The following is a 144,179-nucleotide window of genomic DNA, read 5'->3' on the forward strand; positions in this document are numbered from 1 at the left end:
ATTTAGCCTGCCCAATGAGAGCAGTTTAGACGTTTAATGGGAGGACTGTGTTAAAAAGACATGTTTAATATCTCTATCTGTAGTTAATCTTCACAGCAAACATCAGAATGGAGGAAATATCGTTGGGTTACTTTGACTCAGGCAAAGTTGTTGATTTAAACATTTCAAGGATTCCTGATCTGGGATTTTTGAGGTCCAGAGTTACACAGGATTGTTCAGCCCCCCTTTGCTGAGCTGCAAATCTGATGCTGGAAAAGCCTTGTTGAAAGATCAGAGAAGAATAGCCAGATTCATTCAAGCTGAAAGGAAAGCTACTTTAAGTCAGTTACTCTTTACAACCAGCATAAACAGAAAACATCTCATTGAAGCTTGAGGAGGATGGGCTACAACAGCAGATTATCACCTCAGGTTTCACTGCAATCATCCAAGGGCAATAGCCATAGGTAGGCACAGACTTGTTGTATAGATTCTTTACACATACACTGATGTATTTCAAGTGTTTATTTCTTTTAACTTTAATGATTATGGCTTACAGCTAATGAAAGCCCACAATTCAATATCTCAGAAAATTACAATATTACTTAAGACCAATAGATAGATTGATAGATAGATAGATCCTGTATATAGCCCAAGTATGTGGTGGCTCTTAAAGCACCAGCTCCAGCCCGCTCTTTGTGAATCTTCTCCAAATTCTTAAATGGGCTTTGTTACACAATCTTCAGTTGACCACCTCTCAGAGTGTGGTTATTCCTAAAGAGTGTTCACCCTTTTTCATTTCATGTAACTTTTCATTAATGTGTATGGATAGCTTCTTTAGCAATAACCTGGTGTGGTTTACCCTCAATGTTCAGGGAGGCAATGTTCGTCTTCTGGACAACTGTCAATTCAGCAGTCATTCCCATAATTGTATAGCCTACTTATTCATACTGAGAGACCATTTGAAAGGCTCCAAAAACCTTTGCAGGTGTTTTGAGTTAATTAGTTGATTAGAGTGAGACACCATGTGCCTACCTTGAACTTTTTCACAATATTCAAATTTTCTTAAGATATCGAATTCTGGGTTTTCATTAGGCTGTAAACAATTTAAAAAAAATAAATAAACACTTTAAATATATCAGTCTATGTGTAATGAATCTATATAATGAGTTTCACTGTTTTAATTGAATTACTGAAATAAATAAACTTTTTGTTGATATTCTAATTTATTGACATGTATACTATATATTAATTATTATTATTATTATTTTTTTGCTCTTGCTTCCAAAAGCCTGTTTTGTTTGTGAGAGGCTGTGGGTTTGGGGATGAACTTGCTGAAATTGCTATACATGGCAGAATGTCCACACAAAAAAAGAAACCAGCAACTTTGGTACATAAATCCATCTCCTACAAAAAATACTGCGTCCTGAAACCAGAAAATTTCAAATTTAAGTGCCATAAATTTAAGGAACAAAAACTGTGATCATACAAAATATAAATTAAAAATAAAACAAGTTATCCTGCACCTTACCTTTTGAAAAGAATTAGGACTGGTGTGATTGAGGGGAGGGGAGGTTTTTTCTAGGATGTCACACACACACACACACACACACTAACAGAATCACTGTTTTTCTGTTGACTAAACTGGATTTTTTTTTTTTTTTCTGAAGAATGGCAGAACATCCCTCTCGAAAAAAATCAGTGCATCACTGGAATCGTTCATGCCGAGCAACAGAGTTGGTCCTTCACTTTTGATTGTTAGAAAACACAGACACTGACTTCTCACCTGCGATCTATAGTGTCTGTATGTGGTGCATCTGCCATATGAATCATTATGATTGAGCTGCTCATGTCAATGTATTAGTAGGTAATGTGACTTACAGCTGCACTACTTTGTGTTTTAATTAAACTGTTTCATCCTCAGGATGGATTAGTCAATTAATAAGGCAGTTATTTTTTTCAGTTTACTTTAAATTGGGATTTTTATTTCTGCGTAACTTCAACGAGGAGCCTCTCTAATGACACACTTGCTTTTGCCTCCTTTTGAGGATTTCACAGAAATGTGACGTTCCGTTGTCGTTAAACAGATTGATCTCCCGCACTGCTGCAGCATTTTTACCCCTTTTCTTCACAGAAGCCTTTGTTGCAGTAGTTACGAAAGTACAGTAAATACACTTTCTTTTTAAACTTGGTGATTGAAATGAAAGATAATTCAGCAACAGAGAAACCTCCAACAGAGACTTTAATTGGCAGCTCTCACGGCCTCTGATCTGTTCTCTGTAAGCAGGAAGCTTGCAGTAATTTAACTAAAACACAGCGAGTGAAATCTATCAGTAACCAGCTCTTGTGTGTTCACACTCCACCGTAAAGGCATTTGAAGTCAGACATGAAGCAAATTCCATTGAGGACAAAAAGTTAAACTTTTGCAAAAGCAAAGCTACAAGCCATGTTGTATGTGTGTGTGTGTGTGTGTGTGTTTGATTATTTACAGTAGTATTCAAGATTCTGCACAATTTTTAGGTCCATATTTAAATTGAAGCAAAACTGTAATACTGGCCATTTAACTGCTTTGTACAAAAAGTCAGCTTTTTCTTCATATCTAATCTACTCTATTCAACCATGTGTTACATACAACACAATGATGAATTTGATTTAAAATGGATTATAAGATTTTATACTTACTTGTGGGGTCCATGCCAGCTTGACTGCAAACTGCGATTTATACTGACAATTATATTAAATTAGAAAATAATGCAAATTAGAAGTATTGTACTGGAACTTCCAGGCTTTGCACAACAGAAGTAAGCAAACACCTGTAAAATACCACCAAAAAAACGAATGATTCAAAATTGTATCATCTCCCAACAATTGCAGTACTTCTAACCTGACTAGTACCGTTTCCCCTTGTACCCAAATTAAAAACTTTAGATACTACAGATTAATCAGATTAAAAGTTAAGGTCCCAAAGTATGCAACACACTACAACATGGTAAACAAAAGTGAATACATGTGTGTTGACTGACATGTTAGAGAGCCTGACAGAAAGTATGTTGACTGAATGATTCATTGCATGAATGTGATCATAAACTGACCTGAGAACTTGGTTGTGTCTATCTGGGAGTCTGCATCATAGCTCTATATTAAAAAAAAATGTTCACAAAGATGCAAAGGATAAAGTAATCCACGATTTTAAAAAAAAATAAAAAATTTTACCAGATGAGCAAATGCTCTGGATATCGTACGGGGGTGATCTACGGAGATTATATATGTGTATGTTGCATGAAGCTATGGATGTCGCCCAAGGAAGGCAATAAATAAATAAAACACCCTTGTTTGTTCTTCGTCACACAAATTTAGGAATTCATTTTGCTTAAAGGACAAGACTTTGATAGACTGCACCATAAACGCCTCTCAAAGATCAGAAGATCTCAAAATGTTCTCTGAGGTCTCAGAGTCTCCAGAAGACAAATACTTGTGTGATAGTCACTCAGGTTTCTACCAAAAAAAAAAGGAAACTACAGTATTACCTGGCTACATACAAAGTAAGTGTCAGAGCTACACAACTCCTCCAGCAAAGAGCGGCTAAAAATCATCTGAAGAATGGCAGAACATCCCTCTCCAGAAATCAGTGCATCACTGGAATTGTCCATGCTGAGCAACAGAGTCGGTCCTTCACGTCCAAATGTTAGAAAACACAGACTTCTCATCTAGAATCTACAGTATAGTGTATATACAGATGTGGTGCATCTGCCATACGAGTCATTATGAATGAGCTGCTCATGTCAATGTATTAGTAGGTAATGTGACTTACAGCTAAACTACTTCATGTGTATTAATTAAACTGTCTCATCCTCAGGATGAATTAGTCAATTAACAAGGCAGTTTTTTTTTTCAGTTTACTTCAAATTGGGATACAAATTACACCGGAGTGTGATGAGAAAAAGATAAACAGGGAAACTTGCCTCTTCATACACCTTTATTTACAATGATTGTCTCCACATTTGTTTTTAATTTGATTGATTGCTATTTCAAGTCAGAGTTAAAAAAAAAGGCACATAAATCAAAAACATTAAATATAACAGACCCTAAACCTTATAACTAGTACATCTTTAAATTAAGTACCAGAGTATTTATTAATTTCACAGTTTACAATGTTCAGTGTTTAGTGTTGGCTCTTATGTTTTTAGGGCCGTGTGCGGCTGGAAAATAAATAATATTTCTGCTTACTTCAAAGCACACACTTCTATAAGACGAGTGTGTACCCTGACTGTAGTGTTACCATTACAAATGTGAATTAATTGAGTACAGGGAGGAAAGAGAAAAAAAAAAAAAAAAACACTGGATGACATTTGCTTGACAAACAAAACGACAAAATGCATGCGTATTTACACACAAGTTGGGTGAATAAATCTTCTCCACAGTTATAGACTGCATATTAGGCATGCTCATGTTTCAGGTGTGTGATGGAAACACATTTTTAAAGTACCGTTGCAGCAGAGTGTTAAGTGTAGAGTTTCCTCAAAAATTTACAGTTTTATGAACTATCCAAAATGTTTAATAGCCAACATGGTCATGAGCAGAATCGGACAAATAAACCCTAATAAACAAAACCATTTTAATGCTCTACTATACAGTACCTTGTAGTAATTTTTACCCCTTTCAGATTTCAGTAATGCTCATCTCAATAAACCACATGTGGGCTGTTCAAGTGCATGAAGGCATGTTAAACAGAATTGAAATACTGATGTGCATATGTGTTTACATACACACACAACGCAGTCTTCAGAACTCCATAATTGAGGTAGAGAGATTATTTTTAACATACATAACATCTAATGCTATTTTAAATACATTCACAAATCAGTACGGTGTAATACCTCAAGCAGAAATCTTAATAACCACCCAAAACCATCTTACCACGAGTAAAGTAAAAAAAAAAAAATTATAATAATAATTCTTAAAAAAAATATTTAGTTGTTTCTTTTTAAACTACTATCCTTCGCCAGGAAGGACATGCAACGCTGCTTTGAAAATGTTAAAATTTCTTTGCGTTAGTGTTCAAACAGCACACTTTAATTTTGCCAGGCGCAACAAAGGAATTCTTGTGGGTTGTGGGGGCAGGGCAGATGCAACTGTTAGCAAAAAATAATTAGTAGCTAGGGCTGCACGATTCTTGCTAAAATGTATAATGAATCATGATTTTTCTCCAAGTGCCGTCTATGAAAGGTCACATTTCCTTATTTTAGAACCCTTTAAGTAAATAACTTAAAAGCTGTGGAACTTTTTTTGTCTGCACGTTTTGGACATCCAACTGCATGTGTGAGTTTATATTATTACATAAGCACAAGGTAAATGTCAGAGTTTAAAATTAAACAGACAGTTTAAAGTATTAAATTGGGGTTTTTTTGGTCAATTTTAATATACTTCTAGTACATTTCTATGTAGCTTTCTATCGGTTTTTAGAGTCTCTTAGTAATAGTGAAAATCAACGTGTCAGTTTTACTTGCAGTAGCTATTGCAGTAAGTTACTGTATATCCCAAATCACACAAAAACAGAAGAAAAAGTTTCACCAAGCACACTGAGGGATTTTCTCCAAGTGCTGTCTATGATTGAATGGATTTGTGCAAGAAATCATTGTGATATTGACAGCATGCAAGAGAGAGAGAGAGAGAGAGTGAAAATACAATTTAAGTGTGTGTGTGAGTGAGAGCTTAAGCCAGCAAACATTGAGCGCGTAACGAGTTTTACATTCAGGTTTTTGGCACAAATAAAATGCCATACCACTCAAACTAAACCAAGTAAACTAACCAGTCTGTGTAGGTCTGCTTCCTTGTTACACATCATGTGAGTGATAGCAAAATTCCGTAAATTATAGTGAGAATCGTGCAGCCCCATAAGCAATCACTTGCTAACTAGTAGTTAAGTAAAAGAGAGACTGCAGCATTTGTCAGAACCAATGTCCTTCCCTGTCACAGCAAGTCAGGCTTATCACATTCAGTTGCACATGACTGATATGATTCATACTGTAGTCCAAACCATAGCGGTCTACAGGGGGAGATGTTATATTTCATAACATTTTTAAATAGAAAAGTTGGTCTTTTAAGATGAGAAAATCCTTCAAAATCCCCATTGTATTAATCTGGACACCAAGATAAGGTTAACACAAGGGACAGGGTTAGATATAATGTGGTTCACCTTCCACAACATGTTGCTATAACTTTGGCTTCTCATTGTTCAAGTTTTCTTCCCACATCAGCCCAAGATTGTGCGTACACACAAGGTCAGTGTGGACCAACCTCCACATGTCCAGGAGTTCCTGAGGGAGAAGTTTATGGACCACAATCATGCTCTTGTAGAAACATGGCTCTTTGTTCAGTTTGCTCTTTTTATCCTTCAATAGGCCAAAAGTTTTGAATGCGTTGTGTTTTATAGGCGTTACCTGGAGAATCTCTAAGCACATTCCAAGAAACACATCATCAATTGGAAATAGTTCCAACATTTCTGAAGCCAAATGGAGTCGCCGAGCCAAGGGGCCGTCCATCAAAAACCCCCCTCCTCCTGCATAGGGTGGGTAATACGTCTTGTTGTACAGCTCAGAAGGGATGTAGTATTTGTTTTGTTTCCGTCTTATCGGTTTTGCTTTGAAAAGGACATCCCCAGCGAACAAATCCTTTGTGTCGTTGCTGCTCTCCAGGTACTCCAGAATGTTCGTCACACTAACAAAGACATCGTCATCCCCTTTAAAGATGTAGCGTACATCCCTGCAGTAGGTGGAGAACCATTTCAGGAAGTGGGTCTCCTTTAAGGTAAGATTGAAGAACGTATCCATGAAATCCCACTGCAGGATGTCACCGTAGATATAATCCTCGTATTCCAGAAGCTTCTGGTGGTTTGCCTTTTCCACTTCATTAGAAGAAGTTCCCAACAGAAAGAGTAGCTTGATCTTCTTGCCATCTATGACCTGCTCCTTGCCCCAAGTTTGCCGAATCACTTCACGTCTGTCGTGTTGTGATACGATGGATTTTATCGCTATGAGGAGGTGCACTTCTCCAGAACATTTCTCTGGGTGGTTAATGATCACAGGAAAATATCTGCAGTGCCTGTAGAGAACAAACTGTTTAAAGTTCTCCTCCAAAGTAGTAAAATCTTCTGTAGAAGAAATATTTGTGTTAGCACTGCAGTTCGTACTTGTGATATCCCAAGTTCTGGTTTCTTCTGGTTCATAGATTGGTTCTTTATTTTCTTTTGATTTGTCTTGACCTTTCCAATAATTTACTATTTCCTTCTGCATGCGTGCATTGGTCTCAATCTGCAAGTCCCCTCTAGTGCTGATGATTCCCGTCTCAAACACACTGATCATCAGCACGGCCACGAAGAACGTCAGAGCTACCGTCTTGTACATCCTCCACCGATGTCTGGGAGACACCCTTGTAAGATAAATAAATAAATAAATAAATAAATAATAATAAATAAAAAGAAATTTACAAGATTTACAGAACTGTCCACCATCTCCATGATTTATTTTTATCATTTGGCTACTCAGTACTTGTAAGAATTTAAAACTTCTTTTACCCCAGTTAATTACACGACATTTCAGTTGCTATTTGTTGGCTTTGCCAGTCGTGGTCCGCCAGTCCACCAGGTAAGAAAGGATGTTGGCAAACCAAAATAACTGGTTTGGATAAACAAATAAATAACATAACATTTGGCACTTGGACTTCGACCTTGTGCCTATGACAGCATCACAGCTGAGCTGATATCCCGCACACCAGCAGTCCCTCTCATGTGATTTTGCTTAATTCTTCATGTTAAATGGGAGGCCTGTGATCATTTAGATAATCTGGAATTCAGTTTGTGTCAAAAATAGACTTGCAATAATGCAGACATTTCTCAAAGCAAGCTTGTGAATTTTAGGTAAGAATCGTAGTAGTAATCACATACTGTGATGTTAGTCAGAAGTTTATTTGTTTCAGATGTTTTTTTGGGGGTATTTTCTATGTAACCAACCTAATTTCTTAGCTTGCAAACCTTAAAATTATTTTAGGATGTAAAATTCAATCCATCTTCTATTTAGTTTAAAATATTGTGTAGAAGTAGAGAGAAAGCCTTAGGTGTTAAGCACTGCATAAATAAAATAATAATAATATTAATGTTTATTTTAACAATTATGCCACTATTGTAGATTGATCTCTAAACAAAATACACATTTTATTCAGTTGTTCTCTGGATGACTAATGAAATTCCACTATTGGTCCAAGACTTGTTTAAACAGTCATACAGACACAGACTCTCTACTCATGAGAATAACTCTCGTCTTCTTTTGTGTGTGACTTTCTTATGCATGGTCAAATAAAAAAAATAAAAAAGCATACCTTAGGGCTGATGGCTGTTATAAATTGTTGCTATGGATAAGTCCAAGAAAAACAATGGAAAAAAGACAACCTTAGGTTAATACTTGTTTTTTTTTACAATGAAGTTTCTCACTGTAAAAAAAAACCCACCTCTATCTGCATTAACTGCAGCTCATTTCCTCATATCATTGTACATATTCTTGTACACTTTCAAAAAGTGATGAAACATGACAGCAGAACAAGTCATGAATTCAAGATCAACGTATGCCTAGACACACAAAGTATGGCTACTGATAGATAAATCATTTATATATTCATTTTGGTTTGATTAGTCACATTAAATAATCAAATTTCCTCACTGTTGACTTTTCGTCTATCTTTCTTGGTTGTAGTTGTTCTCACTTTCAACTTGTAGTGGAAATAGAAAACATGAAAGAGTTTATGGGAACTTTGCAATAGTATATTTCCAAATTCCTATTCAGACAGGATAAGTTTCTTATATGAAGGTGTGTAATTAGTACACCCCAATTTTTCATTTTTTATTTTTTGCTTACATTTTAAAAGATCACTCTGTACATTACCTTCAATACAATCTATAAAATACCCAGCAGAAGTAGCTCAAGTGGAGGATTTGGGGAAATCATGGAGGGGAGGATGGATTTTGTACTTTTTCCAGAACAAGAATATCTCAGTCTTCTGGAAAACCAAAATTTAAAAACTGTGGGAAAATCTGTCCAATTTTACACAATTTTTTTTTTTTTTTTAAATACTGACAGACATATGACATTTTTATGAAAGCTTGCATGAGTCGTTTAATAGTTAGTAAAAAAAAAAAAATAAATCAGGAGAAATTTTAATGTGTGGAAACACACGCCAAAAACCCAGACATAACTGTACATAAAAAAACATAAAATTCTCTTCTCAAAGTAACAGTTTTGTCTGACATAGTATCGTTTTTTATTTATTTATATTTTCCATTCGTATAATTATTCGTAAGCTGTATAATAAATTCTCACTCAACCAAAAACGACCCTAATAAAGCTGTGTGAGCTGAGGTACTGTAGGTAATAACGTTAAACACACACACGCCATTGTATCACTGAATTTCTACCAGGAACGGGATATAAAGTGAAATAACTGGCTCCACAGTAAGAAATAAATAATAATGTTTACTTAATCCTATAAAGAATATGTTTACTTACATGTTGAAAGAATTCATAAAGTGAACGTTGTTTAACATCTCGGTTTTTCACAGACGCCGGATTGTCAGTTGGTCTCCCACAGAAACGCCGCTACTCGCTGCACGTGAACTCTTTTAAAGACTGCTGGAAGCACGAAGCCACGCCCCCAGAGGGGACGACAAATACAGCTCAGTCACAAAGGATGCAGCAGTGACGAACTTTATTGTACTGTACCAGAGGTAGTTATTATCCATGATTTTTCCGCTTCTCGATTTCTCTCTAAACACCCAGACAACCTTACATTGAATTCAAGAGTTCATTTTTAGCTTCTTTAGTATAATACCGGAAATGTCTAAAATCATTATATACTGATCAGCCACAACATTAACACTACATAACAATAACAGTGATTATCAATTATATACCACCCTCATATTTACATCCTTATCCATGCCCACTGGGACCAAAGAAATGCTCATTTATCCTATCCCACAGAAAAGCAAATGAAACGATAGATGCCACGATAGTAAGGCACCAGAACACCCCCTCCACCACAGCAGACTGAGAACCCAAACCAACTCAACTTCCCAGTCCTACTGAGCTTGCATACGATGAGCTGAACATACAAGTCCGATCCATGGAGACCCCACTCCGCACAGCCCAGTGTAACCAAAGGATTTGCTGAAAACATCCCCTGCCAGACACCACGCACACATCCAGAGGCCTACAGAGCCAAAATCAGCTGGTGGTTAAAGCAAACTAAAAACTTAGCTCTTTATATAATGTTAACGATTGCAATGTTATGGCTCATTTGTGTTTTGTTTTTCTCTCCTTAATATATGTGGTTTCTTTTTCTAATTAATTATCTATTCCCTAATAAAATTCATTTTATTTTTTTATTTATTTTAACCAAACATTTACTTATTTTATTATATAGCAGATTTTCTTAAAGTACATTACCGTGTAGATTATCTAATTTCACACAGAATTTTTCATCTCCAAATATCTTATTTATCGTTTAATGCAGCAATTTTCCAATAATTACAATTTGTATTTATTAAAGAACAACTTTAACAACTTTTATCCAGTTATATGTTCATCTAATGTTGTGGAATGTCAGTAAAACAAACAAACAAGCAAAAAAAAAAAAAGATTCTCCTCTTCTCACTTATGTGATAGCAACTATAACAGTTGTTCTGTCTATAGATCTTCCTTTTTCTCTCTCATGAAGCTACTAACACAAAAAAAGCATAGATTCAAACTAACAGATGCCAAAAAAACTTTAAAGTTGCCACTTTACCTTTGACTTTCATAAAGAGCTGTCTTTTAACGCTTATTTACAGAAACCTTCTCATATCAGTGACTGCACACATTTAGATCAATAAACAATTGAAAACAAAAAATAATATTACAGGAATTGACATGTTTATTAATATTTTGTCTCTAAATATCTGAGCATATTATAAGCTTAAGCATTAAGCTTAAACAAACAGCATTGCTGTGTGCATGTTAATACATACCCAGTGGTATTGGTGACACCATGACACACAATGTTATGTAACGATATGTTTTCATATAATTTTCCTGATCACTAGAGTTGGTTTATTTTTGTATGAATGATAGAATGATGAATGTGTTTCTCACAAAATAAAGATGTGCGAATGTGGAGTTCTGTGACAAAATGTCAGGAATTCTTTTGCTTCAGTGAACATGAACAAGGATCCATTGTTCCTGTACAATTTAGGAGTGTGACTTACTCAATCACATGGAATCCAGTTATTATCTACTAGCGATATTTTTTTATCATTAACAGGAAAAGAGTAAAAAAATAAAAAATAAAAACAAGTTAAAAAGTTAAAGCTAAAAAAACCCTCTGCCTAAGTTATTAATACAAAGAAATTCCAATTTGTAAGGTTGAGTATCTTACACCATATTTACACTAAGTTGCGCTTTTTTTTGTACAGTTTGTAAATGAAGAGTTCATCACAAATGACAAATTTAAAAGATTAGTAAAAGTGCCATTATTTCAGCAGTGAAAATATATTAACTAATTGCAGTAAAAATATTCAGTTTAACTTTTCTAATTAATATCTCTTGGTGCAGGTGTTTGTTTTTATTGAGCAAGTGGCTTAAACCTGTTCAAAGCATTACTTTAACTCACAATTTTGATTTCACTTATGGTGCAGATACAGTACTGCAAGTTCTGCAAAAGTTTAATCAAATTTTGTCCAGCCAGTCTGGAATGATAAAAAAATTTTGTAATAGATATTTTTATAGCAGTTATATTGGGGGCAATCCATGGTCACTCTTATGTGGGGTATTTTATATGCCCTCATCACAGACTACTGTAAATATGTTTGCTTTAACCATTCGTCTTTTATCTCATAGTGGCGCTTCACATTACTGCTTTTTATTAGCCCCACAGTTTTAGAATGTATGAAAGAAATTGTACATTGATCTGTCCATTCATCTTTGAAGATTCAGTTTTCATAGTGTACATGCCCTTTTTGAAGTATGCCATGTTTGGTTGCACTTTTGTTTCTGTTTCTTGAGAATTTTTTTGTTTTCTGCATACTATGTCTAAACGCGGTAAACTATCGTGTTAATTGCCTCTGTTGAGTGACATGTACTGTATAGCCACGCCCACCTGAAGAAAAAAAGTGCTAAATAAAATTTTTACAGTGACATAATCTGACACATAACTGCTCATAACTTCACTTATACTCAACATTTTGATTTCATTTATGCCACCAGTTTAACTTCAGGCAAATACTAAGAATTACCAAAATTTCATTACATCACTTATAGACAGACATACAACATTTTCTGAGACTGATTTTGGGTCCTCCAGTGTATAAATTGTAAAGATATTATTGAAAGAGTGAGGACTTTTTTTTTTTAACAATATTTTCCGCTGTTACATTTAGATTTATATAGAATTTGTGGAATCGTTTAAATTTACTATAATTTTAGTAAGATTTTGTCTTAAAACTTGGTCTGTTTGTTTGTTAATCTCAATGTACTAAAGCACAGTTGTTTGAAATTCTCTGAAAGTTTGGGTAAGAAATTTAATTATTTGCAACAATATAGACATACATTTTAGTTGTATGAGACAATTAATAGTTTTAATAATAATTAAATAATTGGTCTTAGGCAAGCAACTGAATAAAATGTCAAACTCATTTCAAAATGTCTCAACTTATCTTTCCTCATTTCATTGCTAAAGCTTAATGAGAAATCAAAACAGTGATTCCTGAAGGTCTATTTTAAATTAACCACTCAGATATAAATTAATTTTTTTTTTTATCGTCAGACAGATGAAAAAAACAATATTTACCAATTAAATCTTCATTGCAAGTTTGTGTGTGTGAGACTAAAGATTTTCAAATTAATCAAATAAATCAAAATGTACAACTCGATCACTTAAAAAAATATTGAACCTTTATATGAATTAAATTTGTCATGGAAGCTTATAAAAGCTTTTGTTGTTGAAGTTTAATAATTTTATTATAATATGTGTAGCATAATTGGTACTAATTAAATTTTTTATTAGTACTTATCCATTTTGATTCATAACAGCTAACGAATCTCCAAAACGCCTGAATATGAGTTTTGTCCAGGTTGTTGTTCAAGTTAAATTAGAAAAAGGATTAATACACAGCATTAATGGTCTAACCTCGATTTTGAAGCAGGCAGTCTCCGGTTAAGGATGAGAGAAATGAAAAACAGGAATTATTTAATCTTCAGACTTCAGCTGTGTTCCAAAACTATATCTTCCTTTCCTTCATCCATCCATTTCCTGTAGCTGCATGTGCATCCTGTCATTTTTCCCCCTAACCATGTGTGTGTATATACACTTGATTTTAGCTGGGCCAAATCTCCTCACACACAGCCTTTTCCTAAGAATTTTAGTTTAACAAGTTGTGTTGCATGTGTTTCATGGTGTTACATGCTTTTAAAATTACTCTACCATTAAGACCTATAAAAATGCTTTAATAAAAACCTAAGTTTTTTGTTCCTGTCCCTGTTATTGACACAAATGCAACACTATGTCTAGGAAAGAAATATACTGTATGCAAAACTAACTAATTGTGGTTAGCACTGTCGCCTTGCACGTCCAGGTTCGATTCCCAGCCAGACTCGATTCCCGTCTCTGTAGGCATGGAGTTTGTATGTTGTCCCTGTGCTTGGTGGGTTTCCTCTTACAGTCCAAAGACATGCAGATTAGGCTAATTGGCGTTGCCAAATAGGCCGTAATGTGTGAATGAGTGAGTTCTGGTGCGTGTGTACCCTGCCCTGTGCCCTAGGCCTCCTGGGATAGGCTCCAGGCTGTCTGGTGCTAAGACCTTTCAGCTTTCTGATGCCATCAGTGATGCTGATGCTAAACATCAGCTCAGACATCTGGAAGATGTATCTTCTGATTATGGAAAATATGTCATTGTGCTTATTAGGGATATTAAACTGGATTTAAAAATCAAAAATCAATAGTTGAAAGTCACACAATGCAAGTTAGGAAGTATCAAGATTGGACTTATTGAAACAATATAAAAGGTCATGTCTTGTATGGACAGAGTGTTTCGGGAATCAGGGTAAGAAGGGAAGCATGTGAAGCGATCCACCCATTATTCATAGTGCCCACTGTAAAACGTTCTGGAGGCAGTTTGGCCACAATGTGTATTAGTGGTTAGCTAACAGAGGTTAGTCTTTTGTGAACCCTGCTCACTTTCTCTCCTCACATCACTGACTTTGTTCTTGAAGGAGGAAGTTCAAAGGTTTTTTTAAACAGATGGAAATAGTTCCTGGTTATTAGTCAGAGCATTTCTACAGTGCATTAACTGGCCTTGTATCACAAAGTTAATTACAGTATAATCTGTGCGTTGGCAAAATACAATGTAAAGGAATAAAAGCTTATAATAAAAACTGAATTTATACAGTACGTAAGTGTAAAAGTGCTTTCTTATTACATCCATGTTAAAAAGTTTTAAAGTATTTATTAATTATTAATATTTATGAGAGCTCTTGATCCATACATACATGATACATCATATAATACCATATCAAATATAACCTGAAATCAATTATGTGCATTTTACAAATGCTGAAACATTTCTTACACAGGATTTCTGTATTTAACACTCTAGTATTGATCATTAAATAGACGTAATAGTTCTCTGTGGGAGTACTCAGCAGGACATAGCACTAAACTCAGATTCAGATTCCCAGAACAAACAATATGGAGCTTGCTATGTGTGTGTGTTTCCTCCACATCCAGTCCAGCTGAGTGAGAGTTGATGGACAAACAATTGTTATATAAACACATTAAATGGTCCTGATGGGCTTCAAACAACAACATTAACATGCTATGAATCCTCAGTTAACCTCCTGCACTGAATCATGGGACATGAGGTGTTACTGCAGGTCATCTTCTGATACACGGAAGGGTTAAAAGGGATTGGATCACTGGGTTAAAAATCATTGGATTAAAAATCCACTAAATTGGTGAGGTTTCTGTAAGATGTTACATTTATGTATATGTATAAATGTCAGCAGTTTGTAACAGTCAGAGGTAAAGCTGTATATTCAAGTTTTCTTCAAAAAAATTTTAAACAACCATTTATAGCTGCTATAGTGTAAGTGATAATCGGAACAAACTTGGTTTGCTGATATACCACAACATTACAAATAAGTATTAATAAATAGAAAGTATGATGTGTCCTGTTTGTTTGTAACTGTAACCCCTGTTCATCAAACCACCCTGTCATTCAGTATTTTACTGTACAGCACCCACACGTTTCTGTATGAGCTATTGTAGTTAAGTCGTACAAAACTGAGTTTTTTTTTATTTATGCAAACTTTAATATAAATATTACATCTAACATCTGTCACATTTTAACTATTAGTGTCTAAGCTTCAGTCCAAGCAACATTAATACTTATACTGTGACTTTTAAACTAGCATGGATCATTATGCTTTTTATATCTCTTGAAAGGAAAGGTGTACAGGACAGTGGTGAGACCAGCGATGCTCTACGGCTTAGAGACAGTGGCGCTGAAGAAAAGGCAGGAGGCAGAGTTGGAGGTAGCAGAGCTGAAGATGTTCAGGTTCTCCTTGGAAGTGAGAAGAATAGATAGGTTAAAGAATAAGTTCATCAGAGGGATAACCCATGTTAGATGTTTTGAAGATAAAGTCAGAGAGGCCAGATTGAGGTGGTTTGGACATGTTCAGAGAAGAGATTGTGAATATATCGGTAGAAGGATGCTGAGGTTGGAACTGCCAGGCAGGAGGTCTAGAGGAAGGCCAAAGAGGAGATTTATGGATGCAGTGAAGAGAGGACATGAAGTTAGTTGGTGTGAGAGAAGAGGATGCAGAGGATAGGGTTAGATGGAGGCAGATGATTCGCTGTGGCGACCCCTGAAAGGGAACAGCCGAAAGACAAAGAAGAAATATATCTCTGATTTGGTGTGTGAATATTCAATTACTTTCATTAATATTGAATATATATGTGTGTGTGTGTGTGTGTGTGTGTCTGTGTGTGTGTGTGTGTGTGCTTGCGTCAATCAGAGACCTTTCAGGAAATACCACAGGAAGAATTGCCACTTTGCACATGTTTCAATTGCTCTGAAGGCCAAAAAAAATGCTCTTATCTTTATTCTGCCTCTGGGATGAACCACAGAGCAGAGAAAAAGAACACACAGATGTATGTAAAAAAAATTTTTTTGCATGTATGTAAAAAAACATTATTATAAACGGTATAGTTGCATTTATGACTTTGTGGAAATGTTTGCTAGCATTACTACATCAGCATCCTATAATGAAGAATCTATGCTCACTTTAGTTAAGACTCAGGTAAACTTTAAATTGTAAAACATACACTGATTAGCCATAAAGTTATTACCACTGCTGGGTGAATTAAGTAACATTGAATATCAATTACACTGTAAAACTGTAAAAACAAACAAACAAAAAAAAAGTGACTCAACCTAAAAACATTGAGTCACAAGATGCACAGCTTTTACTTACAGGTTACTTAACTTTCAAAGAAATTTGCTGGCCAAACTAAATATTTTACATTGTTTATTTGACATGACATGTACCCTGTTTAAAATCTTAAGCTGGGTCATCCTGTAATTCAATATCTTTTTGTTAGCTGATTTCTCGCGCGGCTATGTGTGCTGGGTGGAGCAGGGCGCTATTGCTGGGCAAAAGTCAAGGCAAAGTGGGGGGAAAAAGATCGATATAAAGAATTAACGTTTAGCTCATACAGTATGGTAACATAAAGCCTAAATAACTTAGCTAAGCCTACTTCAGTAATGTCAGGGTGCCTTGGTATAACGATATGCAGAAAACAGCCTCACATATACTATATTATGCTAACCATGAAAAATACCTGTAAGCTAACTGAACTAACCACCTGCAACTAACATTTTTTATTAAATAATTTCCTAGAATACATTTGTCTTAACAAATCCTATTGTAAAAAGTTGGGCCAATAATAGAATATTAATTAATTCCACATCTATCTAGTTGAAGTATACACAGTATATATATATATACGTATATATATACCAGAAAAATGGTGACAGAATCATGAGCACCCATTCGAAGTTCATCCATGCCCCCGGAAACAAAGGCCAGCCTGCCCTGCCCAACCCCACAGAAAAGCCAATACAGAATGGAAAAAGTCAACAGGCTGCCACACATGGGGCTTAGCAGGCAAAGAGCTCAAGGTGAACCCAGCCTTCAGACTCCCCAGATGCGATCAAGCATCCCATTAATGTACAGTACCTGACAAACAAGCCTGATCTACTCATTCTGCTTCCCATAGCAACCAAATGATCTGTCACAACAGTCCAGGTGCTGGACACCAACACAGACCAGCCATAGAGCCACACCTCAAAGAGCCAGAGCCGCCAAGGTGTTTTTTTAATTTTAATTGTTTGCAAATTATGGCTGATCAGGGTAAATGTAAACAGTCAAATAGTGTCCCTAAAAAAATATAGTAGAGATAAGACCTGACAGTTTTTAATCTTGGTTTTAACTCATTTTTATTCTCTCTTGATGTTTATCTTGGACCTCTAGGTCTTGACAACAACTTTAATAATCAATTTCATGATAAAAAGGAAGTTCAGCAGAAATCCAGGCAATTCTTGCACAGCTTCACATTCTTTAACTAACATACAAGGCAATTCTTATTCCCAGTCCTTTTCTGTGTATATAAAGTATTCACTTCAAAGACTGCTTAAATCTCTCCAGAGCACTCTGACAATCATATGTGATAAGAACCGGCTTCTCGCAAGCTCTCTATCTCGTTTTATCTCAGGAAGTTTTTCTTCTTTTATTTTTCTGTTAAATCCTAGAAAAAATGTGTTAAGAAAGTTAGAGTTCAAAAAGTATATTTTTATTCATATCCTGATTTTATATTTCTGTAAAGCTGCTTTATGTTCATTAATAGAAGTGATATAAAAAATGAATTACAGAGTACAGATAGAGTTGGAAAAAGGAGATTAAAGGAAACTCATAAAGAAGAGAAAGTAGAAGTGGAGAGAAGAAAGCAAAAAAAATGAGAAATTAAGTTTTTCCTTTTAATCTTTGTGTTACAGGGTAAGTGTAGTCAAGATGAAGATCAGCTCCATTCAGTTGTTTTGATTCTGGTCATTCTGTCTTCCTCCCCATCTGTGTGTGTGTGTGTGTGTGTGTGTGTGTGTGTGTGTGTGTTTGTGATTCACAGCCACCTGCCAGCTGGCTCATGGTTTACACACACACTGACTATTTCCTTACATTGTCTTCAACCTGCCACACACACACACACACACACACACAGATTAACTAGGTCTGTCCTGCTGAGGTAAAAGTGACCTATTTAAAAAGTAAAAGAATAGAATATTCTTTTTTTCTATTTTATACAAATCCAAGAAGAGAGAAATCCTATTCAAACATCTTTTAAAGTTAACTTAAGAAAACTGGAATTACGATTTAAACTTTTCTAAATTTCAGAACGTTATGTACAGAATGAACAGAACAGAATGGTGTTAGAATTTTGCTGTGAAGGTTAGCTGCAGCCGTACATTTGGACCACATTTGGACCACCATATTTCAAATAAAAAAATATTAATTTTTGTCTGTAGCTTAATCCTCAGTAAAATTATTTCATAATTTAAATATAAAGTTATGGCTGTGTTTTAGTCTGAGACAGCATTCCTCACTAGGGCGCACTACAGGGGGGTTCATGTGGAGGGATTACTGCCGCAATCACATCACATGCACGTCCAAATAAACTGTTATATAATCACACCATCTATAGTCATGCTGAGTGTGTGTGTGTGTGTGTGTATATATATATATATATATATATATATATATAATGTGTGTGTGTGTGTGTTTACTTTTAAAGTGAAATGACCTTGCTTGAGGGCTTTTAAACATTGCATCTGGTGAATGTTGCGTAGTATATGACCATCAAGCAAATGTTCATGCACTCAAAAGACAAAATAAAGTTAACAATTAACAGTAACATTTAGCTCAATTTAACATTATGCTAAAAAAACAAAACAAATTTGTGTCTCTCAAAAGTTCAGTAAGAAAGAAAATATAAGAAGGATTCAAAAGTTTGTATACCCATTCCAAAAGAATTTATGGCTAAATATTTATAATTATCTTCTTTTCCATCATAACCTTCCCAAATATATAAACTTTGCCCTGTTTTTTTAGTTTAAATGTGCTCTTTTGATCAGGTAACTTATAAAATTGTAAAAAGATTGTTTTAAGACATTAAAGGCTGACATTATCATTGTGGTTTCTGTTAGGTGATATAAAATAATGCATTAATTTTAGGATTCATATTATGGTATTTGCCTTTCCTTACAGATATACTGTAGAATATCAACAGTGATCTATACATACAATATATATGGAATGGAATTAATTAAAAATTCGTTGACAGGCTGCAAAGTTTCACAAGATTCAATTTGAGTTTGTAACAACATCAGCAGCAACCTTATATGCCCTTTTGTCTGTTTCAACCACTCAGCATTAAGCATCACCAGAATACTAATCACCGGCTTGATCATCTGTCATCTGAAACTTTCTCAGCGATTCATGCCTTAACTTAGATGTTTTTAATGCCTAATCACTGTGTGGCTGAACAAAGATAAATCCTTTGAAACATGGCAGCTACGGGGACTACAGTATCCTTCAGGAACCCTGGGGAACTATTGAGAAGTGTTTCAAAACACTTGCACAGTACTGCAATGTAATCTTAGCTGACCCAGAGGATAAAAGAACTCATGCAAGATGAGTGTAAGTATGATAAAATGTCAATTAATTATGCAATATTTAACAATGACAATAGTTATTATTGAATAAAAGCTATTACAATTATTTATATATAACAAATGACAAATGGGCCACATTCAAAGAGTGAATGTGTGTTCTGTGGTTGTCAACATGTTGCAATGCTCAAGCCACATTACTGCAAAATCTATTGCAGGTCTGGTCAATATTGACATTTTTATTAACATTAACAGGGTTTTGTTGGCCATGGCTAGACATAAATGTAATGCAAGTATGATTCGTAATTTATAGCTAATTGCTGCTTATCGTCATAGACACACTGAGTATGAAAAAAAAAATCATAAAAAAACCCTTTAAACTCCTCTGGCTTTTTGAAAGTGTTTGATCTGAGGCTAAATACGGTTTGTAAAGAAGAAGGAGAAATAAGCTTGTTTACATTAAATGTATTTACAGTACTTAGTTTACAGCACAAAAATACATGTCTAGCAAAAATAAATTTACACTTCACCCAGCCAGCTCTAAAGTTGGACTAAAAGCAGTTGACTGAAGCACATACAACTGAACTATGCATCTCTAAAAAATAATAAAAAATGCAAATAAATATTGTTTGAAATGATGCCATAGTGTGTAATAGATGATGAGACAAATTTTACAGTCACATTCCTAATAAATAATGTTAACAAATATTATTTGCCATTAATTAACATTAAAGAACTCAAAACTAATTCATAAAAGTATGAACATGCATACTTCATAATATAAAATATGAACAGAATGATGTTTAAAGGTACAAACACAGCTACAATTTGGGACATGAACTGAAGGTGAAATGTCATGTTGGAAGGTGAATCTTTAGCCCAGTTTGAGGTTGAGTGCTGTGGAATAGGTTTCCCTTAAGGATATCACTGCGCTTTGCTCCATTCTGCTTTCCCTCAGCCCTGATGAGTCTCCCAGTCCCTGCTGCTAAAAAACATCCCCACAGCATGATGCTTCACTGTTGGGATGGTATTGGGCAGGTAATGAATAGTGCCTGGTTTCCTCCAAACAGATTAATCTTGATTTCATCAAAGTAGGAAACCTAGGGAATTTTCCTTACAGTCAAGCAAACTTTCATGTGTTTTGGACTGAGAAAAGGCTTCTGTCTAGCCAATCTGCCAATAAGTCCAGCCAATCGGTGGAGTGCTGCAGTAATAATGGTCCTACGGAAACTTGGTTCTATCTCTACACAGGATCTCTAAAGCTCAATAAGAGTGACAATAGGGTTTTTGGTCACCTGGTCTTTTAAGGCCTTTCTCCCAGTTTGTTTAGTTTGGCCAGGAAACCAGCTTTTTGATTTCTGGTTTGAGAAATATGGAAGCCACTGTGCTATTAGGAAAGGTCGGTGCAGCAGAATTTGTTTTATGTCAGTTAAAATATTTTGTTGTGATGAGGTGTAAAGCTCCGCAGTGTGAGGAGTGAACAGAGAGAAGGTGAGGGGGCGGAGTCTGTGGTGCTGATGATAAAGGTTTTATTGTAGTGCTGGGTTACACTGCGGCTCAGTTGGCCCAAAAAAAAAAAAAAAAAAATCAAGCAGACCAAAAACAGAAGCTTTGTTTCTTCTTCAGTCGTCCATCTTGGCCTGATAAGACGGAGGACTGATGTTACAGGAAGCTGCATGTCCATCAGCAAAACTTCTCTTCACTTCCTGTTAGACTGCAGACCTGAAGATAAGGACAGAAAGGACAGCAGGAATTGAAATTTTTTAAGGTTAAAAAAAAAAAAAAAGTAAAAATATTCAGTTTAGATTTTCTAATTAATATCTATCAGTGCAGGTGTTTGTCTACATTGTGCATGCAGCTTATTAGCTTATTATTCAACACATAATTGTTCATAACATCACTTTTACTTAACATTTTGATTTAGGCTCATAACACTGCACTCTCAGTTCAGTTCACTCTCGTCTTTTATCTGACGCTTCACTGGTTTTAAACTTCCAGTAGGAAGAATAAACATACATTGATATGTCCATTTATTATAAAAAGTTCAGTACTTTTCTTTTTGGAGTAAGCCATGTAGTGTAACGGTTTCGTTTCTGTTTGGTGACGATTTGGGCGCCTGGGGGGTATGATTGAAAGAGTGAGTTCTGACAAATGTACAGACAAAATCCTTCTTTTTCTATCTTATTTATATAGATACTTACGATATGTGTATACAATACAACAATATAAAACTGGCCAACATCTTGGCACTAGAAACACTAAACATGTCTTTAATATTTTAAATGTAAACATAATTTATGTTTTTAGAAAGGAGTCCAACTATAAATTTTGCTGTAATGTTAAGATATCGCAGAAGCAGAAGAAACACAATGCATCTTCAGAGAGGCTGTGACAGCTTGGGTTTTAGGTTTAAATCTATATGAAGCATAAAACAATGACCTTTGTGTTTTAATAATCATTCAGATGATTATCTGAGGATTATAAACCACACAAGCAGGTCACTCAAAGGCTGAGCAACCAGGCTGCTTACTGGAGAAGGTAATGACCCTGAAGAAAAATGCAAACCAAGCATGCATCAGTACTGATAGTATTATGCGTTGCCCATAACTTTTTATTGTCACGCACACATTCCAGTAAGACATCAAGTGAAGGAGCCGGAAATACAACTAGGCCTTTGAACTGATTTAATCTTTTTGGTAAAATAAACATCAGAGTCCATCAGGAGCTAGAGGGGAAGCATTTAATGGCTGCTGTTATATTATGATGAGCTTATACTATAAGCTCATAAATAAATAAATGCCATATTTGGCATTGTGGGATAACACACTTATACAGTAAAAAAAAAATTAGAAGGAAATGGAACGTGTAAAGCCAATATCATTAATACCATGTTCTTAATTTATAAAAGAACTAAATTGATGTAGATCATACTGATTCATAACATCAAGCTTAATTTCTGCACAGAATTGTTAAATAACTTGGCTCATGCGGCCTGTAAATATATATTTTTTTATTCGCTGTTAAGACAGCCCCATTGGTTCATGGAATGGACTCGACAATGTGTTGGAAACATTGTTTTTTGGTTCACTTGCATCCTGACAATCGTTTAGGTGCAAGTTTATGTTGTGTGCTATTAGATTTAGATCAATTGACCATTATATTTATGAAAACTGTTTGAGACAACTCACATTTATGTAAAACGTGCTTTCTTATTTTAATCAAATTTAAAAAGTGTCACTAAAATTCTGTATGACTAAATGCTCAGTGCTGCTCTCTATTTTCACCTTCATTCTTATTTGTTAATCTTTAATTAAATAGACACCATCCTTGTACCCGTCTGTACAGTCCACACTAAATTTGCATACTGATATCAGTTGCAGAATCCTGCACCATCATTTAAATGTAGATAAATAAATAGATACATACATGTAAATGTATTAAATAAATGTAAATATATTAAAAACCAAGAATACCTTTACTATAAAATTTACTATTTGTCTAAATATTTTTTTTTTATATTTTATTCAATATTGTTCTAGTACTGTGTATTATTGTCTACAATTTTCAAGACTGTCATTATGTTTATAGTTTATTTTATATGCATTAACAAGATGGTTAAGAACTAAGAATTTGTTTGTATTAGAAAGCGTGTATGACAGAGGCCCTACTGTAAATATTAACCCCAAGCCATGAAAGCAGACAAGAATTTCACTCTTTAAACAGCTCAGATGTAAAATGCCAGATTAAATATAAGTTTTAATAAAAGCTGCATGGAAAGGAAGGAATCAGGGACAACATTAGCCTCATGAATAGTGGGGTGGGTTGTTATACAACCTTTATAAATTATTAGCTCCACTTTCTCTTTATCAAAAAAAAAAAAAATTAAGATTAACTCACTAACAATTAATTTTTTGTAAAAAGGAATGTGAAACCAATTTTAGCCTCAACAAAAATAAATCCTATATTCATGCGCAGGCTCTCTGTGGTGTCGGTTTGTTAATAATGGTTCTAAAGAAGGAAGGAGGTGCTGGTATTTTTACGTCAATGATTGTTCAGGAAGAAATGAGTTTGGTTACTTTAATGGTAGTTTGTAAGAAGAAGTGGCCCTACACGCAATGGAACTTGAACCTGAGCTCTGAAACCCAATGCTCTGGGAAAATTACCCAAGAACAGTAGCTGCAAACCAAATAAATGAATGCTGCCTGGAATGCAAATGTTCGACCCAACAAGGAAATACACCAAACAATTTTTAAAGAATGCCTTAGGTGTGATATTTAAAACAACTGACTTTCCTTCTCAGCTCAAGTTGCTTGCTCCAGTGAATGTCAAGAGATATACTAAAAAGGAAAGAACATTTTTTTTCAGTCTCAAAGACTTAGCCAACCACCAGATTAGCATTATATGGCATCCTTAAAACACTCAACAGGTGAACACCTGTAGCTCACCTTTATCATGCTAAACTGGAGGCTCTGCGCTCCCACTGCTTATTGGCAGCATTAGCCTCATGCCTTCAAACAGTTAGAGTCAGTGTGTAGTGTTGTCTTACTGTGTGATGTATATTTTGTGTTGTGCGAGTTATCTTACTGTGGGATGTGTGTGAAGCGCTGTTTGGTTTGCTGGTGCTCTGTTGTGGTTCTTGGTAGGAGAAATGTGGGCTGAGTGGGGGAAGTTTCGGCAGAACCCCGGCAGGGATTGATGGTCGGCCACTGAGGCTGCTGGTGACATCACTGTGGGGGAAGGCAGAAAGAAATGAGACTGTAGCAACGTTCTCTATTCAAAGGTAAATTACTCATTGATGACTCATTAAAATTATACAGTTACCTGTTTTTCAATTACTTGTAATAAAATCATATGTATAATTTAGGCTAGGGCTAGGTTTTTAACAATATAACAATATCATCAATTTCATTGTTTGGCAAAATATGAGATGCTGTGCATAATATGTATACTGTGATATACTTTATATGTTTTAATATGAATGCAAATATTTAAAGACTAAAACAGAAAAAAAACTGACATTTTAGAAATTAATAAAATTACATAACAGTTTTCTTTTGGCGTTTGTGTGACTGTGAAAGCAACACCTCAAAACTAGTAGTGTAATGTTCCCTATTTACTTGTGCAGTGTCCTGATTCCTTAGAATGCAGTATTTATTTTAAACCTCTGAGTTTGTCTGTCAGTGGCTGTGGGGACAAAGATATAGAGGCAGAGTGTGCAGGTCGAGTCGAGATCAATAGACTCTTTGTTCTCAAGGCATTTCATAGCCACACCAGAAAAAGTGCTGAGTCAATGTCCAGCAGACTGTTCTGCATGGCCTAATAACACTCAATACGAAGTGAATGGAGGTGGTAGCGAAGTGATGGTGTTTTAGACACAAATCAGAACTCTCCATATACAGCCCTTTGCAAATGTATTCATACCCCTTGAACTTTTCCACGTTTATTCAGGTTACAAGCACAAACGTAAATATATTTTATTGGGATTTTATTTGATAGACCGACACAATGTGGCAACACGGGGACACGGCAAACATGTAGAAGAAGGTGCTCTGATCAGATGAGATCAAAATGTAACTTTTTTGCAAAACGCCATGTGTGACAGAAAACTAACACTAGGCAACACAGGGAAATCATAAAAAAATAAATAAAAAAAAAACCCTTGTGAGACTGAAGCGGAGGTACACCTTTCAGCAGGATCCAATTTAGAATCTGTAGCAAGACTTGTTGTTCATAGATGCTATTTTACAAAGAAGAATGGGCTAAAAATGTCACTCTCTAGATGGGCAAAGCTCAGTATACTAAGGCTACTACAGTAAGTATTGACTTAGGGGGGTTGAATACAAATGCATGACACGCTTTTCAGATATTTATTTGCATAAACATTGTAAGCCATTTATTAATTTCATTTTTTTCAATTATGTGACAAAACATGGAAGTTCTAGGGGTATGAATAGTTTTGCAAGGCACTGTAAATAATTTATATTATTATTATTATATAAATACTAATTAATTCAAACATAATTTAGTATATTTAGTATATTAGCTAAAAACAATTTGGTCTTGAAATTAGTATATTATATATTATATAAAAAAATGTTTACATCTAAATAATATTTAATACTTTCAAAAATATTAATTTTTCAAAAATATTAATTTATTAATAATTTACAGAAAGAGCTGTGTTTTGGGCTTCTTTAATCTTAAGTCTCACTTATGTATTGTAATTAAACATTAACTTGATATTAAAAAGTTTGATATTAACAGTTTTTTCATTTGCAATGTTCAATTATTCTGTCATGTAAAAAAAAGATTAATTGAATATACTATACTAGCTAAATGTGTTTGTGTGTGCGTATGTGTACTGCATGTGTGTGTGCGCGCGTGCAGGATTTCTCTCCTATAGAGTGAAATTAACCATGAAGAAAGTTTGTTATAGCAGCACAGAAACTGCTGATCTTGTGTTTTTCAAAGTATTTTTACACTTTTAGGACCAATCTCATACAGCAAACAGTTTCAGCATGGAAAAAGGAGATTTCTTTCTCCATGCACTGAGCAACTGTAACCAAGAATCAGCAATTTCCCTCTGGGATTATTAAAGTTCTTTGAATCTAGAATTTCTTTCTCTCAGACTCTCTATACTTGGGCAGTATAAGGTACACCTGTGCACTACTCATGATGTCAGATCAGCATCTTGATGTGGCACACCTGTGAGATGGGATGGATTATCTCAGCAAAGCAGAAGTGCTCACTATCACACATTTAGACTGATTTGTGAACAATGTTTGAGAGAAATGGTAATATTGTGTATATGGAATGAATTTTAGATCTTTAAGTCCATCTCATGAAAAATCGGAGCAGAAACAAAGGTGTTGCGTTTATATTTTTGTTGAGTGTACAATAATAATAAGGCAGTACATTAAGTAAATTCATTAGACATTGCCTCTCCAACATGGCTTTTAACAAAATCATTAACACAGAATGCACACTGTATTGTGAAATAGGCCTGATTATGGATATTTCTGCCTGAGTGGTCATTAAAGAGGAGATACTGTATGAAGTTTGCAGGACCTAAAATTTAACTCAGCACCAGTTCAGTTCCCTTGATTAAACCTACATCATGCTTGCCCTTAGCCCTTCAGTGAGTGACGATAAACATGAATTATCATTAAAAATGGCTTCAACTGTTTGATGCGTATTGTGTAGAAATCTCAATGTTCCTGATAGGACTGTCAAAATAACACATTCATTTTAATGTATTAGTCGCAGGAAAAAATAATGTGTTTAAAAATTGTGTATAAAATAATTGTGCAAATGTACAAAAAATTAACACTGATTAATCGCATTCCATGGTGCCCTTTGACTTCACTGTAACCGGTCGAGCCACAGCGGCTTCGTACCATGATTAAAGCAGGCGAGAATACGCTGCTCTAAGCGCACACAGTCCATGATATTAATGCCAGCAGCCAATATCGACAAAAAAGAATACTGTGGTATTTTCACAGTAAAAATTGACGTGTGCAATTGATTTTGATTAATTAATATCAAAATATGAAAATTTATTTGATTACTTTTTTGATTGCTTGACAGTTCTAACTTTTGATCATTAAAACACTCTTCTGAGCGTGAATTTATGGTTTGGTGTAAACGATTAATTTCAATGGAGAAAGTAAAGATGAGAAGAGGAGGTAGAATCCTAACAACGTAATAGGATCACCGCACCACATCCCAGGGCCCCTATAAGTTAAAACATTGTCTTCTATGATCATTATTATCATTATCACAAGACTGAGGTCCTGCTACACAAATTACAACGTGTGTGTGTCTGTGTGTGTGCGCGAGCAAGTCACCTTCGTGAACAAGTGTTCACCTCCGAGCCAACTGATTCCTGAGATGAGCACCAAACTGAATCTGGGAAGAAAACAAACACAATTAAATGTTTAAGTTTTGTTTTTCGTGACACATTTCGAATTGCGTTTAAAGACAGTATGTGCAGCTATAGACAGGCTCTAAAAACTGCTAGGACCAACCATCTTAGCCAACTGATAGCAAGAAACCAAAACAATCCCAAGTTCTTATTTAGTACAGTAGCCCGCCTAACAAAACCTAAGATGCCTGCAGAGAGTACTCCACAACATTTTAGTAGTGAAGATTTTGTTGCATCCCTAGGAATGTATGCATATTAATATTCATTTGGGGTGTTGTTTTTTCCCGCCCTTTGGGTGTGGCTGTCTGGTTCCTGTGCTGTGCTCTCTTACTCTCTGCTTGCTTGGCAGTTAAATGCTCCCAGGTGATGCCAATCAGAGGGTGACTACAGACGGTGCTGCTACAAAAGATCAGTGCACGCATTCCCGAGGAGAAGCTCACTTCTCCCCTGCTCCAGAATTGTGTTAGGGGGCCTGCTATCAAGATAATCGTTGTTGTGATGCAAGTATCAATGACTATAGATAATGGTTCAGTGAGTAGGTTGTATGTTTATTTTCTATAGTTGGTGCAACCTACTTTAATATATATTTTCTCTTTGTTAGAGGTACTAAGAGGTATTGTAACTTTTGTTTCTTTTTATAATAGTTAAATGGGAAGCATAGGGAGAGGGTGCCCTTTCATTTTCAATAACCCATGTTTATCTCTGTTTTTCAGCTAGTAAGGGAGTGGAGGAAAGCCTTTGTTGATTATTTCTTTTATTTTACTCTGTTAGGTTATTTAGTACTCCCTCAAACAGCTAAAGTGTGTTTTGTTTGTTATGTTGGCCTTGACCCTCTCCTGAAATCATTTATTTCTCCCATCTTTTTAGTAAATAAACCCTTGCTTAATTATTAAAAGTGTTGTTGCATTTCTGGGGCAGTGGACTGAAGTGATCCTTCCACATTTTTGTTAATTTCTTCCTTATAAGTTTTATTTCTTTTGTTACCCTCACTCCCACCCCTGGACGTAAGGGAGAGGGATGTAACAATTTTATGGATTTCTTTAATGAAAAAATCGATAGCATAAGGAAGAAAATAACGGAAGTTCAACCTCTAATAGCGTCTCATGATCTAGTTCAGCCTAAAGTTTCACATTTAGTTTTTCAGTGCTTTACAGGTGTAGGACAGGAAAAGCTTTATAAACTTATCACCTCAGCTAATTCAGCAACGTGCCTGTTAGACCCAATCCCAACCAGATATTTGAAAGAAGTGATGCATACAGTTGGAGAGCCACTTTTAAACATTATTAATTCTTCATTATATTTAGGTCACGTCCCTAAACCTTTCAAGTTGGCAGTTATTAAGCCGCTTCTTAAAAAATCTAATTTGGAGGCAAATGAAATAAGAAATTATAGACTGATTTCAAACCTCCCCTTTATATCAAAAATATTAGAAAAAGTAGTATCAGCTCAAATATGCACATTTTTGCAGGAAAACAACATCCTTGAAGAATTTCAATCAGGTTTCAGGCCCCATCATAGTACAGAAACTGCACTAGTTAAGATTGCAAACGACTTTAGCGACGTTTTTAGCTTCGGACCAAGGCTGCACCTCAATTCTAGTCTTGCTTGATCTTAGTGCTGCATTTGACACTATAGATCATAACATTCTCATAGATCGCTTACAAAATCACATAGGTATTCAGGGACAGGCATTAAAATGGTTTAGATCATACCTGTCTGATCGATACCATTTTGTAGACCTAAATGGAGAACTGTCTGGTGTAATGCCAGTGAAATATGGGGTCCTACAAGGGTCAGTTTTAGGACCTCTGCTGTTCTCAACATACATGCTTCCCCTGGGTAACATCTTTAGAAGACATGGGATTAGTTTCCATTGGTATGCTGATGATACCCAATTATATATCTCAACAAAACCAGACGAAATACCTAAATTGTCTAGATTAACCGAGTGTGTCCAGGACATAAAAGATTGGATGACCAATAACTTCCTTTTACTAAACTCAGACAAGACAGAGATATTACTCATCGGCCCAAAAACCAGCACACAACAGCTTTCACAATTCAGCCTGCGTTTAGAAGGATGTACTGTTACTACTAACTTAACAGTAAAAGACCTGGGCGTAATATTAGACAGTAACTTTAAAGTCACTTTTACAGTCCTTGGAAAATCATATTTCCAATATCACAAAAACAGCCTTTTTCCATCTTAGAAATATCGCCAAACTTAGGAGCATCTCATCCGTATCTGATGCAGAAAAGCTAGTTCATGCATTCATGACCTCCAGACTGAACTATTGTAATGCATTACTAGGTGGTTGTCCTGCATCCTCAATAAACAAGCTTCAGTTAGCCCAAAATGCAGCCGCCAGGGTTCTCACCAGATCCAGAAAATATGATCATATAACCCCAATATTATCATCCCTGCACTGGCTACCTGTTCAGTTTAGAATTAATTACAAAATAGTATTACTTACATACAAGGCTTTAAATGGTTTAGCTCCCACATACCTAACCAGTCTTCTGAAACGCTATAATCCGCCACGCTCCTTAAGATCACAAAACTCTGGACTTCTGGTAGTTCCCAGAATTTCAAAATCTAGAAAAGGGGGTAGGGCTTTTTCATATTTAGCTCCAAAACTTTGGAATAGCCTTCCAGACAGTGTTCGGGGCTCAGACACAGTTTCCCAGTTTAAAAGTAGACTCAAGACGCATCTCTTTAATCTGGCATACGCGTAACTCATCCCATAACTTCATACTTCAGTACATCTATTCTGAATAGCAACTACGCTAATTCTCTCCATCTGTTCTGTACTTTTCTACCCATCCCGAGGCATCTGGAGATTGTACCAGCTTCAGTAGATAAAGGCCACCCCTTAGAGGATCCTGAGGCATCCAAGAACTGGACTTCATGTTAATTTAAAGAATTTCTGTTATATTGTACTCTCAGCTGCATAACACACATGGTATTATATCATCTCTATCTGTTATCACCCAAATGAGGATGGGTTCCCTGTTGAGTCTGGTTCCTCTCAAGGTTTCTTCCTATTGCCATCTCAGGGAGTTTTTCCTTGCCACTGTCGCCGTCACCCTTGGCTTGCTCATCAGAAAAATTTCATTCATTCATCTCGTTATTATCTAGACACATTTTTCTCACACATACACAATTTATTATTATTATTAATATTTTGTTATTATTTTATATATATCAATTCAATTCAATTTTATTTATATAGCGCTTTTAACAATGGTCATTGTCTCAAAGCAGCTTCACAAAGATGAAATAAAATATATATATATATATATATATATATATATATATATATATATATATATATATATATTTTTTTTTTTTATTGAATAAAATTGAATTGAATTGAATTGTAACAAAATTAGGAAATTGCTGACTCCTGATAGTTCATGGACCCCTGAACCCATGTTCACGATTTATAGGATAGTTATTTAGCCTTTTAAGCTCAGAAGACTTGGGAGACAATCAAGGATGCCTTCACGCATGTAGAAATATAATTTTTGCTAGCATCTATGGTGTTAAATCTATGTTCAGTCCCATACTTAAAAGTAAACAAGAATATCATGATATAATGATTAAGTGTTTTAACTGAAGATAATTTTTTAAGTTAATTTTGACTTTTTCCAATATTTAGAAATAAAATGTACAAATAAAAAGTAGATTTTTTACTTGCATGTGAGTAAATTTTTGGCTGTATGGTTCTCAAACTCACACACAAACGCACACAAACACACACGCGATTCAGTTCAGTCGAGGTCATCACAGACAAGAGAGGACACATCACAGTGATTGCTTCACAAAGCCCATCTGGACAGGAAACAGAGAGGAAATTAAATCTCTCTCCCTCGAAAAAATGGGGTAGTCCTAATCTCTTATGATATACCATCAGCACACATACACGCACGCGCACACACACACACACACACACACACACACTTCAGAACTGATTTTTTTCTTCTGTGCATTACATTAATTCATCTATAGCCCATACTGTTCTATATCATTTTTTGGTATACCAGTCTGATTCCTGTGATATGTTTAAGACAACAACACAGTTTCAGGTGTAATATAATTAGCAGGTTTACATTCATGCACTTGTTATTGGTAAGGGACCTAGAAAACAGATTATATTTAGAGGATTCCTAAATCCCTAAAAAAGGGTGGGACCACTCGAGCAGTGCCGGAAAACTGGAAGGAATGTTGTACGCTGCGGCATGTGATTACAGCTTAGGGGTAAGTGGGTATAGGGCCGTTTTTAGCTTTGTAGGCAAGTATAAGTGTTTTGAATTTGATGTGGGCAGCTACAGGAAGCCAGTGGAGGGAGCGAAAAAGTGGGGTGGTGTGGGAAAATGTATGAATTCTTCTGATGTTATACAGAAGAAATTGATGAAGCATTAGTGTTTGTATAGTAAGAAAAAAATTCTGTAAATAGTATTGTGTTTAAAAGTCAAAAGTGAAGATAACTACGCAAGTTTATTTTATGACACTTTATTTACACTATCCATCCATCCATCCACCCAACTCTAAAAGAGAAAAAAAAAAAATGGGGGTCTGGAGAGGGAATGACTTATTTTTTATTGTTTGGAGTTGCTATAGTACAAGTGAGAACAAGAATTAAGAAGTATAATATGCCCCTGTTTAACATGCATGAAACTGTTGGCAAATTGCAGTAAACAGACATTTAAGATGTAAACAGCCTGTTTAATGTTTTGTTCTCATAAGACTAGTGAAATGCATAAATCCAGTATCATTATGCATGCCTAGAAGTAAAAATTCAATAGATGTTTCTGATTTGCAAGAGGCCAGACTCCTGGTCAGTCTGAGAGTGGACTGTCCCAGAGACAAATAGCTAGGAATCATACATTTCTATCAAGGACAGAATTTTAGTTCAGTATAAAGAAGGTTAAAACAACAGAGAAACCACCTGATCAAAAGACATTTGTGCTGCTCTCTGTTGAGAACAACCCCCTTATTCTAAACTAAAAATTGGTGGTCCTAAAGCTGCTACAAGCAAGTATTTATAATTAATTAATAACTAAACCTTAGTTTCTTAAACATTTAACATATTTTGGTGCATATATTTTGTCTTAACACATATGTCAATTTACTTTCTGCCTGTCTCTTTAGCATAAGCAGAATCCCCAGGGTGAACTGTTTTCATAAAACAGCACATGCTGAGCTATTTTATTCTTTACTTAATAACTTCTGCAAATAAAGAGCAGCACAAAACAAGCAGGAAATAACACTTATAATACTTTTCAAACATGCTTTAAATATTGTGACGCATTGACTCATGCTAAACGTGACAACATTTCTCGTCACACTATGTAACCAATCAATAGCACTGTGTTGTAACTAATACTATGTGTATATGTTTGTGTGTTTATGTGTGTGTGTATATGTGCACATACCTAGCGTACGGCGAATGGAGTCACTGGTACTTGGGCGAGAGTTGAAGGGGGAGTCAAGCCTGTCAGGGGCAGCCCTGAATATACACACATCATGATGCATATATAACTATAACTTTTAAATGATGTATTGTGTTTTATTAATTTTCCTATAAAGCTGATGTAGTGTTGAAGAGTAGGAGTGGAAAAAATTAAGAGAGAAAAATACATTTATTTGATATATTTTATATACGTATATATTAAAAGAGAGAGAGAATATGCTTAGGTCATACACAGAGTTTCTGTGTGAGTTTGGTGTGACGGGTCTCCTGAGAGGCTCATCTGTGCCTTGAAAGACATGTGTACTCGATCTTTTCATCTTGGCCATGTTGGTCATAATCTACATTAAAGTACAGAACACACACTTTCAGACTCACACAAACATGGACATGTACTCTTCCAGATAATATTCCATATTTGTAGATCCTCTCCAGAGAGTAAATCTAAAACTTAAAGTCCATGAGACACAAAAAAGCTGTTTTTAATTTAATATGAAAGTCAAATAAATGTGTATGAGGATGACGTACTCCGAGATACTCTGTAGTCAGTAAATGTTCTCCTGAAAGCTCTTTAGACTGGGGTTGAAGATCTTCCTCTTTGTCCAGATCTGGCTCCATCATGTCCTCCTGTTTGACACAGACGCGGACACACATACACACCCTCTAAGTACACCAGCTATATCACTCCATCAATGCAACACTAAATATTTGCGGTGAAAGTTCCAAGGAAACTGTGGCTATTGAATGAAAGCCTGAGGTGATGCAACTCCATAGTTTCCTGTTTAGCATGGTGTTAACTCAGAGAAGCACATCACAACATAAAAGTACACTACATGGCACAAAGGATGTGGACACCTTACTATTACACCCATATGTGTATCTTTCCTTTAGGAGAAGGAACATGCGTGCACAAATTCTTACAGCTGTGTTCCAAAATCTAGAGAAAAGATCCCAGAAGAGCATAATTAAAAGCACAAAAAAGCACATATGGGAACTAATTTTCAAATTTCTATTGATTCTGTAAAGCAGATTTGTGACAATGACAACTGTTCAAAGTGCTACAAAATAAAACTGGATTGAACTGAATTTAATTAAACATTTCAGCCCAAAATCTGGCTTCTGCCAAAAGCTGGAAACTCAAGGATGGTTAAAACAAAAGAATAGCTCTTAAGACATGTCATAATGAACAGGGTTAGGGTTAGGGTTATTATTCTTTATATTGAACTTTAACCTCAATTAAAAAAATAGAGAAGGCCAGTTCATAAGAGGAACTCCAATGAGTTAGAAATGTAGTGCATAGAAGAGTGGTACAAGATCCCTCCACAAATCTTGGTAAACACTACAAACTGTCATTCTCACTCCATCAGAAAGGCTCCACCAAATACTGAAATTGTGGTGCTTTTTTGGGAAATTGCATTATTATGTAAGTTTGCGTTACTAAGAAAAAACTTGCTTTTATTTATTTAAATCTGGTCACTTTCACCATACATCCTCCACGAGATGCATGAAAATCTGGAAGCCTTTAGACTTATTGACGGTCTGGCTCCTGGGGACAAATTCTCAATGCATAATTCTGCAAATGTTAAAATGTCGAGCTGCCTCACCTTTTTGTCCATGGAGATGGTGGGCTCTTCCACTGTAAAGACTTTTGCATCATCTCATTCATACCCATAAACCCAAGTTTTGTCACCGGTAATGAACGACAAGTAACAGTACGCTAGCAGAGTTCTAGTAGTTTGTCCCCAGGCTGCTGGGGACAAACTACTCAACGACATGGCGCATGTTAAAATCAAATGTGACGATTAAATATTCTGTTTTGTATGGTACACCTACAATTGCAGCAACGTTGTGAATTGTTCTCTGACGATAATTATGCTGAATTTGCCAAATGATTTTATAATTTTTTGGGGGTTAAGCTCGTTGGAGGTCTTCCTGATGATGATTCCTGATGTTCTTCCACTCTTGAAGCATGTTTGGCTCTCAAAACATCTCAAATGACTCATTGCAGCCTTGTTTTTTATAGATTTGGCCGTTTTAACACAGAATTTCATGTTCGCACTTTGTTCCAACTTGCTGTCCAAGATGAAATAGCAGATGCACATGGTCAGAATAGCACCAGTTGAACACTTCCCGATGTACACAGCACAATGCCTTTTGGCACACTTACTTATGAAAGTTTGTCAGATTGTAACATAACTAATCTTAAAACTTTTTAATACCACTTCACAGTTTGAAGATAATTTTACACACACCTCATCTTCATCTTCGTCTTCATCCCCTGACTCCGGATCATCTTTTGGTGTCTCCTCTGATCAAAGCAATCAGAAAAATTAGAACTTAGTGGCATAACGTAAATGAATTTAAGATTCTAGAATAGAACAATTAAATGGAAAATATATAAATATCAGTTTTAAATTTTTAGCAGTAACAAATTAAATAAAATCAGTACTTGACTTGACCACAGAAAACTGCATCTGTGCTCTCAGGTTTACTGTTGTATAATTTTTAAAAGTACATCAGCTGGCTAATTTTCTTAAGCATGTTTAAAAAATGCAAATTAAACAACAGGAGACACTGACCGTTGTATTTTTGTCTTTGTTTTTCTTCAGAGTGCTGTACATTCCGCTTAAAATTAAATATCCCCAATGTCCCTTTAAACTTCTTTAAAAGTCTAGTCACTCAGTAAAAACTAATAAGGCTAATGATTCTAATTTAAATTATAAAATAAAAACTGATAAAACTAGCAACATCATCTAAATCAGTGATTCTCAAATGTGTAAATCAGGGACAGCTTGGTCTATGATAAAATATAGCCATCAATTAGTATCAAAATGGTAATATGTTTGTATTTATGTTTGTATTTAGTTAGAAGGCTGTAAAACTAATCGACTGATCTCTTGCAATGAAATAGGCTAATCTAAAAGAAATAACTAAAAATCAAGGATATTTACTAAAATATCTAACACTGTGAGCTAACTATTTGGGATTTTTTTCATACAGTACAGTGTATAGTTGTATCATTTTAAAGAGATGCTTATACCTAAGTTTAGCTGCTTGATGATGAACTCCATCTGTGTGTTCAGTTCAGGATTTTCCTCTTTCATGTAACAGCGCAGGATTTCCTCCAAACTCTGAAAGACATGTAGTAAACCTGCTTCATATTTTTGGTCACACACTTTTTAGAGAAGATTTTACTGCATATGTGAATGCCCTTTTTTATGCACCTATATTGTAAATCATTACTAGTTATCAGCAGGATGAGTAGATAAAAGTCAGTTTCAAACTGAAAAACATTTTTAGGAATACTTAACAAATAAATACTGCAGAGAAAAAAAAGAAGAAGATATTATCTGAAGATAATGGTCCATGTTTCCTCAACAAAAAAAAAATGAAAATAATAATAATAATATGAAATTAGTAAATATAGGTTTAATAAACATATATTTGGTTTATTGTACTTTTATAGCAAAATTTAATGTTATACTTTATTGGGACTTTTCAGACCTGCATGCAAACCCTGTGTCAACCTATCCCTTAAATTAGATTAAAGTAGTAATAAAAACTCCACATGACTAAATATATGCCGAGCACTGACCACTAATTGAACTTTGGAAAAATACTGATTTACGTTAATGTTAGTTATAAACTGAAAACATTTTGAAGTGGTGAGGAACACAGAAGCAGGCCTTTCTTGTGGATTGCTCTTTAAACATGATGATACATGGGTGTATTTTAGTGCTGAATTAGTCATGCAGTTAATTCCTCAAAAATGTAATTACAGAAACGTTTTAGAACACATAATATCCTGCAGTTTCACTCTCACTGGCTGTGATAACATGCAAAAAAGTTCAACAATCTCTATAAATTAATTCTGACCACATACAACAGAAGAATTCCAACCTGAATGCTTTTTTTAAAATCTATTTGTATATCTGATCAAACTTTTTATGCGTATGTGGAGTAAGGTTAAGCATCATTGTTACCATAGTCCAATGAGTATGTTCAGATCATGTCTTTTTGTGCTTTTTAATTTTTTGTCCCAACAAAACCTCAATTAAAATGTCAAAATCAAACAGTGAAAATATATTTTTCAAAACATTGTAAAGCACACTCAATTTCACATGAATGTTTTTTTAAGCACAAAGCTTGAGTTTTTAGTCCGAATATCAATGGACTATTAGACTGGATATAATAATAATAATAATAATAATAATAATAATGATAATACTGCTACTAATAAATATCACAGTGACCCTTTTAACCTGTTCTAGGTGTATGGTGGCTGGGTGTGTATGTGTCTAGGTGTGTTTTAATATTAATGTTTAACACTCACCATTTCTTTGGCCTCTTGTCTTAATGTTGGGACACTTAAGATACTGTAAAGAGCTCCATTTACATAGTACCGGATCTGCAAACACACACACACATTGGAAAAAATTCCACTTCAGAATTTTTCTGCTTTTTATCAGTCATCATCAAAAAAAGGCAGTTTTATAAGCCACCTTACACGTCTACTCTATTAGATGAGGTGGTGTACTCTGGATCATGAACAGTTCCTTCCCATGCCCATACTCTTCTTTTCATTTTAGTTGAAGTTTATATATTGGTAAAACTATGTAAACTATGTATTTATTTACTGTAATAAAGTCTTCTCCTAATTCTTGTCTTTGACACCGAAAACCCTAAATCAAGAAGGCAAGGCAAGTTTATTTGTATAGCACATTTCATACACAATGGGAATTCAATGTGCTTTACATAAAAGAGAAGAAAACAGTTATAAAAAGAAAAAAAAATAGCACTCAAACTTTTAAAAATATTTATATTTGATTTAAAATAAAAACAGTTTGAAGCAGTTAAAAAAAGGAAACCTAAAATACATTGCAGTCAGTTTAGACATAGCACAGTGCTTATTCAATAAACGCACAGCTGAACAGGTGAGTTTTAAGTCTCGATTTAAATGTGACTAATGTTTTAGCACATCTGATCCCTTTTGGAAGCTGGTTCCAACTGCGGGCAGCATAATGGCTAAACGCAGACTCCCCTTGTGTAAACCCTTGGTATTTCTAACAGATCACAATCTGAGTAGTCTGTTTACGGTCTGAGTCGGTTTATATTCAGTGAGCATATCTGCAGATGTTCTGGTTCTAGTCAGAATTCTGGCAGCAGCGTTCTGGATGAGCTGCAGCTGTCTAACGGTCTTCTTGGGAAGGCGGGTGAGGAGACCATTACAATAATCCACCCTGCTGGTGATAAAGGCATGGACAAGTTTCTCCAAGTCTTGATTGGAAACAAAACATCTAATTTTTTAAGTTTTTAAGTTGATAGTATGCTGATTTAGTTGACATGACTACTAAAACTAAGGTCTGTCTCCAGAATCTCCCCAAGATCCATGTTTTTTTTTTACTCCTAGAGTGAAGGTATGCATTTACCTTCAGAGCTTCATCTTTGTTTCCAAATGCAATGACCTCAGTTTTCTCCTTGTTTAACTGAAGAAAATTTTGGCAGATCCAACTGTTAATTTCATCTATGCATTGGCAGAGGGAGTCAATGGAAGGGTGTGCATGATCTGGCCAAATGTTCTTTGCCAGTAAAATAATTTCTCTGTCATACAGCACAGTTGTGCTTTTGGTGTCTCTCAGCTCACTAGAATGTTCTTTTAAAGCTCCCCCCCCTCTCTCTCATATGACAGACACAGACAGACACAGACAGACACAGACAGACACAGACAGAACGCTCTCTAAACATCTAAAACATTTTGAAATTTAATGCTTTAAGCATCAACATCTTTGGTAGTCAGTTCATAAAATAGAAATCAATGACCTTTCGCTTTTTGTTGCTTCATAATTCTCTTTGCAAACTCTTTTACTCCTTCAGTTATTAAAGGTAAATTTACCTGCTTGTGCCTTTAAAGAGCAACGTCACTGTGCATCTGAATCAACTTGACCCAAAAAGTTTATGTTGTTGAAATGGGAGGGAGTTAGAAAGTCAACAATGAGCAATATACGGGTTCATTGTTTTAGAAAGGCTTCTGTAAACTTCAGACCCTCTCACTGTTTGTTAACACCCAGCCAGTTTACACAATTACCACACATACACACCCAGTCGTAACGTACTTATTCAATAAAATTCCTTACAAAATGACTAAGATTCAGATTTGCTCTAAACAGGTTCACAAGTCTATACCGCTTAATCTTGTATACACGCTCATAGCCTATGCCAGGAAACATAAGGCATGAGGCGAGGTAAACCCTGCACAGAGTGCCAATCCACCACAGTCATTAGGTTCACTCATTACGGTTCAATTTTCACATTTTTTTAAAAATGTAATAATTTTAAGCAATCCAGTGTCTTCTTGTGCCAGTCCCAAGTCTGAATAAATGCAGTGGGTTGTGTCAGGAAGGGCATCCGACGTAAAACATTTGCCAAATCAATGATGCAAATCAAGAATATAATTTCCATACCGGATCGGTCATGGCCAGGGTTAACAACGACCGCCACTGGTGTTGTTGACCTACAGGGTGCCAGTGGAAATTGGGCTACTGTTGGTCGAGGAAGAAGAGGAGGAAGGCGTGTTCGAAAGCAAAGAGAGAAGAGGAAAGGCAAGAGTTTAGGAGTGATAGTAGGGACTTTGAATGTTGGGACCATAACAGGGAAGAGAAGAGAGTTGGTTGATATGATGCAGAGAAGGAAGGTGGATATACTATGTGTCCAGGAGACAAGGTGGAAAGGTAGCAAGGCCAGAAGCTTAGGATCAGAGTCCAAATTGTTTTACCATGGTGTGGATAGGAAAAGAAATGGAGTAGGAGTTATTCTGAAAGAGGAGTTTGTAAGGAATGTTCTAGAGGTGAAGAGAGTATCAGATAGGGTGATGAGTCTGAAGCTGGAAATTGAAGGGATAATGTTCAATGTTGTTAGTGGTTATGCCCCACAGGGAGGATGTGAGTTAAAAGAGAAGGAGAAATTCTGGAGTGAGTTAGATGAAGTGATGCAGAGCATCCCCAGAGGTGAGAGAGTGGTGATTGGTGCAAACTTCAATGGACATGTTGGAGAAAGGAAACAGAGGTGATGAAAATGTGATGGGCAGGTTTGGTCTTCAGGACAGGAATGTAGAAGGACAGATGCTGATGGACTTTGCAAAGAGGATGGAAATGGCAGTAGTAAATAATTTCTTCCAGAAGAGGCAGGAACATAGGGTGACATATAAGAGTGGAGGCAGGAAATGCAACCATGGGGGGGGGCGCATTTCTGTGTCTTCTTGTGCCAGTCCCAAGTCTGGATAAATGCAGAGGGTTGTGTCAGGAAGGGCATCCGACGTAAAACATTTGCCAAATCAATGATGCAAATCAAGAATATAATTCCCATACCGGATCGGTCGTGGCCCAGGTTAACAACGACCGCCACTGGTGCTGTTGACCTACAGGGTGCTGGTGGAAATTGGTAGGAAGGAAACAGAGGTGATGAAAATGTGATGGGCAGGTTTGGTCTTCAGGACAGGAATGTAGAAGGACAGGTGGTGGTGGACTTTGCAAAGAGGATGGAAATGGCAGCAGTAAATACTTTCTTCCAGAAGAGGCAGGAACATAGGGTGACATATAAGAGTGGAGGCAGAAGCACTCAGGTTGACTACATCTTGTGTCCTGAACCTGAAAGAGATCAGTGACTGCAAAGTGTTGGTAGGGGAGAGTGTGGCCAGACAACACAGAATGGTGGTGTGTAAAATAACTCTGGTGGTGAGGAAGGCGAAGAGGACAAAGGCAGAGCAGAGGACAAAGGGGTGGAAGCTGAGAAAGGAAGAATGTTGTGCAGTCTTTAGGGAGGAGTTGAGACAGGCTAGGGGTGGTCAGGAGGTGCTTTCAGTTGACTGGACAACTACAGCCAATGTGATCAGGGAGACAGGTAGGAGGGTACTTGGTGTTTCATCAGGTGAGGGGAAGTGGACAAGGAGACTTGGTGGTGGAATGAGGAAGTCCAGGAGTGTATACAGGGAAAGAGGCTAGCTAAGAAGAAGTGGGACACTGAGAGGACTGAAGAGAGTAGACAGGAGTACAGGGAGATGCAGAGTAAGGTGAAGGTAGAGGTGGCAAAGGCCAAACAAAGAGCATATGAGGACTTGTATGCTAGGCTAGACAGTATGGAGGGAGAGGGGGATCTGTACAGGTTGGCAAGGCAGAGAGATAGAGATGGGAAGGATGTGCAGCAGGTTAGAGTGATTAAAGATAGAGATGGAAATGTAGTGACAGATGCCAGGAGGGTGATGGGAAGATGGAAGGAGTACTTTAAGGAGTTGATGAATGAGGAAAACGAAAGAGAACAAAGAGTAGAAGAGGTGACTGTTGTGGAACAGGAAGTAGCAAATATTGGTAGAAGTGAGGTGAAAAGGGCGTTGAAGAGGATGAAGAGTGGAAAGGCTATTGGTCCTGATGACATACCTGTGGAGGTATGGAAGTGCTTAGGAGAGGTGGCAGTAGAGTTTTTGACTAGTTTGTTTAACAAGATCTTGGAGAGTGAGAGGATTCCAGAGGAATGGAGGAGAAGTGTATTGGTGCCAATTTTTAAGAACAAGGGGGATGTGCAAATCTGTGGCAATTATAGAGGTAAAGCTAATGAGCCAGACAATGAAGCTGTGGGAAAGAGTAGTGGAAGCTAGGTTAAGGGCAGTGGTGAGCATTTGTGAGCAGCAATATGGTTTTATGCCTAGAAAGAGTACATCAGATGCAGTATTTGCTTTGAGGATGCTGGCGGAGAAGTACAGAGAAGGTAACAGGGAGTTGCATTGTCTCTTTTTAGATTTAGAGAAAGCATATGACAGGGTGCCAAGAGAGGAGCTGTGGTATTGTATGAGGAAGTCTGGAGTGGCAGAGAAGTATGTTAGAGTGGTGCAGGACATGTATGAGAGCTGTAAGACAGTGGTAAGATGTGCTGTAGGTGTGACAGAAGAGTTTAAGGTGGAGGTGGGTCTGCATCAAGGATCGTCTCTAAGCCCCTTTTTGTTTGCTCTGGTGATGGACAGGATGACAGATGAGGTAAGACAGGAGTCCCCATGGGATATGATGTTTGCAGATAACATTGTGCTCTGTAGCGAGAGCAGGGAACAGGTGGAGGAAAATTTGGAGAGGTGGAGGTATGCTCTGGAAAGCAGAGGAATGAAGGTTAGCCGCAGCAAGACAGAATACATGTGTGAAAATGAGAGGGACCCAAGAGGATCGGTGAGGCTACAGAGAGCAGAGGTAAAGAAGGTGCAGAATTTTAAGTACTTAGGGTCAACGGTCCAGAGCAACGGAGAGTGTGGAAAGGAGGTGAAGAGGCGGGTACAGGCAGGTTGGAATGGGTGGAGAAAAGTGTCAGGTGTGTTGTGCGATAAAAGAGTATCAGCGAGAATGAAAGGAAAGGTGTACAGGACAGTGGTAAGACCAGCAATGCTCTACAGCTTAGAGACAGTGGCGCTGAAGAAAAGGAGGAGGCAGAGTTGGAGGTAGCAGAGCTGAAGATGTTGAGGTTCTCTTTGGGAGTGACAAGGATGGATAGGATCAAGAATGTGTTCATCAGAGGGACAACCCACGTTAGATGTTTTGGAGATAAAGTCAGAGAGGCCAGATTGAGGTGGTTTGGACATGTTCAGAGGAGAGATTGTGAATATATAGGTAGAAGGATGCTGAGGTTGAACCTGCCAGGCAGGAGGTCTAGAGGAAGGCCAAAGAGGCGATTTATGGATGCAGTGAGAGAGGACATGAAGTTAGTTGGTGTGAGAGAAGAGGATGCAGAGGATAGGGTTAGATGGAGGCAAATGATTCGCTGTGGCGACCCCTAAAAAGGAACAGCCGAAAGACAAAGAAGAAGAATGTGTGTTCTCAGGAGGAACTGTTATCTCTTTTAATTTATAGAAGTACACAGTCCTGTTCCTTTTCCAAGTATAACCACCCACATTACTGTATCGACACTTAGAAATGTCTAATTACAGATCCTCTAGATTTACAATAGGCAACAGACACTAGATCTATCTAGGGCTATAAGATTAAGAAGAAATTACCTTCATCAGCCAAGCTCCAGGGCAAATCCCAAATGGTTTCTACTTTGATATTTATACATGTCAGTTCAAGTTCACTAATCTGATTGGACAAGCTACAGTGGTGTGAAAAACTATTTGCCCCCTTCCTGATTTCTTCTTTTGCATGTTTGTCACACAAAATGTTTCTGATCATCAAACACATTTAACTATTAGTCAAAGATAACACAAGTAAACACAAAATGCAGTTTTTAAATGATGGTTATTATTATTTAGGGAGAAAAAAAATCCAAACCTACATGGCCCTGTGTGAAAAAGTAATTGCCCCCTGAACCTAATAACTGGTTGGGCCACCCTTAGCAGCAATAACTGCAATCAAGTGTTTGCGATAAGTCTTTAACAGCACTCTGGAGGAATTTTGGCCCACTTATCTTTGCAGAATTGTTGGAATTCAGCTTTATTTGAGGGTTTTCTAGCATGAACCGCCTTTTTAAGGTCATGCCACAACATCTCAATAAGATTCAGGTCAGGACTTTGACTAGGCCACTCCAAAGTCTTCATTTTGTTTTTCTTCAGCCATTCAGAGGTGGATTTGCTGGTGTGTTTTGGGTCAGTGTCCTGCTGCAGCACCCAAGATCGCTTCAGCTTGATTTGACGAACAGATGGCCGGACATTCTCCTTCAGGATTTTTTGGTAAACAGTAGAATTCATGGTTCCATCTATCACAGCAAGCCTTCCAGGTCCTGAAGCAGCAAAACAACCCAAGACCATTACACTACCACCACCATATTTTACTGTTGGTATGATGTTCTTTTTCTGAAATGCTGTGTTACTTTTACGCGAGATGTAACAGGACACGCACCTTCCAAAAAGTTCAACTTTTGTCTCGTCGGTCCACAAGGTATTTTCCCAAACGTCTTGGCAATCATTGAGATGTTTTTTAGCAAAATTGAGATGAGCCTTAATGTTCTTTTGGCTGAAAAGTGGTTTGCGCCTTGGAAATCTGCCATGCAGGCCGTTTTTGCCCAGTCTCTTTCTTATGGTGGAGTCGTGAACACTGACCTTAATTGAGGCAAGTAAGGCCTGCAGTTCTTTAGATGTTGTCCTGGGGTCTTTTGTGGCCTCTCGGATGAGTTGTCTCTGCGCTCTTGGGGTAATTTTGGTCGGCCAGCCACTCCTAAGAAGGTTCACCACTGTTCCATGTTTTTGCCATTTGTGGATAATGGCTCTCACTGTGAGAGCCATTATTTATTATTTGAAGTCCCAAAGCTTTAGAAATGGTTTTATAACCTTTACCAGACTGAAAGATCTCAATTACTTTTGTTCTCATTTGTTCCTAAATTTCTTTGGATCTTTGGTCTAGCTTTTGAGGTGCTTTTGGTTTACTTCTTGAAACAGGTGTGGCAGTAATCAGGCCTGGGGGTGACTACAGAAATTGAACTTAGGTGTGATAAACCACAGTTAAGTTATTTTTTAACAAGGGGGGCAATCACTTTTTCACACAGGGCCATGTAGATTTGGAGTTTTTTTTCTCCCTTAATAACGTAAACCTTCATTTAAAAACTGCATTTTGTGTTCAATTATGTTATCTTTGACTAATAGTTAACGGTTTTTGATGATCAGAAACATTTTGTGTGACAAACATGCAAAAGAATAAGAAATCAGGAAGGGGCAAATAGTTTTTCACACCACTGTACATTCCAAATGAACTGGATTGTAGGCATGAGTGACACAACCTATCTTACAGATGGCATCTTACACTTGGCATCTTACACTTGGCCTCTCCTCAATAGTTGACAGGAGTTCACAATAACAGACTACCTACTGGGGACTTCCAACTGTATCTGACTATTGACACAAATCTTAGGATAGTCATTGCGGACTTTACACAATAATCTGCACAATCACTGTAACAATCATGCGGAATTTCAGTGTATGGGAGAGGCATGTCTCTTTACTGATGGCAATAAAACTTGAGACTATAACTTGAAACTGAAGCTATAAGTTTTGCTTAAATTGCAAAATAGCAACATGATTGTGAGTGTGATATTGGTTTTATTCTTTGCTTTTATACCGCTTACATAGATAGAATTCAATACATACTGCTACTACAGAGAAACCATAAAAATTATTGGTTAGGGAAAACACATGGATGCAGTAAGTTGAACTTTCTAAAGATGCGAGAGATATTACTTAGGATGAAATTGTTTGATGTCACTTTAACATATATAAACCAAAAAACAAATGGGAGATTAACTGTTCCGGTTTATAAGTTGACAGAAAGGTTCACAAACATGCTGAGGTGTGGTTGTTTGAGACTGGGATCAAATGGTATGCAAAAAAGTTTTCATGAACAGGAAGTTTTAGTTTTCATGTAGGTCGCAGGATAAATAAAGACCATGTTCCTTAACATACCTCATGATTTTCGTGTCCTAACAAGTCAGTCAGAACCTTCAGTACAGGTTTGGCTTTTTCTGCACATTTCTTTTTTCCTATAAAATAATAGACATGCCTTTATATTTTGGTCTATAACAAAATAAATATAATTTATTTTTATTTACAAACAGATAGGTCACAAATTAAAGGAAAAATTGGTGATTCTGTTCTGCTGTGAATAAATGTCTTTATTTGTTGGAGCATGGTTCTTCCTTTGGATGATCACCTGTATACAATCATATAACATTTCTATCCTGATGTGCATGGTCTCTTCTATGCTGAATCTGCCAGAGTCGCATGACATGAGTGCTTAGAAAAATTAATAAATCAAATGCGATGATCTTTACCCCCGGAACAGCTTAACTAAACTGAATAACTGATTGATGTGCTCTGCACCTCCAACACCACACGAGGGAACATCTTATTGAAAGACAGCTCTTTATCCCTCTGGTACAATTCCAAAAATGTGTGAAGTAAATGAAGAGGAGCACATAAGCTGTCCTCAAGACTTGGGTTGGCTAAACATTTCAATAAAGCATTTTAGTTTCCTTTAATTTGTCACCTGTTTGTATGGTTGACCATGACAGAAGTGTTAAATCTCTGTTGCAAACATATTAGTGTGGTGAAATGTAATTAACGTATGTAATGAGTGTTTACCCTGAGTACGCAGACAAAGAGTCATCAGCAGAGTTACAGCGCACTCCACTGTGTAATCAGATAGCGAGTCTGCGTCCTGCAGCTCGTCAACCAACCATGTGACCAGTCCCAATCTGATCAGAGCAGACTGATGGACCCGTCTGCTCAAACACACATACACACACACACACCAGATACAGGACTACTGTAATAAATAATCGAGATAACAAGTAAGTGCATGAGACAATAAAATTCTGAGCGACAGGGTTGTGTGATGAAGTTACTCATACAATAATATTGTTTGGTTACAGTTAATTATCTTATAACAGAACAAACAAAGATGAACTATTTAATTTACATTTACATTTGGGCATTTGTCAGACGCTCTTATCCAGAGCGACTTACATATTTATATCATATTTAATTCCAATGTACCAATAAGTCCCCAAAAAAAAAAATTTGAGGAGTCTCCAGTGTCAGCACTCAGTAGTAATCAGAGGTAACGCTTTTCATTGTCCATCATGCTACATTATTTTCGACCCTATGAAAATGTGAATGGCGTTTATAGCTGCTGTAATGTAATTGAGAACAGGAGCTACCGTCTTTTGCTACTACATGACCTGATCTGTTTTGTCCTCAGTTTGGATTCTGTTTTACATGGACGTCGCACTGGATGAAAAAACATGAATGTGGATGTAAACTAAGAATGAAAACAAGTGGAAGTGCATGTGATGCATTACCTGACACTGAGTTTCTGCAGTGCCCCCAACACTTTCTCTCTGGTCACTGAATCCTTCCCCTCCAACTGCAAACATTCAACTAACAGCTTCAGCAGAGAAGAACACTGAGACAGATACACACGACCTAGACGGGGGGAAAAAAGACTTTGGATGTGCTTTATTTGGAAAGGGTTAAATCACAGCATTCCAAAAAGAAGATTCCACGTGCGCTATACTACACACTGTCTACTACATGATTTCTCTGTATCTACATTTTGTATTCTGTAATTAACTGAAACATAACAGCTAAGTGCTATCTATATCATTAACCCAAATGATTAACTTGTTTAGGTTTGAAGAGGAAAAACCTCAAAAACATGAGAAAAAAATTAAGCTTGTCAGAATTTCTGCTAATTACTCTTTATTCAATTTATATTTGTGGCATGTTCTACCCATAATGCACTGCAGTGAGTCAGTTTATAAATGTTTCATTCTAATGAGTGTGCAATAAAATAAAACAAATGTAATCTTATTAACCTGTGTGTTTAGTGCCTCTGTGTTAATCTTATATGACAAAATAATTTATTATCACTTATATCTACATTTAACTAATGTGCTTAAGTCATACTTTATTACCCAGAAATTCATAATTAAACAAACTAGCTGGCTCCTCTCTTATACTTACCCTCAGACAGAGAGGCAAAGGTGTTAAAGAGGCGAGCTGTGCACTGCCTCACTGTCTCATTCTTTGATTTGATCAGGTAAACCACAGATTTCTAAAAAGCAAAGCACAAAGGATTTGAAAAATCATCCTGATAAATCCTGACCTCATAAAAGTCACATGAAATATTATTAATATATACTTATCTTGTGTATAATTATAACATTTACAATTCACTTGTAAAATATATTTTAGAGTTTATTAAGCAATACAGTGAAACCTCGGATTGCGCGTAACGTGGTTTGCGAGTGTTCCGCAAGACGAGCAAATATTTTTAATAAATTCTGATTTAAAAAATGAGGTTTACGACTCTTGGCAACTCTTGGTTTACGAGTAACATGTATCATGCATGCGCTTCTCGTTTTGACGCCAAGCGTCACGCGATCACAACTGAGCCAACGATTTTACTCTCTCGTGCTGCGGAATTGTGGTTAAATTGTCTCCCCTGCTGGGTCTTAGTGCTCATCTCTTACTAGTATAATCAACATCCGCGCACGCGTGTACTCTTTACTACAACACTGTGACCATGTATGTATGTGTAAAACATATTTTATTTTGTGTTTGAAAGCAAATTTGTACAGCGCGTGTGTACTGTTTCTTATAACACACGAGTGTGCGCGCATGTAAAGCAAAAGAAAGTCTTATTAAAAGCTAAAAATCTATTTTCTCTCTCAATCTCTGTTTCAGTCTGTTATGTGCGTGCTTGCCCGTTTAGTGTGTATGTGTAGGTGTGTGTGTCACACAATTTCTCTCTCTGCCCTACACAGAAACACTGCTCTGTCACGATTCTTTCCAAAGGTAAAGTGCAGGAGTGTCATTAACAATAGTAGTGCCAAGTTTATTTTCCTTATACCACAGCATTATGACAATGATTAATAATTTTATTTATTTAGAGGTAAATTTAATATTGTAAAATATCTATGAAACAAGTTTCCCCTTAAACGTCCATTACAGCAGCTCTAAATATTGTCAAATCAGATATAAAACAATGTTGTTTCCTCATCAGCCTTTTTCTTCTCTCTTTTGAAATAAATAAGACTCTTTTTGTCTTATTTATCATGTTACAGAAAAACTGCAACGTGTTTTCAAAAGATGTTAGAAACCATACAGTTATACCATTCATACCTTTTACAAAGCACTGATGCTGAAGACCTTTTGTAAATGTTAAATAAATGTGTCCTTTTTCCTTTCTAAAATTTTTAGAAAAAAACGATTCTGTGGCGCATCCGCCATGTAAGTTTAAGTAAATGAATAAGCAGTGACTATAAAAATGATAAGGTATTAGAACAAGCACATTAATACCAGTATATAACCTGCACTTTCACAGCCGAACTGCTGTTGCAGAACATTAATCAACACCTGGCCAATCAGAAATACTTAATATATACATGTAAATACAGTGCATCTGGTACATATTCACAGTGCTTCACTTTTTCCACATTTTGCCATCTTTGTTTGAAATCTTTGCAAATTTACTAAAAATAAAAGTGTGTACAGAAATGTAAATATGGTTTATGGGTTGTAAATGTAAATGGTATCAGTGTTAAGAGGTGTTTGTTCTGTTACCTGTTTAGTGGTGTAGCAGTTTAACAAGTCATTACTGATGAATGCCTGTAGAACCGTGTCTCTCTGCTCACCCTGTATTGAGCGGGTCAGCCTCTGAAACAAAAAACACACAAACGCACCATCACCTACTATTAAAACACAAAGCTTACAGGTGTCTCACTCAGGGTATCTCACAAGGCTTAGTACTTGATTTCTTTCTCTCCAAACAAATAACCAATAAAGTATATAAGAATAGCCTCCTACTTAAGATGCATTGACTAATTCACAGAAGATCCATAAAATAATGACCACCTGTGTGGGGACCTACACATACACTGTAGCGCCAAAAGTATTCGCTCGCCAGTCTTTATGGACCTTACTTTGTGCACTGGTGCTAGTGAAAGGAACACTTAATGCTTTAGCATACCAAGACATTTTGGAAAACTTCATGCTCCCTCTCACTTTGTGAGAACAGTTTGGGGATGAGCCCTTCCTGTTCCAACATGACTGTGCACCAATACACAAAGCAAGGTCCATAAAGACATGGATGAGTCTTAACATCAACCCGATGAAACACCTTTGGGATGAATTAGAGAAGAGACTGTGAGCTAGGTCTTCTCGTCCAACATCAGAGTCTGACCTCACAAATGTGTTTCTGGAAGAAAAGTAAAAAAAACCAACCTATAAACACTCCTAAACCTTTTGGAAAGCCTTCCCAAAAAAGTTGAAGCTGCAAAGGGTCGGCCAACATCATATTAAACCTTATAGGTTAAGGATTGGATGTTTCTCAAGTTCATATGCATTTGAAGGCAGGCAAACGAATACTTTTGGCAATATAATGTATACACAAAGAAAAAGAAAGAAATTAGTTATTCTTTCTAAAGTATCTCTACAGTTTAACAGCCTTATAAAAACAATTTAATGCCAGAATTTGAGCTGTGTGTATGTGTATGTTTAAGCGTGTGTACCCAGCGTAGGGCCTGCAGAAGCAAAGCTTTCAATCTGTCGGATCCACTGATCAGATCCCTCTTCAGTTTCTCATAGTCCAGTGAGGGCAGCAGTGGGACGTCTTTACTCCTCCTAATGATAAACAGAGACAGAGGAGTCATAAAACCACAGCTCTAAAAGACAGAAAACCAAACTGCACTGAAAAACATTACAATAACTGTCATACCAAAGCAAAACTCTTAAAATCCCATAGAAATGTGAAAATAGTTTGAATGCGTCTATTATGAGATTGCTAGAAATTAAACATAAATGTTTTACATTTTCATAATCTTTTGTTAAACTTATTTTCAAAGAGAAAATGCTTAAAAGGAGAAAAACCATGATCGGACGCCAAGCATATTTCAAGCTTAAAATGAGTAACATACACTACCAATCAACAGTTTGTACACATCTAAATCAATGGCCTTTACTGATTTCTTTCAACATTGTAAAAAATAAAACTTGATATTGAGATGTGTCTGCTACTTATGCTTTGTAATGCTTTTAAAAAATCCAGTATTGTTCTAGTATATAGGAATAAATCTAAACATACTTGTACTGTATGTATTGATATAAGTTTATCATATATTTGGCTTATTCCTCTTAAAATATCATAATAATAAGTAAATGGAACTGTATTTAAAATATTTGTTCTTGCTAAAATGCCATGTTTTGTAGTAAGTTGCTGCAGGTTTTTACTTACTGTGCTGCAATGGATGCACGTAACATGGACGAGGCCTAAGACACACAGACAGAATGTTGGGTAATTAATGTAATATTAAAAGGTAACATGAGCATGTTTAGCTGTAGCAGGTCAGTAGATGTGCGCTTATATGGTTAGGGGTGCATGCAGAATTATGTCTTTAACAAACATGCCCATGCAGTAAGTCCATATACTAAAATTGGGTTAATCAGCATTCTGACATTTTTATTTTACAGCTCTCCATTTTCTTCTGCTATTTTAATTTGTCCGATATTTTTTTTTGGTTCTTTCTCCTCCTCCACCTTCTTTTCCTCTCATTCATTCTCTTAACCCTCCTTATTTAAATATCCTTCCTTTTTTCCCCTCTTATTTATTTTTTGTTTCTGTTTGATTCCTTGAATTTCCATCTACACTCTTTACCCGAGTGTCCAAGACATATGGCCTCAGGTCAGATGATATCATCACAAAAAATCTATCAATGACCTTCGGCCTAAGGTGCTCTGGTACCAAGTACACTTATGAGCATCCCCATGTTCGAACATGGTATTTGTTATGGACAATCCATGACTAGCACAGAAATACAATAACAAAACGCAGCTCTGGTTTAGACTAGGAAGGCCGTTCCTGCCAATCACGGCCGTCCAAGTATCTCCGCCCACATGTGCTTTGAAGTCTCAGAGCAAGACTATGGAATTCCCTTACTGGAGCCTGATGCAGTACTCCATTCAGAGTCGCCAAGATGGAAAAATACTCTGATGAGGGGGCTGTTTGGAGCATGAGCACAGACCACAGTGAGAGTTTTCCCCGCCCATGGTCCTCAGAGAGGCGACCCTCTTGTCTCCAACTCCAACGTCTGGGCACTCAGCCGGGGACTCGTGAGTATGCCCACACGCAACTGGCGCCACACACCCTGGGCAATTCTGAAGAAGAACAAAGTCCGACCCCTATCCAGGAGTATGGATCCAGAGCCACGGCTATGCATCAAGGTAAGCCCCATTAGTTCTAGCTGATAACTCCACCTCCCGCACAAGCTCCGGCTCCTTCTGCCACAGAAAAGTGACGTTCCACGTCCCCAGAGCCAGCTTCGGCCGCCTGGGTCTGGTCCGTCGAGGTCCTAGGCCTTCACTGCTACCCAAATAACAACGCACCAACCCCATCGGTTTCTCTCGCAGGTGGTGGGTCCACGAGGTGGGGGAGGAAAGGGGTCCACGTTGCTCTTTCGGGCTGTGCCCCGTGGCAGACCCGACCACCAGGCACTCGCTCCAGACATTGGCCCTGTGCTTCCTGCGGAGAGGGACACCTTGCTCCCTCCTCTTTTTTCATGTTTTTTTTTAAACCATACTTAGTATTGCCCCTTGCCTGAGACCACTTTGCCTTGGGAGACCCTACTAAGAGCACATGGCTCCAGACAATACCCCTCCCAGGTTCATGAGGGCACGCAAACCTCTAAGGTGATGGTTCTCAGAGAGGCCTTGAATTTCCATTTAATTTATTTTCTCGTACTTTACTTTTAACTAATTTATTTTTCTTTCTTTATTTAGTTTTCTCTTAATTGTTTTCTTTCCTGACATTAAATTTACCTTTCCTTTTGATTTAAAGTCCTCTGCTTTATATGACACTTACTGTTTCTTTCATCTCCTCTCACTTTCCTGTTTTGTTTCTCTCCTTTTAAATCCTTGTCACAGGGCATTATGTTGAAACACAATCCCATACAAAATGAGGTACAGGTACTAGAGTGAAAGGTCAGGGTTATTAGTGGTTTATTTGTGCTTGGTGGGACATTTATGCTCCATTTAATAGTAAAATGTAAAGGCTGACATGCCAAAGCTTTAGGCAAATATTAAATATGAGCGGGAGCTTTCCAGCTGACCTAATCCAAACATAATGTGCCTCTTTCAAGTGTTTTTCCAGTGTGCGCATGTTTAAGGTGTGTTTAAGGTCTGAATCTTAAAGGAAGGATTAGATATTCTATGAAACATGACGTCTGGTCAAACATAAAAATAAATGGGTACAAGGGAGACTCGGTGGCACACCAATCACAAAACTACGTCAACATCTCCACTTTTAATGCCAGATAATAAAAATGTACTTAACCTGATTTAATGCAATGATTAGACACACCCCAATGCAAACATATATATTTAAAAAGTAATACATTTATTATATATTAAACTTTAACAATTTAACTTTTATAAACTATTTTTTAACTTTTTAACATTTTAGTTTACACTTTAAATATAAGCAGGACAATACACTGCTGGCCAAAAAGAATAAATAAATAAATAATTAATTTGGATTTAAATGAGTATGTATTTTGATTGGATAATTAGTGCAGTAATTACTATGTTTTAGTAATTACTAATAATTTGCTGTTCTAGCAATTAATCTGCATTTAATCAACAATCATGTCCTATATGTATACTGTAAAAATAGGCAGTGTGAACCAAAAATTATATTTTAGTATTGTTAGGCTAAATAATTAATATACTGTTAATATTTCTATCAAGTAGGCTCAACTGTACAGCAAAACTACAAAAATGCAGACAGGATTTGATTTCTTGTTTAAAACATGCTGCAAATCATGTAAATAAAATAAAAAAGACGAAGAAATAGCATATATTAAATAAAATAGGCCTATCTCTCTGGAGCATGGAGTTTGCATGGATGTTCTCCCCGTGCTTGGGGTCCTCCCACATTCCAAAGATATGCACTTTAGGCTAATTGGCGTTCTCAAATTGACTCTAGTGTGTGAATAGGTGTGTGTATACGTGTGTGTGCCCTGTGATGGATTGGCACCCTGTCCAGGGTGTACCCTGCCCTGTGCCCCAAGTCCCCTGGAATAGGCTCCAAGTCCCCGCGACCCTGAATACAGGATAAAACGACATAGAAGATGAGTGAGTGAGTTTGTAGAACCAAGATTTAATATTTATAAAGGGGAATTGTACCAAACATTCTAAAAGTTATGTCCTATGTACAAAAAGTTGAATATAAATATGTGATGTAGCTCCAAAGCTTCTTCACTGTAAAAAAATTCAACTTGATAAATAATTAATATTATATTGTTGGCCTAACTTCGTACAGTTGTATTTGTTGAGACAACGGTAAGTTTGTCAGATTTAGTCTCCCCAGCCTGGTCTTCTTCTTCTTTGTCTTTCGGCTGTTCCCTTTCAGGGGTCGCCACAGCGAATCATATGCCTCCATCTAACCCTATCCTCTGCATCCTCTTCTCTCACACCAACTAACTTCATGTCCTCTCTCACTGCATCCTTAAATCGCCTCTTTGGTCTTCCTCTAGACCCCCTTCCTGCCAGTTCCAACCTTAGCATCCTTCTACCGATATATTCACTATCTCTCCTCTGAACATGTCCAAAACACCTCAATCTGGCCTCACTGACTTTATCTCCAAAACATGAAACATGGGTTGTCCCTCTGATTAACTCATTCTTGATCCTATCCATTCTTGTCACTTCCGAGGAGAACCTCAACATCTTCAGCTCTGCTACCTCCAACTCTGCCTCCTGCCTTTCCTTCAGTGCCACTGTCTCTAAGCCGTAGAGCATCGCTGGTCTCACCACTGTCCTGTACACCTTTCCTTTCATTCTCGCTGATACTCTTTTATCGCACAACACATCTGACACTTTTCTCCACCCATTCCAACCTGCCTGTACCCACCTCTTCACCTCCTTTCCACACTCCTCATTGCTCTGGACCGTTCACCCTAAGTACTTAAAGTCCTGCACCTTCTTTACCTCTGCTCCCTGAAGCCTCACCGTTCCTCTTGGGATCCTCTCATTTACACACATGTATTCCATCTTGCTGCGGCTAAACCTTTATTCCTCTGCTTTCCAGAGCGTACCTCCACCTCTCCAAATTTTCCTCCACCTGTTCCCTGCTCTCACTACAAAGCACAATGTCATCTGCAAACATCATAGTCCATGGAGACTCCTGTCGAACCTCATCTGTCAACCTGTCCATCACCAAAGCAAACAAAAAGGGGCTCAGAGCCGATCTTCGATGCAGACCCACCTTCACCTTGAACTCTTCTGTCACACCTACAGCACATCTCACCACGGTCTAACAGCTCTTATACATGTTCTAGTCTTCCCAGCCTGGTGCAGGTCTACAATTTTGTTTCTGGTGTCCTTTGACAGCTTTTTGGTCTTGGCCATAGTGCAGTTTGGAGTGTAACTGTGTGAGGTTGTGTCTTTTATACTGATAAGTTCAAATAGATGCCATTAATACAGGTAATAAATGGAGGACAGAGGAGCCTGTAGTTACAGGTATGTGAGAGCCAAAAATTTTGCATATACTTATTTTACCAAGAATTTACTAATTCATTCATTAAAAATCCTACAATGCGATTTTCTGGATTTTTTTTTCTTATTTCGTCTCTCATAGTTGAGGTATACCTTTGATGAAAATTATAAGCACCTCTTATCTTTTTAAGTAGGAGAACTTGCACAATTGGTGGCTGACTAAATACATTTTTGCCCCTCTGTATTATTGGATTGGAGAGACATGCTCCCCAAGTAGATTCACAAGTTGAGGAACAAACTCTTGTTGCCATAGACTATTAATTTAAAAATAATATAAATTGGGAGAAAAAAACTGTTCATTTTTGCTAATTTTTAAAAAATAGTTATGACCTGAAAGTAAATCAGTAAGAGACTGATAAGCAGCTGGTGTTATCCAGGTATTTTATTATAGGGCACATAATTTTTGAGTAATTTGAAACGAATAAGTTTTTTTAAGCAATGTTTGAGTGTTTTAATTGTTGGCATATTGTTAGGCCAACTTGTTTGTATAGAAAAACAATCACTTAAATCCGTGGTTCTCAAAGTGTGGGGCGCGCCCCAGTAGTGAGGAATACAGACATGACAGGTGGGGCGCAATGAACAGGAGGGAATTAGTGGAAAATAATAGGAAAGTACCTATTCTAATTCATGCTTTTCTTAATTGACAAAAAAGATCGGACACGCGAATATCAAATTAACTTTAGAGGCGTCACAAACCAGGTCAGTAGCGTACTGTACGTAGTGAGCATAATAACGTCAATGGATACATTTGTTACATGGACCACAAAAAAAGGCAGGCGATTCAGCATTATCAGCCTAATCAACCAAAAAGCCAGCCAAAAAGACAATATGATGAGGCCTATGTTGCGCTTGGATTCATGGTGGGGATGGTGGGGCAGAGGAGAGACCCGCATGTGTTTTGTGTCTTAAACCGCTGGCAGCAGACAGCATGAGACCCAAAAAAGTAGGAAGACACTTAGAAACAACACAACCCAGCCACGTTAATGAGCCACTCGACTTCTTTGGAAGAAAGCTCTAGATAAGTGACGAAGTAAGCCTGTTATAACAATTGCACGTGTATTTTATCTGTTTTAAACTTGGTGTTATTTGATCTTATTGATTCAGAAATTTATATTTCAATAAATAGTAAACTTGGCCGATTTCGTTATCATTTTGTTGACAAGTGGGGCTTGAAAATTCACTCACCCCCTTAAGTGGGGAATGACAGAAAATGTTTGAGAACCACTGACTTAAACCAACTACATCAATGGGCTACAATCGAAGGCAACTTACCTTTTTTGTGTAAATAAAAATTTGGGCCAAGTCATCCCTGGACAAATATAATAAACTGAGTCCACAAGCAATACAACTTGAGCTGACTTATCTCATGCAAATGTTTGAATTACAAGTAGAGTCAAATTTTACAAACTGGGTACACGTTGTTTTACCAGCAATGTGAAATATTTTGTTTGGCCAGAAAATATAAGTTGAATAAGCTGTGCAACTTGTTACTAAACTTTAAACTTGAGGCAGCTTTTTTTTAGGGTTAGAACAGGTTAAAAGGTAAATAATTGTAAATAAATGGTTATTCCACAGGACAAAGACAAACAAACATTCTTACACTGAACACAGACATTTCTACACTGAAAACAGACATTCATGTTACAGAAATGGAGGGAATGCAGAGACATGCTAATGGATGAGAGGATAAGTGTACAGGATGAGGACCACAGGGACAAGCACGATGCAAAATGGAGGGAAGATGGAGGAAAAAAGATATGAAGATACACCAGAAACTTACATAGCCATCATCATAAGGAGTCATAGAGTAATATCCCTTCTCACACACACACACACACACACACACACACACACACACACACACACACACACACACACACACAGGAAGAAGTGGATGAAGAAACACTAAGCACAGCAAACAGAACATGCCTAGTGTAATTTAAATGGTATACAATAGAACAACTGTTCGTCTTCCGCCAATTATTAACTTTGTGTCCACATAATACAATGTTCCTGGATCTATAAACTTTAGACATTTACGTTTTGGTACAATATTGAGTGGGAACCTGTAGCAATGCATACTGATATTACAAACAAAGCGCAGATGCAAAATGTGTATAGGTTGTTAGAGATGTATTACATTTATTTAAAAAAAACTGCCTAATTAATGATTATTTAACAATTTTTGATCCTAACTAACATCATGACAATTTTATACATATAAAGCATATATAATATAGAACAAACACTAACTACTTTAAACTGTTCTTTAAGCTTGAATCGTGTGTGTGTGTGTGTGTGTGTGTGTGTGTGTGTGTGTGTGTGTGTGTGTGCGCGCGTGTGTGTGTGAATGAGCGAGAGAGAGAGACTTACTGTTCCAGGCCGTGTAAAATCGATGCTCTGAGCAACACTCTGGCTCATGTGCCCACTGAAGAGGCGTACACCCACAGTCTGAAGATACTCAGGTGATATCTATTAAAATAAAATTAAAAACAAACATATTAATTAATCAAACCTTAGTTGGCTTTCATCATTTGTAAGCATGTTTCTGTAATAGGAGAATGTTTTTGCATTATCAGCATGAGCCAATCAGGTTTCAGCATGCAAATACTGTGACAAAAACATGACACCAGGTTTTTGGGAAAACAAACATTATTTTATACCAAATTAATTTCACTTTCATTACTACCGACACTAGGATACCAGCTGTTGTATTTGTTATTAAGCAAAATATACAGAAACAAAAGCTAGATGTAAAGTAATGAAAATAAAACAGATAATTCTTGCCATTTTCCCATTGACAGTAGCCTCAAGTGAGTCCACCAGTTCAGCCGTCACACTGATAAGGTTGTCATAATCAGCCTGGATCTTACTGAACTTCTTCATGTACGCAGAGGCCTTCTTCTCTGCTTCAGCTAGCTGCTTCATGTGCTCTATACACACACAGACACACACACTGTAATATGAAGCAGTAACAGAACAGTAAAAAACAGTAAAATGTTTATGTTAAAAATTATAAAATATTTCAGTAATGTAGCAGTGTGTTAATTGCAAAAAGAAAAAGAAATAGGTTTGTAAAATAATCAATACTAACCCACATTTTAAATAAAACTACACATTTGGATATAAACAATAAACAGACAATTACCTCTGTTGCCATTTGTGCTCTCTCTCTGTTTAGATAAAATTAAGGAAACATTAATGTCTTACAAAAGGTTTTATAAATAATTATATACAATATCTGCTTATTTTAAACATAGTAGATACACTGATCTAAGCATTTGTGAACTAGAACATCATTTTGTTGGGTTTTTGTCCAAAATATCAAAAACACTGTTGTGTTTGGAGGCACAGTTGGTGATGTGTTTGTCATTGGTTGGTTTAGGAGTGTAATGAGTCCCTAAAAGAACATGCAAGCAAAAATTTCCCAACATGTCAAAAACATGGCATGAGGAATGACATCATAAGTCATGTGACATGTTTTCAACATTTAACAAAAAGGATACATATAATATGAGTAGCCTTGGTGTAGCTGATGCTTTCAGTGTAGATACCAAAACCATTTCAAGCTTTTTTCTTAAATCTAGAGTCCAGGAGTCCTGAAAAAAAGCAAAAAAAAAAACAAAAACACACACACACACACACACACACACACCAAGAATTATAAAACATTAAAACTAATGTATGATCAACGCTAATTTTGTATCCTTTCTAATATTGTTGTACTTAGCATATTTAAAACAAAACAGGAGGCCTTTACCATCAAGTAACCTGTAGCACAGAAATCACAGATGCTTGATGTGAAATTTTCTCCTTACTAAATACATAGTGTACTACATACTGCATAATAGCGTGCAAGCTATTATTTCATACAGAGTAAAATAAAAATCAAGAAGAGCAGAGAAACTGAGTAAAACAAAGTGCACTAAATATTTAGCAGAGATTCAGCTACTTACTCCTTACATCAGTATAAAAGTAATTTGACTTCAGACCAAACAAGATCATAAAGTGGTATAGCTTTTTTATTAATTATAAGTGCATGCAATATATAGCGTGTTGATTGATGTGTAAGTGAGGAAGTGCAGCAAGGCAGATGATTACCTGAAAGATCTCCTTGAATGACGGATGTGTTACAGGATTGGGAACAAAAGGCAGAGCGTAAAATGGCAGGAACTCTGTAGTTTGGCTTAGCGCTGCACCTCTCGTCTCCAAGAAGTGTTTAAAATGACTCATCCGCTCATCAAATTCAGCTTTATCCTTTAAAGTAAAAAGAAAACTTCAGAATTACACACAGTCAGATTAACATGCCATGCAGTCATTTATTATTATTGATAAAAAACTTAGCTAAGCTATGCACATTTTATAATACACTAGTAACAACTCGTTTATATAGAACTGTATGGTTGACAGTGGCATAGAGTGGGGAAAAAGAAGGGAGGCAGATGAAGTTATGCCCCCATTTTTTTCTTGTCCCTACTGTACAAGCCTGTGGGGACAATGTTATGACACGGGGTTGCTTCTGTTGGTCAGAAGGCCTAAGCTCAGCAATGTTGCCTGCATAAGCATGTAAAACCTAACTGATTCAGTAGAGCCTCCTGCTGGTCAAAAACAGTACTGATCTATTATGAAACGTCTCATTTCAACACCATTCTCTATGAAGAAGCTGCTATTAATAAAACCATGACATAAATCCATATCAGAGACTTTTTTGCACCTGTTTTCCCATAGCATTCTTCAGTGGATAGACGGAGAAGTGAATATGCAGGTAGAACTCCAGTTTTTGTACGGCTGGGTCGCTGTCACGAATGAGTGCGGGCAGGTTTTCTGTCCACAGCTCAAAAAAGACCTTCATCTCTCCATCATCAAACGAGCTGAGCAGATCTTTCTGCATATGCAAAACATATTTAACATATGTCTGAGAGAAACAGAGCAGGGAGAAATCTCACGGCACTTTCAGAGCACACGTGTACCGCACTTGTATCTTCATATATATATATATATATATATATATATATATATACACACACACACACACACACACACACACTTACAGTGCATCCGGAAAGAATTCATAGCGCATCACTTTTTCCACATTTTGTTATGTCACAGCCTTATTCTAAAATGGATTAATTTTTTTTTTTTTTCAGAATTCTACACACAACACCCCATAATGACAACATGAAAAAAGTTTACTTGAGAAAAAAGTTTACTCGAAATTTCTGCTGCTTTGAAATGCTTTGAATGTCTCAATGAGCACAATGGCCTCCATCATCCGTAAGTGGAAGAAGTTTGAAACCACCAGGACTCTTCCTAGAGCTGGCTGGCCATCTAAACTGAGCAATCGGGGGAGAACGGCCTTAGTCAGGGAGGTGACCAAGAACCCAATTGTCACTCTGTCAGAGCTTCTGAGGTCCTCTGTGGAGAGAGGAGAACCTTGCAGAAGGACAACCATCTTTTTAGCAATCCACAATCAGGCCTATATGGTACAGTGGCCAGAGTCTCATCAGACCTAAGAATTTTTTTTCTCATGGTCTGGGAGTCCTTCTGGTGTCTTTTGGCAAACTCCAAACGGGCTGCCATGTGCCTTTTACTAAGGAGTGGCTTCCGTCTGGCCACTCTACCATGTACCTCTATGGAGTTTTATATGTAGAATTGTGTGAGGGAAATTTTTTTTATCAATCAATCAATCAATCAATCATTTAATCTATCTATCTATCTATCTATCTATCTATCTATCTATCTAAAAATTACTTGATTAGAGGAGTACACTTCTAATGCAATGCCAAGGTGCTTTATGTAGGAAAAGTGATGGAGCACTGGGCACTGTAAACTGAATTTCTGCTGCTGTTACTTTAATTATAATTTAAATGGATTAAAAAAGCAGATAGCTGTTTCTGTTTTAATGGGATAATGACATGAGTTAATCTATTATTGGAAAACTATTTGATTTTAGATCCCACTACACTAAATACATAATGGTCAAGATATAGTACAATTCAACATTAAGAAATTAACATATGGTACAATTTGTCAGAGTCTGAAGCCTAAGCTCTCACTCCTTCACAAGCTGGTTTACTCCTTTGCCTCTCTAAAACCTCTAATGAACTTAATTAATTGATTAGCAAAGATATAATATGGTACTAATGACTGAGTGGCTTTCTAAACCTAAACATTTGCATTCTTCACTACATGCTAGGACAGGTTAGTACTCAAGTGTGAATTACCATACACGTAATTTATACACCTCTTTGTTTTAATAGTAATTGTTATTAATTTACAGTCCTTCATCCTGCAAATTTATCACTCTTACCTGTAATGTTAATATCTTCGAGTCTTCAGTTAAACTGCTGCGTGTTTTTGGCACTGGTTTTCCTTTGCTCTTGCATTCCTTCTCAAAGACCTTCACTGTTTCCGCCAGCTCACAGAACTTCAGGTACTAGACATTACAAACACATTCATTGGATATAAATATATACATATAAATATAAAAGGTTCTGCTGAACGTATCCTTTTACACCACAGAAAATTAAGACAGTTTGACAGATTTATAGACTGTTTAACATGCAAAAGATGGTCTCTATTGTTACACTCCAGTTCATAAAACCACCAGCTTTTATGAATACACTTGAATAACCATGTCCTCCTGTCTTCTCCATATACGTAAGAATAGCTCAGTAACTTCTAGAAGACTAGCCCATGTTAGCAACAGCTTAATACGGATAAGTGAGGTTTCAGTATCTTGATTTACATTCTCATTGTTTACATTATGTTCCCATAACAGTCTCCATCCCTTTATTACAAACAGTAAACAACCAGATGTATATGGAAATGTACCCTGGTTGCATGTTATTCATTAATTTTATATATTGGTTGGATTAAAACCATTTTTGACATTACAAACTGAGCCCATGCATTAGGCACAATTGGCTTAAATAAAAACAGCAACACAAAATTAACCCCCAAAATTAAATTTCATTTCCAATAAAATTCTAGTTACTAAAGGTACAACAGACATTAGGCTTATTTCGTAAATCCATCACACTGCAACAATCCATGAGGTGAACTGCTAACATTTATACTGTATAAACCTACTTCTCTGATCATCACTAGGAGGTCTGCTTCATTTGCCAAGACGTCCCCCATCTCTTTAGAGCTTCTGGAACTCATGTAACAACAATCTGATAAACACAAAAACTTGTTATTTTTTTTTACAGTTATTGAAATAACAAAGAGGGTGATATAGTGGTGGGGTAAAATAATGCACATAATGGAGATGAACAACCAGAAGCCATGGGAATGGGATGTCATTTAGTTACAAAAATAATACTTTGTTTACCAGATTTGTTTCGGTAATAAACTCCTTTTCATGATATTTTATAGCGCGTGAAATATTATAGGTTGTGTACCCTTCGGTTACTGTCAAGTCTGATGGGTTACCAGGACGAGTTGGTTTTCTTTCTAAAATAAAAAATAAAAAATGCTATCTTCATAGCATCGTCAAATAATGACTGGATAGAACCAAACCAAAGAAAGCCAGGGTGAAGTTGGCATTCTTTGGTAAGAAAATGAAGGATTAACCAATCAGGTGAGGCTGCTGTCATGCTGCAAATAAACAATGAAGCCAGACGCCTTTCTACATCACTGTTAGCAAACATTAGAGATTAGAGGTGCAGTTATGAAGGGTAGAGACTTTGAGCTTTTAGGAAAAAAGAAGCTGCATATGGACAGGAAAAAGGAGGAATTCAGACTTTCAGTGAGGAACATGATGTGCATGTAGGATGGCTCACTGGTACTGCTAAAATTCAGCCATGACAATGACAGTGACTCTTTGAAACTGCTCACTGTGCCTTGCTTGCCTGGATTAGCTGCATATGTTAATTTACTCTAGTGGTCATTTTACTGTGACTGTTTAAACACAGAAAATAAGAGGCATGTAAAGAATTTGTCAAGATCATATAACAGGGTTTATAAGTCATGAGTTTAATACATGTAAATACTAAATATTTTAAATGTTTCCTAATTAAGATTTCAATGAATGCTTCTTTTATTCATTATTGAATCTTTGCTGCAATTTAGGGTAGCAGGTATGCATTTTGGAGCAGGGTTGCATATATTAAATGTTGAGACCCATGCAAGTTTTTATATACATGCAAGTTTTTATATACAATTAAGTTTGTATGGCTGTTAAAGTGGTGACATATGATGTACAAAACACAGAAACAAATTATATATATATATATATATATATATATATATATATATATATATATATATATATATATATTGCCAAAAGTATTTGCTCATTTACCTTCACATGCATATGATTTTGTGTAACATTCAATTCTTAAGCCATAGGGTTTAATATGATGTTAACTCACCCTCTGAACTTTGCTTTGTGCACTGGTGCGAAGTCATGGTGGAACTGATGTGGGGTTGTTTTTGAGGAGCTGGGCTTGGCCCCTTACTTCCAGTGAAAGGAAGTCTTAATGCTTAAGCATACCAAGACATTTTGGACAATTTCATGCTCCCAACTTTGTAAGAAAAGTTTAGGGATGGGCTCTTCCTTTTCCAACATGACTGCGCACCTGTGCACAAAGTTCATAAACACATGGATGGTGTTTTTGGTGTGTTGAGTCCTGACCGCAACCTGATAGAACACCTTTGGGATAAATTAGAGCCACGACTGAGAGCTAGGCCTTCTTGTCCAACATCAGTGTCTGTTTTCTTATGAATGTGCTTCTAGAAGAATGGTCAAAAATTCCCATAAACAAACTGCTAAACCTTGTGGAAAGCCTTCTCAAAAGAGTTAAAGCTGTTATAGCTGCAACATCATATTAAACCCTATAGAAAACAACATTATATAACCCTATGGAAAAATCGGAAAATACTCAAGATCATATGCATGTGAAGGCAGGCGAGCAAATACTTTTGACACTATATAATAGGTTGTCTCAGTTGGCTTCCTCAAAGATGTTCCCCACTCCACTGACAGCATTAGAGATTAAAAAAAAAAAAAGCCGAGAGTAGCAGCAGGTGATATGAAAATAATATATATATTTTTAAATCCTTTCTACAAAACCTTTGCAATGTCTACAATGGTCAAGCACTACACTTTCTTATCCTGGTAACAAAAATATATTTTCACTAAAAAGAAGGAAAAAATAATGATAAAAACACTAATACAAATAGTTAATATCAAATCAGTTGCTTTCAATCAATTTGTAAAAACAACAAAGTTAAATTATATTACGGACACATTTAAAAGATGTTATCAGTAATATATATAAAAAAAACATGCTGTAACATAATTCATCACAACACTGATATTATATTATTATATTGTCCAGCACTACAGAACACAACCTGTAATGAGTCACTGTCCAAGATCAGTCTATTATTATTATCATCATCATTATTATTATTAGCTAATTAATCCAAATTCTAGGTTTACTGTAGGTCATCTGTTTTATTTAAAGTATCTATTCATCATAACATTTAAGCGTTGCCTACACCCACAAAAAAAAAAAAAAAGAAAAGAAAGCTTGCATTTTAGAATCTGTTCTCTCAAGAGAATCAGATCAAAGAGCTGACTTGCTGGCATACAATAAAAAACCCTATAAAGCATTGTCACACTCATAAATAGGTAGAGAGGATATCACTCATCCTCTCTACCTATTTATCCTGTAGGGGTCACAGGGGGCCTGGAGCCCATCCCAGGAGACTTAGGGCATGAGGTGGGGTACACCCTGGATGGGGTGCAAATCCATCGCAGGGCACACACATAAATTTTCACACTCTCATTCACATACTATGGGGAAGTTGGGAACGCCAATTAGCCGTATCTGCATGTCGTTGGACAGTGGGAGGCAATCCGGAGCACCCGGAAAAAACCTGCCAAGCAGATGCAAACTCCATCCACACAGACCCGAGGGGGGAATCGAACCCGGACCGTGGTTATTATTTTATAATAATTTATGTAAAGTTATTATAGTTATTTTTGCTCAGTAAACCAAACCCAACTAACTAACTTGCAACTATCAGGTTGTCTGTTTTCTACAAAGGTGACATTTAAGCGTTATGCCAACTGTAAAACAACACACTGCTGCTATTCTAGGCCAAGCTCTGAACCTCAGGTGGCTAACAAACAACACTAAGCTGCTAACTATTTTAATAACAGGATACCTTTATACTTTAGCATTTAAGTCGTTCTAAAAATTAAGAAATATATTATCGTATGACAGTACGTGTTCATGTTTTTAAAATTAAGATAAATACATGAGTTTTAAAAAAGAACGCGACAGTTAGCTAACTACCGAGTTTTCCAGAAAGAACACCTAAGGTTACTAGCCTTACCTCAGTCACACAGCTCGCTGGCGATATTAATCCCTCATATTATTTGTCGTAGCACATTTCATTCGACTTTGCTTAAATACCTAATCCCACATAAAGATTGTAAAAATAAAACGCGCATTTATCAGACGCTAATAATACGAGTTATCATGCGAGCTAACAACGCAGCTAACGGACTAGTTTGTGGCCGGTGCCCATAGTAACCAGCAACAAGACGCTTACTGAATATACCTAGCAACGCAAAGAAACGACCGTAAGTAAGTCTCAAGTGTCGTAAATATATCGAAGTTTCTTTTGTAGTTTGAGTTGTAAAACGCAAATTGTCAACAACTGTTAAAACAAATTAATTATTACAGAACGTTAAAATGGTTAACACTCTTGTGTAAAAATGATAATGAAATATATTTGTTTAAGGATCACAACTTCTTGGAACGTTGTAATCGCGTAAAGTTGTGTTGCCCCGGAAGTAATTGTAACGCGGAAGGGTTAAACGTAAAGCATGTTGCTTCGGCGCGGTGGATGAATGAAAGCTACTTCAGAAAGATCGACTACTGAATTTTTTTTACTTTGTATGTTGATTAATTTACATTACAAACTGCAAATCAACGCCGAATAAGGTTTTTTTTGAGAGCGTAAGTGACTGAAAGCGATAAACTTATTTTAAATGTGCTCCGAGCACTCACTAGCTGAAAAATGTTAGCATGCTGTGACTGTGTTTCTCTGCTCTAGCCTTGCTCCATCACATCACACCCATCCAGAAAAGACTGATTAGTGACATCTAATTCTCTCTAAAGAAAGAAATAATTGTATTTAAGGAATGTGTTAAATGCAATTTTAGTATGTAAATAATAATGAAAATAATACAGATATAACTCGTACTGTAATTTGGTGTTTATGTTAAGCAAATGTCAGTCAAGTGGTATGTTTTACTGTGTTTTTACAGCTGCAGTAGAGAGGGCTGAAAGATTATTTATTGCACAACTACTAATGTAATACAAATTAAGCTTTCTATAATTTTCATCAGGAATGATGATGACACTGATCATGGTTCCACTGAAAGACATATTTTGTACTTTTGAGATCCTTAAAATGGGTTGTGTTTGTCCTGACAGAAGAAGCTGCTGTTGGTGGGGTGATAATCAGCAGAAAACATGGCTGGAATTCTGTTTGAGGATATTTTTGATGTGAAAGACATTGATCCTGATGGCAAAAAGTTTGACAGAGGTGAGGAACAATGAGTTCAGCTCACATGAGCTGATATTTGCGCACTCTGTCTCTCTCACTCGCTCTCATTCTAGGCCAACACAAAACTAGGCTTATGAGCTGAAATCTATGAAAAGCTTCCAAAGTTATGATACTGTCCTATTTAAACTCCTCACTTACTCTGTGTCTGTGTCTCTATTTATTTTTCATTGGTTTCTCTTAGTGTCTCGTCTTCACTGTGAGAGTGAATCATTCAAAATGGACCTCATCCTGGATGTGAACACTCAGATTTACCCTGTTGACCTTGGTGAGTAAATATACACAAATATACAACATTCACAAAAAGAAAACACAAAACTCTTTAGTATGCATCATACAACATATATAACTTGACACTGTACAATATACACAGGGCACAGATCTGTTCAACACACTCAGCTGTTCATTGTCAAACTTCACATTATGCTCAACTACATTAGTGAGTCTCCAAGATTAGATCTGACTGATCATCAGGAGTCTTGTGTCTTTACGTGATGTACATGTATAAAGTACAGCTGTAGTGGAACAGCTGGATGTACCAGTGTAATGTTGATGGTTTTCAGGAGATAAGTTCAGACTGGTAATCGCCAGCACGCTGTATGAGGACGGCACTCCAGATGATGGAGAGTACAACCCCACAGATGACCGACCGTCGAGGTGACTCCAGCACCCTACAAATCAGCACTTTTTACAAACACGCATGTAGAAAGACTAAATCTAATCAATCTGTCAACCCTAAGCTCAGCATTCTGACTCAGTGACTTATACAGGGTTGGCAGATCGAGCTGATTAAGATCTTTTTCATTTCGTTCGAATATTAAATAAAAAAGAAAATGGTTAAAAAATGTTCTCTTGACTGCTATTTATTAACACTGTAGCACTCTATCTTTTATCATTTACTTAAATTATATTGCTTTACCTTCACATTTCACAGTGTAGTATTTTAATTATTTCATCAATTTTTTATACAAAACTTAAATAATATAAAACATACTTTTTATTTATTATTATTATGTTAATCTTATATTTTGTTTATACTGAAAAAATCATAATCTTTATATTTAATTTATATTTTTTGTATTCAATTTAATGTATTTATCTTATTAATATTAATTATTAATCATTATTCAGCTACTTGGATGTAAAAATGTATAAATACAAACTGAATTAATTTACTTAGAATAATATCATGATGAGGTTCCATGTTTTTTAGTTTTTACATTCTTTTTAGTCTATTGTATGTTCATATTATAATGACTCCACAGTGCTTAAAGAGGTGTGTGTATTTTTGTTTTCCCCTCATTGTAGGGCAGATCAGTTTGATTACGCCATGTACGGTAAAGTGTATAAGATCGAGGGAGACGAGACATCGACAGAAGCAGCAACACGACTGTGAGTGTAATTAATATGCAAACTCTCAAAGATGTTATTTTTCGGTTTGGAGAATCACTAAAATTGAAATAGTGCAAAAAATTGTTCTTTGGAAAAAAAAAACTTATTATACAGTGGAACCTTGAAATACGAGCATAATTCGTTCTGGAAGCGGGCTCGTATTTCAAAACACTCGTAAACCAAATGTAATTTTCCCATAGGAAATATTGGTAACTCGAATTTTTTGTTCCATAGCACAAAAAAATAAATACATAAAAATAATTAACACAAAATATAAAATGTAAATAAAACAAATTAAACTGCACTTTACCTTTAAAAAAAGTAAAAAAATAATCCAGACAGATAAGTGTTTCCGTTTGTGCGCGCAGGCGCTGTGTATGTGTGTGAATCTCAAGTAAACTCCCCTCCCCCTTTTTCCCCAACTTGTCTTGCACAATGACCCTTCCTCCACTCTTTTCATACACGCGCACGCACACAACGAAAAAGCTGGTTTATCGGAAAAATCTCTCTGACACTCAATTGAGCGACAAACTAACAGAATCACTGCTGCAAAGTAAAAATAACACTCCCAAACCTCAAACGATTGCTGTCCAAATCAACGGATATCAATTGCACACAAGTGTGTACAGTAGAGCTTTATATAGGAATTAATTAATTCATTCATTCATTCTTTTATGTATAAAATTTAGATTTTAGGAATGCATTTGATTAAAGAAGAACAAATCAAAGAATGAACTGACTGGATTTAGGATGCTGCCACAAGTGTTAATTTTCCTTATGTATGGAGACTTAACCCACCTTGTGTATATAAATTTAAGCATTTTTTCGCTGTAAAACTTAAGTCTTCTGTGGCACATATGGAGCATATTTATAACACAAATTCATTTACAGAAAAAAAATGAACTTTCACCCTTTCATTCAAAGATGATGAACTAGGTAATTTTCTTGTTTTTCTCCATTTTTTTAGTTCTGCATATGTGTCGTATGGTGGCCTGCTGATGAGACTTCAGGGTGATGCCAACAACCTGCACGGCTTTGAGGTGGACTCTAGAGTTTACCTGCTCATGAAGAAACTTGCCTTCTAACACACTTGTGTGTTGTTTTTGTGTTTGTCTTCGTTGTGCTCATGATGACATCATGAGGGACATGCAGCTCTTAAAACTACAGCTGTTTTATAAAAGCTGGGGAAGAGTCAAACCCAAAGTGGTAATGATGTAAATAAAACTTTTATATGTATTTATATTGGTCTTTTTCATTTTTGCTTAGTTAAAAAACACCTGCACATGTCGTAAGGGTCACCTTTAGTATAAAATAAACAAATTGTTAATGAATAATATGTATTCTGCGGTAAGATTTATCTAGCATGTTGGCTTTTTGATATTATAACTGGCCTCTGATTAGCAGTATTCTTAAGAACTAAGAATCTTTCTTCAAATGTACAGTATTTGCGGTATGACAGGATAAGCGTAAAGTGTGTGTCAGTTATTTTACAGAAAAGGCGGAATCTGTGTCATAAAAATCTCCTGGAATGTATTTCTTCTTTTACACCTAGAACTTCTTTAATAATAATATACTCAGCAAAAAAAGAAGCGTATCTTTTTCAGGACTGTGTATTTCAACAATAATGTTGTAAAAATCCAAATAACTTTACAGATTTTCATTGTAAAGGGTTTAAACAATGTTTTCCAAGCATGTTCAATTAACCATAATCAATTAATTAACATGCACCTGTGGAATGGTCGTTAAGACCTGAACAGCACACCCGAATATCACACCTGCGTGACAGGTACAGGATGGCCACAACAACTGCCCGAGTCACACCAGGAACACACAATCCCTCCATCAGTGCTCAGACTGTCCGCAATAGGCAGTCCAAGCAGCTGGTGGCCACACCAGATACTGACTGGTACTTTTGATTTTGAGCCTCCCTTCATTCAGGGACACATTGTGAAACATTTTTAGTTTATGTCTTATGGTGTTGACTCTTTTAGTGTTCATACAAATATTTACACATTAAGTTTAATGAAAGTAAAAACAGTTAAACGTCAGAGGACGTTTCTTTCTTTGCTGAGTATACTTTTAACTTTATAATCTTTTTAGACTTTTAGCTTAATGCAATTTTAAAATAACCTCTTTTTCAATTATCTTCTATACACCTTAATCCTTTATACATGGTCGCAGGGGGCCTGGAGCTAATCTCTGAAAACTTAGGGAATGAGGCAAAGTACACCCTGGATGGGGTGCCAATCCATTGCAGGGCACACATACACACACTCACATTCTTTCACACACTACAGGAAATTTGTGAAAAGCCAATTAGCCTAAAATTAATTTTAATTCATGTGAGAGCCATGTTTTGTTATTTCTCCAATGAGTTCAACACCATCAGACCTGAGCTACTCAGTAAAAAGCAACTGGACATGCAGGTGGATGATTACCTTGTGACCTGGATTACGAACTATCCAACAGGTCATCCACAATATGTGAGGCTGCAAAATCAATTCAGATACTACTGTGTGCAGCGCAGGGCTCCCCCAAGAGACAATCCTCTCCCTTTCTGTTTACACTCTACACCTTAGACTTAAGACACTGCTCACAGTTTTGCCATCGCAAGTTCTCAGATGATTCTGCTGTCGTGGCTGTATCAGGAGAGACCAAGAGACTGAGTACAGGAGTGTGCTCGACAGTTTTTGAAATGGTGTGGACTAAATCACCTGCAGCTCAATGTTTTAAAAACTAAAGACCTGGTGGTAGATTTTAGGAAGCAGAGGACTATCCCAAACCCCATAAACATCATGGGCAGTGAGGTGGACATTGTGGACAGCTACAAATACCTGGGTGTTCGCATTGACAATAAACTGGACTAGTCAAAGAACACTGATGCTGTGTACCAAAAATAGGTCAGAGTCGCATGTACTTTTCCCAGGAGACTTAGGTCCTTTAATTTATGCAGAACCATGCTTCAGATGTTCTACCATTTGGTGGTCTCCAGCACTATATTCTCTGCTGTAGTCTGCTGGGGTAGCACATTAAAATCAGCTGATACCAACAGACTTAACAAGCTCATCAGAAAAGCGGGCTCTGTCATTGGAATGGAGCTGGAGTCTCTAGTTAAGGTATCTGAGAGGAGGATGCTGAAGAAACTTCTCAGTATAATGGACAATACATCACATCCCCTACGCGAGTCACTGATGTCATACAGGAGCATACTCAGCCACAGACTGAGACTACCAAAGTCTAAAACTTAACGCCACAGCACATCATTTATACCAGTGCCAATTAAACACTATAACTCTTCCTCCTTCATTCGGAATATGCCATGACAAAATAATTAATAGAACTTTATTATGCCCTGATACATTGTGCAATATTATCACAATAACAATTTCACATGCAAAACCACTAATTATGCAATATTATGAAAATCATGTGCAATATTTATACAAATCTGGTGTGCAATATCCTTACTACTCTATATGCAATATCAAATATTATGTGCAATATAAATCCTGGAAGCAATAACATAAATGTACCACACACAAAAGAGTCAATTCTGCACCTTTCTGTACAGTCTGTATTTTTTTCTATATATTTTTTATTCTATTTATAATGTATTTTATTTCTCTTTATTATTATTTTCTCTATTTTTTTCATTAATTTCTTTTCACTTATTTATTTATTTTTTCTATTGTATTTGTATCTTTTAAATATGCAGACACTGAAGAAACAATTTCCTTCTGGATTAATAAAGGCTTATCTTATCTTATTTCGTTGGACTGTGGAGGAACATGCAAACTCCATGCACACAAAGGTGGGAATCGAACCCGGACCCTGGAGGTGTAGGGCGACAGTGTCGCCTCTTCCTGGTAACTCTGACAATGACAATTTAGAGAAAAATCATAATTATTTACAAACTATCTTTTATATATAAAACTGTGTGGTTTTTAATTGTCAAAAAGACAAACTTTTGACAGCTGTAATTTTTTGACAGCTAATACATAATGATAAAATAAGTAACACTAAGGATGGACTTAAAAGCATCTTATAAAATTGCAAAATAAATAACATTTCTAAACAAATGAAGACAGACATCTGACATACCTTTTGCATTTGACCAGTGCTTTTGCATTTGACCTCTGCCTCAGAAACAATTTTAAATTGTCAAATATATTTTTTAATAATACTCTTTGTTTAACAGTAACTCCAATTATGTAATTTGGGGTGATGATATTTATTTCATAGTAATAATTATAATGAATTATTGTTTTATGATTTAAGTGTTTCATTTATTTTATAAGATATCGATGCTATTATGAATCGGATGTACAGTATTTTATGAAAAATCTTCAGACGCATAAGCACAAAACGTATATGGTCCTACTTTTATGTATGATAAAAGTGACAAGACGTTCGCTTGAACTTGGCCTTTAAAAATGCTACAATTAATCATTGAACATCAAGGACAAGTTGGTTCATGATTGAAAGTACATTCTATATATTTTTTTACTTTATGTTTATGTTAAGTAATTTTGGCATCAGCAAAACTAGAACGACCCGTGTGTGTGTGTGTGTGTGTGCATGAGGGAGAGAGACTGAGAGAGAGACTGAGAGAGAGAGCGCGCGCGCATTCATACTACAATATCACTGCTGTGGTTTAATGAGAGTCACAAGCTGGGCTGGTCATTACTGATTTAGGATAATTTCTTTAACATGTAAATGGCTGTATGTCCTATTGTGCTTCCCAAAACAGAATTCTGGTTGTCTCTTACTCTACACATTATATATTATAAATCATTTTCTGAATTAATACAAATATTACATTAAGTTAGGAGCGTTTGAAACCATATACGTAACAAGCACTGCGCGACAATGATAGCGATTTCACTTGCTGATTCGTTTATGTACTGACTATATAATATTTGAACGTTTCTAGAACAAATGCAAAGTGGTTTAAGAAATATCAAGCTGATAATAAAAAATATATATATTTTTTAGTTTTATAGTTGTTTGTTTTTACTTCCGGAAACTCGCCGTAACCAACGGTGAACCAACCACTGTGCAGCAGGTAGATGCGACTAGCCAATCGTAGCCAAGCCCTGTGCAGGAGGTGGGACTTGATGGAATGAGAAGGTGAACGAGTATGAGAAAGACCCCGTGTGAGTCTCTAGTGGGGGCAAAATCAGTACAGTTTGATGGATTTGTATTATGGACGCAGTGCTGATTATATTAACACACTCTCACAGTGATTTATTGAAGTCGGCAAACGATTTAAAACACCAGAAATGGATTATGGACGCAAGAGAAAGCTAACGTTTATTACAATAGGGTTGGTTTTCCTGCTGAGCGGAGTGGAATATGGTGAGCTTTTTAAAGTTGTAGAACTGGTATAGTCTATGATAAATAAACTTAAAGTCTGTGAGTAAAGCTGCATTTCTAGCATGATTAGATAGAAAGTATGAAAGTCACTATTTCATCAAATATTTATTTCAGGGTTAGGGTATTTAACCCTAAAGTATTTATATATTTATTTATTTATCTATTTCACCAAAATGTATTACAGGTATTTATTTATTTATTTATAGAATATGTCAAACAAACTACACACGGTATTTTGACATGTGTTACAATACAGTAATGTGTCAAAATATGTAAAGTATGTGCTTTTGTATCTGTAGGGTGGTAAGTATTTACAACAACAACAAAAAAACTATATTTAATTGTATACTATGGAATTCCAAAGTGTTTAAAATTAATTAAACAAATAAATAAATAGGACATGATGAAATAAATAACTCTATGAATAAATAAGACATAGATGTAATATAAGAATGATATTGTGAAATAATGAAACATATTTTGAAAAAAAGCTTATTATTGTGAAATATATTGCACTCTGCAAATTATTTTCCCCAGTATCAGAGATTATTGCAGAGGCATTTTATTTAATTCATGCTGTTTTTATTTTAAAATGTAATTTTTTCAAAGACAGTTTTTATTTCAAAATCGCGTCAAAATGAGCAGAACTGGCTGAAGTTCACACCAGTCCGCCATCTTCCGTGACTTTTGACTTAGCACACAACTTACTAGAATAAAAATATAACTCAATACCGAAATAAATGCTTTTTAAGTATATTATTTGAAGTATCACTGAACATACACTACCGTTCAAAAGTTTGGGGTCACTTTCTAACTCCATGATCGTTTTTGATTTTTATTTCTTTCTACATTGTAAAGGAATTCTGAAGGCATCCAAAAATGCATTAATCTCCTTTGAACAGTTAATGGTGAGATGTGTCTGCTACTTATGCTCTGTAAAGACTTCATAACACCTCTAATCTGAGGTGCTGTAAATTGGTTATTTTTCAGGCTGATAACTCTAAATGAACTTCTCGTCTGCGGCAGAGGTAGGTTTTGGTCTCGCCCTCCTGGGATGGCCTTCATGAGAGCCAGTTTCATTTTGGTGCTTGATGGATTTTGCAAATTCACTTGACAATACTGTTCTTGCAAGAACTATTACAGAAAGGCTGACCTCTGTATCTTAAAATAACAACTAACTGTTGTTTTTGTTGTTGTTACATAATTACCTAATTCCATATGTGTTATTTTATAGTTTTGAAATCCCCAGTATTGTTGTAGAAAAAAATAAATCGCTAAACAAAAACAAAGAAATTTGCAAGTGACCCCAAACTTTTGAACAGTAGTGTATATTGGGTCATATTTGTAAAACAAAGGAAAGAACATTAAGACAAACAACATATAAAACTATAAAGACAATATTTTAGCAGGTCAGGAAGGATCATCTTGATGCAGTCAGTGTAAGATACACCACTCAGTGTATCAGCAAGCAAGTATACACCAATCAGTGTAAGCTGCAAGTGTAGCAGGTCAATGATGATGACCAACACCTCTCCCCTTCTCAACCAGTGTGAAAATGATGCCAATCAAACTGAACACGTAATCTGGAATAAAATCAGTAGCAGCATCAGCTCATGCTAGTAATTATTATTGTAGTCAATATTATTTCGAAATAATATTTTCTCAGCCTTATTTTGAATTTATATTGTATATAATATTAATTAAAATGAGTAAGTTTACTAGCCAGAGCTACTTCTGCCTCTGATTTTATTCCAGTTTATCTGTTCAGTTGATTTTTCACTTGGCTCAGGTATAGAAGGGGAGAGGTGCTGGTCATCATCATCACTGTCCCTGAGGCTGCTGGATCCAGACTTACTGTCCCTGACCGTAATGTTAAAACTGTCAGAGCCTGCGGAACTGTAATATCCCCTAACGCAAAAGGCATAATCTGCTAATTTGAAGAATTTTACAGCATCTGCTTTTAAAACTTTTTCTTCTTGTCACATACATTTTCAGCTCCACATTTTCTTTTCTTTTTTTTTTTTTTTCATCCATGGCAATTATTCATTCTTTGCTGTATCAAGAAATAATCCATATCTCTCCCTCTGTAAATTAAAAGTGAATGGGGGCGTGGTTTCAGAACACGTATGGAATAGGATTACAAAACATTCACATGCACACAAACTGTGTATCTGCGTAAAAAAGAGATGCAATATTATAGTTTCCGTCATTTTTAAAATAAATTTACGTACTGACTGGGCTGGCCACATTAACCAGTGGCCCACCGGGAAAACGCCTGGTACTCCAGATGGCCATTCCGCCACTACCTAGCATGTTTTTGCTAGCTGTAGCGGCGGTCCGTGGAGCAGGTATTTAGGGAAACTAATCGATGTTAAAGGATCAGCCAATAGGCGCGCAGGTCAAACCCACTGGCGCTGATTCGTTGACAGAACGACTCATTCTGCTGAAAAGTCGCATTATGAAATAAATAGGTCATCGTGAAAAACGGAATTTTGAAATAAAAACTGACTTTTAAAAAATGACATTTTGAAATAAAAACAGCATGAATTAAATAAAATGCCTCTGCAATAATCTCTGTTATTGGGAAAAATAATTTGCAGAGTGCAATATATTTCACAATAATAAGCTTTTTTTTTCAAAATATGTTTAATTATTTTACAATATCATTCTCATATTACATGTATGTCTTATTTATTCATAGAGTTATTTATTTCATCATGTTCTATTTATTTATTTAATTTTGAACACTTTGAAGTTCCACAGTATACTCACCTTACTTGTAAATTAAATATAGAGTCACTTAAGTTGGAAGTAATCAATATCAATAATAAAACAGTATGATTCGAAACACTTCCAGACAGACTGTAACGAGAGAAAACGAAAGAACAATCCGGACAAATATACTGTATAGTCCAGTGTCTTACTTGCTCTTGCAATTCTCATTCAATAAATTCTTTCTCTCTCTTGCTCTCTCTCTCTCTCTCTCTCTCTCTCTCTTTTTCTCTCTCTCTGTCCTTGCCTACTTGTCATCAGCGGTGATTTTACCTACAATCTGGCGTTTCCTGCAGACGCTGGATGCTGCCCCGTATTTTCTGGGTCTCAGTCTATCAGCGTTTAGCCTCAGTGGTTTGCTCTCTGGTCCATTATTTGGTATCTGGTCTGACAAAACACATGGCACCAAGAAGATCATTCTGTTTGCTAACTGCTTTGAAATTATCGGTAAAACACACACACACTTACACTTACGCACAAGTTTTTTAGAATCATATTATGATAAGGTATTTTTTATTTTTTTTTAAGAACTGTTCATTCAATTAATCTTTAACTTTTTTTTCACAATAAACATTTATGCTGCTTCTTTTTTCTCTCTGCAATAGTCATTGGTTCTGTAGCAAAGTACTAACTTCAACAGCATTGAGGTTAATTCTTATAGTATAATAATTTAAAACAAATCAAACTCCAAGTTCTATAGATAAGTAAGTGTTTAGTAATACATAATGGTACATAATATATAAATAGTATTGTACATGATATACTGTATCTCTGTATGCCTTATGTGAAAAACTCAGGAAGATGATCAAATTATTTCTGTTTCTCTGTTTTTCAGGTAATTTTATGTATTTTACAGGTTTTTCTAAATGGCTGCTGCTGAGCAGTCGTTTTGTTGCAGGTGAGAAAGAATAAAATTTTTAATTCCTTGTGTTTATAGTGCATAATAATAATAATAATAATAATAATAGTATTTATTAATGGTATTTATTTTGTGCTTATACGTACAATAATGTTTAAAATCCAACAAACAATGTACGCTTACCACATCTCTTGTTTTATTTTACATGTTATTTAAATTAATAAAAAACAACAGCAAGTTGTGTTATAAAGCAGTTTTCGTCCTTTAAACATCTTCAATTATAATGCTGTTTAATGTTTTGTAAAATTCTGCAATGTAGTTTGTAGTGCAGTGTTGTGTAACATAGAATATTATTGGTTAACTGTAACAGGAATCGGGTCAGGAGCTGGTTCATCTATTTTCGGTTTCTTGACGAGAATCACGGCTCCTGAAGATCGCTCCACAGTGTTCGCTGCTGTCATGGCCTGTAGACAAGCTGGCCTTTTGATCGGTTAGTCTGTTAGATTGATTATTTTGTTGGGACCTCACAGGCTATTTATTATTGAATGTAAAAAAATTTTAAAAATAAAAATTTGAGTATATTTAGAATTATTCTATAATGTTGCTTTAAAGTTCACACATTACACCAGAAGATTTCCTACCTCTGTAGGTACACAATGTGTGGCATTTTCTCCAGCATGATTTTTCGAACTGGCCATTTTTTCAGATTCAGAGAAATTAAATTTACAAACACAGCTGTGGCAAATTAAATCATTAGGCAAAGATGACTTAAAAAAAAAAACATACATTGAAGCTTAAAAGTTTGCAAACCCCTGATTATAATGTAATACAATAACAAAATTTTGAATCCTATTTGAGTTCCTGTAGCTAATAGCGGCTACCTGTTGAAAATGGAATGTTATAGGCAATGTATGATATGTTGAATATTATCACTAAAAGCTTTCATAGGGCTATTGTCGGACACAAAGTGTCAAAATGTAGCCAAGCAATTCTTTAGTATGGATTAAATGAGTTAAACCATTCTTGAGCCTGCAGCAATAAAAGCAATGATAAAGCAGAGCGCAATATTAGCAGACAATTTAATAATAATTTAACTCAAATTTTCATTTTGACAATACTCTAAGTCACAAGGTTAAATATAACAGGTACACACCTTATTTATTTATGGGGATTTTGGAATTTCTTGTGTTAATTAATAGCATACATTTATATTTTATTGATTTTGTGGGGGAATCTACTAGCTGATATTATGGATATATGTCCCTGTTAGGTTTAAATGAAGAATAATTGTGTACGGGCTAAGTTTTAAGCAAAGAGAAGAAAAGTTTTAGCTTGTTGTTTTCGCCGCACCTTGCTACACTTACCGGTCTGGGCCCGATCGACTGGGAGAGAAAACCACACACACGCAGGCATGATTGCTGAGAATAAACAGAGATCTTCAGACAAGTGAGCACATTTAAATGGTGCTACGCCCCGAACATCAAAAGAACCAGTCATTAACATAGTTAGAGGGACTATGACTCTTATCAGTCATAGAGAGACCCTGAGACAGACAGGTGAGAGGAAATTCATTTGCATTCTCCTGATTAAACAAAAGGGTTCTGGCAGACAAGAGCCATTTGGATAAATACTCGTCTGGGTACAGGATATACTGTAGAAGGTGTTACCACAGAAGGCATGAGGAAGCACAATGAGGGATCTGTTCTCAAGGCACAGGAATCTTTTTATTAGATTACAATGTCTTACAATATTATAAATCCTTACAGTCCCCCTTCCTTAATACCCCATTTTCCCATATCAGTGTTGTGCTCCCAGTTTTTCCCCCCTTGTCATTAGTACAGAAAAATACATTTTCTATGTTGTAAGTGAAGGAACATAAGAGGGTGTGCATCATGGCTGTAATTCAGTAAAACACAGCTTTGGTGTTCATTCTAATGATTACACACCATTCTAAGGGTTCTGTTTTTTTTCTTCTTGCATTAGTTTTGCAAAGTGATGAAAATCATTGAAACATGCTCAGTCCTAAGATATCTTGCCACAAGGAAAACCTAAAGTACTTTAAAACAAGCACATCGATATAAACCTGTGATTAGCTTTTGTAATAGAAAATTAGTTCATTAACACATTCTGACCCATCAGAATCCACAACATTTGGAGTTTCTCAAGTGCACTTTCTTTATTTGGCTGATATTCTAAAATTTTAACAGTGATGTTTTTGTCCTTATTCGTGTTATATTTTAGGTCCTGCATTTAACATTTTCCTCAGACTGTGTGACTTCCAGCTTGGACCATTTGTGGTGAATAAATATACCGCTCCTGGGGTAAATCACATACACAAACATATGCACTAATGTCTTAGTTACATCCTCATTATTTTCATAAGTAGTCATTAAGATGGGATGGCGTTTACAGAGTTACTATGCAAAATTGTATGTGGATTTTGCATGACGGCCGCATTGCTTAAAATGGCCGCCATGGACCAAGTCAGATTGGAGTTTAGGTGTGAACTAAGCAACTGTTAAAAAAACTTGTGTTATTGACAGTTTGCAGTCAGATTGTGTAGATGACTCCTCTGCAGTCGATCCTGGTGTAGATGAAGTAGACACCATGACCAGGATAATTCCTACTGATATGTAACAAGCTACAAGACTGAGGAGGAGGTCTAACCAAGCAAAAAATATTATCGGGCATTAGTCAAATTATAATTTTACACATCTGTATCAGACCAGAATTTCAAATTCAGTGTATCCTTTCTTGTGTGTGTGTTTGTGTGTGTGTGTGTGTGTGTGTGTGTGTGTGCCTCTGTGTGCATCTACAGATCTTCATGTGTCTGTTGTGGGTGCTGCTGCAGCTCGTTGTGTTGCTGATGTACTGGGATCTCAAAGGAAGAAATGAGGGTCCCGAAGAAGAGAAGCAGGAAGAGGAAGAGAGGCCGTTGGTTCGACCAAGTGACCTTCATGAGTCATATGGAACACTTCCCAACTCGCCTGTAACAGACCAGATCATTTCTGATGACAACTTGACTCCGTCCTCTCCACCTTCCAAGATCGAATCCAATCCCTTCAAACGCTTCAGTGCTGCGCGAGGTGTGTGTACCCGCACATGTGTGTGTGTGTGTGTGTGTGTGTGTGTGTGTGTGATATATTGTGTTCTGCAAGCCAGAAATTGATAGCGAGCTAATAATTTAGTTTTATTTATATGGTGAAATCTTTCATTGACATTGTCATGAGCAGCTTTCGAAAATCTGAAATCTGTAGTGTGGTGTGAGGTTTCACTTTTGGTACATAAATACGACTGTTGATTTCTCCTGTTCCTTTTATGTATTCTTAACAGAATTTCTGAGAGAGGAGGTGGTAATGCTGCTCACGGCTCAGTTCATTACACTGTTCAACCAAACAGCATTGGAGGTAAACACACACTGACACACACACACTAACAAGAAAGCAGAAATTCAGATGAAAGCATATTATCTGGCAGGCAGTTTTTCTGAAGGCAACCTTTCATTTGCTTAAACATTCGAAAATCAGAAGATGACAAAACAAAGATTTTGAAAGTTTCATTCCATATTCTGTTGAGATTAGTGTTAGGGCTGTGTATCGCACTTGGCACCAAATGAAGTTTGGTTTAATGAAAAATTCCTTGTCTTTGACTAACCAACTTTTGATACCCAATGAGTAAATTTAATCAGAACCAGTGAGCCAGTACACATTATAAAATGGTGATTTATGTATTGCGACACTAACCCCAAAAAACTGTGTGTATATATATATGAGTAATTCCATCTCAAATCAACCAATGAAAGAGAAATTTTCCACCATCACCTCTCAGATTTTGCTGACTTTTTCACCAATTGTTAATATTGCCATGAAAATAAAAACCCCCAATTTTTTTGTCCCAACTCCCACTTGTTAAAAAATGGCAGCCATCTTAATTTTTGGCCTCAAAGTGCTTTAAGACATGCCACGCCCCTTTTTGAAATCCTCTTTTCCTTGATAACTCACTTGCTATATGTCATATGGAGATGAATTGTCAAAAAAAACAATTGTCCAGGTTTTGCAAATGTTTTACGATTTGATACACATTTTATATACAGAGAATGTACATGGATGTACACAATAGGCCTTATCTACCAGTAAATGTGTCATTTTATGGTGGTCCATGTAAGATACATGTATCACTGTCAAACAGTATCCTGTAACTGAACCATTCAGGTTCATACTGATCAGAAAGTTGAATTATCTCCAACCAACTCCATGAGTGACCTCGCACTCAAGGAACTTGGTGATTGCATCATCTTTTTCTTGGTGCTAATTAAGTGCAGAAAAACAAAAGCAGGTGAGTGTGTTTCATTTATGTTAATTTATTAACTGAAGCTTTCCAATGTAGTTTGTTATCTTAATCACAATCTGATTACAAAGACTTGATGGCAAAGCTTGTCTGTTCTTTGGATTCTCGTGACTATATGTTGCACAGGTGTGAGCAGTGCCCCCCTAAATCAAAACTATCTGATTATCTTGATTAGGGCAGGGCAATATGGCCAAAAATATTTATCACGATATATATTTGAAAATTTGCGATAATGATATAACTGACGATATGATTGACACAAGACAAAGCAGCTGTTTGTATGTGCATAAAAGCTATATAAATTTTTACTGGGCAAATGCAAATTCCACACCACTGAAGTTGCACGATTCTTACAAACCAATTCTGGTTCATCTGTTTCATTCAACGATCCACTTTCGCCTTTCTTATTCTCCGCCGCCGCCAAGCTTTTTCCGCCATAAGCGTTTGGAAACAAAGGCACTGCACATGCGTGTTTTACCCATATTCTATTGCGATATTTCATTTTCTTATCATTGCCTAACATTGTACCGGTATTACAGTGAAAGGTATAATATGGCCCAGCCCTAATCTTGATGGTATATTTGAAAATGCTGATTTGGACCCAGATGACACTGTTCAGTTCAAGCAGTGGATTTCATTATGAGACTTTGTGAAAAATGTGACTCCTGCACAGCTCATCACTATACAGCCAAGGCCCAAGCTGCTTATTTGAAAGAACTGAAAAAGAAACTTCCCATTGGAAAGGAGGCTGTTATCCTCATGGATTTTGCAGAATGGTATTTTTTATTTGTCAGGATGCTGTTCAAGGTTTTCACTGGGATACATCCCAGGTGATTCTGCATCCTTTCGTGGTTTACTATAGGGGTGGTAGTGAAAACGATGGTTCACTAAGTTGCAAAAGTTTTTGTGTTGTCAGTAATGAAAGGGAACACAATGCTATTGTTGTTCACAAGTTTATTAAGGTTCTCATAAATCCACTGAAAGTTCTTTTACCAAATTTAAATCATGTGCATTACTTCTCAGATGGTGCAGCCAGCCAGTACAAGAATTATATATATATATTTTTTTTTATTTGTGGAGGCATTTCCTATCAAAATGACTTTGGTAGCTACAAAGTGCATGCCTTTCCTAGTTGATATTATTTGTGTCACTGCAACTTGACAGGTCTCGTACATGTACATGTACCTTTTCGTCTTATTCCATGAACTCATTTTTGTGGGCTTTGTTCTTTCAGAATCAGATACCCAGGATGATGAAAAAAAACTGTGATTAGTCCTTTTAGTGTAGAGAGATGAATAACGTCATTATCAGTCTTTGACTAGACATGCATTACAGAAGAACTTGAGGTAACTTTTACTTATGCATTAAGTATTCTACAGATATTGCAGTACATTTCTGTGTGTCAAATCATTTAATGTTGCAAAACCTGGACAATTGATTTTTGATGATTTCTATAAAACAGGGCATAACACACCCCTGGTTTTTATTTATTTTCAAGATAAGGTGATGTGAAGTAACCCCTATTTTTTTGAGTAACATGTATACATGCAGACCTTGGGTTCTGGGGGGTCGAAAAGGGGTACCCCCAAAAAATGTTTTTTCAGAAATATCTCCATAACCACAGCAGATAGCCAAATTCCGATTGTAGAATCTGAATCTACATAAAAACTTACATAAATATACCCAGTATATCATAGTTCATCTCCATATGACATATAGCAAGTGAGTTATCAAGGAAAAGAGGATTTCAAAAAGGGGCGTGGCATGTCTTGAAGCACTTTGAGGCCAAAAATTAAGATGGCTGCCATTTTTTAACGAGTGGGAGTTGGGACAAAAAAATTGGGGGGTTTTATTTTCATGGCAATATCAACAATTGGTGTAAAAATCAGCAAAATCTGTGATCATGTGGTGGAACCCTCTGGTTGATTTGAGATGGAATCACCCATATATATATATATATATATATATATATATATATATATATATACACAGTGTGTGTTTTTTACCTTCTTCTTTTTAAATTTATGCAAGTTTGCATTTCAGTTGGTAAAATATTTGCACTTTAAATTATTCACACATTGGTGAGCAGCACAATAGTATTTACTAAATTTGTTTTACAATTGTAACAAAATCAAAAAAATATATATTTTATTTATAAAATCATGATACTTACAGAATCCCATTTCAAATGGAATCGTTACCTACAGTACCAGTCAAAAGTTTGGACACAATATTGGAATCATTTTCTACATTCTAGAATGATACTGGATTTTTTCAAACTATGAAATAACACTTATGTCATTAGGTAATAAAGTAACTACAACAACCATCATTTGTTGTATCAAGACACAAGGGTCAGCTGTTCTGGAATAGCATGCACAAAACTTGAAAATTCACCTACAGTAGGTACTCAACCAGAATAATGGTTTTATCACTGCGGCAGCATTTGGGTTTGTGTGTTTGCTGGCATTTACCACTAAGTGGTGCTATATAACTATAGGCTGATGCCTCCGGCCCTGGTTTATTCTCTCAAGGATTATGAGACGCCGCTCCTTTAGAGCTGCACGTAGTAGCTGATAAAATCAGGTGAAACATTGTAGATAAATGAATTCATAATCAAAGTACTAAAATTACATTACAAATGTAGAATTCAAATTAAATGAAATGTTATTAGGATTGAATTTAAGCGAGGTAAACGGTAACCCAGTGAGCCTTTAGATTTTATCATGTGTAATTAGACAAGCTACGCGTGTAGGGTTTTGTGTCATCTTATATTTTGTGTTCTTTAAATTTCTAGTAGATTTATTAACTGAAATAAACGAAACTAAATGACCATAAAAATTTAAACATTGTCAGAACGTGCTACTGTGTCACCAGATGTCGATGTCATTCAGCCCTGACGCTTGTGTTTTTGCGTTATTATAAGAATGAAATTAAGTAGGCTGTTATGATTATCATAATTCTCTTAAAAAAATTAGCAAAAAATCCTGGACCATTTCTCTGACATGCACTTTTAAACATTGACTTCCTTTTTAAACTGAAGAATATACATAAGATCGAGAGATTTCTGGAGCGCCTTTTTATGGGAATCTGCATGACAGGATGGAAGGCAATTTTTGCCAATATATTAGTTCGGATGAATATCCGAATATGCATTTTCTGGAGGTAAAATAAGACATAATATTTGATGACATATGCACAGAAAGAAAGAAAAAGACTAAAAATTTATTATTTTTAATTAATAAATAGACCCAACATGAGCAACCCAACAATGTGTTTTAAGTACCCGAAATAACCCAGAATATTAACCCAACATAAACAACCTAACAATATGTTTACAGAAACAACCCAGCATCTTTTACTGTCTTTTTTGTGTTATTCTAATGTTTTATTTGAAAAGTCTATTTTTCTAGTTATTTTTACATTTAAAGTTTGATGTCTTTGAATGTATTTTTTTTTAATAACAATAAACTAAAACAAATCTATATGCTGTATAACAGTTAATTCTTTGTACAAATAAAATTGTCAGCTAGTGAACTTGATCATCTGTCAACATTTAACCAATGTTTTTTTTTTTTGACTTATTATTGTACAGTAAATATCAATAGCTATGGTTCAGATTTTTTCATGTATAAAATACACAGGTGTGGAAATTACCATCACTGTAGTATTTCTTCAATGCAACATATTAAGACTTAATTATATTTTCAAACTGGGCGAGTGAAAATGTTACTTTGCGCCTCCTGGCGGTCATTTCACAAATTACTTTGAAATGCAACTGATTCATTTTGATTGCTGTCGTTTTGCCACGGCATGGCAGTAATAGCCACTGTATTGAAAATTCACCTATTAACTTAGGGAGCATAAGTAGCATACACATCTCAATATCAACTGTTCAATGGAAATTATTGCACATTTTGGATGCAGTTTTCATTGTTTTACAATGTAGTAAGAAATAAAAATCAGGAAACACCATGTACTCACAGTATAGGTATCATGATAATATGTTTTCGGCTGGTCTATGGTGATTCCCATCCCTACTAAAGCATGCAAATAAAACACCGCCTAGACAGAGCTCACGTGTTGCATTTCACAGTAGTTGTAAAGATGTCTGTGTTCAAATGTATAATTAGATTTTATCATCCTGGTTGAAAATAATATTGCTGTCCAGAGAAACAACATGGCAAAATTAGTGAAACACAAATGAATGTGGGTGGACACAATGAATGTGTGTGGAAAAAAGAATTAGGAGCAGAAACTTTCTCTATGTTTGACTGCAAGAGACATGAACCACAGTCTTCTTTCTCTCATTATTCAAATTTGCATAATGTTATAAAACTTCCTTCAGAATATCCACCACTGAATTTATCTCCTCTGGTTAATAAGGACAGTGCTATGACTAACAGATAACATTTAGCAAAGAAATGTGGGCCAACTTGGCAGCTTGTACACCGTTATTTGCAAATTTTAACAATAATATGCTAATAATAAGGTATGCTGCTGGGACTCTGTGTCTGTGACTGTTTAAATTTTTATACATATTTATTTAATAATATTAACAGACTGTTGCTAAAAGAAAGTAACAGTGACCTTAACATGCAGGGAGCCGAACATGAGTGGCAAAAGCTTTGCTTATTCGGTGACATTGTTAGTTATTTTCTTGAGTCAGACTAGACAGAGAGGGAGCAGGTCTTGTGAGGATCAGAATCCTTTAGTGATGTGAACTAATTAATTTTTAGGACTTTAAACTTCACAATGTTCACAATGAAAAATTGTCAGCTATGAAGGTGAACTTGTTCATGTGTATGAACTTTGAGCTATCTCTTGTGAAGCATTAACAGGCAACTCTGAGATGTGGTAAAGAGATTTTTTTTAATTGTAAAAAAATGCCAGGTTCCTGAAGCATAAAACTGAAGTTTTTAATAATAATAATAAAAAAGTGAACTATCTTTGTTAAAAAGACTAGCATTTTGCATGTTATGAAATTAATTTGTGTGGGTACACTTACCAAGGTGCTGAAAAGTAAAACCAAAGATATGAGTAATATATTTCTCTTTTTGTTTAAATTGATCTTACAAAATTGGTTTCCATATCAGTAACAGTATTGAAGATTTTTGAACGATACCCAGTCCTGGAATCATTTCTCATATGGAGGTGTGAAAGGCATTCTTTCCTGGAATAACCTTGGGATTTTAGTCTAATTAATTTGTAGTATTTTTTTTTTCTTTCTGTGCATATGTCTTTAAATATTATGTCTTATTTCACCTTATACCCTTTAGAAATAACTCCAGGAAATGCATATCTCATCCGAACTAATATATTGGCAAAGATTGCCTTAAATCCTGTCATGCAGATTCCCATACAAAGGCGCTCCAGGAATCTTTTAATCTTATGTATATTCTTTAGTTTAAAAAGCAAGTCAATGTTCAAAAGTGCATGACAGAGAAATGGTGCAAGGATTTTTTACTTGAAAGTCAGTGCAGTGAATGTGAATGCAGCCAAAGTGATTATACATAAGAACTTCCTGGTCATGTGCTCAGACTGAGTGTGCGTTTCTTTTTGCCGGGGTAACAGACGATGGTGACTCCGCTGACACAGCAGTACTTTAATTTCGGTGAGTTGGAGAACAGTGTGATGTACTGTGTGTGTGGAGTGGAGGTGATCGCCGGCTTTGTCTTCGTCCGATGCATCAGCAGGAAGCTGGAAGAGAGGGTTGTGTTGTCCATCGGCCTCTTTCTTGCCAACATTTCTTGCGTCTGGTGTCTCATCTTCCTTACTGACCCTCAGGGTGAGTGTCTGTCTGTCCCCATGAAGAAGGTGTAGCCTTTTAGTCTCTTGAGAAAAGTATGGCCTCTGTGCCTATTAATCTCTGTTAAGTAGGTGTGGCCTCTGTGGTTGTCAGACACCATGAAATAGGTATGGCCTTTGTGCCTGTCAATTACCATAAAGTAGGCGTGGCCTCAGTGTCTGTTAATCCCCATAAAGTAATCACTGTTGTTAATCACTGGTGCTTTTTGACCATTTTATTTAAAGGATCTTAGTCGTTAAATAAATGTTTGGTAAATTTGACAAATCTTTAATGTACATGTCTGTGTGTCAGATTATTATTTTTTTTTTAATTTAGGGTATATGTTGGGGTTAAATTGGCCCGCAGCTTCTGTTACAATTTTATTAGTGTTATTAAGCTTCTTGTGGTAGCATTTGTTGTTTATTGTTATCACTGTTTTCTCACAGCTTAATAATTTTTTTCTAATTTATTTATTTACTTTTTATGTTAATAGTTATAATGTATGTGCTAAACAGTCAAATACACCAGTGTGAGTGCATGTGTTTTTCTAAGTATGTTTGTGCATGTGTGTGTGGTAGGACTAGATAACTTTAGTGTTGTTATTTTTCTGCTGTAGGCGGGTTCTCATGGCAGTTAACTGAGTTCATCATCGGCGTGTTCCTGCAGGTTCTAGGTCTGCCCTTTATTGCCGTTGCTCAGGTGACTCTCTTCTCCAAAGTGACTGCTGAGAAAACTCAGGGTGAGACAACACTGAAGTAAATAATTTATTTCATGAGATGATGATGATGATGTGATGATGGATGATGAATTAAATCCATTTTAGTTATTTAATAATTTTTAGGATACTACAAGCTCATGTTCCACTCTGTGATTAGGACTTTCGTGTTCTCTAGGTGAAAGGGGTCGTCCTTGTTTCTCTTCTATCAGTCAGATTGATTGTAGTGTGTATATGTGTGTGTCTGTCTGTGTGTGTTCAGGTTTCAGTCAGGGAATTCGGCGCTCTGTTGGAGGTTTGGCTACTATTCTGGGTCCATTATGGGCAGGAAGTTTGACCTCTAACCTTTACGTGATGCTGGGATTGATGATGGGCTTACTGACCCTGCTTACTGTAAGTGTGATACTTTCTCTACTTGCCATCAGGGCTGCTTTATTCCTCAGTAAACGTATCATCAGTTTGCAGAAAGTACCTTGCTCAGAGAAAGTATTTGTCCTGTTCCTGAATTTTATTGGTTTGCATATTTGTCACACTTAAGTGATTCAGATCATCACACAAATTTTTATATTAAATGTAAAAACACAAGTAAATAAAAATGCATTTTTAACTGATTTGCATTTATTTTTCCATTTATTAAGGAAAGCTGTCCAAACAAAGTAACTGCCCCCCTTGCTTAATCATGAATAAACTGGATATTTTTGGAAATTTGAGATAAATTTCACTTGCCACACCCAAAAAAAAAAACGCAACATGATCTAAAGAAATTCAAGAACAGATGAGAAATAAAGTAATTTAAATCTATTTCTATGACTTTAAGACTCCAGCGAACAACAGTTAGAGCCATGTCCACAAATGGAGGAAACGTGTAACAGTGGTGAGTTGCAGGCCTGACAAAATAACTCCAAGAGCACAACATCTAAAGAACTGCTGATCTCACTTGCCTCACTGATCTCAATTGCCTTGAAATCATAATTTATAAACTGCATTTTGTATTTACTCAGGATATATAATATTAAAATTAGTTTGATGATCTGAAGTGTGACAAATATGCAAAATAAAAAAGGGTTTTTTAAAAGTTGTGTTGAAAGCAGTTGGAACACATATCATATCGTACTGTGTTTGACTGTGTATGTGTTTTTGCCACTCTATTTAGCCTTTTGCACTTTTTTGGCCCTCTGCTGGTGATTTTGTGATGTCTTGTAGATCATGATGGCCCTTTCATACAATAGACTCGTTGATCGCACTACAGTGGAACAGACCGAGGAATAATACACAACCCACACAGGTATGACCAGCTATATACAGTATGGTTTCATCATTTCATAGTTGTATAAATTTTCACACTTCCCTGAACATAGCAAAAACAAAAGCTTCCATTGTTCTAAACTAAAACTCACTACTGACTGACATCTTTTTCCATTTTTTTTTTAATGTGGACTTTGTAAAGTCTGTAGATTACAATGTCAGTTTTGTCATTTTTGCAAAAAAAAAAAAAAAAAGCGTGTATGTGTTTAATGTTGAAAGTAATGTATGGATTAAAAAGAAGACTTTCTGATCATTGCAACCTGGTCTGTCGATATCAATACCCTAAAATCAATGTTTTGCCAGAAAGCAAGAGAGGGAAAGAGAGAAAGAGGCTACCTTCACATTACAGTACAAGCCACGATTTTTGGTCCGATAGGATTCGCATGCCATATGTCTCACTATAGCTGTTTTTTTTTTTAGCTGTTGCTAGCACTGCTCTGAAATCCCCACACTAATGGTGCTGAATGATGTCAGTAAACACTGCAGGAATGCACAGGGGCAAAACGTTGCATTAGTAGTTATTTGCATGTACCCAAGACTTATGTACTGTTTATATTTATTTCTAAATAGAAATAATTACAAATATATATTATTATATATTTTAGTAGTTATTACTGTGCTATATATCCTTTTATGCTTTCTTAGTATTTGCTAAAGAAATCTACTGAAATGCATTTTATAAAACCATTTTTATATTTTTCTTTTTTCTAGGTATGCAACTGTACATCTATTTCACAATTACATGTCAACAAATTGAATATAATCACAAATAATTAAATGAAAATGATCATAAAGTTATATACAAATAATTCAGAATAAATATTATTATTATTATTAGGTTTCAGTTGTGGATGCACTGCTGCTGCTGACTTTGTGTTAACTTAATAGCACTAAAAGATCAGGTGGCACTACAAACCCGTGCTCTTGACTCTGTGCCGTTAATTTGGATGTTACATGTCAGCCAATGCATTATGTGACCTGGTTGAACTTTGTGTGGTGAGGGTGGTGCAGTTTTTGGGGCAGTAAGATGATAGGATTGGGAGATAAAGCCATACAGGGAATAAACAGTAACCTGTAACAGTAACATCATGTGATGCATCGAGCCGCTGGTGATTTTATTTCTGTCTCTATAAAATATCTTTTTAGGTAATTTATATTCCTGGGATTTTTGGAAGGCTAGATTAGCTGAACCACAAACAAAACCTGTCGAAAACGTAAAATATTTATAAAATAATTTGTATTGTTAATAATTTGTGAATATTCTTCTTCTTCTTATTATTATTATTATTATTATTAACTGTTACTGTAATCATTATTCTTTATATTTATTTATTTAAGAATAAGAGTTGGGACAGTGTTATTTGCATGAGGTTTTGATAGTTTTTTTAATTTTTTAATTTTTTTAGTTAAGTGACTGGCTTAGTTGTTTAGGATTTTATTTCAAATTTAGAAGTAAATAAATCTAAACATAAAATATACAAACAAATAAATGAATAATGGCCATAGTTAATGCTAAATGTTCTTTAACATATTATTATTGTTGTTTTGTTGTTTAAGAAAACATTTGTTTTGCTCTTTTTTGTGCAGATATAGTGAACATTAATTTTCAAATTATCCCAACACAGATGGTTAAACAATCATAAAACAAATTGTGCCATGAAAAAGTAATACATTTAGTAGATGTATTAAAAAATGATTTTATATTATTATTTTAATTAATTTTTCTCCTTTCCTATACCTTTACATAATAATGTTATTATTATAATTTTATTTGTTGATATTTGGTATTAACAGTTCCATTTTTGGATCTGTATCAATTAAGGGGTATAAAATGTATAAAAAAAACTTTATTGATGCATTTTTTTCAGATTGTTGTTTTATATTTATATACATCATATTTCCCAAAACAACAGCAATAACAATATTTCTAAATGCTGTATATACTGTACTGTAATACATGCACAAAGAACAGCCTGAAACTCCCTCACATCCTACTACTACTACTACTACTAAACCCTAACCTAACCTTTTAGCTCAGTGCCTTTTCTAGTTGAATCGTGATTAAAAGGTCACATCTTGTAGAGTTTGTTTGTGTTTGGTTTAGTAAAGACTGCTTAGACATCAGTTAGAGATTTGTAGTAGAATTCCATTTATACAGTACATGTAATATTATACAGGTCCTTAAAAAAAAAATTAGCATATTGTGATTATTTTCTGTAATGTACTGATAAACATTAGACTTTCATATATTTTAGATTCATTACACACAACTGAAGTAGTTCAAGCCTTTTATCGTTTTAATATTGATGATTTTGGCATACAGCTCATGAAAACCCAAATTCTATTTCCTATCTAAAAAAATTAGCATATTTCATCCGACCAATAAAAGAAATGTGTTTTTAATACAAAAAAAATCAACCTTCAAATAATTATGTTCAGTTATGCACTGGTTGGGAATCCTTTTGCAGAAATGACTGCTTTAATGCGGCGTGGCATGGAGGCAATCAGCCTGTGGCACTGCTGAGGTGTTATGGAGGCCCAGGATGCTTCGATAGCGGCCTTAAGCTCATCCAAAATGTTGGGTCTTGTGTCTCTCAACTTTCTCTTCGCAATATCCCACAGATTCTCTATGGGGTTCAGGTCAGGAGAGTTGGCAGGCCAATTGAGCACAGTAATACCATGGTCAGTAAACCTTTTACCAGTGGTTTTGGCACTGTGAGCAGGTGCCAGTGATATATATATATATATATATATTTATTTATTTATTTATATATATATTTATTTATTTATATATATATTTATTTATATATATATATATATATATATATATATATAGCTTTTTTGCTTGAGATGGGCGTGCCTAAATGCTTCATTCAACAGATCTAATCAACAAGATAGTTTACGACACAGAAACGACTGTAATGTAGCTATAAGGTGCCCAAATCCTCACAAATCACAAACAAACGTGCAACAAAACGTGGATTATTTAAAAAAAGGCAGTTACACTATGCAAACTGAATCTTCAAAGATGTATGGACAGATCAGTGTATGTTTATTCTTCCTGTGGGAAGTTTAAAACCAGTTTGTCTCATATGTTCTGAAACCGTGGGGTAATAATAAGGAGTAATACGAAGCGCCACGATGAGATAAAACATGCATTAGCGCAAACATCACAGCAGTCTGTGGTAAGGGTAAAGTACCCAAACTGACAGCACATTGGTATGCACTAAAAATCAAAATGTTGGGTAAAAGTGATTTTATGGATTTAATAATCTACTTTCAACAGGGAGTTGACGACAAAAGAAGTAAGTACAACTTGGCGTTAACAAGGTGTAAGCTACTTAACCATAAAATATATACTTTTTCTTTTAATTAATAAGTTTGGCAGAAAGTTCTGCTGTACAAAAAGACAGGCAGACATGTATGTGGGCTTCAACCTGAAATAATAATATCAGTGGTTATATTAAAGCTGATCAGTTTATTTTTAGCTTCAACCTTTTAAATATTTCTAAAAACTTTTTACTGTTCCTGTCTGGTTCCTTTCAAGGTGCCTTTCTATTGCCATCTCAGGGAGTTTTTCCTTGCCACCATCGCCCTTGGCTTGCTCATCATGCACAATTTGTTACTTGTCCATGATTTTGTAGCTGTTGTTTAAAGATTGCCAGTGACTCTGTATGTGTAGATGATGTACAGACATCTAGAAGAACCTAGGTGCCAGAACAGAAAACAGGCTAGATGCATGTCTTCTCAATCTCTGGAAGACTGTGGGACTATCCAAGCAGTGCCGGAGGATCAGAGGGAACATGGTGTGATCATAACTGAGAGTTAAGTGGGTGCTGGGAGGTTTTTAGCTTTGTAGGCAAGCATCTGTGTTTTGAATTTGATGTGGAAAGCTACAGGAAGCCAGTTTAGGGAGCGGAGAAGAGGGGTGGTGTGGGAGAACTTGGAAAGATGGAAAATGAGACATGCAGCTGCAGAGAATGAATTGTGCACACAGGCAGACCTGCCAAGAGTGAGTTGCAGTAGTCCAGTCATGAAATAACAAAGGACTGAACCAAGCATCTGAGTAGCCGGTGTAAAAAGAAGTGGGCGAATTCTTCTCATGTTGTATAAAAGAAATTGACAAGAGCGAGCAATATGTGGGGAATATGACAGTCGATTGTCCAGAGTCACTGCAAGATTGTGGGCAGTGACTGAAGAAGTGATCCGATTGTTGTCCAGGGAGATCACGAGGTCTTGGCGGGGGGATGAATCACTCGGGATGAACAGCAGTACGATTTTACTGAGATTGAGTTTCAGCTGATGAGCTGTCATTCAGGATGAAGTGCCTGTGTACTGCAGTCCGGGTGGAAACCTGAGTGTCCGAGAGACAAAAGGAGAGAATGAGTTGCATGTCATCAGCATATTGATGGTATGAAAAGCCATGCAAGGATATGACCTCACCAAGAGACTGGGTAAAGGGGGAGGACAGAAGAGGACCAAATACTGAGTTTGAAGACTTTAGTTACATCACATGTAACTCTATTGTTTAAGTAAATGAGACATCTTTATTGTTGATTGATATCTGGTGTTACGATTGTTTTAAAATCTCAATATGTTCTTGATTGGACTGTCAAAGTAACAAGTTCAATTCGAATAAATAGTCACAGAAAAATAACATAAGTAAACATAATTAAATAAATAAAGCTGATTAATATGTCACTAAAACCATTCCAGGTTTTGTAACATGATAGAAGCAGACAAGAAGACTGTGCTTGGACCCCAAAGACATTGCGATGAAACTGTTGACACACACACACATTCTCTGGAATTTCTGCATTAAGGAATTTCTGCAGTAGGTAACCTTTGGACCATGATTACATACATACTGTCATACAACTGATCTTCTAGGCAGGAAGCAAAGTGGTTAGGGCATTGGACTACGGTTCAGAAGGTCCTAGGTTCAAATCCGATGACTACCATGTTGTCCCCGTTGGGCTCTTGAGGAAGCTCAGATGTATAATAAAATCAAAATGTAAGTTGCTCTGGATAAGGGTGTCTGCCAAATGCCTAAATGTTTTAAGCATGTGTGGCAAAATGTTGTCAGGACTTTGTCACAAAATGTAGTCACAACTTAGATGTGGACATAAGTGCAGGTGATAAAGACAGGATTTATTGAACTACTGTAGAATAGACAGCAAATCAAACATGGGTTATAGACAAAAACAGGTAAGGATTGTTTGATCGGCAAAGCAGAGAATCAGAAATGAATGATTTAAAACAATAAATCAAAGTCATACATGGTAAAGCAATCATAAACAAGCGCGGCTTGGTAATGCCTGGAAAAGCTCACGGGGGTGTATACTTCGCAAAAAGTCCCTCCATTGCTGAGTCCTATTTAAGTGCCATGATAATTGGGTTCAGGTGTGTTTAGAACTACAGTGATTTGGATTGTGATAGGATAGTTAGGAGTTGTAGTTTGTTTCCGCCATGCTTTTGTGCGGATACGTCCTGGCCTGGCAGTAAAAAAACTGAGAATGCTTAAAAAAAATAGAAGTGAATAATTTATTTTTATCAATGAACAAAATGGAAAGTAAATAAACAGAAATAAAGTTTAAATAGAATCAGTATGTGGGCCAATCAGATGCCTTCCTGATGGTACTGCATGATGGATAAGTATGTTCCTGTATTTCTTAGCATTAAGGATACCTCTAATCCTGACCAAATCTCCAACTACATTTGCAGAAAGGCCGCCCAGAACTGGCAAGGAACCTCCATCTGAATTAGGATTTTTTGAACGTACAGGATAATTATTTAGCCTTTAAGGTCAGAAGACCTAGAAAACGATCAAGGATCCTTCACCCCTTTAACTAGCATCTTTAATGGTAAATCTATTTTTATATTAAAACAATAATATTATGACAGTAACCATTTTTCATCAGTTAAACTAAATATAAGTATATATTTTTAGTTGTACATGAGCAGATATTTGGCTGAATAGTTCTCAAACACACACTTTCACACCCACACGCATTGCATCAGTCCAGGCCATCACAGACATGGGAAGACATCACAGCGATCACTTCACAAAGGCCATCTAAACAGGAAACTGGGAGTTGGGGAAATTTTTAATATACAGTATATGCTATACTTAAAATTCTTATAAAGTGTGACACTAAAAGAGAAATTTAACTCAATTTGAATAAATAAATGTGTAAGTGTAATAAGGAGGACCTACTTCGAGATACTCTGTAGTTAGCAAATGTTCTCCTGAAAGCTCTTTAGGCTGGGGTTGGAGATCTTCCTCTTTGTCCAGATCTGGCTCTATCATGTCCCCCTGTCTCACACACAAACAATTGCGTTAAGTACACCAGCTATAACTTCATCTTTTCCTTTTAAATGTAACTGTAAATATTTACTGTGGCTACTGAATGAAAGACAAGTTAAACCCGATCATGACACAATTAAAATATAAAGAACACTATACACTACACAGTTATTGTACACTACAGTTACACTACACAGTCTATTGTAGTCTGACACAAATATTGGACCTTTTACCATCACACCCATTTGTGTATCTTCCCTAATGGATCAAACCTTTTCTAGTATGAGAATGACCCTGTATACAAAGCGAACTCCATGAAGACTTTCTTTGCCAGTGCTGAAGGGGAAGAACTCAAGCGGCCTGCACAGAGCTCTGACCTCAACCCCACTCCTGGCTGATAAATCCTCACAGCCATATTCCAAAATATAGTGAAAAGGCTTCCCAGAAAAGAGGTTATTATAAGAGCAAAAGAACAGCAAAGAGCAAAAACACATATGGATGTGATGTTCACACGTCCACAAACCTTTGACATTGTAGTGTATTTGTATTAATAAAGTGTATTAAAAAGTACGAGCAAGTTGTGTTTCTGAGGTCTACAGTCAATTACTAGTCAGTGAGTTTCTAAGTTTCAACATTGAAACGACACCTCCATGAACAGAAGTTCCACAAAAAATGACCTTAGATCAAAATAGATCCCGGTGTCCAAATGTGGCCAAGAAACAATGGAGTACCAACTTGAATTGTGTGTTTTGGTCACACCAAACCAAAAATTTACACATGTTTTGGCATGTTTGGCACCTGATACCTTATCTACATACAGAAGCTGCATATATTGAATTTAATTTCTAACATTTTAGCCAAAAATCTAGTTTTTGCCAGAAGGCATTAAACTGATTGGTTCTTTATTCCTGATAAAGACTTTTGCTTGTTATTCTGCTGAGTAATTTAAAGACCATATTACAGGCACCTCATCTTCATCTTCCTCTTCATCCCCTGACTCCAGATCTTTGGGTGTCTCCTCTAATCAAAGCAAGCAGAGAGAGTACAATGCAAATTATTGTAAGATTTCAGATGAGATCACATGCTCAGTAACAGAAGTAGCAGTGCTCTAATCAGAGTTTTTGGAAGTGATATACCAATACCAGATCACAGAAATCAGAATCGGACGATACTGATTGCTGGTCACAGGTCTGAGTTTGTGTGTGTGTGTGCGTTATTGGCACTCTGCCAATAAAGTGTTTAAAGTGTTATTTTATTTATTTTGTTGTAAATACATTTATTGTGTAGTGTAATTTTTTTTATTTATTAATTTGTAACTATACCAAAGGGCAGTGCACAAAGACAATTAAGATCTAAGAAAGTAGTATTAATTAAAACTTATGCAACATATGTAACATATTTCATTCTCTTATTATTTCATGCAGATGCAAAAACTGAATGCCTATGCTTAACTAAAGAGCAAAATTTTCCATTCCATGGAATCAAGGGGCTTCCAAAATGCTTGTCTAAAATGTGACTGTCCAACTATACTCTAGACTCTACTATACTCCAGACATATATCATGTATATATGTATTAAATAATTTTACATTTTAAGCAGGAGCAAAAATTAAATCAGTACCTGACAGTTTGTCTTTAAAACTGCATGTGTGTTCTCAGGTATACTATACTGGGTACTGATAATGATAATGCAGGAAATAGCAATCAATTAGTATCAAGGTTATGGTTAGTATTTAGTTAGCATGCCTGTAACAATAATTGACTGAGTCACTTGAAAAGGTATCTAATCTATAAGGCAATAACTGAAAATCATGGATGAAATATACACTAAATGGCCATATGTATTTGGAAACCTGTCACTACACCCATGCCGCATATCTCTAAATACCTGGCAGCTTTAAAAAACTGCTTATACCTGAGTTGAGATGTTTAATGATGAACTCCAAAGCTCTGATCAGTTCAGGATTTTCCTCTTTTATGTAACAGCGCAGGATTTCCTCCAAACTCTGAAATACATATAATAGATTGCTTCACACTTTTGCTTACACGCTTTTCAACTAAGAAAGATTTTACTGTATAATAATGTCCTTTCATTCAAAGTTTAAATTAATGACTTCTATATTGTAAAACATCACAAGTTATCATTAGGAAGAGTAGATGAGTCAGTGTTAAACTGAACAACATTTTAAGGAGAGAAATTAGACATCTAAAGATAATTCCTTAACAGAAAACATGTCAATTAATAATAATAATAATAATAATAATAATAATAAAAAGCAATAATCTATAAATATGGATATAATAAAATAGGTTTGGTTTATTTTACTCATATAACAGAAAATAACATAAATCAGACCACTTTATATTCAAGGTATTTTAACATTAATTGACTACTAAATCTCCACAATGTTTTAAAGGAAAAATTTTATTCTTTATTGGGACTTTCAAGACCTGCACATAAACCCTGTATTAAGATTTCAGGATGATTTTAATATAGTAATTCCTCATGACTAAAATTACGTCAAGCACCGACCACTCATTGAACTTTTGAGAAACACTGCTTTAGTTATAAACTGAAAACATTTTAAAGTGGTGAGGAACACAGAAGCAGGCCTTGCTTGTGGATTGCTCTTTTAAACATGGGTTTATTTTAGTGGGCGGCACGGTGGTGTAGTGGTTAGCACTGTCGCCTTGCACATCCAGGGTGCGGGTTTGATTCCTGGCCAGGCTCGATTCCCGTCTCTGTGTGCATGGACTTTGCATGTTCTCCTCGGGTACTCCGGTTTCCTCCCACAGTCCAAAAATATGCAGGTTAGGCTAATTGGCGTTCCCAAATTGCCCGTAGTGTGTAAGTGTGTATGTATGTGTGTGTGCCCTGCGATGGATTGGCACCCTGTCCAGGGTGTACCCGCCTCGTGCCCTAAGCCTCCTGGGATAGGCTCCAGGTACCGCTATAAAGCGGTATAGACGGTAAGTCATGTATTTTAGTGCTAAATTAGTCATGCACTTAATTTCTACTTATAGCACTGCAGAATTTGTAACTAAAATTAGGGAGTTATATTTAAAAATGTAATTTCAGGAACGTTTTAGAACACATCATTTCCTGCAGTTTCACTCTTACTGACTGTGATAACATGCAAAGAAGTTTAACAATCTCTATAAATAAATTCTGACTGCATATTCCTACAAAACTTGGTATTATATCGGATCCAAAGTTCCATATACTGTATGTAGAGTGAAGTTAAGCATCACTGTTACTATACAGTAACAACCAAAATTGTGAGAGTCTGATGAGTATGTTCAGATCATGTCTTTTTGTGCTTTTTAATTATTTGTCTCAACAGAACCTCAGTAAAGATGTGAATATCAGACAGTGAGACACAAGTTTGTGAGCACTGTGAAGTTATTGAGCATTTTAGATTAGCTCAATATTCAGCACCACAGATACATTTGTTATCCATTGGTATAAAGCACAAAGAGCGCAAAGATTGAGCTTTCAGTTTGAATATTAATGGATTTCATGTGATAATAATAACAATAATAATAATAATAATAAGAAGTAATACAATGTATGTTCATCAGTGTTGAGGGACATAACTTTTTAGAGTAACTAATTACATTACAAAATTACTGTCTTTAAAAAGTAATCAGTTACATTACAGCGTTACTTAATAAAAGTATATATATACTCTGATAAAAGTAACGAGTTAGAGTACTTTTCCATTACAGAAAATGAAAACTCCTATGTGATTCCTCATGCATGTTGTTTTAGTCAAGACCTTTATAATTATTCTACCATCATTACTTAGCGAAGTTTAGCCCATAATCCGTTAACTACTAATACCCCTATCTCACCTACGCGGTTTCGCACAGTGGCCACAAGTACAGTTCATCATGATTCCACCGCGAGTTTTGCCGCTGTGATTAGGTTTCCATCTTTCTGCGCGTCGGTCCTCCCATAATCAAACCGCGTAGGTGAGAAAGGGGTATAAAAGCAGGAATAACAGGACGGGAGGGGGTTATCGGGGACGGGGCTTGTAGGACGACTTTCATTCACACACTAACAGATTGGGAATGACTGCTGTCTGGCTCACAGCTTACATAAATTGTCTAAATTACGGATTACATTTTTGATAAGAATATAAATAACTGAGTATCTAAATGGCGGACCTAACGCGTTAGATTACTCGTAACACCAAAAAAGTGAATCCAAGTACCTGTACTCAACGCGTTACACCCAACACTGATGTTAATGCACTTTTACCCTCTTCTAGTTGTATGGTGCCTAAGGAGTGTGTGTGTGTGGGGGTGAGTGCTTTAAATTTTTTAGATTAATGTTTGAACACTCACCATTTCTATGGCCTCTTTTTTTAATGCTGGAACACTCAGGATGCTAAAAAGAGCTCTGTTAACATAGGACTTGATCTGCACACACACACATATAAAATGTTTTATTTAAGTAGTATTATTTTTGTAATTTATTAATAATTCTCCAAAGTTTGGACTCTGTTGCAATTTCACTACTGTTGTAGCTTGTACAACCATGTATGTAACATTGTGGAATCTTGATGGGTTATTGTTTATCTCCACTATACAGCTCTGTCCAATGAGTTTAGCTGCATTCTGTTAAATCTGAGCAGATAATACAGAACCCATCTTTCTGCCTTGGTCAGCAGTCACATCATCACACACATACATATCTACTTCATTAGATGAGGTGGTATTATTTGAATCATGAACAGGTCCTTCCATCTCCATGCTCTTCTATTCTTTTCCTTTTGGTTTAAGTTGATCTTTTTCCAGACAATGTGGCTTCAGAACTATAAAGGCTATCACATACATTATATTGCCAAAAGTATTCGCTCGCCTGCCTTCACATGCATATGATCTTGAGTAACATCAAATTCTTAATCCACATGGGTTAATATGATGTTGGCCCACCCTTTGCAACTAGAACAGCTTTAACTCTTCTGAGAAGGCTTTCCACAAGGTTTAGGAGTGTGTTTATAGGAATTTTTAACCATTCTTTGAAGCACATTTGTGAGAACACCTGGCTCACAGTCTCCGCTGTAATTCATCCCAAAGGTGTTTCTTTGGATTGAGGTCAGGACTCACCTTGCTTTGTGCACTGATGCGCAGTCATGTTGGAGCTTGAAGGGCTCATTAGAACATGAATTTGACATAGTTAAGGACACTACAGATTTTTTGCCTTTTACGTTTTTTTGTCTTTCATGCACAGCACTAAGGTGGACCTTAATGTTAACTGTCCCCACAAAGTTGAGAGCAGGAAATTATCTAAAATGTCTTGGTATGCTAAAGCATTAAGAATTGTAGGGCCGTACGCTTTAACAGTTTTGTTAATAAGTTCATTAAATAGTCAGTTCATCTGCTTTTTTGTTCATTCATAATTCTAGGTGCATAATCTTTCATAGTTTTGTTTAGTTACAGTAGAAGGCTCTGTATTACTCTTGTGCCATTCAGGATCTGATATTCAGAACAACAACATGATTGTGAGTGTGATTTCATTGCTTTTATACTTATTAAATAGATAGAATATATAAATAGATAGAAAAGCCATAAAGATGGATGGTTAGCAAAAAATACATGCAATAGGGAGAGCCTTCTGAACATTTGTGTACCTAAACACGAATATATTATTAAGGATAAAATGAACTTTTAATAGTTGCAAACAAAGAAACAAATGGAAGATTAACTGTTCAGGTTTATAATTTTTGTCAAAATGGTTTACAAACATGCTGAGGTGTGGCTGTTTGAGACTAAAGGTGTGTTTTGAGACTGGGATCCAATGGGATGCAAAAAAGCTGTCATGAATAGTAGGTGTTCCTGACTTACATGTAGGTGTGAGCAAGCTGTCACTTTACTTTAGTTTGCAGGACAAATAAAGACTATGTTCCTAACATACCTCATGGCTTTCATGTCCTAACAAGTCAGTCAGAACCTTCAGCACACGTTTGGCTTCTTCTGCACATTTTTTTTTTCCTGGAAAATAATCGACATGCCTTTATGTTCTCTTCATAGCCGTCTGTAACAAATTATGTCTGAATGATTATTTATTATTATTATTTTATTAACAAATGGGTGACAAATTAAAGGAAAGGCTGATGATTCTATTCTGCTGTGGAGACATTTATTTATTTGTAGAAGCATGGTTCAGCTTCACTTCATCTTCTGGCTGATCACTTTATTGCATAATTTCTATCCTGATGTGCATGGTCTCTTATATGCTGAATCACATGACATGAGTACGGAAATGGATACATTAAATTTGATGAACTAGTCACAGCATCTTAACTAAACTGAATACTGTGAAGAATGATGTGCTCTCCACCTCTATCACCACCTGAGAGAGACAGCTCTTTATCCCTCTGGCACAATTCCAAAAAAGTATGAAGTTAATGAAGAGGGGCACATAAGCTGTTTTTGAGACTTCACTTTTTCCTTTAATTTTCACTTGTCGGTATGGTTGTGACCATGACAGAAGTGTTAAATCTCTGTTGCAAACACATTAGTCTGGTGAAATGTAATAAGTGTATGTACTGTAATGAGTGTTTACCCTGAGTGCGCAGACAAAGAGTCATCAGCAGAGTTACAGCGCACTCCACTGTGTAATCAGATAGCGAGTCCGCGTCCTGCAGTTCGTCAACCAACCACGTGATCAGACCCAATCTGATCAGAGCCGACTGATGGACCCGTCTGCTCAAACATACACACACACCAGATACAGGACTACTGTAATAGATAACTGAAATAACAGGCAAGTACTTTGTGTGTGAGACACTGAAATTCTGATTGATGGGGTTGAAAGGAAGTGAAGTTACTAATACAAAAATTCTATTCTGTTACAGTTAACGGCACATACCCAAGTTCTTAATTCCAGTTTACCAATAAGTATTATTATATAAATTTAATTTTATTAAAACATGACATTTCATAATTTTTTTATGTTCACAAAATAATTTATCGCTTACACTATAGCAGTAGTACCTAATTGTCATATGTCAATATGATGGAAAATAGAAAGTTCTTAAAATATAAAATATGTAATAGAGCTTTATTGAGATTGTTTAATTGATTTTCTATAACAGCAGCCCTGACAATAAATTAGATAGAGGTTTTTAATTTGCACTTATTCTGATGAGTTATCCTTTATAAAAACTGCTCATTCATGAAAATTTATATTGTGGATGCACATGAACTGATATAAAAGATCATTAATGCGGTGAAGCGTGATTCTTATTTAACATTCATGGAAGGAGTCAGCCATTGTCAGCATTTAAGAATAATTTAGAGGTAACTCTTTTCTTTGTCTATGATGATACATTATTTTGTCACCCTAAGAAAATGTGAAGAGTGTTTATGGCTGCCGTAATGTAATTAAAAACATCTTTTATCATATTTTGCTATGAGACACTTATTTTTCTAATGAGACACTATGTAACCTGTTCTGCTCTGTCCTCATGGCCATCGCACTGTAAGCTAAGAACAAGATCAAGTGGAAGTGCAGATGATGTGTTACCTGACGCTGAGTTTCTGCAGTACCCCCAACACTTTCTTACTGGTTACCGAATCCTTTTCCTCTAACCGCAAACATTCAACTAACAGCTTCAGCAGAGAGAAACACTGAGACAGATACACACGACCTGGACAGGGGGAAAAAGTCTTTCAACATTGTTCATTCGTGTTAAATTACAGCATTCCGAAAAGAAGATTCTACATGCGCTATACTATACACTGTCTACTACACTATTTCTATGTATCTATGATTTAATATCTTAATTAACTGAAAAATAACTGCTAAATGCTAGCTAGCTACATGATTGACATGTCATTCGTTAGTTTATGCTAGCATTCATATTTTCCCAGTTGCCTAACTACAGTCTTGTCATAAACATTTCTCATGAGGTCAAAAACAGGAGAAAAAAAATGTAAGCATGCTAGAATTTGTGCTAATTGTTTCTTATTCAGTTTGTATTTGTTGTGTATACTAACATACTGCACGGTGAGCAGTGAGTCAGTTTATACGGTATATGTTACTTTTTGATGAGTGTGCAATAACAAAGAAAACAAATGTAATCTTAAAACTCTGTTATCTGGAACATTAACCCGAGGACATGTGTGTTTGGTATCATTGTGTTATTGAATATTAACATTTTAATATTAACATAAATGAATATTCATGTACATTCTAGAACAATACTGAAGTAGATAAATACTGAAATACAGTGCCATGACAAAGTACATTTTTTGTATATTTGTCACACTTCAGATCATCTAACAAATGTTAATATTGTGTTTTTCAATGATGATTTCATTTATTAAGGGAAAGTAATTGCCCCCTCTTGTTAAATCATGAAGGAACTGTGATTAGCTAGATAAATTAGTTAAATTTTACTTGCCACACCCAGACCTGATTACTGCCAGAACTGTTCAATCAAGAAATCACATGAATAGAAGCTTTCTGACAAAGTAAAACACTTTAAACAATATTCTTCATTGGACTTTTTGAAAGGTATGCGTTCCATTACATATTGCATAAAAATAACATAATTTTATAGAAAGAACATCATACTGACAGTCAAACCTGGTGGTGGTAGTGTAATGGTCTGGGGCTGCTTTTCAGCTTTAGGGCAGGATGACTTGCCAGAATTGATATAACCATGAATTCTGCACTGTACAAAAAAATCCTAAATGAGAATGTGCAGCCGTCAGTTTGTGACTTAAGGTTAAGCACACTTTAGATTTAGGGGCAATTACTTTTACATAGGGTCAGGCATGTTTGGACAGATTTTTTCCCCACAGTAAATGAAATTAACAATTAAAAACTGTATTTTGTATTTACTCAGGTTATCTTTGTGTAAAATTTAAATTTGTTTGATGATGGAAATAAAAAAAAAAGACTATTGAATTAGAGTATGTGTCCAAACGTTTAACTGGTGGTGTATATGTTTAACTAGCGTGCTTAAGTATTACTTTATTACCCAGAAAGTCATAATTAAAGAAACCAGCTGGCTTCTCCTCCATCATACTTACCCTCAGACAGAGAGGCAAAGGTGTTAAGGAGGCGAGCTGTGTACTGCCTCACTGTCTCATTCTTCGATTTAATGAGGTAAACCACAGATTTCTAAAAAGCAGAACAAAAAAAAGCCTTTTTTCCCCCATTTTTTTGGGGTTCATAAGACAAAAAAAAAGTTATTTACCATGTTACAGAAAAACTGTATTTTTGAAAGGTGTCAGAAACCATACAGTTACAGCTTCACCTCTTACTCTTACAAAGCACTAATGCTGGAGACCTGCTGTAAATATTAAATAAAATTTCTTTTAGAAGTACATTCTTGCACAGGCGGTCAACCTCATCTTTGTTCAGAGATTGTGTATATACATTTTAGAACAAAACAACAGACAGGAATGAAAATTATTATTTATCACAATATTTTATCATAATCACAGGTGAGGTAAGATTAAGGCTGATACAGCTATCAGGATCAGTAGAAATAAGCTGTTACTGTTAGTAATAAGTAGTAGCAGTAAAAGTAGGAGAGTTCTCATTAAAGCAGTCAGTTGGAATACCATAAGAGAGAGAAAGAAGAGCGTGAGCAGAGAAAAAAAAAAAAGATTAAGCTGCCCTCTATACAGTGTGTAAAGGTCACATGATATTAAAATAGGTATAATAGCATAAGCATATGATTAGGGACATAATCCATATAAATAAAAGAAAAGTTTTGTCTGTTCATTGGTCAGAACTCGCTCTTTTATGTCTTTATGTTTCATACATTGGAGGACCAAAAAACTCAAACAAAAATGATGTCCGTATGCCTGTCCCGCCAGACCTTGTCACACAAAACTGGCTAAGCTTAATGAAACTTTCTTTAGGTATTTGCCTGAAGTTTAACCTGCACCATAAATAAAATTAAAATGTTGAGTAGAAGTGAAGTTATGAGCAGCTATGTGCCAGATTATAAATCGCTTTTCGTTTCGACAGCGTACTGCGTATGCATCAAATTGTGGGCGTGTCTTAAATCGACCGCTGGGCAGAATTTAATTCATCTTTTGCAGTACTTTGATATCTGCTTGAACTTTAACTTCCACAAGTGAAATCAAAACGTTGAGTAAAAGCAATGTTATAAAAAGTTATGTGCCGAATTTAATAATCTACTTTAAAATAAGCTACAATGTTTGTAAACAAACATTCAGCAAGATATGTGGAGAATAAATGATAATATATCTAATAAATAATTACAAAAAGTGGATCCAACAAGGAAAAAAGGAGGAGCAACACAATGTTTTTTTTAATGTATATAAGGGAAGTTATCAATTTTTGGGGAATTGACATGTAAACTACTTTCTGACCATTTCTAGGATTTTCAGTTAAGGGGGGCTCAGATGTTTAACACCTATTTGTTCCGAATCAGTACTCAAATTAGTCTTCTTGATCACACACGCTGTTTACTGCATAAACCTTTTTCTATGTACAATCAAAAAAATTTAACCAGAAACCAGCATATAACTTTAAACTTACATTGATTAACAATATAAACAACCCACCTATGAGGCTGAACAATGGAATAAACTGTGTGGGGGCCAATATTGTCAAACATTTATCTGTTAATTCTTTGACAATACTGCTGCTTTTTGTTTGAAACTGTCAGGCATAAAAAATGTGAAAAATAGTTTCTGATGCAATGACTTCAATCAATGTTGGCAGCACAGTGTTAATGTGCCTAAGAGGCTGCAGTTTCAGAAAACTCAACTGTAGAACTGAACAGTAACTGGAGATGGAAGGTTTTTCAAGCCACATGGGAGTAGGTCTCCAAATAAGCAACAGGAAGGAATAGAACATCTTTTTTTTCATGTGACTTGAAAAAACCTTCTATCTACAGTTTAATATAAATATTAAAACTTTGATCATCACGTCATCTAGTATAATTTAATGTTTTAGCTACATAAATAAGGCAGTAGGTTCTCTATTCAACCCCTTTAAATTTTATAGCTACTAGGCTATTTATTCAAATTCATTAATATAGACAAACATTGTTTTAATGTCATTAAACAAAGCATCTTTTTAATAACTTTTTCTAAATCAAAGTGACAAAAACCCTACTCTAAGGCTAATAAATGTATTTTATGATTTGGGATATTATTTAATACAATACAATATTTATTACAAAAAAAAGGATTTTTCTATTTCTGTAAATCACACTGCTATGCAGTTAAAACGAGTGCACTGGATGCTGTCTGTCACTATTTTTAATCATTTATGTGCATAACTCTATGGTAGTTAATGCCATATGCACTGTCCAATGTTTTATATAGACAGTTAGGTTTTCCAATTAAAACAGCAACGGTATGATTGTTGTATAAAGTAGACTATAGGTTCATAGAGTGCATATTAGGGGCTTCATTTTCACTAGAGGAAACAGCTGGTGTGATGAGGGTAAACACAGCGAAGATTTAGCTGATTAATCCCTCATGACATTTTGTAAACTGTATTTATGAGAAAGGACTGCACTCATGCAGATATAACAATTCATTTAAAAACACACACCTTGCCTTAATCCTCCCTCTGTGATGGCGAATTGAAGGCCGCGCTGAAAGATGAGGAGGAGCTGAAGTCTGCCTCCGCTTTCATATCAAATTTAAAGGGGGCGATGGGCGATCAGCAATTTGTGTGAAGTTTATGGAGAATTTTTAGGGGGGCTGAGTACTCAGTTATAGTTATGTTACAGTTATGTTATAGTACTCAGGGGGGCTGAGTAAAACTGGCATAGCGATGCCCATGATACATACTGTACATGTAAAGAAATAAATAAATCTGTTTTGATAAACAGAGCGACAAAGGGATATCTGTGTGTACAGAAATGTAAAGATGGTTTCTGGATTGTGAATGTAAATTGGAATTAACACTTAATGAGTGTTAAGAGGTTCTGTTACCTGTTTAGTGGTGTAGCAGTTTAACAAGTCATTTCTGATGAATGCCTGTAGAACCGTGTCTCTCTGCTCACCCTGTATTGAGCGGGTCAGTCTCTGAAACCAAAAACACACAAACGCACCATCACCTACTATTAAAACACAAAGATTACAAGTGTCTCACTCAGGGTATCTCACAAGGCTCAGTACTTGATTTCTTTCTGTGCAAACAAATAAATAAAAAAGAATAATATTGGAATGACCTGCTATTCAATACGGTGCACTAATTTATCGTGCAAGATTGTTTTCTTTCTAAAGTATCTCTATAGTTTATAGTCTTACAATGACACAATGAAATGCCAATATGAACAGTGTATGTGTGTGTGTGTGTGTGTGTGTGTGTGTATGTGTGTGTGTGTGTGTGTGTGTGTGTGTGTGTGTATATGTGTGTTTAAGCGTGTGTACCCAGCGTAGGGCCTGCAGAAGCAAAGCTTTCAATCTGTCGGATCCACTGATCAGATCCCTCTTCAGTTTCTCATAGTCCAGTGAGGGCAGCAGTGGGACGTCTTTACTCCTCCTAATGATAAACAGAGACAGAGGAGTCATAAAACCACAGCTCTAAAAGACAGAAAACCAAACTGCACTGAAAAACATTGCAATACCTGTCATACCACAGTAAAGCGTACAAAATATTGAAGTGATTATTACATAAGATAACTCAGGATGTTTCATTGTTTTACATTTTCATAATCATTTAGTAAATCCATTTGCTTATTATTATGAAATAAAATGTTTGAAGGTTTTTACTTACTGTGCTGCAATGGATGCACGTAACAGGGACGAGGCCTAAGACACACAGACAGAATGTTGGGTAATTAATGTAATATTAAAAGGTAACATGAGCATGTGTGTAGCTGTAGCAGGTCAGTAGATGTGCGCTTATATGGTTAGGGGTGCATGCAGGATTATGTCTTTAACAAACATGCCCATGCAGTAAGTCCATATACTAAAATTGGGTTAATCAGCATTCTGACATTTTTATTTTACAGTTCTCTATTTTTTCCCCTGTCCTATTTTGTCCAATATTTTTTTTCTTATTGTTTTATCCCCTGTACCTTCATTTCACTGTTCTCTTAACTCTACCTATTTAAATCTTTCTTTCCATTTATTATCTTTCTTTTCGGTTTAGTTCATTTAATTTACTTTTATTTTTTTGCATTTCTCTTACTTTCTTTTTTATTAAATTTTGTTATTTTCAGTTTTTTTTGCTATTCTTTTCTTCATTTTTTCATGACAATTATTTGATCTCCCTTTTATTTAAATTCCTGCTTTAAATAACACTTTCCATTTTTTAAAAAATCTCCTCTCACTTTTACTGTTCTTTTACTCTCCTCCTCTGGCAAATCCTCATCACAAGCAGTTATGTTGAAACTCAAGCCCATACTAAGGGTGTAGGTACTGGAGGGAAAAGTCAGGGTCATTAGTGGTTTATTTGTGCTTGTAGGGACATTTAGATAAATATTAGATGTGAACGGGAGCTTTCCGGCTTAAGCATTACATAGCGTATCTCTTTTGTTTATCCTCTCTCTCTCTGTGTGTGTGTGTGTGTGTGTGTGTGTGTGTGTGTGTGTGTGCGTGTTTAAGGTATGAGTGTGGTCTGAATCTTAAATTAGGTATTTGATATTCTACGATAGGATGAGAGTGAGACAAACTGTCTCAAACTTTGTCCCATCATTACAAATTGACATCAGCAAACAATTTTTAACAATATTCTAATCAACTCCGTCCATGACATTCAAACGGGAGCGGTTAATCAAAATAAGAAATATGCCAGTAATCTGGAGGAAGACTTCGATAATAAAAATGGACAATTGAGAAATCTATTAAAAGAAAACATCACTGCTGCAACTGCTGCTGATATGAGGAAGAAAACCACAGTTAGTGTTTACATATGTTGATAAACCACTTTGCCTGTAACCAATGCTAGCGGAGAGCGTTCTTTTTTTTAAACTGGAAATAGTTAAAAGCTGAGATCAACAATGGAATGGATCCTCATGTCCAGTAAAACTGATAGTCTAAGCAACTTGGATTTTACTAGCCTCATCGAAGACTTCTCTATCAGGAAATCAAGGTTAGAATATGTATATATGACTTTGCTGCTTTCACAATTTTGCTATTATTTATATTTCTATGACATTTACTTGTTTTATTTTTTTATTTTTTTATTTGCAGTTGTTGCACCTGTTGGTTTAGAAAGCTAAAAGCTCAAAAAAAAAGACTCGCTTGCAAAGGCACTGCCATGTGAACTCTCTTTTTCCTGTTGACGTATTTATACTAAGTGTTGTCTTAAAGCATGTGTGTGTGTGTTTGTGTGTGTGTGTGTGTGTGTGTGTATGAGCATTTATGAGCATAAGGGTGTGTGATATTTGTACCACACTATTACTGTACACGTGGCACATGACAATTGTTAACAAATAAAATAATTTTTCTTTTGGTTGAAAGGGGCATTAACTCAAAGAGCTAAACATCATTCATTCATTCATCTTTTATACTTTTAATCCTGTACAGTATTGTGGCCAAGTACATCATGGACAAGGTGGCAATCCATAGCAGGGCCATTTGGGAAGGCCAATTGGCCTAATTAAATACAAACTTAATAAGCTTAATTGTTGTTCCCAAATTGTGTGTATTGAGGAAACCGCAGTACCCAGAGGAAACCCAGAGGAAATTGACCCACCACAGTTCTAACAACCACGCCACCGTGCCGCCATGTCATGGAGTTAAAGAATGTAATTTTCATTTAAATTTTTTTCCCATTTAGCCAGAATATATGTGTATGTGTAAGAGAAAGAGAGAGAGAGAGACTCACTGTTCCAGGCCGTGTAAAATCGATGCTCTGAGCAACACTCTGGCTCATGTGTCCACTGAAGAGGCGTACACCCACACTCTGGAGATACTCAGGGGATATCTATTAAAATGGTAAAATACATACATAATAAGTAAATGGATTCATTTTAAAATGTATTAATAAAAGCTTAGCTGGGTTTCATCAGTTTCAATTTGTGAGCATGTAACTGTGACAGGAGAGTGTTATTGCATCATTAGACTCATGAGTCAATCAGGTTCACTATGCAAATACAGGAAACTGAACACCAGCTTTCAATTTGTATTACATTTGTGGGATTATTACATTAAATGCTGCAATTTTTTTTTATTATTATATTTTTATTGAGCCAAATCAATATACAGTCGACACCCACAGAAAACATTTAAAAACAAACAGAAATCTGTTAATATAAGAGTGAACATGGAAAGACCCGAGGGGAAAGCAGTTCAATAAAAGAAAACATAAAAGAGTCATGATTGCTCAAGTAGATCCCACAAAGGGGCCTGTATCTGCCACAATAGTTCAGATTTGTTCTGTAAATCGTAAGTTTTTCCAATTGAGGGAGATTACCCATTTGTGCCAAACACATCTTTAACACGAGATGATGACCATAAGATAAGTATACATTTCTTTGCCAGATAAGTAATGAAATTTAATAAACAATTTAAATCAGAAGGAAGACCTAGTGGTATTTTATAATTTAACAGGTATATAATTGGGGACATAGTGAATTTTCTAGCCAGTATTTTCTCAACCAGCTTATGCACTTCATACCAAAAAGTTTAAATTTTCTTACACTCCCAGAATAGATGCATCAATGTTCCCGTTTTTGAATTACATTTAAAACACAGCTGAGATACATTTGGATACATTTTGTGAAGGCGTACAAGGGTAAGATATGTTCTATATATGAATTTCAAGTTTTGCTCATGCACATAAACTGAAGTTAATTTGTGAAAAACCTCCTCACATATAGAGAGCCATTCATCATCAGTGAATGATCGGCCCATATGCTTTTCCCAAACCTTTCTTAAAGGATTCAAAGGTAAAAAGGAGATGATTTTCAACATCAGACAATTTGAAGCAGATTGAATAAAATGACGTAAAAAATAAATAAATAAATAAAAAATCTGTTCTAGGAAGTTTATAATCCATTCAGAGTGTCTCGAAAGATTTGACAACATTATCTGTAAATAAATTGGCTAAATTAAAAACACCTTTCTCCATCCTGGACCGAAGCCCAATATTAGCCAAGGAAGCCGGAAAGTCGGGGTGCAAAATGATTGAGGATTCCAGGGTTAAATTCCCGGGGAGGCAGAGATATTTTTTTTTTACATATTCCCAAGCCAAAAGGATATTTAATAACAGAAATTATATAATTTTTTGAATGACTTCATTAAAAGTAGGTGAGCAGATAAAAACAACAACACACAATTGTTTTCTTTATAATTTTAATAAAAACGATTAGACTAGTAGAATATTATGGCTTGTCTGTGTTTAACAGTATAATGTATTAACACCAAATATTAAAAAAGATATATTTTAGTTTATTTTATCCTGATTAAAAAGAAAAGAATTGTCATATACTTTGGATTTATTTTACTTTTGAGATGGTCTCTGCTGTTAACACATTCGTAAGTACTTAAGTAAGTATCGTGGAGGTTTAAGCATTTAGGATTTAGGCTCTTTTAAAGCTTTTTTAAATACCTACTGTTGTATTTGTTAATAAGTAAAACCTGCAAAAACAAAAGCTAGATGTAAAGTAATGAAAATAAAACAGATAATTCTTGCCATTTTCCCATTGACAGTAGCCTCAAGTGAGTCCACCAGTTCAGCCGTCACACTGATAAGGTTGTCATAATCAGCCTGGATCTTACTGAACTTCTTCATGTACGCAGAGGCCGTTTTCTCTGCTTCAGCTAGCTGCTCCATGTCCTCTGCACGCAAATACGCACGCATGCACGCACGCACGCACACACACACACACACACACACACACACACACACACACACACACACACACACACACACACATCTTACACCCCAGTAACATGAAATCTTTGCTTTTTTATACTCATATGAAGCAGAACAGTTACTCAAAGCTGAAATTACACAAAATGCATAAAAAACACAAAGAAATAGTTTACTTTGTGTATTAAATTATAACATATGACTACTGCATTGCAAGAAGATTCTAAGAGGTTTGTAAATTAATTATTACAGATGACATGAACCTCTAGCTATAATATTTCACAGAAAGCTACAGATTTGGGTATATTATTATTATGAACAATAAATTGAAGTTTACCTCTGTTGTTGTTTGTGCTTTCTCTCTGTTTAGATACATTTAAGGAAGCACCAATGATTTACACATTTTACGAATAACTATATAACATTTCTTCTCTATCTAAAAACATAGCATATACACTGAAAGTGTGTTGAGTCTGTAAAAAGAAGATGCGACTGAAAATTTCCCAACATGGCATGAGGAATGACATCATAAGTCATGTGACATGCAGCCAACGTTTAACAGAAAGGATACATATAATATGAGTAGCCTTGGTGTAGCTGATGCTTTTAGAGTAGATACTAAAACCATTTCAAGCTTTTTTCTTAAATCTAGAGTCCAGGAGTCCTGAAATCAAAGAAAAACACACACACCAAAAGTGCTAAAACATATTAAAGCTTCTACAAGTGTATGATCAATGCTAATTTTGTATCCTTACTAATATTGTTGTACTTTGCACATTTTAAACAAAAGAGGGGCCATTTACCATCAAGTAATCTGAAGCACAGAAATTATTGAAGATATGTCCAAGAGAAATATTTAAAATGTGTCTGAGAGAAACACAGCAGAGAGAAATCTCACGGCACCTTCAGAGTAGACATGCATACCACACTTTTAACTTCTACCCAAAAAAGATATGAAATAACAACAGTTTACAGTCACGAATTAGAGACTTGGTGAGAGGAGTGCACTTCTGTTGCTAAGCCAAGGTACTAGAACAACTAGTACATAAATTCACAACCTGCTTTATGTAGAAAAAGTGATGGAGCCGTTGATGGATGGTTAATGTGAAATTTTCTCCTAAGTGAATACATAATGCACTACATATTGTATAATAGCTGATAATAGGTATTATCTGGCATGAGGTAGATAAAAACCGAGAACAGCAGAGAAACAAAAAAAATGTTTTTCCTTCCTATAAAGTGCACTAAATATTTAGCAGAGATTCAGCTACCTACTCCTTAGTAAGTAATTTGACTTCAGACCAAACAAGATCATAAAGTGATGGTCACAGCCTTTTTGACTAATGTGAATAAAACCTGAAATTTGATGTAGAAATTATGTTGTGAAATTATAAGTGCATGCAATGTACAGTATAGCGTGTTGATTGATGTGTAAGTGAGGAAGTGAAACAATAGAGATGATCACCTGAAAGATCTCCTTGAATGACGGATGTGTTACAGGATTGGGAACAAAAGGCAGAGCGTAAAATGGCAGGAACTCTGTAGTTTGGCTTAGCGCTGCACCTCTCGTCTCCAAGAAGTGTTTAAAATGACTCATCCGCTCATCAAATTCAGCTTTATCCTTTAAAGTAAAAAGAAAACTTCAAGATTACACACAGTTAGATTAACATGTCATGCAGTTATTAATCATCATTGCTAAAAACCTAGCTAAGCCTTTCACATTATATAATACACTATTGTTTCTATAGTAACAGCATGTTTGCATGGTGGATGCTTCACAAAAACAAATTTGACAAAGTTCAATATGGTGAAGTCTTTTGTGAGGGGATATCCACTTAACATTTATAGAAAGTAGTCTCAAGTGTCAGTGTTTTGTCTAAGGAGGAGGTAAAGCAGTCACATTGGGTTTTTCAATATCTTCAGTTATGCTTTTCAGCATCTTAGTAACATGAAATGCTAACTTGGAACAGAAACAAACTTTTTCACCAACGTTCTTATTTAGACTTATCAAAACAATGCCATGGCTGTAATTAAAGCAAAAGGTTATCTATTGAAATAATAGTGTGTGAGCAATTTTTTATTAGCCGGGCAGAGTATGTAAAAAATCTAGTAGAGACTCCTGCTGTTCAGAAACAGTACTACATTATGAGGAAATGTAAACATGATCTTTTTTAAAGAAACTGATGTTACTCACTCACTCACTCACTCATTGTCTATACTGCTTTATCCTGTATTCAGGGTTTTGAGGGGCCTGGAGCATATCCCGAGGCAGAGTACACCCTGGATAGGGGGCCCAACCCATTGCAGGACACACACACACACACACACACACACACACACACACACAATCCACACTCATTCACACAATACGGGCAATTTGGGAACTCCAATTAACATAACCTACATGTCTTTGGAATGTGGGAGGAAACCCACCAAGCACGGGGAGAACATGAAAACTCCATGCACACAGAGACAGGAATCGAGCCTGGCTGGGAATAAACTGATGTTAATAAAACCATAATATAAATCCATGTCAGAGACTTTTTATTTTGCACCTGTTTTCCCATAGCATTCTTCAGTGGATAGACGGAGAAGTGAATATGCAGGTAGAACTCCAGTTTTTGTACGGCTGGGTCGCTGTCACGGACAAGTGTGGGCAGGTTTTCTGTCCACAGCTTAAAAAAGACCTTCATCTCTCCATCATCAAACGAGCTGAGCAGATCTTTCTGTATATGGAAAACATATTTAAGATGTGTCTGAGAGAAACACATCAGAGAAAAATCTCACAGCACTTTCAGAGCATGCATGTGTACCACACTTTTAACCTCTATCCAAAAAAGATTGAAATAACAACAGTTTACAGTCACGAATTAGAGACTTGGTGAGAGGAGTGCACTTCTGTTGCTAAGCCAAGGTACTAGAACAACTAGTACATAAATACACAACCTGCTTTATGTAGGAAACGTGATGGAGCCTGGGCACTGTAAACTGGATTTATGCTGCTGTTACTTCAATCATAATCAAAATGGATTATAAAAGCAGGTAGCGGTTTCTGTTTTGGTGGGTTAATAGCATGAGGTAATCTGTCATTTTTAGAAAACTATTTAATTTAAGATCTCACAACACTAAATACATAATTGTTTAGAAACAAGTCAACAGTAAAAAAAAATCTGTGAAGTGAAAGGTCTGAAGCCTAAGCTTTCACTCCCTCACCTGCTGGTTTACTCCTTTGCCTCTCTAAAACCTCTAAATGGACTTAAATTATTGATTAGCAAATATATAATGTGCTACTAATGACTGAGTGGCTTTCTAAACCTCAACATTTGTATTTTTCACTACATGCTACTGTAGGACAGGTTAGTGCTCAAGTGTCATTTTCCATACGCATCATTTGTAACACTGTTTTGAATGTAATTTAATGACTCTGCGAGGTGAAGGACTGTAAATTAATCACTCTTACCTGTAAATTTAATATCTTGCAGTCTTCGGTTAAACTGCTGCGTGTTTTTGGCACTGGTTTCCCTTTGCTTTTGCATTCCTTCCCAAGGACCTTCACTGTTTCCTCCAGCTCACAGAATGTCAGGTACTAGGATGGCAAAGGATGGTCTCTATTTTTATAATTCATGAAGCCATTAGCATTTATAAATATAATTGAATGTCCACGTCATTCTGTTTTTTCCCCATTTGCCTAAGAATAGCTTACTAACTGCTAAAATCCTAACTTAAGTTAGCTGAAGATTGAGACGAACAAGTTTCAGTTTTAGTATCTAGATCTACATTCTCATTGTCATTATGTTCCCATACCAATCTTCATCTTTTCATCACCAACATTAAACAACTGAATTTGCATGGAAATGTTCTCTGGGTACATGTTATTTAGTCACAGAAAAAGCTTCATCGCAACAAGGTAGCTGGCTCAAATTATATATGCCCAAGAATGCTGACAATCCCTGTAAGCCCCTTTAACAGATGTTTAAACTAAGTTTGCAACTAGGGAGGGTTCCAGACCTCTGGAAATATTGCCTTACCACAGTCCCTAAGAAAAGCTGCCCTAAAGTGCTTAGTGATCTTAGACCATTATAAAGACCTTTGAGAAACTCCTTCTTAATTGTCTCAGAATACTCTCCAGTATTAGAGCAGTAGTCAAATCATATCCAGCTGAACACCAAAAAGGAGAAGGTGACTTTTGTTTTACTGGGTTCACACTACAAACGGTCACCACTGAGGAAGTTAATGATGAGGTAGTAAAAACATATAAATACCTAGTGATACTGGTGGATGACAAACTGGACTGGTCAGCAAACACAGAACATCTATACAAAAAAAAGTCAGCTTTTCTTTCTGAAACTAGGCTCTTTTAGCATCTGCACAAAGCTACTACAGATGTTCTACCAATCAGTGGTGGTCAGTTCTGGTGTGTTTTATGCCGTAGTGTGCTGGGAAGAAAACCTCAGAACCAGAAATGCCACCCAATTGAACAAGGTAGCTACTGTAGGAGAGCAAATCTGTGATTGGCTTCAAATAAATAAGCTGGACAATTCCAGTGCCCAAACCTCAACTCCGGGATGCAGTCCTGGTAACAAGCCCAGATAAAATGGGAGGGTTGCATCAGGAAGGGCATCCAGTATAAAACATGTGCCAAGTTGTGTGTGGATTGGATGGTCTGCTATGGTGACAACTTGATGGGAGCAGACAAAGACTAACTAACTTCATTAGACACCCAAATGTAAAAAATAGAAATCAGCATGGAAAAGAATTACAAACATTAAATTATTTGTAACACATTGATTTAATAAACTATAAGGTGAACTTCTAACAAAAAGTTCGTTTTTGTTTGTTCGTACTGTATAAACCTACTTCTTTGATCATTAGTAGGAGATCTGCTGCATTCTGTGAGACGTCCCCCATCTCTTTAGAGCTTCTGGAACTCATGTATCAACAATCTGAGAAAAACACAAGGACTTGTTATTTCTAACAGTATTGGGAATAACATAGAGAGCGATATACAGTTGTGGGGTAATTGGTAAATAATGTAAGTAGAATTTTATTTCTATAAATTGTGAACAAGTAGGGCAGTACAGAGTTACAAAGCAAAGCTGAGATTAACAATGGGTGATAAATAAATAAAAATTTAAAAAACCTTTCTACAAAACCAATGCACAATGTACTGTAATGTCCTGTGTTTTTTTGACAGGACATTTCCTGTGAAAAAACAGAAATTCAATTCAAATACTTAACATCTAATAATTTGCTTTTAATCAAACAATGAAGATAAATGATAGATTTATAAGATAAAATCTTATCTGTCAGTTATATATCAGAAGGATATGCTGTGACATTTGTGTTTCCGGACATAATTCATAACAATTGATGTATCAGAATATTTCCCAGCACTACAGAACACAGTCTATTATTTTTATTATAATTATTAATACTGTATTATCACACATCATTTAAATCATAAGTAGCAGATAATCTGACTTTGATCACAGAAATAATCAACTCTTTTTGCTCTTCAAAACGGCCTCGCTTAAATCCACGGAAAAGAAAGCTCGCATTTTTAATTCCAAATCGGATCAAAGATCCGACTCGCTGGCAAAACTCCTTCAAGCAGTGTTACTTTTTATTGGAAGTTCAGCATCAGTATGTTGATAAATATAATAAATATAATATAATATCGGTATAATATATTAAATAAATTCTCTCTCTCTCTCTCTCTCTCTCTCTCTCTCTCTCTCTCTTACGCACACACACACACACACACACAAAGATTATTATGATACTTACCGTTACCATTTATTGGTGCACTGCTCACCTTGCGTCTTATTACATTTCTTGCAGTTCCCCTCAGTCTATTGTACCTTATGACTCTTGTTGGTCCTGGTGGCAAAAAAGTACGAACAATATTACTTTAGTTAGCATTTACACAGACGCAGAGACACAAACACGGGGAAAAGAGAGAGAGAGAGAGAGAGAGAGAGAGATTGCAACATCCCTGTTTATATTAAAATGTCACAGCTTATCCATTGCAAAATGAACATGGCTAACCTCTGAATATGTCCTTTGACTTTTTCTTAATATTTCTTGTTGTCCCTATTTTGTTGAAACTACTGTTATTGCTGTTTTTATTCACTTACTATCAAAACCCGCCGATACAGGCAGTTCCAAAAAAAAAAAAACATTTGCTATGAAGCCTGTGTCGTTTCCTCTGAATGTTACGTGACCACTGACATCACAAATAACGTAACTGCGCAGCATATAGACATAATTTTCAGAAAGAATGAAGTTTGACCCTTTAATTCAAAGGTGAGGAAGTAGGTCACTTTTTTTCGTTTATGTCATACTTAAGCCCTGCATTCGTTGCTGCATATGTACGGTGAACTGCTGATGCGAATTCAGGGTGACGGCAACAACCTGCACGGCTTTAAGGTGGACACCAGAGTTAACCTAATCATGAAGAAGCTTGCCTTCTAAAACAGTCGTGTGTTGTTTTTATATTTGTCTTTGTTGTGCTGATTGTGACAGCGTGGGGGACGTGGAGCTCTGAAAACTCCACCTGTTTTATAAAAGTTGGGGAAAAGCCAAACCCAAAATGATAACAATGTAAATATTTTTATTTAGCTCTTCTTATCATCTGCCAGCTCGTCGCTCGACCAAGAAGAAGTCACAGCGCAGATTCAGCACCACGGCTAGCTCCGCTGCGCACACGATGCTTCTCATCCACCGTCCTCTGATCATGGGTGACCACTCATACCGCCAAAAGCCTAGGATCTGCCCGTCTTCAGTCTTTCCTCTGAACCTCGCCCAGGTCCGGACTGGCCAGCAGGAGCACCGAGTGATTTATTTATTTATTTGTAATAAAAGAGCACTTTCCTCCCTAATCTTTGCCTCGGCTGATGCTGACATCTGTTCTATACTTTAGGACTAGAATTTCCTTCAGTCTACCTGAGCCTCCAATAAGGAACTGGACTTCATAGTAACTTAAACACGTCTCCTGTTATACTGAACTTCCAGCCTCCTAACACTGTATGACTGCGAATAAATCCCTGATATCCGTTATCACCCAAATGAGGATGGGTTCCCTTTTGAGTCTGGTTGAGTCTCAAGGTTTCTTCCTACTACCATCTTAGGGAGTTTTAACTCGTCCTCCAAAGTTTTAAAACAAATATCTAATATATAACACCTGAGGTTTCTTAACATGCACTGTTATCTGGACTTCTGTCGTGTGGTTTGTAAAATCTATTGGGCTTAAATTTAGCCCAAAATGATTTTTTTTTGTGCTGGTAATGTTATCTGTGGCAGGTATGATGGGTAGACAAAACAGTCTAATGATGTGACCACAAGAGCTCTATAGCATTAAAAATGTTCTGACTAATAGTAGGATTTACAGTGTATTGTCTCAGAAGAAGATAAAGTTACACAAGTAAATAATAAAACAATTCAGTAAAATCTATCTACTCTCTCTCTCTCACTATCTCTCTCTCTCTCTCTCTCTCTCTCTCTCACACACACACACACACACACTTCCAGTTAAGGAATCTGTGGTCAGGACTCCATTAGAGTCCATTAGAGTCCATAATACGAGTGTTCTCTAAGCAGAAGGGGGCAGCTTGACAGCATCAGCATCAGCATCACTCTTTTGATTGATGGTGTGTGTGTGTGTTTGTGTGTGTGCACGTGAGTGCGCGTGTTCATGTTTTAGTCACGGAATTCAGCGCTCCGTGTGAGGTTTAGCCACTATTTGGGTTCATTATGGCCTGAAAGTTTGACCTCTAACTTTTATGTGATGCTGGGATTGATGATGGGCTCACTGACACTGCTTAATGATGGGCTTAATGACATTTTCCTCATGCTCCAATTCTGTTTTTTAATTTAACTTTCTCCACTTGCCACCAGGGCTGCTTCATTTCTCAGTCAGTAAATTTATCATCACTTTATTACTTGTGCTATGTGCTTAATGTGAGGGGAAGTTGTCTAGGGGTTGTGTTGAAAGCAGTTGGAACACTGAAAATGATGACAGACCTTTTTTTCTTTTTCTTTTTTTTTTTTTAGCCCTTTGCACTTTCATGCCCTCTGCTGGTGATTTTGTGATGTTACAGTATATAGATTCTGATGACGCCTCTCATACAATAGACTCGTTGAGCACACTACAGTGGAGCAAACAATACACACCCACACAGGTACGACCAGCTATATACAGTATATCAGAAACACTGTTCTTGCTTGTTTCATTATTTTTAAGTAATTTTTTTTTTACATTTGCCTCTACGTTCCAAGGATTCTAAACTAGAACTCACTCTTGACACTTTTTTAAATGTAGAATTTGTAAAGTCTGTAGATTATGATGTCAACAAACATTCACATACATTGAAAAATCAGATTCAAACATTTATATTCAAATGAATTCACAACCCATGAAACGTACGGTAAAAAGGTGTTTCCTTAAAAGTTTTATAAATAACTGCAGGCCTCACTTGCCTCAGTTAAGGTTAGTGTTGAACTTTTTGAAAGTTTAACTTCTTGAAACATTAATTCTGCACCGTAACAGAAAATTGTGAGGGTAAATGTCCAGACGATGATCCAGAACACACCAGCAATCCACCTCTGAATGGCTCCAACACTAAATAAAGTCAGGAATTAAATGCAATTAAGGTATTGTGGCATGTCATTAAACAGGTTAAACCCTTTAAATTTGGCTGAATTGAAACATTTCTGCAAAGAAGAATGGGTCAAAAGTCCTCCACAGCAATCTAATAGACACATTGCCAGTATTGCAAACATTTTATTGCAGTTGTTGCCTTGAAGGGTGGTACAACCAGTTATTAGGTTTAGGGCACAATTACTTTTTCACATAATGCCAAGCAGGTTTTACAGCTTTTTTCCTTAATAAATTAAATCATCATTCATTTAAACTGCATTTTTTTTATTTACTCATTATCTTTGTGCAATATTAATTAACAGAAAACAAAAAACAAGTGTATATATCACTCACTTACTCACTGTCTATACCAGTTAATCTGTGTACAGGGTCGCGAGGGGCGTGAAGCCTATCCCAGGAGACTTAAGGCATGAGGCGGGGTACACCCTGGACAGAGTGCCAATAAATCTCAGGGCACACACACATACACTCACATGCTCATTCACACACTTTGTCCAATTTGGGAATGACAACTAACCTAATCTGCATGCTTTGAACTGTGGGAGGAAACCAGAGCACCTGGAGGAAACCCACAAGGCATAGGGAAAACATGCAAACTCCATGTGCACAGAGGCAGGAATTGAACCTGGCCGGGAATCGAACCTGGTCCTTGGAGGTGCACGACGACAGTGCTAATCACTTTATATAAAACCTAATGTGAAAGTGTGTGACTGACACAATCTCCTTATCCTGACCATGCTGACATTTATTATTAAAATATGATTTGTCAAACAATGCTTTTTTCTTTTCATTATGTTCTTTGTCTGTAAAGATAACAGAGCTTTGGATGACGTAGATAATGTAGTGCTGTGTATAGTGTCATTAATGAGAGTGGTAACGGTTCTGACATCTGACAAGCAGGCACTCCGTCATAAGCACTGTGCAGCCCTCAGATCTCCAAACAGAGATGTGTCATTAAATATTTAGTTTCAAAAATCATTCAAGCATTAAAATTACAACAGATGGTGGTGTTTCATTTCATTTTTATTTGTCTGTGGTTTTGCCCCATTTGTCTTCTAAAATAGTCATCACTCAACAAAATAAAAAACTAACTGTACTGTTTAAAATATAAAATACTGTATATGCAGTTAATGAACAAAATTATATGTAATAAAAGAAAGGCTTTATGGGTCACTGTTTCAAACATCATGTAGAATTTTTATATAGAGAAGTTTTGGAAAATAGGACAGAAATTTACAGTTCATTGTTCTACAATGAGAAAGATTATTCATAGTGAAGAGCATTCAAGACAGTTGCCAATCCTCCCAAGAGTGTATGTGCCATTACATTTACCCCAAGGTCAAAGCATGCAATGCTCTGAGAAATACTCAAAAAAGAGAGAGAGAGAGAGAGCTGCATCTCAGACCCTAGAGGCCTTACTGAGAATGTTATATACTAAAAGTCTAAAACAGCACAACTAGACAAAGACTGAAAAAGTATGGTTTGTTTGGAACGTTCTTTGGCCTTGTTTGGTCATGTGTGGGGAAAATCAAACAACATTTCACCAGAAACACCTGCTACAGTATATATAGTGGAGAAGTGGGGTGGTAATCCAGTCTTGGTAGACTGCAGTAGTCCAGTCTTGAAATAACAAGGGACTGAACATGCACCTGAGTAGCTTGTGTGGAGAGAAATGAACAACCTTTTCTAATAAAGAAAAAATTGACAAGAGTGAGTAATGTCAGCAATGTAAGGGGAAAATGACAGTCAATTGTCCAGAGTTACCCCAAGGTTGTGGGCTGTGACAGATGGAGTGATCTGGTTGTTGCCTGCTTGTTGTCCAGGAAAATTCTAAGATCTTGACAGAGGGATTAATTACCTGGGCTGAACAGCAGTTAACAGTGTTAAGCTTTAAGCTTGTTTTTTTTTTTTTTCACCTCTTTTTTTTACTGGACCTGGGCACTTTGCAGTCATTGAGTTGACCATGAACTCCTGTGTATAACAGTGTATTCTAGAAAAAATAAAAGAGCATCATTTATTTATTGGATTTGGAGAACAGAGAACTAAATAGTTTAGTTTTCAACTAAGAATGTGAAAAACATGATCACTAAGAGACCTCATGTATTTGATTCTCTTTTAAATCTCCTCTCTGATGGTGCTGAATTATAAGTTACCTTTTACTAAAAGTCACTTGAATTCAGATCTGCCTGTTATGATTAAAATCACATGACAGAGATGTATTTGATCTAGGATCACATACAAAAGTGACTCAGATCCGATCTGAAGAGCATCAGATTTGTGCATTCAGACAGCCCTAAAAAACTCACATCTGTGTCACATTAGGTTAAAGAAAGAGAGCGAGAGAGAGCTAGAAAGGGAGCACATGCATAATGATGCATCTTCTGCTAAGTGAACTTATCTCATTTTTTTGCATTTATACAATATACATACATGCATATTAGCACAATAATGTACTAACAATACTATAATATAAACTATAGTATACAATACAGTATAATGATAATGATATAGAATAGAATAGAATAGACCATCCCATCATCGTCTTATCGTCTATACCTCTGTACACAGGATAAAGTGGTATAGACGATGATGAGACGATGATAATATATCATGAATGAATTACAAATGTATAAGCAATAATAATAATAATAATTATTATTATTAATATATCAGATATAATTCATGGATGCATTGCTACTGACTATGTTTACTTAACAGCAGTAAAAGGACAGGGGGCGCTACACACCCATGTTCTTGACTCTGTGCTGTTGATTTGGATGTTACATGGCAGCCAATGCATTAAGTGACCTCTGGTTGAACTCTGTGTTGTAAGGGTGGGGCAATTTTTGGGGAGGTAAGATGATGGAATTGGTGCATACAGCCATATAGGGAATACAGTGGTTAAAGGATTTTGTCAACTCCTCTGACCAAACACTGACCTGCCAATCACTGTCAAATTGTACAAAACATCATGTGATGCATTGAGCCGCCAGCAAATTAATTTCTGTCCCTATAAAAAAGGCAGACAAACCAGATGCACAGACATGATGATTGTGGACGTGTGAACTTCACATGAACCCAGATTTTTTTTTTCTTTATGGTTTCAGGTCATTTATATTTCTGGGGCTTTTGGAAGGCTTAGATTAACTGGACCATAAAGAAAATCTGTTTTATTTGATGTTGTTGAGTCACCTGTCGATTAACTAATTTTAACTTGTTTTTCGTTGATGAATTGATAAAAAGAAATTCATATATTCTAATTGTATAATAATATAACACAATTTGTATTCAATAAATGAGTACTATTCTTTTTCTTCTTCTTATTCTTATTATTATTATGCTACAGAACATAAACATAATTTTACATGAATTACATACATGTAACATAAACTATAACCATTATACTCATTCTTTCTTTCTTTACTCACAATAAGGCAAATTTTTTATATGGCTAAAACATTTTTTCTTTTTTGGGTAATTATTTAGTTAATTGGCTGACTTAGTTGTTATTTAAGCTTTTATTTAATATTTAGAAGTGAATAGATCTAAGATTTATACTCGGAACTGCTTATGAATTTTAAGAAAAATACTTATTATTATTATTATTATTATTATTATTATTATTATTATTATTATTATTATGTTACATTTATATTTACAGTAGCATTAGTACCCATCATTGACAGGTAGATTTGATAAAGATAAAATCTTGTCTTAAAATAGGTCCAGCGTGTTAAAATTCACTAATACCACTTCAGTGTTGTTATTTCAGAGGTGAAAATATTAAGTAATGTGATTAAAATATTCAGTTTAGCTTTTCTAATTAATATCTATTGGTGCAGGTGTTAGTGTACATTGAGCAAGTAGCTTATTAGTAGCTTATTTTAAAGTAAATTATCAAACACACATACTGTAACTGTAACATTTCACTCAATATTTTGATTTAAGTGCATAACACTGCACTTAGTTTGGGTATTTCACACGCACTCACCTTGCACTGCTGTGGATATTTTGCTCTAACGACTCATCTTTTATCTTATAATGGTGCTACACATTACTGCTTGTTATTAACCCCACAGTTTTAGAACATATGAGACAGTCTGGTTTTAAACTTCCTGCAGAAAGAATAATCATACATTGATCTGCTCCTACATCACTGAACGTTTAATTTTTTTTAAAATTCTTTTTACCCTTTTTTCAAGTAAGACATTTTTGCAGACAGACAAATATGCAAAAAAATGTTTTGGGTCTTTCAATGTATGAAATGTAAAGATATCAATAGAAGAGTAAGTCAAAACATTTATTTTATTTATATATTTATCAAACATTAAAAAACAGATATTATTAAGGTATTATTTATGCCGAAGTAGCTGACATTGTTTACCAATTACATCACGGGTGGTTAAACCAACATAATAATAATTGTGCCATGAAATTTTTTTTTTAATTTAGTAGATGCATAAAATTATAATGGACTCATGATTTTAAATTAGTTTTTTGGTAATAACCATTTTTTGTATACGTTTATAATCAATGTTAATGATTACATTTCCCTTTATGAAGTAAAATAATCAAATGTAAAAAAATATGTTTTTTTATTTTTGTTAAATTTGATAGTTATATACATATTATGTACATCAATAATAATATTTGTTAATATTTAATAAGTTTACAGAGAACAAACTGAATCCTGATTACCGAAAAAAACTAAATTAAAAATAATAATAAAATAAATAATAATTATTAAAATATATGTAGAGGATACAGACTGAATGTTACACACCTGTGTAGCAGCAATGCTATAAAGAATAAACAGAACTGTTTCTTTCTATTTTATTGCGATGTAAAGTCTATGATTTGTCCCAATCTGCATTAGAAACACAAAACACATAAAAGTCATGTGGTGTGGGGGGAAAATAAACCTCCCTTTTAGTAAGACTATAAAGTGTGTGATGCATGTTGTTTTTTTCAGAGCCAGACCCTGCACACTTACTAACCAGACCTTTCAGCCCAGAGTAGACTCCATTGTTCTAGTTGAATTACGATTAAAAGGTCACTTCGTGTAGAAGATTTTTGTGTTTGGTTTATTTGTAGTAACAAGTCCTCAGACCTCAGAGTAACACGATACAGCTGAGATACAATAAAGACATTAAGTAGAATTTTATTTAAACAATAAATGAAATATTGCTTACAGCAATGATGTGTTAGAAACAAACACTAAAGAAGAATTTAGTCTCTAACTTAGGGCACACCCTGTAATATACAGAACTTACATAGTGTTTAAAACCAACATAGTCAAAAGAGAGAGAAAGAGAGAGAGGAAGAGAGAGAGAGTGTGTGTATGTGTGTGTGTGCGTGCATGTGTATTATGGGTTCAGCAGCAGGTCAGTAGGTCATGGCCACTGCAGGATTTTCACGCAGTCTCTGTGCCATGGGCCACATCAGTCTAATCAGGGTTAACGATCTCGCGCCTCTCACACAGATGGGACGCTGATCCTCACACACCCGAGATGGGTTGGGGCAAGACAAGAGAGAGAGGCAAGAGAGGGGGGTGGGTGGAGTGATAGGGGGGCGTAGGGACAACCACTTCATAAAAGAGATTCAGATCAGAGATTAATCTATTTCTATCATCACCACCTTTATACACATTTACATATAAGACACACCATTAACAGGGAAAAGTTTTGTGCTTGTGTCTGTGTATATGTAAGAGAGAAAGAGACAGAGAGTGGACAACGCTGACAAACACGTCAGAGTCTATTTTCCTGATCTGCTGAACATGAATAATATTTATGTGCGCATGTGTGTGTGTGTTGAATGGAAAATATATATAGCCATTGAGATGCAAAACCAAGGTCAGTTTTTGAAGGTCATGAGGCCGGAGGTGGATTTAACATCATTACACAAACACACACCCACATATTTCATTTGGCTTACTTAATTACGGAAGTAAACATGCATTTTGATTGTATGATATTAAGCAGTAATTTAGTTAAATTTTTATAAAACTAAATGACACTTTAGTTTACAAAAAAGATTTGCTCAGGAAAAAAAATTAACAAAATAAAGAAATAATTTTTAAAAAATGCATTAATTCCTTCCAGCAACAATGCTTTCTTCTGAGCCTCCTAGTAACATTAAGTTATTTTCAAATTAGTGTGTGGTCTTGTAGGAAAATAATCTATAACAAACTAATAGTGATCTCAGTCTCAAGTTAATTATTTTCCCATAACAGAATTTTTTAAGAAATGTGTCAATGTAAATTTAATGTTGTGGAACATCATTCTCACTTCTATTATATCTAGCTATAAACAGTTGTTCGTTCCCCATACTGTATGTACTTCATCAAGCAGCTTGTCATGTACAGTAACATCAAAGCATGACCTCCTCTGTCCTGCAGAAAATGTTCAGCTTTATGATTGACCGTTACAATCACAATATTAATGATTTTTTTAAGCTCTTTGTTAATTGTCTGCCATGTTAGTCCTTGTGAACGTAAAAATGGTAACATTTTAGAACATATCTAATATTATAGAAAATTAAATACCTTTTTACACATTTTTGGGGGGATTTAAGAATTATTATTATTGTTCTGTATTCTGTAATCACACAACAGATTAACATGGGACCTGTATGAAGATCAACATAAAAAATTGTAAAATTTAAACTAAAATTCTCTTTTTATGAGATGTGGCTGTTGTGTGAAATCTATTTTGTGCGTGTGTGTGTGTGTGTTTCTTTAGGTTTAAAGCCTCCAGAAAACATCACTACCTTATTATTATTATTATTATTATTATTATTATTATTATTATTATTGTTATTTTTATTATTTTATTATCATTATCATTAAATGCTGTTACTTGTATTCTTGTAATAAATAAATGAATAAATAAATCAGATAGTTTGTGTAAAACTTATGTAAACATGTACTTTATGTAAAAGTTTATGTTCCTTTCCACAATAATAATAATAATAATAATAATAATAATAATAATAATAATTTATTGATGTGATAATTTGCTGCATAATTGAACATTACTATTAAAATTACAATTATAAATTTACATTCCATGAAAAAAGTATAGCACTGTGCACTGTAAGCAATGTTTTTAAATATGTATAAAATAGATAAATATAAAATATAATTAAAGGGAATTCTATATTTAAAATTTTAAGAAGTGTAAGATTTTCATTTCATGCTTTTCACTTAATGTTAAATATTGTAATTCCATTTATTACAACGTAATATTTATTTCTTATTGTTATTTTTTAGACAAAGCAGATTCAGTTGCTAGTCTATATAAATTTAAGACTTTTGACTCCATAAGAAAAAAAGTGTGCTGAGGTGTGTTTGTGTGGAAGATATGCAAAGACAGATAGATACATACAGGACGATGGCAACTAAAACTTTAATTACAGAAATTATCATCCACAGTTGTTAAGGAATTGAATATAAATGTTTAAAAATGACTGCAAATTGACTAATCATATTTTTATTTCTATTAGAATAATTGTAACTGTGTGATAATTGTGTTTTATAAAAGACAACACAAACAATTAATATTCCAGATTTAACATTTGGTGGATTATAAAGCAGTTCAGAGCTTTAGAGCATACCTGATGTTTTTTTCTACTGGTTGAGTCCTGATGATCCTAACACAGGATTATAGGCTTTGAACTCAATAAAAAACAGCAACAACAGCAATAACAACAGCTAAAAAATGTTTTAAACAAACACAAGAGTCCAAAAGTCTGAGTGCATGATGAAGCCTTATTTATTTCATCCTTTATCAACCGCAAAATTATATTTCTCCATGATTTCTCGCTATTCCACATGGATACCAGGTGTTGGTGGTATACAGACAGATTTCAGTTTCGTATCAGACTCTGTGTTAAATAATAAATTCACTTGAGTGAAATGTTGGCTAACTGAAATAAACAGTTTTTCTTGCCCACTCAGACATTTGGAGCCAGTAGACGGAACTGAAGTAAAATTAAATCACATTTGATTTTTTGAAAATCACGAGTTTCACCACAACATTGCAGTGTTTGTGTTTGGGCGTTCGCCATGTTGCTCCTTTTAATCCAGAAACTCTACTATCTCTCCAAAAAACATGGAAAACGATCAGATAAGGGTTGAAGTGGTTCACTCCTAAACTGCTTTGCCCTGGAATTTCTTCGTGATGTGCCAGAGTTTGGTGCCAAACTGCCATCATTCAGTAGATATGATCAAAGGAAAAATAAGATTTTTTTTTTTTTAAGGTATAAAGAAGTAACGAGTGTACTGGGGATCAGTCTGTAGGGGGCAGTGTATGACTTTATTATGACCATGTGAAGAACACAGGGATGAACAGCGAGAAGGAGGGAGAGGGATGAAAAGAGAAATAGCGAAATAGAGAGATAGAGAGAGAAAGAGCGAATGAGAGAGAGAGAGGGAGAGAGAGAGCACTGTAGTGAGCGATGACCTCATGATGAACTGCGACGGATCCCAGAGAGCCTGAAATGCCATCATGGGTCTGATAATTGGACAAAGGAATGGCATATCATGCTGTGTGTGTGTGTGTGTGTGTGTGTGCGCGTGTATGTGTGTGTGTGCATGCATACAAAGCCCACAGTGTGTGTTTTGACAGCGGTTCTTGTCTGTCAATCCCTCGTGTTTCTTTTCTAACAAGTGCGTGCGTTGAGCATGGAAAGCTGAACAACGGTGGTCCGTTTTTTTAAACAGAATTTTCATTTTCACTGCAGATTTAATTAGAACAATTTGAACTCCACCAGAACAATCCCTTGGCTCCAGGTCCTGTTTGACGTTCTTTCTTTTCTTTGCTCTTGCTCTTTTTCTTTCTCTCACTAACGCGAGCCAGAGCTGGAAGGCACATGATTAGGTGGTGGCTAATTGGGTGCAGATCCGTTCTCTGGAACAAGAGGAGCCAAAACACGCTCACATCTGCGATTTTGTCTTAACTGGACTCAATATGAACATCAGCAGAAAAGAAAAAAAAAAACTGAAAACCCAGCTCAAATTCGAGTGACGGCCTCTCGAGTCCTCATTTCATCATTATAGCATCTAAGAACATCAAGGAAAAAATAACATGTGAAAGCACATGGCATGTGAAAGCAAGAGAAGCGATAAAAAATAATCACAGATTTCTATATCAAAGCTCCATGCTGGGTTATCCTCCAGCAGTATGAAATGAAACAACTCTAAACATTTTCCTGCAACATAAACTGGACATGTTTTTCATGATGAAATATTTAATGTCTCTGTGATCTAAATTTGTTTCAGTGTGTAAAGTGTTAGATGTCATTGTTGTCAACTTGTTAGCTTGTGATTGTAGTCTAGTGTTACAGGAAAGTTGGGTGTTAGAGCATATCTCCTCTAATGCCTACATAGTTTGGTAGACCTTTGCAACAAAGCTTTGTGAAACTAGATACAAAACAATCCCACACTCAATAATACTCAATAATACACAATACATCACACCGATATTATCACATGGCATGCTAATGTCCAGACTCAACATCACATTGCACATTGACATTGCATTAGCATAATTCCAACATTATTACCAAGGTATATTAACATTATACCAACATCAGGCCAAGGTGATGCCAAGGTCATATTAATATCACACCAAAGTTATGTCAGTATTATGGCAACAACATACAAACATCATGCTATCATCATGCAATAGGTACATACATGTCACACCATCACATGAATATTACAATAAACTTAAGGCCACATCTTAGCAACATTACAGCAACATCATGCCAACATCACACTAAAATTACTTTAGTGTTGCATGAAGTCTGGCCTACATGAAATCAGACTGAAATCCCACTGATGTGGAGCAAATTCCATCAACATCACCACAATGTCACAGCAACAGCAACAGTGATATCACACCAACATCACAACATTACACCTTTTTAGCAGTCACATCCACATCAACTTTACACCAATGTCGTGCAGAGTACTAAAGTAAAAAGACAAACATGAAATACACGTGCATGTTTGCTGGACAGATATTCAGTTTGGTACATTTCAAAGATCAGATAAGAAAACTCTGATTGTGTGTGTGAATCAGAGTAAACTCCACTGCTTTCTAGAAAAAAATCAGAGGAAAGAAATGGACACTTTCCAAACAAATAAATGTTTCCTGCTGATGCAGTTCACAGAGTTTTCTGTGCTTTTAAAGCATCATGTGGGAATAAAAACGCAGCCGATTGACAGGCTGAAAAACTCCACAAACTCCACAAACTCCAGCCAATCACAACTCTGGATAATTCAATTAACAGAAAGAAGGCAGGAGCACAGATTCAGTGTGGAAGTGATGGAGAGATGATATCAGCTGAACACCCACTTACTCTAATCCTGCCAGGAAACCAAGAAAGGAAAACTGGCCCTGTGCTGGAAGCACTATAAATAACAATAACAATAACCTAAAGGGGTTTCCTTTTATTATTTGTAATGGAACAGAGTGACAGGTGGAGAAACCCTAGGATTAGATTTTTTTTTTTTAAGGGTCTGGATTGAGGATAGTCATGAAATAACTTTTTTTTTTTTTTTTTGTTCAGGACTGGAGTTTCCTACAGTCTACCTGAGCCTCCAATAATAAACTGGACTTAATTTTTTACTTGAACACACCTCCTGTTATACTGAACGTCCAGTCTCACACAGTATGATGCAGATAAATCCCTGCTATAAATTTCACCCAAATGAGGATGGGTTCCCTGTTAAGTCTGGTTCCTCTCAAGGTTTCTTCCTATTACCATCTCAGGGAGTTTTCCCTTGCCACTGTCGCCATCATCCTCGGCTTGCTCATCAGGGACAGTCTTATCATGTAAACCATGTAAAGCTGCTTTGCGACAATATCAACTGTTAAAAGCGCTATACAAATAAAATTTAATAAAATTGAAATAACTCAAACGCCATTTGAAAGTATTTTTATGTTTTTCTTTTTTTTTTTTTTTTGTCATGTTTATTATCCCTGGTCATATTGTGGGACAATTTAAGCAATTTTTCTGTTGTAAATAGTTATTTTTGTCTGTTTCTGAAAGTTGTTTTTTAATTAACGCCTAAAATAAAGTATTTATTATAACACCAATACAAACCAATTTCATTAATACAACTAAATAAAACAAATTATGAAATAACAAAAGCACGACCCCTTTTTTAGTGAAATATCAAATTTAAATGAATGTTTCTGTATTTTTGTTTCATGTTTCCCTAAAAACACACAAACAAATATTATTATTATTATTATCATCAGAACATTTACCCAGTTTATTTTTATTTGTGCTTTCATTCTTGCTTAGCATTTTTATTTGTTGATCTGCAAAAAAAAAAACTTTTTTAATTTGACTATTCATTATCATCTATTTAAAATTTAGTTGTTTGGTTGGGCTAATTTTTTTTACACAAAGTTAGTCTTTACTTTTGCTAGGCATGGTGTCCAAATTAAAGTTGCACTTTAGTAAAGAAATAATAATAATATCATTTTGGTTTAAACACTAGTAACAGGTAACAGTGAAATGATGAACATCTACATTATATATTTTTATAACATACTCTAAAATAAATGAAAATTAAAAAAGAAAAAAATATATAAATATTTTATTACAACAAACTATATGTGCATATAGGCTTCATTCACCCCTGCTGCGCATCTAATCGTTTAAAAGTGAGAGAGAGAAAGAGAAAGAAAGTAACAGAGGGAGAGAAAGAGAAAATAGAAGAATGAGAGAATGTAGAGGTAGTGATTAAGGCTGGAAATGATGGAGAGATGTGCTGATACACTCACTATAATCCTGTCAGGAAACTTGAGAGTGGAAGAAAGGAACCGTCCTCGAACATGAGAAGCTAAAAATAATAAGAACCACAGGACACTAAGCATTGTCTGGAGCGAGTTACAGTCCTGCTGGAGGTAACGGAGCAGATGGGAGCTTATCAGGAAGTGTGATCGTAACTTGGCACGCATTCTTAGACGTGCTGATAATGGCCGTGTCCTGCGCTAATGCTAACTTAACGTTAAATTACACGCCAAATTTAGCAAATAAAAGAGCTCCATGTTTGTTCAGGCAGCATCGAGACACACCATCTTCACAATCTCGCTTCTGTTTACCTGCTGTTCAAAAAAAAAAACTCAGCTAAAGCATTGTAAATTGCAACCTAAAGTGGTGAATAAATGCAACAATGAATCTGTGTTTTTATCTGTAATATTTATCCATCACTAACACATAAAAAATTCAACTTTGAAGCTGGAATGCTGTTATGAATCAGTGGAACAGAACATTGCTAAATAGTGCACACTTTCAGTGAGGGCTAAAATAAAATGAGCCCAAAGACGAGGTCTGGCTCAAGCTCCGTCTCTTGACATGGACCCAAAAAATTAGTGAGCATGGCCTTTAATAACGGAGAACTCTTTTAACGTGTTATTAAATCCTGTCAGTCAGGAAAACAGCAGGAATGTTCGGGAACGTTCAGGAGGCGGCTAGTGCTGAATGACAGAGAGATGAGGAATGAGGGATGGATGAATGCCAGCAGGGTGAAGAGTTCACCAATGACCACATCTGAAGTGATTTATTACTTTCATCATTAGCAGATAATAGTTGGGCTAGGAGCTTTCAGTCACATCAAATATTTTATAGACATTTTAACAATATGGCTGCAATATAATAATACATAATTACACATACCTATACATATACCCACACATATTTGTTTATAGTACACATTTCTTATTTTGTACTTCCTAAAAGATTTAGTAAGTTGATCATTGAGTTGATAATTAATTTTAAATTTTATAGCAGAATGAAAACCACAGAAACGAAAGTAATCAGTATGTGCTTGCTGTGTTTTCATTTTATTTTCACATATTACAATAATTGTTTTATGGACATTTTTTCAATAAAAAAAAATCATTTCAAAAAACTTTAGTGGCACAAACTATCTAGTTTTCACCGTAAAAAATATTGTATGGATAATTTGTATTTCCTTTTTATGTGTAATATAACCAAATAAAATCATGCAAAATATTTGTTTCTTAAATATAACAATAAAAAAGATACGCTTTGTTTTTTTACTGTTATAATATTTAAAGATGACTATAAGTATTCTTATAGTAATACTTTAGGGCTGTGGCCTGCGGTTTGAAATCATTACAACTTATAATAATTCCATAAGCAGCAGTAATATTTTATTCAGATGATGGTTATTATAAAGCAGACGTTGTTCGTGTGTATGGTTAGCCACAGATAGGATGCAGATGCAGGTTGAATTGAACCATTTATAGAAATAATTTAAAACACAATCTATAGTCATAAACCACCATACAAACAAGAGAACACCAAATGGGGTGAAACCCGGCAAAATAATTTATGCATAAAACAAACATTAAGAAAACTAGAACTTAGACTTCTTGTATGAGAGCATGGGTTATCCATTGTGTGAGATGATTGGACACAGGTGAGTATAAACACAAGGCTGGCAATGCAAAGTGGGGTGAATCACATGATCAGCTTTGACACATGTGTTGCAGAAGTGAATTCTGGGAAGTACAGTTTGCAGCTGAAGCCATCCATTACATGGCATTCTGAAAGACTTTCATTTGACTGTTCTGCATTTATTTTCTTTTTCATGTCTTTAGCCTTACTTATTAAACTAGGCAAAAAATAATATACGTGGTTTTATAATAGGGCTCAAGATGTAAAATTGAATACATTCAAGTGAAAGTCTGATGTTGATAATCTACATATAACAAACAGTATAAAATACACTATATACAGTAAGTACCCATTTTGCTATGTCTCAACCTGCACTGAGTTACACCATGTGTGACATAAACAGGCTTTCTAAAATACTTCTATCTAGAACTTTGAATTGGTGCATTATAAAAGCCATTTAGTGTATAACAAATATATTAATCTACTGCTGCTATAAAAAATATTTATGGTATAGTTACTTGTGTATAAATAATATATATGTACTGTATACATTTATTTCAACTTAAATACATTACGTGTATACATTATAATACACCAGAGTGTTCAGTTATTAAATGCTTTACTTCATCTTACTTTACAAATATCAGTAGATGGAGGTGAGTAATTGTTGGCTGAATCTCTAAAATGTGAATTGAATATAAATATTAAATAACTCAAATTATTGTGTTAATTATGGCAATTGCACTTGAGAATACATTTTCTTGAGATTTTTTTGTATTGACCGATCATCATGTCTTAAAGTAATGATGGACTGTCTTTTGTCTTTACTTAACTGAGTGTTTCCATAATACAGTATGAGTTTGTATAGTAGCTGTACTGTAGTGGTAGTTGTAGTAGAACTAATAGAGCTGTTGACTCTGTACCCACCCGTCCTCTGCACAAGACAACTGATGGTCTAAGGCAAGGTCTAAGGCAGGAAATGTTACAAATTAACTCTTGACAAGGCACATCTGTGAATTGAAAATTATTCTGTTTGATTTTCTCATGAAACTGATGTGGGAATTCCAAGAATGTGCCAAGCTTTTATTAAAGCTAAAAGTAGCTGCTGTGGACAATCTAAAATATAAACCTAAAAAAATATATTTGGTTTAACATTTTTTGTTTAACATTTTTTATTACATAATTCCATATATGTTCTTTCACAATTTGAATGCCTTCAAAACTAACGTAGAATGCTCACAATAAAAAAAATAAAATAAAATAAAATAAAGCAGAACAATGAAGTTGCGTCCAAACATTTGACTGGATACATGTACAGTACTGTGCAAAAGTCTTAGACACCCTGTGTTTGATAGATATCTTATTAATTTCTGTATTAATTTTAAGACTGATATTAAGTTAGTAAAAAACATTTTTTTTTATTTCCAAACATTAGCATTGAACATTTTTGATTTCCAAACATTAGTATTCTAACAGAAATTAAACCAGTGCATTATTCAATTCAATTCAATTAAATTTCATTTATATAGCGCTTTTAACAATGGTCATTGTCTCAAAGCTTCAAAATTAGGTAAGCAATTATTAAACAATTAAAAGAATTAAAACAATTATTTAACAATTAAAAGAAATTGTGAGCTACTGACTTTTGCATGCAAAAAAGAAGCAGATGCAACAGAGTTCTCAGAAGGACTGTGGGTGTGTTCTCCAGTTTGATTATTAAAGCTAGTCACTCATTTCCTTATAAAACTGCAAATTTTTTACCTGAGACTAAAGGGTCCTTAAAACAGACTTTGTTTAAATAATTACAGTTTTCTTCAGTTTTTATTTATTTTCATTTTTAAGATATTGTACATATGGTTAAATTAAAAAGGTTAATTAAAAAACTTAATAAAATTGTACAGTTAAATATACTGTAATGAGTAATGTTACATTTTGTATCTATGAAATCCTTATATAGGTCTACTGTATTTACATGTAAATCAATTTTATGGTTACAATCTCAAATTATTTTTTAATTTCTAAAATTTGAGTAAAATATAGATTAAAATGGTTCTGTTAAATTCTCAGTCGAGTTAATTAACTGAATTCAGTTAAACTGGGTTAATTCAGCTTGACTGATTTCATTCATTTCATCCTTTGTTTAGTTCACCTATTAAAATTTAGCCTTGGTTAATAATCCTGCCAGAGTTCTCAGAGATGCTATGACCTTTCACCACACATGACCTTTCATGATGGAAAAGGAGACTAGTCTCATTATGTCTTTTTACTAAATGACTGCAGATACATAGTGGTTTTCTAAAAGTTCATTAATCTTTTATGCTATAAACTAAAAAAGAAAGCACACTGGCTCTTGCCCAATTTTTACAAATCACTTTTGGACATTTGCCTTTTAAACCATGGTGCTGTGACCCCTTGTGTTCAGGAATGTCTGGGAGAAGGAAACATTCCATACACTTAAGAAAATCCAAGCAGATTTCAGACCAAGAAAGACAAAGAGTGGAGGGTGTATAAAAAAAAAATCTCTTCACTAAATGCTTTTTTTTTCTTTTTTCTTTTTTTTTTTTGCAGTAGGGGTAAATTACACAAAAATTTGAATCTTGATGTTATTTGTAGCATTTTGTTAGTGCACTTTTCTTTTCTGCAATTATTGAAATTTTATAGAAGTTTTAAAAAAGTTTGACTTATTATTTCTTATACACATATCATAAATAATCTCATCTCAGTAAGATCAGAGTATTTCAGTCGCCCTTTATGAAAAGGATATTTATAAAGAAAGAATACAATGTGCTTGCTTAAATTGTCCATTTATTTGCATTATTTAATACATTCAGAATAAAAAGGTTTACTATAGCATCAGTACGTTGTTGTTGATAGAACATTTTTAGTGTTGTCATGACAACACATTAGGAAATCGATGCAGAGTCTGTGCTCAGATAGCTAACTAGCATACTGAGCTCATCGTAGTGGTTAAAAAAAGGTTGCCATGGTAACAATGTACATTTGTGATTTTTGCTGTTAATTAAGTTCAGTACAGCACGTTGGAAAATGAGAATAATACTTTCATTTGTGTGACCAATGTAAGCTAGTTTACTAGCAAACTAAAATGACTGTGTGGTAATAAATAATGTATATGTAAATAATATAAGAGACCTTTCCTAATTTGCATATTCTTGCATATTTATGAATCCTGGCATTTTTAATAAGTTGTTTAATTAGAATTATGGCCATTAACAGTAACTGGGCAAGAATTGTCAGTGCTCTATTGTATTCTATTTCATTCTACTAAAATTTTTGGGATGGTAAATAACCATGTGTGTGTGTGAGTGTGTGTGTGTGTGTGTGTGTGTGTGTGTGTGTGTGTGTGTGTGTGTGTGTGTGTGAGAGAGAGAGAGAGAGAGAGAGAGAGGTCAGTGTTTGCCCGGAGCCCAGTGGGCTTCGACACTGCAGAGGTCTGGATTAAAGAAGATTAGAGTGGCTGTGTGATTTGGCAACATATGTGTGTGTGTGTGTGTGTGTGTGTGTGTGTGTGTGTGTTTGTCCTAACAGTGTCCTCTTTGCTACTGTCTTTTTCCAACCGTTGCCTGTACCTCCTGCCAAACACACACACACACACACACACACACACACACACACACACACACACACACACACACACACACACACACGGGTATCAGTAGACAACAACTGCAGAACTTTATACTAAAATCCCCTGATGGAAACTAAACCATGCTGACACTGACATGATCCTGCTGAGGTGCTCTTGTGCTCCAGAAGTTTAGGAGAACCTCTAAAAAAAATAACAAAAATAACTTTTTATGTTGTCATATTCATAGTTACGGATTTCGGTTTGATATCGGATTGCTAAAAGTGAGGCAACAAAACTAAGTCACAGTTTAAATCTGAAATCTGTATGGTTAATGTTTACAAACACAAATTAATGTTTTAAATGTACACATTTTAATCAAATTTAAATATATATGTTTAAGCACACGCACACACACAGTTCCAATGAAAAGTTTTGACACAAGTTTGGAGATGATGAACACCATCCCAGGAAAGCAAGACCAAAATTTACCTCTGCAGGTTTTAGAAATCATAAAAGACCATGGTCAAGGTGTCCAAACTTTTGACTGGTAGTATATATATATATATATATATATATATATATATATATATATATATATATATATATATATATATATACTCATACTCAGCAAAAAAAGAAACGTCCCTTTTTCAGGACTGTGTATTTCAACAATAATGTTGTAAAAATCCAAATAACTTTACAGATCTTCATTGTAAAGGGTTTAAACAATGTTTTCCATACATGTTCAATTAACCATAATCAATTAATTAACATGCACCTGTGGAATAGTCGTTAAGACCTTAACAGCTTACAGAAAGTAGGCATTTAAAGTCACAGTTCTAAAAACGCAGGACACTGAAGAGACTTGTCTACCGACTGTGAAAAACACCCAAAGAAAGATGCCCAGGGTCCCTGCTCATCTGCGTGAACGTGCATTAGGCATGCTGCAGGGAGGCATGAGGACTGCTGATGCGGCTAGGGCAATAATTTGCCATGTCCGCACTGTGAGACGCCTAAGACAGCGATACAGGGAGACAGGAAGGACAGCTGATCATCCTCGCAGTGGAAGACCACGTGTAACAACACCTGCACAGGATCGGTACATCCGAATATCACAGGTACAGGATGGCACAACAACTGCCCGAGTCACACCAGGAACACACAATCCCTCCATCAGTGCTCAGACTGTCCGCAATAGGCAGTCCATGAGGAGGAGATGCACTGCAGTACTTCAAGCAGCTGGTGGCCACACCAGATACTGACTGGTACTTTTGATTTTGAGCCTCCCTTTATTCAGGGACACATTGTGAAACATTTTTAGTTTATGTCTTGTGGTGTTGACTCTTTTAGTGTTCATACAAATATTTATACATTAAGTTTACTGAAAGTAAAAACAGTTGAAAGTCAGAGGACGTTTCTTTTTTTGCTGAGTATATAAAGTGAGGTCAATAAGTATTTGATCACCCTGTGATTTTGCATGTTCTCTTAATTAGAAATCATGGAAGGGTCTACAATTTTCAGCATTGGTGCATTTCCGGATTTTTCTTTTTAGATTCTGTCTCTCACAGTGGAAATGCACATCATATATCCTGCATTACTGTGATTACTGCTTGGAAACTTCGAAGCTTTTGGCAAAGTCTCTCTGGATAAAAGCATCTGTCAAATGCCAGAATATAAATGTAAATGTACTGTTGTACCTGTGAGCATCCATGTTGATTAGTCATAAATTTTTAACCTAATGGCTAAGGATACAGTCCCAGGCTCCCCAAGTTTTTTCTTTGTGTTATTTTTCTAGTAAAAAGAAATGAGAAGTTATAATCTTTGGACAAATGCATAATAAGTCAGTATTTAGCAACATCCCTTTTGGGAGAGATCACAGCTTTTTATAGCCTTAGGAGTCTTTCTAATCTTATTAAAAATGTACTCACTCTTTCTTTACAGAACATTTCTAGCTTTGAGCTATTCTTGGGCTGCATGTTTAAGATTTTTAATGATGCTCAAATCAGCGGCCTATAAGGACATATGCATACAATGGTAAGGTTGAAATTCACAAACTACTTAAACACTTCCATTAGAAACATTTGCTCATAAAATAATAATAATAATAATAATAATAATAATAATAATAATAATAATAATAATAAAAAGCTCAGATGCATTGATGCATTCTTCATTCTTTCTTAGTCTAACTTGGGAAAAATGTGCCATTTTTATTTATTAATTTACACTTTCTCAAATATTTCCTCCCTCATTTAGTCATTCTCATTTCCCACCTGTCTTTAGGCTCTCCCCTATCAAGTAACAGTAACCAACCAGGGAGGGTGTAGACTTTCACATGCTACTGTACCTCTGAGGAATGTGATGCCAGCTGATGCACATATTTTTCATCTACTGCTTATGCACCATTAGTGGATGGGATAACACACTCAGAGGCAGCTCTATCTGCCCACATCTGTTTGCATGGCCTCATAAATGCCCAGTGTCACTGTGATTATACAGCATACAGTATGAGAGTGCAAGTGTGCCACCCCTTGACCCTTGAGGACATGACCTCTCTCGGACTCCTGGTCATGAATGGCAATGGCATGATCAGGATTTGAACAATTAATTAATTTTTTTTTTTATAATTTGCTTATTAATTTACACCAAGATCACTGCTGCAAAATTGTATATAAATAGTCTTTGTTTTTGTTTAGAAATAGTCCACTTCGTGCCCAGAAAAATAATAAAAGAATATGAATGACATTGTGCCATACATCAGATCTGGTTTTGTCACATATATCAAATATCAAGTGAAAAAAAAAAACAGCAGGTAACTGTGATATACAGAAAAGTTGCGATGGAAATATCAAATACCACTCTTTTTAACAAGCTGTAAAACTTGGACAGCTTGTGTTTAAACATTCTGCTGTTTCTGTCTGTTCAGAAGCATGTGTGTCTTTGCACAGCCTTCCATAGGATCCGCACATCATGACTGAGTGGCTGGAGTTTATTTTTCTCTTTGTCCCTGAGGAATTCAGTCTGAGTTTAACAGCTTGTTCAGCAATTTTACGCTTTTTGAGCAAAGCACAATTGCAGACGTTGCTAAAAAGTTTTTACTAAAGGACGAGTCAGGTGCTGTACTGTATATACTGTACCTGTGCTGAGAGTGACACTAGACACCAAACTAAACTGAAAGTAAATTAAACAAAATGTTGGTGTATTAACCATAAACTGGCAAAACTCATCTTGTATAAACTTTTTCAAAAGGGTAACTTAAATAATAATAATAATAATAATAATAATAATAATAATAATAATAATAATAATAATAACAATACTACTATTACTACTAATAGTAACAATAATAAAGTGTAAAAGTGAGACATAGGGTAGATAATAAAGAAGATAAAATAAAATTAATCGATTAAAAAAAAGGAAAAAAAAGTTATAAATATAAATTATAGTCTGTGGATAGCAGATCTAACTTTAACGTGTGTGTGTGTGTGTGTGTGTGTGTGTGTGTGTGTGTGTGTGTGTGTGTGTGTGTGTGTGTGATTGGTAGCCATGTGGTCAGCATTCCATACAAACCCCATGCTGTTGAACAGGCGATGCGGGGAAACATGACAATGTAGTGATTTCTCTCTCTCTCTCTCTCTCTCTCTCTCTCTCTCTTACACACACACACACACACACACACACACACACACACACACACACACACACACACTGAAGTGTCTGAACTGCCAGTCTGTGCTTTGGAGAATAAGGCCCAGGGGAGTAGGCTACTACAAATCCTACTGCAGAGACATGGATGCGCTCCCTCTCAAGATTCAAAATTCAAGATCCCTCTGTCTCTTTTAACCCCCATACCCCCCCCCCCTCCAAAAAAAACCCCACCACACACAAACACATTAAGCATGGGATGGACAGCTTTATTGCTTAGCACTTTTCTATAATAAAATTTATGAAAAACAATCTAATGTAATTTTGTTATAAAAGATAAAAATAAAAACAATATAAAAATGTAAAAAATGACATTGACAAGAGCATGTAAGGTTATACATGTGAGAAGAAATGGACAGTTGATTGTCCAGACTTACCCCTAGACTGCAGACATTGACTGAAGATGTAATCTGTGGTTTGTCCAAGAAGATCATAACAGCCTGATGCGAGATAAATCACCTGTGATGAACAGCAGTTTGGTTTTGCTGAAATTAAATTTCAGTTTATGAGCTGCCATCCAGTATGAATTGTCTGCCAGACATGCTGAGATCTGAGTGGAAACATGAGTGTCTAAGGTAGAAAACGAGACAATAAGTTGAGTGTCATCTGCATACCAATGGTATAAAAAGCCATGTGAGGATATAACCTTACCAAGAGAATGATTCCAAGAGGAAAAACAGAAGACTACTGAGAAGACGTACGTAGCCTTGTGGGACACCAGTAGAGAGTCCACATAAATCAGATGTGGATAACCTCCATGTCACCTTATATGACCGACCTGCTAGATAGGAAGCAAACCACTTCCATGATGTGCTACAAATTCCAATGCTCACAAGAAAGTAAAAGATAATCTTGTGATTTACCATGTCAATTGCTTCAGGAGGATGAAGATCTGGCAGCATAGAACTTCTCAGTGACAGACAGAAGGTCAGTCTCTATGGAATGTGCCGCTTTGAATTTAGATTGGTTAGGATCATTGAGGTTTGTTCGGTCATAAATTAAAAGATGTTTGATTGTATGCAGTGTGTTTGAGAATTTTTGAAAGAAAAGAGAAGAATTGATAATGGCCGATATTTGCTAATATCTGCTGGAGAAGATGGGTTTCTTGAGCATGTGAGGATCCCTTGTTCATAAGTGTAGCTGAAACATGATCAGATGAAATGGAAGGTACCTGTTCTGTCTGCTTTAAATTGTACTGTCATGGACTTTAACGTTTAAAATACTCAGTGAGATCTGTGAGGTCTGAGATATTGCTATTTCACGGATTGACATTGAGGTGAATGTGCTGGGGCATCATGTCCAGAAATGATTGTCTTGAGTCTTAAGTGAATAATCTTTCTGATTTCTCCTCAAATTGTTTGGGAATCCACTTATAGTCCTTTCAAGATTTATGCTTAGCAACAGCTGCTTCTGTAGGAGCATTTCTTATGTTTTTCCCTTTTGGCTTCATTGCATGTCAAGTGAAATATTTAAAGTTTTTAATTATAAAATTTTATCATGATTGCAGCTTGTGATTTTGATATATAAAAATATTTTTTATGATCAATCAAATATGATTTATAATACAGAAATTCTGAAAAATTATATTAATTTATGCACTCAATACTTGGTTTGGGCTCCTTTAGTCAGTTCGTGGTAGTTTTGGCTCAGGAAAAGCAAATTGGCATCTTCATAAAGCTTGTCAGCAGACAGGAGCATAGACTACTCTTAAATATCCTGCATTGACTTGAGACTCGATAAAACACAATGGACCTACACCAGCAGATGTCATGGCTCCCCAAATAATGACTGACTGTGGAAACGTCAAACTGGACTTCAAACAACTTGGATTCTGTGCCTTTCCACTCTTCCTCCAGATGCTGGAACCTTAATTTCCAAATTAAATGCAAAATTTACTTTCAACTGAAAAGAGGACTTTGTACCACCAAGCAACGGTACAGTTCTCCTTAGCACAGGTAAGATGCATTTGACATGATCTCTGGTTTAGGAGAGGCTTGATACTAGAAATGAACACAATGCACCCCATTTCCGGAAGACATCTGTGCCTGTTGGTTCTTGATGCACTGACACCAGACTTACTTCACTCCTTATGAATCTTTCTCAAGTTCCTGAATCGGCTTTGCTTGACATTCTCCTGGAGACCGTGGTCAACTCTGTTGTTTGTTACTTTATTCCTACCACACCTTTTATAAACATTCTGTGCTAGAACACCTTTTGTGGTTTACCTGTAGCCTTTGGAAAAAACATTGATCATCTTGTTTAACAGTCTTCCCTATGTGTATACTGAACTAGCTCGAGAGATACTTA

The 144,179-nt window shown here is 35.7% G+C and overlaps 5 protein-coding genes across 10 annotated transcripts; 2 read left to right on the top strand and 3 right to left on the bottom strand.

The window, feature by feature from the left end:
- Positions 1-3,970: 3,970 nt before the first annotated feature.
- b3gnt7 (UDP-GlcNAc:betaGal beta-1,3-N-acetylglucosaminyltransferase 7) lies at positions 3,971-9,609 on the bottom strand. Its single transcript, XM_053512635.1, has 2 exons — positions 9,531-9,609; positions 3,971-7,404 (listed from the first exon to the last, which is right to left on the bottom strand). The coding sequence occupies exons 1-2, from the start codon at positions 9,566-9,568 to the stop codon at positions 6,189-6,191; spliced, it is 1,254 nt and encodes a 417-aa protein (XP_053368610.1). The 5' UTR covers positions 9,569-9,609; the 3' UTR covers positions 3,971-6,188.
- An 11,611-nt stretch (positions 9,610-21,220) lies between these two features.
- LOC128542540 (lisH domain-containing protein ARMC9) lies at positions 21,221-65,772 on the bottom strand. 2 transcript variants are annotated; one of them, XM_053512429.1, is made up of 26 exons: positions 65,595-65,772; positions 62,334-62,419; positions 61,552-61,677; positions 59,956-60,126; positions 59,343-59,498; positions 58,748-58,840; positions 58,390-58,414; positions 58,029-58,174; positions 57,615-57,713; positions 57,022-57,057; positions 50,926-50,960; positions 50,204-50,315; positions 49,257-49,349; positions 47,655-47,745; positions 46,991-47,114; positions 46,272-46,411; positions 45,594-45,670; positions 37,509-37,583; positions 36,216-36,306; positions 35,428-35,483; positions 33,704-33,802; positions 33,410-33,516; positions 33,141-33,214; positions 27,625-27,685; positions 24,362-24,504; positions 21,221-21,499 (listed from the first exon to the last, which is right to left on the bottom strand). In XM_053512429.1, the coding sequence occupies exons 2-26, from the start codon at positions 62,406-62,408 to the stop codon at positions 21,477-21,479; spliced, it is 2,328 nt and encodes a 775-aa protein (XP_053368404.1). In that variant the 5' UTR covers positions 62,409-62,419; positions 65,595-65,772; the 3' UTR covers positions 21,221-21,476. The 2 variants fall into 2 exon arrangements, with proteins under 2 accessions (XP_053368404.1, XP_053368405.1); XM_053512430.1 differs by lacking the exon at positions 57,022-57,057.
- Positions 65,773-66,062: 290 nt separating this feature from the next.
- On the top strand, positions 66,063-69,465 carry polr2h (RNA polymerase II, I and III subunit H). Of its 2 annotated transcripts, none has more exons than XM_053513454.1 (6): positions 66,063-66,160; positions 66,704-66,815; positions 67,018-67,101; positions 67,397-67,490; positions 68,142-68,225; positions 69,193-69,465. In XM_053513454.1, exons 2-6 carry the CDS (start codon positions 66,743-66,745, stop codon positions 69,308-69,310), a joined length of 453 nt encoding a protein of 150 aa, XP_053369429.1. In that variant the 5' UTR covers positions 66,063-66,160; positions 66,704-66,742; the 3' UTR covers positions 69,311-69,465. The 2 variants fall into 2 exon arrangements, with proteins under 2 accessions (XP_053369429.1, XP_053369428.1); XM_053513453.1 differs by having other exon boundaries at positions 66,067-66,223.
- Positions 69,466-73,363: 3,898 nt separating this feature from the next.
- Positions 73,364-90,794, top strand: mfsd8l1 (major facilitator superfamily domain containing 8-like 1). 4 transcript variants are annotated; one of them, XM_053513563.1, is made up of 12 exons: positions 73,364-73,583; positions 76,635-76,820; positions 77,209-77,271; positions 77,603-77,722; positions 79,474-79,553; positions 80,051-80,318; positions 80,566-80,639; positions 87,154-87,367; positions 87,984-88,106; positions 88,345-88,475; positions 89,286-89,367; positions 90,099-90,794. In XM_053513563.1, the coding sequence occupies exons 1-11, from the start codon at positions 73,508-73,510 to the stop codon at positions 89,349-89,351; spliced, it is 1,401 nt and encodes a 466-aa protein (XP_053369538.1). In that variant the 5' UTR covers positions 73,364-73,507; the 3' UTR covers positions 89,352-89,367; positions 90,099-90,794. The 4 variants fall into 4 exon arrangements, with proteins under 4 accessions (XP_053369538.1, XP_053369539.1, XP_053369540.1 ...); XM_053513564.1 differs by having other exon boundaries at positions 90,226-90,794; XM_053513565.1 differs by having other exon boundaries at positions 90,534-90,794.
- A 4,618-nt stretch (positions 90,795-95,412) lies between these two features.
- On the bottom strand, positions 95,413-117,408 carry LOC128543167 (lisH domain-containing protein ARMC9-like). Its single transcript, XM_053513522.1, has 20 exons — positions 117,334-117,408; positions 115,937-116,062; positions 115,032-115,202; positions 113,942-114,097; positions 113,048-113,140; positions 112,814-112,838; positions 112,297-112,442; positions 110,488-110,586; positions 108,430-108,464; positions 108,084-108,195; positions 107,643-107,735; positions 104,745-104,835; positions 103,231-103,354; positions 102,268-102,407; positions 101,617-101,693; positions 100,044-100,118; positions 97,609-97,699; positions 96,656-96,714; positions 95,605-95,703; positions 95,413-95,475 (listed from the first exon to the last, which is right to left on the bottom strand). The coding sequence occupies exons 1-20, from the start codon at positions 117,406-117,408 to the stop codon at positions 95,464-95,466; spliced, it is 1,899 nt and encodes a 632-aa protein (XP_053369497.1). The 3' UTR covers positions 95,413-95,463.
- Positions 117,409-144,179: the final 26,771 nt, after the last annotated feature.

The sequence above is a fragment of the Clarias gariepinus genome, chromosome 15 (assembly GCF_024256425.1).
Source record: "Clarias gariepinus isolate MV-2021 ecotype Netherlands chromosome 15, CGAR_prim_01v2, whole genome shotgun sequence".
Lineage (NCBI taxonomy): Eukaryota > Metazoa > Chordata > Actinopteri > Siluriformes > Clariidae > Clarias > Clarias gariepinus.

What these genes read in the sequence shown, in the direction of transcription:
- polr2h (XM_053513454.1), top strand. Translation starts at nt 66,743, where the DNA reads ATGGCTGGAATTCTGTTTGAGGATATTTTTGATGTGAAAGACATTGAT. An exon ending in TGGCAAAAAGTTTGACAGAG is followed by an intron (nt 66,816 to 67,017) that starts GTGAGGAACAAT and finishes GGTTTCTCTTAG; the next exon opens with TGTCTCGTCTTCACTGTGAG. An exon ending in ACAGATGACCGACCGTCGAG is followed by an intron (nt 67,491 to 68,141) that starts GTGACTCCAGCA and finishes CCCTCATTGTAG; the next exon opens with GGCAGATCAGTTTGATTACG.
- b3gnt7 (XM_053512635.1), bottom strand. Translation starts at nt 9,568, where the DNA reads ATGTTAAACAACGTTCACTTTATGAATTCTTTCAACAT. An exon ending in TTTATGAATTCTTTCAACAT is followed by an intron (nt 7,405 to 9,530) that starts GTAAGTAAACAT and finishes TTATCTTACAAG; the next exon opens with GGTGTCTCCCAGACATCGGT.
- LOC128543167 (XM_053513522.1), bottom strand. Translation starts at nt 117,408, where the DNA reads ATGAGTTCCAGAAGCTCTAAAGAGATGGGGGACGTCTCACAGAATGCA. An exon ending in TCCTACTAATGATCAAAGAA is followed by an intron (nt 116,063 to 117,333) that starts GTAGGTTTATAC and finishes TTGCCATCCTAG; the next exon opens with TACCTGACATTCTGTGAGCT. An exon ending in TCTTTGTCTGCGCACTCAGG is followed by an intron (nt 101,694 to 102,267) that starts GTAAACACTCAT and finishes ATTATTTTCCAG; the next exon opens with GAAAAAAAAAATGTGCAGAA.
- mfsd8l1 (XM_053513563.1), top strand. Translation starts at nt 73,508, where the DNA reads ATGGATTATGGACGCAAGAGAAAGCTAACGTTTATTACAATAGGGTTG. An exon ending in ACGCTTCAGTGCTGCGCGAG is followed by an intron (nt 80,319 to 80,565) that starts GTGTGTGTACCC and finishes TATTCTTAACAG; the next exon opens with AATTTCTGAGAGAGGAGGTG. An exon ending in CTTCCTTACTGACCCTCAGG is followed by an intron (nt 87,368 to 87,983) that starts GTGAGTGTCTGT and finishes TTTCTGCTGTAG; the next exon opens with GCGGGTTCTCATGGCAGTTA.
- LOC128542540 (XM_053512429.1), bottom strand. Translation starts at nt 62,408, where the DNA reads ATGAGTTCCAGAAGCTCTAAAGAGATGGGGGACGTCTTGGCAAATGAA. An exon ending in GAGCACAAATGGCAACAGAG is followed by an intron (nt 58,175 to 58,389) that starts GTAATTGTCTGT and finishes GTGTGTGTATAG; the next exon opens with AGCACATGAAGCAGCTAGCT. An exon ending in CGTGCATCCATTGCAGCACA is followed by an intron (nt 50,316 to 50,925) that starts GTAAGTAAAAAC and finishes GTTTATCATTAG; the next exon opens with GAGGAGTAAAGACGTCCCAC.